We start from the raw sequence: 144,179 nt of genomic DNA, 5'->3' as shown, positions 1-144,179 counted from the left end.
CAGCCAGGGAGGGGAGGCACCAGAGGATACAGGGATCCTTAAACATGTGACTGGCTGAAGCCTTCATGTCACTCATATATTTTGTATCCTGATTCCAGAGAAGGAAAATACTGGTTCCTGGTGTGAAAGTAACATGAGAAAATACAGCATTGGAGGGATTACTTTTTTCATCTCTGGAAGCTTGAGAGAAAGATTAAGCATCATGTGAATACAATCTGGTGTGCAATCACGTCACAACTTCACATGTTGTCATTTTTTGATGCAAGTGTTTCGCGCACAAAATAAGGTTGTGCTGGGGAAAAAAGCAATATGGAAAAAAACTATATATTACTCGGTCTGAGTGTTTGTTTACACATTAAAAGAATTCTACATTTTCAACTTGTTCAAATAGCACCTAGCTTTATTGCACAGCACAGGATTTATTCACAAATACATTAATGTCCATTTTGGCCTTAAGCTACACAGTGACTTCAGTGGATTCATTATCCTGTTCTAATGTATATATGGTTCTAGTAACACTCAGTATGTGAAAAGACGAGATGAATCTGCATTCAAGGTGCGTCACTGAATTGTATTTATGGGATATATATTTTAATATCTATCCATGACATTTGTATAAGCAATCTTTGTTCTCAAAAATAAGTGCACTTTAATGACACTCAGCACCACCCACCCATCTATCTTATATGAATGTTTTTTTTTCTCAAGCTTCAAATATCATTATGTAATTATAGCCTATATCTGTAAAATGTGGTTATTGCCATTGAAGTGATATTGGTTGCTGCATCGTCGCTGATGTGAATTTCTACGGTTATGTTCGATACACAACCATTTGTTTGAGACATTTAGGGTGCTGCAATGTCACCAGAAGCATAAAGGGAAATTATGGTTGTGATTTTTTTAATGAAATGAATTAATCTTCTAATGTGCCCCTGAGTGTGTAATCGCTTTTACATCAAAAGACTGTTTAAAAGTAAATATAATAGCCTATCCAGCACGGTATGGGTTGGCCTATGCATTAAGTATGAAGTTACAGATCATTATTACACGGCTCTTCTTAATGCTGTAGAATGCTCCATTCACTTGAATGGGGCTTCCCAACGTTCTGCGGTCCGTTATTAACCGATAGCGGACCGTCGCTATGCAATAATGACCGCTGTCAAGGAAAGTGGCCTTTTTGCCTCTGATTCACGTCTTTCGTAGTACTCCGCAAGTAGTCCGGTACCTTATCAATGGAATTTCAGCGGACGGTTGAGCAGCTGTGTTCTAAAGAATGTTTGAAGTTCAACGTCTTTGACGAACTATTTCTCTGCTTTCTCCGCTTTTTAATACTAATGGTAACAAATACATTGTAAAGAAAACACACTGTGTGAAGTTATTTTTTCGTGTTGGCAAGTAGCCGTATAATAAGCGGTATAATGTAGGCTATAGAACGCTTCCGCTTCGCGTCGGGGTGCTGTTCGCCCTGTCGGGGCTTATTTTCTCGACAATGACCTGCGTTCTATATATTATCACTTACATATCGCATAGAAAGTCACAGAATAGACGGATAGAACTACATTAGATCCAAGTTCTTGTTTGCGACACCGGGCTTGAGGAATGATCTGGCTGTAGGTCCAGATATCGTCGGAGCATAGGTCTCAGTCATGGACTAATTATGGAAGAATGACGACAGTATTCAGATCAAAGGCAGACCAAACTCCTTACATTAGGATTGAATATTTGCCCGTATTTCTTATAACCAACAAATGGCAATGATTTGAACCACCACATCTGACCGTTTCCACTGGGTTGCAAATATTTAGTTGGCCCATCTCAAAATTCTCACGGCGGGAACCCCTTCCCGACCAGCGCGAAGAGAGGACAATGCAGTGCGCGACACGTGTGTTTGACTGTGACCTGACCAACTGCACAGCCTTATGGCGAGTGAATTTTAGTTCATCATCTGAACAATGTTTTAAGGGCATTTGTCATTTTGTTAAAAGAGCATGATGCAGGAAGCTCCGCACTCATACAGTTTAAGCAATCAACAAATGCTTTTTTTTTTTTTTAAAGTCCCTTTGTCTGGCTGCTTCTTAATCAGCACATCCAACACCGTCAAACCAGACACTACTGCCAAAATCACAGCCAGGCCTATATGTAAATCAGACGGTTGTGTTTAACCTTTATTTAGGCCTATGCTGCGGCACCGCCATGTTCGTCTATTTCTCTATGGTCAGCATCCAAAACGAATTAAAAAAAAGCATGCTTGGCCTATGCACAATAAACATAGGCCTTGTAGCCTAGACTTTTTTCAAACACAATTGTGGATGGTGCACGTAAAATAAACTGCTAGGCCTAGTCTCGCATAAGTTATTAAACTAATCTCCAGACTGATTAGGCCTATATCTCACGCTCCATGTTTGACCAGTATTGGCTGTAAACACCCCGATTATATTATTTAGGACTGCCCTATGAATTTAAACTCGTTCCTTTAGATACCTAAACCAAACAGGAATTATTTGGGTATAGGCCTATTCTCCAAGGACACACAAATTAAACAAATAGTTAAGATGTAGTTTTTTCCCCCAGTGAATTGGAAAGCTGGACGCAATACACAACGCCGACTAGGCCTAAACCAGACCCCCCCCCCCCCCCCCAATTCAAGACCAACTATGAACCCTCCAGAGGATTAGTCTTTCAGAACCAATTTCGTCAAGTCAAAAAACGTGACAAGTTTAACTAGCGTGCTCAGGAAAAGATGTTTCCAACATTAGAATAAAACATTATGCCGGTGTTTCGGGTGGGCAAATTTAACATTAGAATAAAACATTAGGCCTGTGTTTCCGGTGGGCTAATTCGACAGGTTAGAAAAGATAGAAGCCTACATACCCTAAACTCCACAGAACCAAAGTCAAGGGCGTACCTTTTATGAGATGCCGAAAGATTGTAGGTTGCCCGAACGGAGAGGGAATGCACATCCCGGTATGGTTCATTCATTAAGCTTTTGCTGACATCCAGTGGTCATACATGACATTGTCAAAATATGTAAACAAAGCCTAGTCCGGAAATATCGAAATCCTTCAATACACACAACAAAATAAAGATATGATTATAAATAAAAACTTAACTCAATAAATTCTAGATTTGTCTTGCTGAACTTCATATTAATCAAATACATTTAAGTAGTCCCCTCAGCCACTGCAAATAACACTTGGTTGCATTTTGCTGGTGTTTAATGCAAGTAAATTAAAGAATTAAACAAATAAAATGGAATGGAAATATTTTTTTTTTTTAAATCTATACCAGACCATCACACTAGTGCTCAAAAGACAGAAAAAAAAGCTAACACAGCAATGTGACTGCCTTTGAAAAAGGATTCCTTTTATTTACATGTTAGTTTGGATTACAATAAAAATATCTGAAGGGAGCTGCCTCAGCCCCAGCAGTGATTTCACTCTTTGAGAGCTATAGAGAGACAGAGACAGAGAGACATAGGGAGCGGCGCCGGTCTGTTCGTATTACAGTGGAGAGAACCAGCAGCTTTGGCAGATGGGATTGCAGCAGTTAGTCCAGTTGTCTCTTCAGTGGCTCTCTCCCTTCTTTCCCACAACCTGAAGATGACACATGTCAGAAAGGATCGTATTAATTGTCATTCTGTGTGACGAACAGGTGCCATAGTAAGCCTCAGGTAAAGGGTTACCATACTAAAGCCAATATGAGGAGGCTTAGAACAAAATATCAGACATCTGCTAAACAATCTGAAATGGACATTTTTTTCCTCAAAAGGCATCCAGTGTACAATTTAAAGAGCGTCATCATATCAACGACACTGCGTCAACCATAGCACTGGAAGACTGCATCCTTCGCTAGATACACATAGGGCAGAGGTGTGTCGATCTCGGAGACTTTCCCTGTCGATCTCCCCCCCAAAAATAAATAAATACATAATTAATTTTCTGAAGTGTCTTATGAAATGTTTTCTTAAGGTTTTCGGAAGACTAACGCCAGAAAAGATCTCCGCCTGAAAATGGGTTCTAACACAGCTGAAGTGTTCTCAGGAGGATTCTTAAATTAAACATGCTTTTTTGTGCACCTGGGTTTACATACAGAAACACACCTCCAGCTCCTTATTAGGGAATGCAACTGAAGAGACGTGTCTGTAGAGTTGAATGTTATCACCATCACCAACGATTTCACTGCGCTCAAGAATGGGGCCTAATATTATTTAAATGTATTATTGAAATTCGATGTTTTAAACACAATATAAAATGTATAAATAGGCACAACAGACAGATCATGAGAATAATATCCTATCTTCTTTGAACTTTACAGCGTCAACAAGTTGAAGCGCTCAGTCAAGGTAACGTTCCTTTCTGTGACGATATAAGCGGAAAAATTGAGAAGTTGACAGAATGACAGCACTGGCAATGTCATACTACCGAAAACTACAAAAAATTTGCGTAAAATTTAACCCTGATTATATTAGATTGGGTTTCGTGAATGGCCTCAGAGCACACTGTTGTTAATGCTGTCTAATGAGGCGCTCAAACCTTCAAATATGAAGCGACATTTGGAGACGCCTCAGACATACAGATCCAGGAAAGGATGAAAGGTAGCCCGTTCTTTTCAAAACTGTTAGTTGAGTCGACGGACATCAGTAACACTGCATTACTGCTGTTTTTTGGACCTATTTGAATCTATTTATTTGAGCCATATTTGAACCTATTTGTTTGCATGTCTGGAGCAACACCTATTTCAATAAGGCCTAGTTAAGTGGTCTTGTTTGCATTTTTCATCACTTGTTGTGAGTGCATGCTATCTTTTGGGTCTATTCTGGTTTCATTTATTTACTTGCTTGTTTGTTTGCTGTGCACAAATAGGTATAGGCCCACTGCAAATAAGTTTGTTTGTTTCAAAACCTGTTTGCATAATGAAGCCCTTTTGACTAAAAATTCTCTGTGTGGTTTTATGTTGTTTTCTGGTGCAAAATACAATTTTGAAAGTGCAATAAAAAAAAGTTAAGTTGTAAGACCAGTCTGGAGTCTGAACAGTCTTTTCTTTTAACGCCTCAATAGGTAGATCTTGCCTGTCACCAAGGCAGAGGTCGGGCCTAAAAAGGGCTTGGTGACCACTGACGTAGGGCAAGAAATCCTTCTAGACTTAAAATAATGATGTAATTCTACAGGAAAAATTAAAGGATTGATTGATATTTTCATTCATTCAGTTTTACCCTATTGTGGTAACATCTGTGATGCCCAGTGAGATTTTATGTTTGAATACAAAAACTACATAAAACGTCTGTAACACGTGTATAAGTTGCAATGCACTTTTACAAAAAACAAAAGAAACATTCCATACCCGTTTGAAGTCGTTCATGTTTGTTGCTTGTACAGGGGTTCCAATAAAAGTCAAGTAATTCACTTTTGTCGTCTCCTCGTCTCCATGGTTGGACTTAATAAATAGCTGGAATTGCATAAAGAACACAGGGAGACATACCGTTAACAGAAATATCCGATTTCTTTTTTTTTCCTCAAATCTTCTTGCTTTACACACTTTCCACCACTAGGTGGTGCAGTTGTACATCTGAAGCCAATCTGGGCTGTAAAGTTACTGTATAACCAAGAACTGAAATCGCAAGGCTGGAAAAGAAATAGAAAAGCCTGGTTGTTTAGACTAGAGTAGGCCTGACATCAGACACCAGACACACACATGTACATGTATGGCACTTATCTAATATAGTTCCTTATTTTATACAAATCCATCAGAGAGGGGAACTCCGTCCTGAGGCAGAGATGGCAACACCTACAAAAATGATTCATGAAAATGACTGCTGGCCAAAGTTAGAATGGGAGTGGATTCATAAGTGACTCCACAACTGAGTTGACGGTTGCCTCATTTGTCTCGCTTTTTGGTAAATTACATGGAAATGGCAGTAGGCTCTGCTCTGGTATGTCACACTGCAATAATCAGTGGGGCTATATCCATATTTCATACCATTTAAATATTTGGGTCATCAAACTGAAACCAATCTGTGAATTAAAGCAATGGTGTAATTCTGAAAAGTGGTGAAAAGAAAATGTTCCCTTATACCCCTGTTCATTCTATACATCCTCAGTCTTTGTTTCAGGTGTTAGAATGGAAGAACCACAAGTCATTCAAAGGCACTGTTCAAATCTAGTAAACCACTTAGATCAGTGGTCCCCAACCACTGGGCCGCGGCCCGGTACCGGTCCGTGAGGCATTTGTTACCGGGCCGCACAGAAAGAATAAATAATTTATATAATTTCCGCTGTATTAACTATTAGAGTCTGAAAGGTGTTTTAATTTGAAAAACTACCGGATTTTCCCCAGACGTAACATTCGCCTGTGCCTCTTGTCACGTCAAGACACTTGTCTCTTTCACGTGATGCGTCACTCAAAAAATAAGCCTGCAAACTAGCGAAAAATGTGTAAAAAAACAAACGTCTTTGGAGAGCTTCTTTGTAAATCGGAAAAGGCCAACTGAGGTGCCAGAACAGGAGGCTACGACCTCCAGGAAAGAACGCTTCTTTTAACAGACAATACCAGGAGTCATACTTAAAATACAGGTTTATCGCAACAGGTGATTCTCAAGCACCAAGTCCGCTCTGTATAATATGTGGCGACAAGCTAGCAAACGAGCCATTGAAGCCTTCAAAACTGCACATGAAGACCAAGCACTGTTTCATCGTTATGGTGAGTTGTATTTTTCATGCACTTAGTGGGTGGTGTTATTTTATTTTTGCTGTATTTATCTGCCACACCTTGAAGCCGGTCCGTGAAAAATAAATCCCTGCATTAAACCGGTCCGTGGTGCAAAAAAGGTTGGGGACCCCTGACTTAGATCATGCCTTTGGGCTGTAAAATGAGACTTTAACGTTGAGAAAAACTGCAGAGAAAAGTTGTACTGAAATTCAACCAGGCGCATCATATTAAAATGGTACAGAAAACTAGTTCCATACCATCCTGAGTGAGTTCAGTGTGGTGATTATGGAATTCTATGTTGTTGTTGTGTTCTGTTTAGCTGACTACGCTTGCAGAGTGCCATGTGCACCTCTGAGGCACATAACATTTTGGACAAATCAAATCAAACCCGGTTTCAACGCAGGGACGTACAGTGACGCTGTTGACGTTCTGGAACTTGACGTATCGCAGCGGGAGGAGGCCGTCTTCCTTGTAATCCTCCTCGCTGAGCTCCAGTGTCTGCGTGGCTTCACTACGTTCAGCATCATCAAAGTCCATCGAGCGAGGCAGATTGATGAAAATCTTCACAATCTTTGGGGCATTTGCTACAGCAGAGAAAATGCACAGAGGCAAAAAAGAATGAAAGGAAAGGGGGAAAAACACATAACTATTTAGTGTGGAGCAGCAAAACAATAGAACACTCATGGTAGTGACTTCAGAGTGGCCATTTTGAGGTCCTTTAAGCATCAAAAGACATCCACAGTTCTATCAATATTGATTAGATTGTTAAAGTCGATAAACTAGGCTTGTGTAATACACTTTATGCTTAGTCAACCAATTTCAGTCATAAAACACCAACAACATGTTAACACAACTGCCCCAAATTTCCATCTCTCTTTGTTCTATCGGAGTTCTGGCATTTCTAATGGAGGACAAGTTAAAAGACAGCATCTCACCTAAGTCAGTAGCCTGGAGCTTCATGGAGAAGAGTTTCACAGGCTGATTGAAGGCCATTGTAATGAGGAGCTGTAAATAAATCGAAAGTTACGTATGTAACTACGGTTCTATGAATCACTGGATGACCGCTAGACGGTGCTTCAAGCACTGGATGATCCATCTCGCGCATGCGCAGGTTCGAGGACTAATACCAAAATTGTCACGTCGTGACCCCGATGACCCCCGGATAGTTTATATCTTCCGGTGGGGTCAGGGAAACTGTTCCTACACAATCTTCTCGCGAGAGCACGAGGATTCTGAGTGACAGAACGGTCTAGCGGTCATCCAGTGATTCATAGAACCGTAGTTACATACGTAACTTTCGTTCTATTTCATCCTTACTGACCGCTAGACGGTGCTTCAAGCACTGGATGACGTATACCAACAAAGTCACGAAGAACTCCAACACTTACCTCACTGAGGGAAGCAGCAGAGTCAGGCAACAGGACCACAGCCCACGGCTGGGGAGTGGCAACATACACCCGGTAGAACCTAGAGAAGGTACTAGGTGATGTCCATGACGCTGCCTCGCAGACATCTTCCAGGGGAATGCCCCGCGAGGCTGCCCAGGGTGTCGAGACAGCTTCTAGTGGAGTGGCACCTCACCCCGGATGGCAGGGGGTGCCCACATCCTTACATGCCTAGGTGACAGGCTCACAGCCAACGGCTGAGGAGTGGCAACATTCACCCGGTAGACCCTGGGAAAGGTACTAGGTGATGTACATGATGCTGCCTTGCAGACATCCTCCAGGGGAATGCCCCGCAAGGCTGCCCAGGACGTCGAGACAGCTCTGGTGGAGTGGCACCTCACCCCGGATAGCAGGGGGTGCCCACCTCCCCTTTGTATAGGTGACAGGATCACAGCCAACAGCTGAGGAGTGGCAACATTCACCCGGTAGAGCCTTGAGAAGGTACTAGGTGATGTACGTGACGCTGCCTCACAGACATCTTCCAGGGGAATGCCCCGTGAGGCTGCCCAGGATGTCGAGACAGCACTGGTGGAGTGGCACCTCACCCCGGATGGCAGGGGGTGCCCACCTCCTTTATACGCCTGGGTGATGGCCTCCACCACCCAGTGGGACAGTCGCTGCTTGGAAAAAGCAGAGCCCCTCCTAGGGTCACCATAGCAGAGGAAAGCTGATTCGACCGCCGAATACCTGCGGTCACAGCCACATATGCCCTCAGGGCCCGCACAGGGCACAGTCATTTCAACTGTCTTCCCCCTCAGGGGGAATAAGTCGCGGCAGGTGGATAGGTCGATTGAGGTTGACTGTGTAAACCTTCAGAAGAAACTGAATTCGGCCACAGGGTAACCCCTGGGCCATCCAGACTCCACCTCAACAGGGGCCGCTCATGGACAGTGCATGGAGCTTTTTAACGTGCTTCGCCAATGCGACAGCGACGAGAAAGCCGTCTTGTTAGAGACCCACTTTAGCTCTGCCTGAGCCAGGGGTTCAAGGAGACAACACAAGGCATCAAGCACAAGGTGCAGATCCCATGCTGGGGCGCGCCGTGCTTGTGGGGGGCGCAGCCCTAGTGCGCCCCTCAGAAAAAAGGGGGGCACCAACCTGTGGCTCCCCACCGTGTCATTATCCACCAGAGCATATCGGGAGGATAGCTGCCACATACACCCCAAAGGTAGCCGGGGACCGGCCCCCATCCAGGAGTGACTGGAGGAACTCTAAGGCGCTAGGGACCGCGCAATGCACGGGGCCCTCGCCATGCGGCAAACAGCCTGTTCTCATACTGCGCCCGGGTAGAGGGTGCCCGGGCATTCAGTATGGCATTACGGACAACGTCCAAACATCTGTCAGCAGTGGGTTGGGCCCTGCGGGGCCAGACCAACAGCTGCAACCGATGAGGGTCAGGATGCCATATCCGACCCTGTAACTGAGACAGGAGATCCTTCCTGTCGGGGAGGCGCAGCGGCATCCCGCTGCAGCCTGCACAGAAGTGGGAACCACGTCTTCCCTGGCCAGAAGGGGCTACCAGCAGCAGTCTGTGGCCCTGCTGGAGAACTCCCTGTAGAGTTGGAAAAATCAACGGGATTGGCGGAACGCAACTCCCTGGTGATTGATATGGGAGACTGTCGAACCTTGTCTGACCGCACGAGCACGTGTCGGCCTTCCAAGAAGGGCAGAAGCCTGCAGTGCCCTGTGCACAGCCCGCAGCCCCAGAGCATCAACAAGGTGACACCCTGAGTCTCCTGTGCCGGTGCTGCTCAGCGTCCAGATGAAAACTGTGAAGCCACCACTGGAGGGGGCGTAGCGACAGCAGGCCTAGGGGAACCACAGTTGCAGCTGCTGTCAGCTTCCCTAGAAGGCGCAGAATTCCGTGTAACGCAACTGCCTGCCTTCCTGAACTGGGAAAGAAGGTGTAGGCTGTCGTACAATCGCCGTGGCGATGGACAAGCCCTCATGGCCACTGAATCGAGAGTCACCCTGAGAAGAGTGTGATCTGCGATTGGACCAGGCAGCTCCTTGTTAAATTGAAGGAGATGCGTCGTGTCCAGGGCCATCTGAGCCGGGGACGGGGCACAAGGGGCCAGTCGTCCAGGTACGGCAAGATTGTCATGCCCTGCGACTGTAGGGGTGAGAGGGCTGCCGCCCCACACCTGATGAAGGCACGTGGGGAAGGGAGAGGCCAACTGGGAGCACCCTGAACTGAGGTGATGTCCCTGAACGCAAACTGCAGAACCCGTCTGTGGTGTGGCGCTATGGGTACATGAAAGTAGGCATCCTTGAGGTCTACTGACGTAAACCACTACCCCCTGGTTATTGTACGCAGAGCCCCTTGCCATGCTCAGCATGCGGAACCTCAAGACCCTCAGGAGCCTGTTGAGGCCTCTCAGGTCGAGGATGGGACGGAGTCCGCCCTCTTTCTTTGATACTAGAAAGTAGGTTGAGTAGAACCCCCCGGGTTGTGTCAGGGGGTCTACCGGCTCAATGGCACCCCTGTCCAGGAGGGTGGACCGCTCCTGGGTAAGGGCCCGGGCTTTCGCCGGGTCTTCATGATGGTCATTTTGACCCGGCCATAGGCTGGGGGCCGGCGTCGGAACTGAAGTCGGCATCAGTGGGTTAGGTGGAAAGCACCCCGGGTCCCTGATAGAAGCAGCCCAGTAGCTGAGCTGCAGCTGGGAACGCAGACGGCCGGCCACTGGGCCTCAGCGCCTGGCCCCCCCGCCCCTAGGGGCTCTGGGGGGACGATGGGCTGCGCACGAAGCGTGAGGTTGGCCCGAGGGCTGTCGCTCTGGACTCTGAAGGCCCGCGCTTGCCGCTGAACAGGCTGTGGGCCCCGTGTGACCCCTTGGGTGGACCTGTGACTGCGAGCTGCGCCGTGGGGCAGCCGCAGACCTTCCAGGCCTAAGTCGGATCGGCAGAGCTTGATTGCATCGCTGGGCCGGGGTCATTTATATTTACATTGTCATTTAGCAGGCGCTTTTATCCAAAGCGACATACAATGTATACACATTTCTACATTTACACTGATTGCACACTGCACATCAGGAGCAATCAGGGGTCCAGTGTCTGTTCAAGGGCGCTTCGACAGGATCGAACTAGCAACCTCTTGTCAGCTGTTCCCTGCAGAGGGCCATGCAGGCCGCACAAGAGTGGTTGCTCACCATGTCTGCAACCCACGCACCACTGAGAGAGAACGGTAGTAGTTAGCCTCAGTAGGGATAATGGTCCCAACATAATGGGGACAATCAGAATAGGCTAGGTGCAGGGAGAGGTAGGCAGGAACCACTGCCTCCACCGACAATATTCACAGGCCATCAGTTACAACCCACACCTGTGCTGGGAGCGGGGAGCGAGAGCACTGCCCTCACCAGGAGAGGGGAATGGCCACACTCGATGGGTTAATCAGCATAATATATAGGATAGATATAGATGCAGAATAGATGCTGGGAGAGGGAAGCAGGAATCGCTGCCTTCACCGACAAAATATTTGCAGGCCAAACTACAAACCACACCTGTGCTGGGAGCAGGTAGCGAGAGCGCTACCCTACCAGGAGTGGGTGGATAGCCACGCACAATGAGCTACACAGTGTAGACTAGATGCCGGGAGAGGGGGCAGGAACCGCTGCCTTCACCGACCAATATTCTCAGGCCAACAATTACAAACCACACTTGTGCTGGGAGCGGGTAGCGAGAGCACTGCCCTCACCAGGAGAGGGGAATGGCCACACTCGATGGGTTAATCAGCATAAATATAGGATATATATAGATGCAGAATAGATGCTGGGAGAGGGAAGCAGGAATCGCTGCCTTCACCAACAAAATATTTGCCGGCCAAACTACAAACCACACCTGTGCTGGGAGCAGGTAGCGAGAGCGCTACCCTCACCAGGAGCGGGTGGATAGCCACGCACAATGAGCTACACAGTGTAGACTAGATGCCGGGAGAGGGGGCAGGAACCGCTGCCTTCACCGACCAATATTCTCAGGCCAACTATTACAAACCACACCTGTGCTAGGAGCGGTTAGTGAGAGCACTGCCCTCACCAGGAGAGGGTGGATGGCCACACACAACGAATTACACGGTGCAGAGCAGATGCCGGGAGAGTGAGGCAGGAGCCGCTGCCGTCACCGACAAATACCTGCAGGCCAAACTACAACCACACCTGTGCTGGGAGCAGGTAGCGAGAGCGCTACCCTCACCAGGAGCGGGTGGATAGCCACGCACAATGAGCTACACAGTGTAGACTAGATGCCGGGAGAGGGGGCAGGAACCGCTGCCTTCACCGACCAATATTCTCAGGCCAACAATTACAAACCACACCTGTGCTGTGAGCGGGTAGCGAGAGCACTGCCCACACCAGGAGATGGGAATGGCTACACTCAATGGGTTAAGCAGAATAGATCTAGAATAGATATAGATGCAGAATAGATGCCGGGAGAGGGAGGCAGGAACCGCTGCCTTTACCGACAAAATATTTGCAGGCCAACAGCCACCAATACATGCATAACACGGTATGACTGTCTGAATGTATGGCCTAGGCCAGACTACTCTGTAAAGTGTTTGAGTATTTAGAGAAGCACTATATAATTGAATTGATCAGCTGGTTGATACAGACCACACCTGTGCTGGGAGCGAGGAGCGAGCACACTGCCTTCACCAGGAGAGGGTGGATGGCCACACACAGAACTGAATAACAGTATAATACTGGGCTTTCCCTCAAATATTGCAGGGAGAACTTATTTTAATGAATCTGACTCAATTCAATTGAGGATTCAATTTAGTGCCAGGGCGCCGGAGGTGGGGTGCGAACCCAGGTCGCTGGCGCGAACCATGATATCTGGCGTGGTAACCAATGGCATGTCAGGTGGGCTAAGCATCACTGAAGAAAAAATAGTTAACTGTAGTGATATAGCCATTCACCATGCGCAAGTAATTCAGCTAGCGGAATTGCAATTGCGTTTCCTCTGAGCACTGGAAGAAGAAGCGAAAGCGCGTCCTTCCAGTGGCTATGGGTGTGGGACAACCACTATGACAATCAATCTCTTTTAGCCACAATAAAGCAATCTACTGCCAACTCCACCGCTATACTGGGCCAGTGGGGGTAGCGTAACAATCGCAATAACACAACAGTGTAGTATGGACGGTGGGAGACACGCGGACACGCAAGCCTTCACCAATTACCAAACATACCAGCGATTTGAAAATGAATTACATATTGGTACATTTTCACTTTGAAGCGCCGGAGGCGGGTTGTGAACCCTGGTCGCTCGCGTAGTAACCGGCGACTTACGCAGTGGGCTAAGCCTGCTCAATTGGCAACAGTGTAGTATACGCAAGTAATTCCCCTAGGGAATTGTAACTGCGTCTCTATGAGCGCTAGTAGAAGGAGCGTCTACATAGTATTCGCAAACACAATGAATGGTGGGGGAGGGCGAATGCAGCCGTCACCACACTTAACACAAATAATTCCCCTAGGGAGTTGTTACGCTAGTAGCGTAGCGCAAATACAATGAATGGTGGTGGGAGAGGGCGAAGCAGCCGTCACCGCGATTAACACAATAATTCCCCCAGGGAATTGTTACGCTAGTAGCGTAGTAACCGCAATACAATGAATGGTGGTGGGCAGAATTAGGGAATTACTACGATCACCAACTTCTTGCGGCAACAGCTGGCTAAGCAACGTAACTGGCTGTCTAGTGGTGGGAAGGGCGAAGACGCTACTTGACCACAAACAGAGTAATTACGGCCTTGCAACCCATTGGCACGCGCAGGCGATGCCAAAGTTGTAACCAGCGATAATAAGAGAACCAGGGTACTTATCCCACAGTCGGTGCGGCCTCTGGAGGGTGAGAAGTTCACGGCTCCGACAGTGTCGCGAGGCCAACGGCACAGGACAGGATAAGCACCAAACTTTTTTAGCTTTTTTAGCTTCCTTAGCTTCTTAGCGAACACCAAACCTGCGTAGCGAGAAGATGAAAAGGAACAGTTTCCCTGACCCCACCGGAAGATATAAACTATCCGGGGGTCATCGGGGTCACGACGTGACAATTTTGGTATTAGTCCTCGAACCTGCGCATGCGCGAGATGGATCATCCAGTGCTTGAAGCACCGTCTAGCGGTCAGTAAGGATGAAATAGAATTACATTTAGCAGACACTTTTGTCCAAAGTGGTGTCCAAAGGAGAGAACAATCAAGCTACGAGCAATAGAGACCTAGTGTTACAATTAATACTACAAAAAACAGTGCATCAGGAGGGTTCCATACTTAGAACTGAGGCAATGAATACACAAAGTGATCATGTTTACTGTCATTCAGATTGCCTTTTGCTCATTTACCAGATGTCATTTACAGTACAGGCAAGATATACCAGTTTAGCAGTAGGTGTGATCCCTTATTGTAATACCTGGGCCTGTGTTATTAGATTCTTGCTTGAACCTTGAACACATCTACACAGGATTGCATGATTTGGCATGATCCTCTGTGAGATGTACATATTAATTAATTAATGGCATGCGTGTATAACATAGCCTGTGACACAACATCTTAATCTAACAGAAGATGAAATAGAGTGAACAGATCACTGTACAGATGGGAGCAGTACATTTAATTCAAAAGCAGCTAAGGATAAATGATACAGACCTGCTCGTCACAGTCAGACTCCAAGAAGGACGAGTCCTTGATTAAGCAATTGTCAAAGCCGCAGTCGTCACTCTCATTTAGGCACTCGCACCCGGCTTTGTTTACAAATGGCATGAGGTCCATCTGAAACAAACAGTTCATTTCAATTAATACACGTATGTGGCATTCACGGCTAAATAAGCACTTGAGACCGTACAAGTTACTGGAAAAACTCTAGGTTAACTCCGGCACTAAATGGACAGAAGTTTGAAAAACAGAAGAAAATACACTTTAACTTCAATTCAATTGTATTTACACAGCACCAAACAATAAAATTCTCAATTATTGCCTCAAGGGAGTTCTATCATGTTACTAAAGGACAATCCATTTCTAAGGTGTGGTTGCTAACACAGTAATGCAATTTGACCATGTTACAATCTAACCTGCATCAGTTAGAATGCCTGAACTATTAGAAGTGACACGGATGAGTGCTGAATTTCAGGCAAAAGTAGAATACTGGAACTTGCTTGATGTCCCTCATTCTGCTAGTGAACAACTAACAAAAGAAACCCTTCTGCTTCCAGCTCTAGCCCTGCCTGCTGGTCCTTGTGATGAGCCCTACACTGAAAAGGCTTCACTTGGACATGTTGGACAAATACATCAATAAGGGGCTGGCTGACCAACGTTCCTTCTTCTACGACTGCGTTATGTCAATATTGTACAGACAATCGTATGACTATCTCCTATTATGTGTTAACCTCTGATTCCCACCTCATGTTGTATCAATTTCTGTAATCTAGTGCAGTTGTTCTGAAATACTGGCATTGTAATCTGTGTTGGAATACTCAAATGATAGAAATGGTAGAAAACTTGGTAGGCCTACATACATAGGAAACTGTATTGTAAAGCAACTCAATGATGTGCTGAATCTTACACTTATATGTGCTGAATCTTATCATATATAAATATCATGAGCTCCATGAGAACATAAAAAAGTGACCAACAGACAATTTTAAGAATAGCATAAGCAGTCGTAACTTCAATACAAAACTTGTAAACAATCTCCATCCAAATACTCACATATCCTTTTGGAATGTCGGAGTCCTCGTTACTCCCCGGATCATTTTCCACATGCTGTTTTATTTTCTCCTCCAGTCCGGTTGCATCAGCTCCCTGATACTGATCAACACGTACTTTGTTTCGGAAGAACAAAAATGTAGGAGTTGCAGAAATATTGTTGGCAGCAGCAGTGGCCTGTAAAATTTGATTTCATTAATTGTGCACGATTTGACAAAACACTTTATCTTTTGTGGCATAAAGGCTAATTTTTGTGTCACAAAGGTTAATTTCCCCTCAACATACCTGACAGACGTGAACATCTACTTCCAGAAAAACAACTTGAGGGTACTTGTTGCTCAACATGTTGAAAGCAGGTGCTATTCTTACACAAGGTCGACACCTGAAATGAAAGTAGCATGAACCTTTGAGGACACATGGTGGTAAGATTAATTAATGAAGGCTCAGTTGGCATGCCGGTTGTCCAGATAATAAAACCTTGTCCAGTGTATCCAGTATAATTCAAGACACTGTCATTGCAACTGCAATAATTATCTATGTGACTCATTTCTATAACGTGGTTCTTAACCTGGGTTCGATCGAACCCCAGGGGTTCGTTGAGCCACTCTTAGAGGTTCGGCAGGGGTCAAGACACACACAGTATTGCCCGGTTCACACTAGGAATGTCGTTTTGAAGAAATCATATTTTATTTTTCAAATTACGAAGGGTTCGGCGAATGCACTGATAAAGCTTGCAGGGTTCAGTACCTCCAAAAAGGTTAAGAACCACTGGTCTAGAGGTTGCACTGATAAAGCTTGCAGGGTTCAGTACCTCCAAAAAGGTTAAGAACCACTGGTCTAGAGGTTCCAGCAGTTTGACATCATGTGGCTTTGACTTAAAAATGAACATGAAATACGTTAGCCAACTTCGCAGAAAATACGATATATATTGTGATTGCCATCCGACCTAAAAATACCGAAATATTAATTTTGGTCCTTATTTTAAACTTTAAGCTATTGAATACAATATAGCTTTGGTTATAATACGTGCGTCTAATTTAGATCACTACGGCAATGAATAAAGGCATATCACAAGTTAACTTCAGAGTGATTCCGAACTTTGGAACTGTCCAGTTAGCTAACGCTAGCTATAGAAAAGGGGGTAGTTCACTTATACCTAAGCTACTCACTGCTTGTTTCAGTAAATATTTCAAAATGACACAACTGACTTGGTAGCACAGCCAAAACACAAGCAGATGTTAACATGCCATGTATCCTGGGTTGGTTTACAACCTGAAAAACTATACAATGGCTCTCTTCAGCTTGCTATTAGCTAGTTAGCAGACTCGCTTGCCATTTTGCTCCGTCATAGCCAAAAATCGGGTAAGATCTATCAAGCTAGCTCACTTACTAGATCATCTACAAAGCTAACTGGTAAACTTAGCGGCAGCCAAATATATCTTACTTCACATAGGTAGACATCAGTATTTATTGGCTAACAAGTAACATACGTTGGGGTTTTCGCTAATATTGCTAGAAATGTAACGCTTCTTGCTGCCACACATTCAACTCACATAGCTACTAACAACTGAAACACACCCTGAGACAAGCTAGCAAGATAGCTATTTACTAGGCCTGGATGCAGATTTTGAGCCTTACCCTGCCTTAGTGAATTTGACCACGGCGAGTCTGGAGCCGGCGCCTGTTAATTCAGGCTGGAATTCTGAGTCATTACCGATTACTTTCACACCAACCATTTTAAAATTGAATGTGCAAAGTGACGTTCCTGTGACGGATAAAATAAAATAACGTATTCCTTGCAATTTGCTATCGCGATTTTCCAGTAGCTAATGTAGCTAGCTATGTACAACACTACACAGATAATCCCCCTTTCTCGAATCCTACGCTCTCGTGAAGACTTCTGACGAGTTTCACCAATGAGCCAATCAAAAACAGACAAAACAAAAACAGGCGCGGTTTAGCGTTCTGACGTCACACTGAGAAGACTCAAATGTGTGCGGTTAATAAATGTTAGTGTCGTAAAATGGTGTCGTGATGCATTTCTATGGAAAGCCAAAAATGACATAATTAAAAATAAATACATATGTAAAAATGTGAGTCATAAATAAATAAAATGACTAAAAATGCACCAAAGAAAAGCATTAGAAAAAATATATCATGCAGTTATGTGAATGGAAATGGAAAATTAGTCCTTTTTATTTACTGTTACATTTATTCCCAAATACATTTCTTCCTCCTTTTATTTTTCTATTTATTTACACATTTTTTACCGTACTATTTCCCGTACCGTATTTATTTCTTCTCGCGCCTTTTTACATTTCTTTCTCCTACATTTACATTTCTGGCTGCATTTATTTCTGGCTGCATTTATTTCCGTATTCATTCTTGTCTCAGTATGCAAATGAGGTGGGCTATCATTGGCCAGCGCACCGTTTCGCTCATTGGTCTCGCTAGGCCTCTGGCCTAAGTGTTGGTGAGAACTGAGAAGCTGTATGGAGAGATCGGAAGAGATTGAAAGCTATTTTGATGCAATTTGAATCACAATTTTTTTGTAATGAATCCACCGATCACTTGGAGTATGGTGGCGAGGGAGCTTCGAGGCTTCGCAGAGATGGCTGAGCGTAATAGGATGTCTATGTGGCTGAGACCTTGACTCCAGATTTCTTACCCTGCTCGCTCGCTACAATACGCCATACTCAAACGAAGATCCCCGCTACCTGTTGTGCAGTGGGATAGCAACAAAATAGGGGACGCAAACGTCTCATTTTATAGCTTTGGTGTATAGTACTTTCATTGTAGATGCACGACAGTTCATTTCCACGAGGGATCAATAAAGAGACTATCTATCAACTTTTTGAGAAAGTTAAAGAGCTGCACACATTGCCTTAGAGTTATTACAATCCTCACGTTATGTGTGGCCTGATTTCATGGGTTTGGGTGACAAATCCAGCAATTTCTTTCTCACTTGTCATTAGGGGGGATATTGTGTTGACAAAGCTCTGCAAAAGCTATGTATCACGTCCTGCAGTTCACGTTACAACCGAGCTGACGAGAGCGGACAAGGATCTCAACTGCTGATGTGCACTGGTTGTGGTTAACTTGCTTAGCTTCTGTTAGCTAAACTAACGGTGCACTGTTTAACTTGGTTAGCTTCCGTTAGCTAAACTAACTGTGCACTGCTTAGCTTCCGTTAGCTAAACTAACTGAACCATGGCAAGCAAAACGATAAACCTCATACGTTAAGGTTGACAGCTTGGGTATGATCAGTGTGTGTGAAGGTGATATGTGTGTGTGAAGATGACTAACGTGAGTTAGCTGGTTAGCTTGCATAGCTTTGGTTATAAGAATACAGAGCTAGGGGAGAGTGGGGTAAGCAGCTCGACCAATGAGAGAGACGGTGCGCTGGCCAATGATAGCCCACCTCATTTGCATACCGAGACAAGAATGAATACAGAAATAAATGCAGCCAGAAATAAATACAGCCAGAAATGTAAATGTAGGAGAAAGAAATGTAAAAAGGCGCGAGAAGAAATAAATACGGTACGGGAAATAGTACGGTAAAAAATGTGTAAATAAATAGAAAAATAAAAGGAGGAAGAAATGTATTTGGGAATTAATGTAAGCGTAAATAAATGTAACAGTAAATAAAAAGGACTAATTTTCCATTTCCATTCACATAACTGCATGATATATTTTTTCTAATGCTTTTCTTTGGTGCATTTTTAGTCATTTTATTTATTTATGACTCACATTTTTACATATGTATTTCTTTTTAATTATGTCATTTTTGGCTTTCCATACATTTCATGCAACCTACAGAAAATAAACGATTTCAGTTGTACCGAAAATGTACCAAAACATTAGCCTGACGATGTCATACTCATAATTCTAGTCAGAATATGAGTCTGATGTTGAGCCATTGGGCTGTGATTATGGGGCGTGTTTCAACAAACCAGGAAAAAAAATGCCTCTTCGCTCAATTGGATACCTACAACTAATCAGAGCAACATAGTATGACCATCTGATACATTAAAACTTTTACGAAGGACGGCAAAAACATATTTTCGATCGCCAATGCCTTGATTGCGTTTCTCTGTTCCTCTTTCAAAATGAATGCGCTGTCAATATCTGTGAGATATGCCTGCTCACGTACTTATTAGCATCAAGGCTATAGCTAGCTACCATTTGTTTCAATGGAGTTTTTGTCTACGCGTTAGCAATAACCTATAAATAGTGGTCTAGAGCGCTTCAGTTAAGACCTACAATCCTCAGCAACATTCGTGTTGCACATACACAACTAACCGAGTCAATGTAGACATAAAAAAGTCGTGTAGATAGCTTAAATATAAAATATGTCCCACTAAGCTCCCGAGACGGCGCCATCTTTGTTCGATGTATAGTCTATCTATCTAATCAACTCAAGCGTTGGTTGGTCATCTGTCCATCAACGTATAAAGCCCGCCCTTACAATTTGATTGGTCAGATCACTTTTCCGAGGCCTTGAATCTCTCCCAACTAGCTCAAGTCCAGACTGAATCTCCCAGACCAAACATTTTGTGGGCGGAGTTCAGGCTGGTATCCAGGCTACCAAAACATGCAAATGTGTTAACTTTCTCTGAGGAAATAAAATATTTTCAAAATTACAATATATAAATTATATCTACTAATGAAAAAAGGAACAAGTTAAATTCACAAGTTTAAAAACTGTGATACGGAGATTAGATTATTTACTCAGTGATGCTCCACCTCAACATGTCCCTTTTTTCCATTATTTAAAGCAAGACAAAGAGGAAATGTCCAGACACAGTGATGAATTATATGTGCTGGTATCAGTGCTCGAGGTGTCGTAAGTGTAAAATTTGTAATTTGTAGATTGGCAACACCAACAGGAACTGATTCAAGCACTTACTAGAGGAAAACTTTGGGATTTTTCAACCTTGGCTTCATTTTTTTTATCTTTTGATGTTCAATTTTGCAGATAGACCAAACCATGTGAGTTGAACATAGGAAAACATGTTGTAGGGACAACTTATGGCTGATGAAATTGGGTAAATAGCTTCTATATGCCATTCCGAATGAGCCTACACAGTTTCAGTAAGATTGACCATCCACACAGGCATGTATTGGCTGCTGAATTTTGATTAGCCATTGGCGATTTTGTTAAGTGAGGCAAATAACGCTTTTAACGGAGATGTGGGCAAATGTAGGTAAGTGCAAGTATACTAAATTTAAAATTATTAGCTTAAGCGTTTCTTGAGATATTGAAATGTGTCAATCGCTCTATGGACGAAATTTCACGATATTTGGCATGAATCCAAGGAATGTGGTAATGATAAAGGGGTTCAAATTTTGTGAAGTTTGTGAACATGACAAGATATTGGCTAGTGACATTTGCGATGAACATTTTTCACACGGTTGCACCACTCCACAAATTAATCATAATGAGCTAGGGTAATCTGCCTCCTAGAGGCAAGCTTGTCATAAATATTTTTAATTTTTGGCATTAACGTTATCGTGAAATTGCTCAAGTGCTTTCACCCTTCCCCACTTCAGGGGGCGCTTGCAAGAAGGAAAACAGACACCTAGGCACACAAACCTTCTATTCCGTTTCAGCCACACAAAACCAAGTCTGTTGTGGATTGGCCCATTGGGCCTCATTTTCGACAGCAGTTGAGAAGACTTTCAGAAGGACTTTCTTCTGATCTCCACTTCGGTGAATTTAGGAAAACATTTGCCATTCTCCATAGTTTTCTCATGCGGGATTTCTTCTGAACTTCAGAAGACTTTCAGAACGCGAAAAAGCAGTCGTAACTCTGCCGGAATCTTCCCAAAAGCGATTCCTCAATGCGATTCATCAAATAACCACAAGATGGCCCCGTCAAATAAACACTAAACCCGATCTCTAAGGACTGTGACATGAACTTATTGTATTTTATACTCCTATTCGTGGCCAGTCTTCATACTTTAGGTGGCTAATTTCACTGACAGCACTGACTGCATTATATACTCCTACTCATGACCTGTCTTTACACTTATGGTGGCTATTCAAAAAAAAAAAAGAAACAAAAAGTGACTTCTTAAATGTGTTTTACGGACTTCGGAAGTTCAACCACCAGATCTCCGCCTTATTAATGAACATCTGTTACGACGAGTTGCTTTCGTGTGGATTTGGGAGATTCCGACAGCACACTTGGCTATGGCTGCGTGCCCTAATAAGGAGCTGACGGGGCGTGTATGTATGTAAATCCACTTTCACAAGAACGAACATCAATTTAAGAAACTAATCAGAGGGAACACAGCTGAGAAGACTTCGGCTGCTTATGAACGCATTTTTAAGCGTGCGGGAATGCAGCGGAAGCGTTTCCCTTAGGTTGTTTTTACGAAGTCGCGTAAGAAACATTTCTGAAGAATTACAGAAAATGATCGAGAATGAGGGCCATTGTTAGGGAACATTGTTGACAGCTAGTGCATCACACAAAGAAGAGTATGCGCCCGCCGCACGGCATTAAGGGGCGACTATGCCGGCACGTCACAGTATACATCATTATTTGTTAAATGTAACTATTATGTAGTTATCAAGTATTTTGGTGTATTTGGACAGCCTGACATACTTTTTTCATTCCAAGACGCATAGCTCTTGATCAGTTAAATCATGTCTAATTAAACTGGCTAGCTCGCTCACACTATATTTATAGTGTTGTTGCACTAGCTATTGGCTTTATATGCGCGCCACTATTTTAATCATCTTTTTTGTATAATGTAAAATAAAGAGACATATCATTTTTGATATAGCCTACCCGCCTATAGAATGCTCAAAGAACTATGTGACAGGGAGTAGGAAAACTTTCAATAATAAGGTACATCTTTTCTTCTTAACTCAACTAAAGTACCGGGGCAATTCCCGCATTCATTAACGTTTTCTTATCTGGAATTCATTCTAGGCTAGGAACAGGATATAAGGATTTACCTTTGTCCTTGGCACGTTTTTCTTCTTCTTCCTTTCTTTTCTTCTTAAATTGCGCCCCAGATGGCTTTAGCCTCTTCATTATTTCATTCTTCGAAGTTTCTTGAACACACACACACACACACACACTCTAACCAAACGCCTCACTGTGCTAGCATGTTCTGACGACACCAAGGACGAACGTACCCCTTCCGTTTCGATTTTTGGCTCATTTTACCCTAACGTTAGTTTTATTTTTTAATGTAAAAATATTGGTTGAGGATATAGAAGGGGGCGCAAAAAAAACTCTTGCTGAGTGGCGCCCTAGGCGACCGCCTATACGGCCTGTAGGAAAGGCCGCCCCTGAACACCGGTGAAGAGGCATGTAGTGGCGGAGGTTGTTGTGTCTCAACCTACTCATGCCCATGTGCCGGAAGAAGGAGCCCACCACTTTATTTATATTAATCCTGGACTTTTTTAGAATTTTCTTCTCTTGAAAAACTCATCTCTGACAAAGTGTTAACTTAAACAGAAACTGACACGACCTCTGATCAAGGTAGGTTGATTTATTTGCATTGCAATATACCTCAGCTGATTACCGTTACAATAAGCAAACAGCAACCTTTCCTTTCACCTGCGCTATATGATTGGTTATCCCCCCTCCCCAATGTAAGACCTTCCGTTTTAATTCCGTGACAGTCTTCTTACTAGTAACAAGTAATGTTAGCCCACCGTAGCATAGCCTGCCCTCAAACACTTGGATCAAGGATCAGGGTATCATATCATGTATAATAGTCAACATTCATTTGACATTCAAAATACAAACTTATTTTTTTCTGTTTGCCGATTTTCTGTCAACGATTTCCGGGACACTGAAACAACGGGGTGCACGACATTTGGTGGGCATGTAGCCCCACTAGATTAGCGTGGAACCATTGATTTTCGTTTTGATCCGTTGCACCCCCGTCGGACTGTACCCCTTTTAAAGAGGGTAGGGCGATTCAGTTTTCTGTGAATAAGTCGAAAACCGTAGGGTCTAGGAGTACCACATTTTTTTTGTATGTTGGTCTTAAGAGGCCACGTCAACCATTCCACTACCACTTATTTCATGTATAGCGCCACCTAGTTACAAATGAAAAAGCAAAAATGGAGTGTTGTAAATGTTAATTGTAAGTTGACAAGGTCAGGACTGCACGAAATCGGAGGTGTGGGATCATTATGACACCTTCTGATTGCACGTTAAGTTTTGTGGAATTCCGTTCACGAAGGGGGCATGCAATAAATTGATTTATATGGTTATACACCAACTGGCCTGTAGGTGGCGCGACACAGTTTTCTTCGAGTATCCCGAGAACCGTAGGGCCTAGGAGGGCCAAATTGTTCTTGTATGTTTGTGTTAAGGGGCCATGTCAACCCATACCATAACCAGTCAAAAATAAGGTGTTTTAATCGCATATATGTCAAAGTGCTCGAAAAATTACCAAATTTGCCAGGGACATCAAGCCTGTAACTGGCCATCTTCGGTAGAGTTTTTGTCCATGGATGGGGCAAAATGGCTCTGTAGCGCCCCCTAGAACATTGCAAAAAACCCTGTGCATTGGGGTTATTTTGGCGTAGCTTGACGGAATTTGGTACACGTCTTCATCATGCTATGCACTCTTCGCAACTCCAGTCACTTGTAACTTTTGCATATTGTCGAAAGTGCACGAAATTGAACAGTTCGGCGGTCATATTTTGTAACAGGGATTAAAAACGAAATATTTTTTATTTCGTTTAGTTCTGACCAGAAACGTTATTTTTCTATTCCGTTCCAGTGTTCCTATGCTTCTCTTCATATTATTAAACTGTTAGAACCTTATAAAAGAACGGTTAATAACGTTATTTTCAAAAATGGGGTGGTGGTGCGCGTGCTTAATGTTTGTCATTATTCGGGTGCGTGCGTGTAGCCTATAGGCTAAATGCAAAGCGCCATTTTCCAACGTTGTGGAAACGGAGTTTGCCTACAACTTATAATAAATAATGAAACAACATTAAATCACCTTGCAGTTCAATTTTATTTGTTTCCGTACAAAAGGTTCCTCCTTTCTGACAGTCGGCAATATGAAATTAGGCTGCAGGACCATTTAAACGCAAACATGGCAGTGACGTGCGGTGAGGTTCACAGCTGGTGAGGCACAGAAACCGGAAGTGATTTCGTCATTCCGATCTCTAGTTGTTTAAAAAAATAGAAATGTATACATCATACATGTATATATGCTTATGGTTTAAAAATTGTCATCTCACCAGAACTGAAAAAACGTTGTGTCTTATTGTCTAATACTATTACTTTTAAACGATTATTATTACAAGAAGTTATGCGGCTCAATAGTTAACTGACTTTTACGACAGTTAAACGTACAATCGGTGTGGTAATTGAACTTTTACACCGTGTCAAATAAGATATTAATCGTTACAAGGAAGCTTATGTAGCCCTCCCACCAATGATATGGCTCATTTCAATTTGTCTAGGGAAAATATAACCTTTTACACAACTCGGCAGTGATGGGCAGTAGCGTCACTACATTTGTCAGTAGCTTGGCAGTAACGTCGCTATTTACAAAACCAACCAACCAACCACACAAACATAGGCTACGAACACACGAATTTCATCCATTCAACCGTTTTTATCTGACTGACAGTTGTGTTGATCCCTAAAATTGCATTGACTTGGCATGCAGTTTGTTTAACTGAAAGTAGCTTCTAATGTATCAAACTACTTTTGACAGGTTTATGTAACTTAGCTTGCTACTTTTTTTTTGCAACTCGGACACTTGAATTCGAAGTTGACATTTACATATTTATTTACACAACGTATTAACAAGCAAACAGTTAAACACCACAGACATAGCACACAATACCAAAATGTTCTACTGACCGGTAGGCCTATAATTTAAAGTTGGTGCACTGCACTCGCAAGCTCCTAATCCATTCACGGCTCTGTCAAGCTAAAAAGGCACCGGATGCCTAAAAGAGCCCGGGTGATGTAATGTTGACTTTCGAACGACTCTTGAGTGACAGTTGCTATGCCAACGCCAATACGTCACCCGGGTCTTTATCGCTCATAACGCGATTTACTTCAGAGCATATTGCATTGAACTTCGCTACCTGAGACTGGCTTGCTTGTATTTGACCTACAATAAACCAACCAAAACAACCATGTACTTGATGTTTGACTTTGGTAGGAAAGTTGTTGATTCGCTAGTTTATATAAATCAAATGTATGTATCAAAGTAAGCACATTCCATCAGCTAGCTAGCTCGTGCTAGTGTCTTGTTAGCTTGAAGCTATTCATCTGTTGTTGTGCTTAAATTAAGACACTCCTTAATGTGTTGTGATTTTTAGACATATCTGACGGCACCCACAGTTACATTTGAACAAAACAGGGCATTGTTTGCACAACATTTTACTAAAGAATAACGGGGGATTGCTAGCTTTGATATGCTAGCAGACATTGCTAACTTACAGAATACCATCAGGCAGGTGTAGCTAAAACTTTTTAGTCGCTTAATATTGTGCCTAAACGGACACTTTGTACCCCGACACTTTTTGGCTATCAGTCAGAGAGTCTCAAGAGTTGTTCGAAAGCCATCAGCTACTTTTTAGTCGCTTAATATTGTCGCACAAAAGGAGGAATTGCTATTAGCAATATAGATGCGGGGTACGCGGTGACCGGCTTACGTAATGCTAACGTTGGCATAGAAACTGTCACTCAAGAATCAACATTACGTCACCCGGGCTCTTTTAGGCATCCGGTGCCTTCTTAGCTTGACAGCTCCACTGCACCTAGCAGCCTTTAGCGAGGTTTGTGTTCTGCATGAATATGTCCCGTTGGAAAACATGAAACACTCCAATGCAATGTCAATACCTTCGGTCCCGTCGTTTTGAAGCAAACATTTTAGCTCCGCCATTGGTCTCCCATTATTAATCATTTCACGTTTGGACTGCAAGTCCAGTTTTGAGAACTGCTTCAGGTTAGCAATGCAATCTTCCATTTTCGCCGTCAAGGTCAAGTAGAAGTGTGTAGAAGAGGTCCAACGTCCGAGAATTGCGCTCATGCTCGCCCCCTTCACTGAATCCGTGCTACTGCCTGCCTCAGTAGCAATATTTTTCAATGCATTTTGAGCTCAACTGCGCTTGCGCACGCATGCGTAAAACCCAGTTTGGAGTGATTGTGCAATCCCTACTGAGGCACTGGCTCAGCTGTCCATAGACAGCAATGCATTTGCCTCAGTCCACGGCACGTCTATGGCTGATCACTGTCACTGGGAACCGGAAATGCTCAAATTCAGCGAGTTTGATAATAAAAATGCTCGAAATGATCGGAATCATGCAGAAATGACACTCGTAACACAGACAACTAGAGAAATATGAATATTTATTTTATAATACATAAATATATATGGTTATTATAATTAAAAAATATATATATATTTTTTTAATATATTTTTTTTTTTACGTTTCAAAATGACAGGTGAGGCTCTGCCTCCCCTGCCTCCTATGACTGCACGTCCCTGAAACATGGCCATGTCTTTCGAACTGAAGTCCGATCAAAAAAAGGAAAGCAAGAAAATGCAGCAGCTTAGACCCATGGCTATTCAAAACAAAATGACAACAAACCCAGCCGGTCACATTTAGGCCTACATTCAAATTCGGATGCATCTCCAACAAAACGTTCTCCATTACGCGCAAAATAAACACAACTCATGTCCATAGCTAGAGGCCTATGCCTACTCTCTTTTATTAACTCGAGAGCTAACCAATTTGATGGACAACAGATAGCTTACATACCAAATTGCTTATTCAGTTAAGGAAAAGTATGTCCTCCAAAACAATCTCCTTCAGATTGCTGTGCAAAGGAGACAGGATATATTTGAGAGACGAAAAGGCACGCTCTACACTGGCCTGGGTAACGGGCACAGGCAGCACACTCATTGCAAGTTTGGATGGATCTGTTAGGCTACTCGCTAGTGCCAACAGTAGTTTCACTTCAGCCAGGCGGTCTGGGTAACATTTAGCGGGCAGGTAGCCAAGCCCATCACTTCCGGAATTAAACTTTATTTCAAGATTTATTTTAACAATCATTTTATTTCCACAATATTTCAAGAAAGGTTATTTGGAACGAAAAATAACGTTATTAACCGGTTATTTAAAATTGAAAATATTGTTTTCACTCCGGAACAGCTGACATAGTTTTTGTTCCGATTACGTTCATCACAAAATTTCGTTCTTTACCGGTTTTCGTTTTCGTTCTTTGAACCTTTTCTAATCCCTGTTTTGTAACGCTTTGCGTTATGTCTAGGTACACACTTCAACCATTTGAGGGGACGACATCGAAACCATCTGTGTAGCATGAACAATAATATCACTCATGTGCCTCAAGGCTTGTTTGTTTGTATATAATTGATCAAAGGTAGGCTATATTTCAAAAGCCAGCCTTGAGGCATATCGTCAGCCTCATAGCATAACTCCTTTTTTGGCCAAATTGAGATATCTGCATAACTTTACTCTCCTACCACTGCTGCATCATCCTGCATTGTTGCCTATGTCCTTGGCCAATCACAACACTTATTATGATCCAAAAACACTACCTGCCTTAGTCATCTCTTTGACTTAGGCAGTTTTGATACAAACAAAATGGCAGGAAACGTGAGGAAGAAAGCTTGGCTGTCCACAAGTGAAGTAGTAGCTCTTCTCTTTGATTCAATTTCATCTGGTAAGATTTCTACATAACAGATCATATTTCTTCAATTTTCTTGACACTAATTTCAGTCAATCAAAGGGATTATGAACCGTGTATTTAAACTTGAAATCACATTTTTTGCTACAAGATAATGAAGTAGCTAGCTAACACTAGCAAAATATTACACAGCTAGCAAATCTTTACACTTAAGAAACATCTCCATAAAAAGACATTAGGGCAATTTTAGACATTTAAGCAGATAGATTTGTAGCAAATAGTATAGCAATAAGCAAATAGCAATAAAAAAATAGATTAGAAATGAGACATGCTGGCTAGAAAGAAGAAGTATTTGGTAAGATTTAGATTTTTTGCAGTGAACCTTTAACATAGTTTACTGAGTTAAAATACTCATCACTTAATTTTCGGCTTTATTGTCAGGAAATGAAGTTCACTTAGAGGAGTTAGAGGATTTAGATGAGAGTAGACCTGAGAAAGAAGGAAATGACGTAGACATGGGACAACATATTGAAGAGTAAACATCCAGTGAAGTCTCCAGAGCTGAATCAGATCCTGAAAGTGAACTCGATGACACTGTCTTGGATGAGGACTATAGACCTGAGAAAGATGATAGTGACCGCCCAAATAGTGGTAGTGATACAGACACAGTTCAACACAGTGAAAGAGAAACAGGAGCTCCACTTGAAACTTCTGATGTTCAACGTCATAGGCGCCCAAGGCCAGTTATGTGGAAGCGAGAGGTGATAAAAGAAAAGCGTCTTAAGGGGGAGAGTTACAAGAATAAAATGGGACAGGAGAAACCACCAAAGACCATAGGCCCACATCACAGCACTGCTTAAAGTCGAAAAAACGAAGTTGTGAACTACTGACTGAAGAGGTGAGAACAGATATCTTTAACAATTTCTGGTCCTTGCCCTCCTGGGAGACACGCAAGGTGTATATCCAGACTCTAGTGGAAAATGTGCCCATAAAACAGAAGACAGGTGGTGTTCATCATGCATCAAGGAGAACAACATCCCTATCATACCACCTGCAACTGGCAGACAGATATCAACTACCTGTGTGTAAGAATCTTTTCTGTTCAACACTTGGCATCGCCCCCCGAACCATTGGATCATGGTTAACTGTGGACAAAACTGCTCCATGTAAACCCAAGATCAATAAGACTGGTCCACATGTGCCCATATCAGATGTTGACCAGACCTTCCTGAAAGAATGGCTGTCTGGACTGCCTACAGGCCCATCCCATTACTGCCGTCAGGTTCCCTCCTATCAGGATAAGAAGTTCCTGGAGCCAGGAGCAGTTCTAAGTGATCTTCACAAGGAATATCAGAAAGCTGCTGGTGAAAATGGAATGCGTGCTGTGAGTGAGACATATTTCGGAAAAGTGTTCAGTGATCAGAATTACTCTGTGTTTATACCAAAAAAAGACCAGTGTGATGTATGTGTCAGCGCCAAGGTAGGAAATACAGATCAGGATACCCTTAATACTCACTTGAAATTAAAGGCTCAGGCTCAAGCTGAAAAAGCTATGGATAAAAAGGAATCCAGTGACAAACTCTCAATGTGGACAATGGACCTTCAAAGTGTTCTTCTGTGCCCCAAGACAAAAGCAAGTTCAATGTTTTATAAAACTAAATTACAGATGCACAACTTTACTTGCTTTAACATGAACAACAAAGATGGGTATTGTTACGCTTGGGAGGAGCATGAAGGCTCCCTCAGCAGTGAGGTTTTTGCCCATATGCAGTCCAATCACTTTGAATCAATCCTAGAGGCCAACGGAAACATCAAGAAAGTCTGATGGCTGTGGATATCAAAATCGATGTGGTACCATCAGCAACGCATACCTTCATCTGGCCATGAAGCATGGTGTCACCATTGAGCAAAAGTTTCTGGTTGCAGGGCACACACAGATGGACCGTCAAAGATATCAAAGTCAAAGTCAGTCAAAGTCAGTTTTATTGTCACACAGCAGGACCCACAACACCACACACATGCATTTGGCGGTGACACAGGACACACACACACGCATGCTGATGAGGTCGCCGGTGAAATTGTCCTTCTGCTTTTAACCCATCCTGTCCAGGGCCGTGCAGAGACCTTTGGAGGGGCAGGTGCTCAAAGTTAAAAAGGGGGCACATGTAGCACGGATTTGTAAAAATGTATTTATCTAGGCCTTTTCTATAGCCTATGTCCACTGGTGTGATGGTCATTTCCACCAGTGTGACGCTGAGTTAATTTCACACTATAAGACAGTGTTGTCACAAGGGGTTGGTTTATACCCCCAGACACATTACAGTGTCTCCACAGCTGCCAACACACACACACACACACACAGACACACAGACACACTGACACACACACACACATACACACACACACACATACACACACACACACACACACATACTGTACATCCATTTCTCAAACAGGTGCATACTCATAGGTTTTAAATGAGCGGGGGAACTATATGGGAACAAGGCCTTTAAACTATAATTTTACAGGCAGCAAGTACTGTAGTAGACAGCTGTGTTTCACTGTGAGTATGAAAGTTGTCAAAAGGGTGCAATGTTTATAGTCAATGTGGGTCCATTTCAACATACAATTTTCAATGAGTGAGATGGATGGAGAGAGAGAGGGAGGGAGTGAGAGATAGAGAGAGTGAGAGAGGGAGTGAGACGGATGGAGAGAGAGAGAAAGGGGGGGAGAGATCCTGCTCAAAACGGATTGTCTGCACTCAAATACACTGTTGCTTGCAGAAATGCCGTGTTTCAGTTTAAGTTGTCGCACTCAAATACACTGTTGCTATCAGAAATTCACTGTGTTTCAGTTTAAGTTCTCGCACTCGTCCTCTTGTTTCTTCTGCTCAAAGACTTCTGCTCGCTCTCGCTATCTGGCCCTCTCTCTCTCTCTCTCTGATTGATATGAAATAACGTTACCAAAATTCACCAACCAATACAAATACGTGAAATGAACGAAAATGCTCTCAGATTTAAAGACCACGCTGTATATTAATCGATACAAACTTCATACATTGAGAAGTTTATTTACGGGAGTAAATCAACTATTTTTGGCTCATATCTGCATGCAGTCATTTAGCAGACGCTTTTGTTCAAAGCGACGTACAAGAGAGAGGCATATAAGCCCCTATAGCAAACTTTACACCGAGTTATTCCCGAGTCATCATGGCACATCTGGCATCACAAGGCTACTCGGCTTACCTAGAAAACGGGAGCTCCAGAGAAACTTATCCGAGGCGTCGGTCAGCAGGGCACGTCAGGGCAAAGTGAGGGCACGTTGAGGATCATGTGACCGACCAAGGTAGATCTAAATTATTATCATTTCGTTACATTTATTATTATTTTGGGCCGCACAGACGGATTTTCACACACAAATTAAAAAAATAATAATAAAAAAACACTCTGAGAAAAGGGCACTTTGGGCATCAAAGGCAAAAGGGGCAGGTGCTCAAGCCCCCTTAGCCCCCCCCTCTGCACGTGCCTGATCCTGTCCATCCTCAAGGGGCTCCAGGAGCAGTGGGCAGCCTTTTTACGGCGCCCGGGGACCAGGCCAAGTGTTCAGTCCAATCCTGGTCAGGGACGGAGGAGAGCGATCTTTCTGTTCTTTTGCATGTTTTTATGTTTGGGTTTTTATGCGGAGGAAACCCTTGTGAACACGGGGAGAACATGCAAACTCCACACAAAAAGGCCTGGGAGATAGCCCACCTGAGCAATGAAGGTCTGGGGAGGACCTGCCCCCAGAGCCAACAGCGCCCCATGTGGGAATCGAACACATGACCTTCTTGCTGTGAGGCGGCAGTGCAAGCACCTGAGCCACCGTGCCCCACTATATATTATATTATACACACTATATTCACACTCCACGTGATTACATTGTCATCTTTGAGACTGCACGAATTAATCCATCCCCATACAAGGTGACTCAGCTATACCACAACGACTTCATGATGTTATCTGAGGCCTATGTCACTACTATTCGGCCAGGTAGAAGAGTTGGTGACCCCACAGTCCATGACCTCCGAGCTCTCCAGTACTTGGCTGATGGTCGAATCCGGTACAAGGTGGATTTTGAGCGTGGCTGGGAGGACCTGCCTCAGCGAATCAGCATCCCCAAAGAACCATTCCACTGGGTCCCACTCTTTCCTGCCCAATTTGCCAATTACTCTCAGGAAATTCAATGACTTGCAGGCAATGAAACCAGTACTACCACAAGTGGCACACCATTACTATGACAACCTCCCTCATCAATAGACAAATGTGAAAATTCTCTCACTCACTCACTCACACACACTCTCTCTCACACACACACACACACACACACACACACACACACACACACACACACACACAAATACACCCATGCATACAAACTACACACCAGAAGAAAATGCATACACACACACACACACAGTGCACACATAGACATTTTTTGCTCCCATTTTTCTTACACTCACACACACACACACACACACAAACAGACACAAACACACATAAATACACCCATGCATACAAACAACACACCAGAAGAAAATGCATACACACACACACACACACAGTGCACACATATGTCAGCATATTAGGACAGTCTAGGTGTTGTAGTGTACAAATATTGTGTGTGTGTGGTAACCTTTATTACTTGCTGTGATTATGTATGCACTGTTCACGTTTGTATTGCCGTGATCCTTTTCTTGCATTCACCGTGTGGAATTGCACAGACTACTCTGCTCACACAGACTGCCTATGAGGGCTAGTTGATTACTTAATCACTTTCACCTGGACTAATTACCTGGACAGTCACGTGAAGTACCAACCTATCAACGGGAGCGAGGGGCAAAGAGGAGGCCTTTAAAAAGAGGAAGCTGCAAACACACGGGGTGCCCGGCTGGGACCCGCGGAACCGTGGCGGACGACGGACGAGAGGAAAAGCAAAGCAAAGCAAAGCAAAGCAAAGCGCAACGCAACGCAACGCAACGCAACGCAACGCAACGGGACGGGTAGACGGACGGACGGATGGGTGGAACGAAAAGAAAGGAAGGGCGAACGAAACCAACCAAAACGGGCTGTCATGGAGGAAGCAGGCCGGCACATGCCATCACGGGGAGCTGTAGGCTTATTGGGATAATCGATGCTCAACGTTCCCGAGCCAAGGAACGTCTGCTGTTGCCGTTACCGGAACCGAATAAACGACACCGACGAAGAATTAAAGACACCACGGAGAACCAACGTTATAGACTTTCCAACGCTCGCGACGTCCTACGTAAAGTTTGCTGCATGTGAAGGGGATCCCAGGGAAGCCCTTCGTCGGGACGGGGCGCCGCCCACGACGCCATACACTAAGCTCCACACCAAGATCGCGGCTGGGTGGACTACAACTAGTCCACTGCTGACCGACGGCTTGTGACTGACAACGTTGTGGAGATTGTTTGCAGTTAAAGCTGCTTTTAGAACAGAAATGATATCTAACGTTTTAATACAAAATAAACTATTTTTATATATATCTATTTTGTGGTACTTCTGTGTCCTGGGCATTCGCAAAACTAAGGAGGGGGTCATACGGCTGACACATACAGACATTTTTGCTCCCATTTTTCTTACACACACACACACACACACACACACAACCTCAAAGTTACACATCTTGGTTATATTTAGGTGAGTAAAACAACTTTGGTTATGTTATGTTTGCATTTATATGTAAGAGAAAAAATGCCTAAGTCAAGTCATTTTAATTGGTGAAGACAATTGATAATGGGTCTTTTTCTTTTTGCATACTTGTTCACACATCTTGTTGAATGTACTGTTCAAATATCAATAAAAAACACCAATGTGTTTTTTCTTGTTTCCCAAAAACATTGAAATATGACTTAGGCAATTATGCTATGAGGCTAACGATATGAGATACATCTATGTTGCACAGTTGGTTTGACATCCTGAGGTCAATTGGTTAGTGAGCATAATTGATTTACTTTTTTTATCATAAAAACTTAAGGTATATTTAAAAAACTAGCCTTGTAACATGAGTGGCATTAGTTTATATGTTGCACAGTTGGTTTGACGTCATCCACTCCACTCAAAGGGTGGAAGTGCGTAAAAGGTTCATATTTTGATTGCAAATCAAAATATGCAAATCATGTCGAACATTAAACTAACTTACTAAACTTAAACTAAACGTACACCGGTGGGTCAAGGAGTGAGGTGAAGGGAGTCATCACTGGTGTTCCCTACCAGTTCCAGACGAGGTAATGAAATGACGTATGGAGGGAGAGACACAGGTGAAGGCTATTCACTTTAATACCAATGCAAGGGGTGGGAGGAAAGAGCCAAAACAATATGACTTTGCTTTAATGATGAACAACTTCCTAAAAGGGTAATGATTGATTTTGATAGCTATCTGGTCAGGCCGTACGTACCGGCCCCATTGTGGTGCTTCAAATGCCAGAGATTGCGACAAGTAGCGCCATGTTTGGTGAGGTTCACGATTATGGGCCGTGTGGAGAAGGAGTTGATCCAGGGGCGTCGTCAGGCCTATATTGCTGGGGCACGTAAAAGTCGGCAATCAAAATATGAACCTTTTACGCACTTCCACCCTTTGAGTGGAGTGGATGACGTCAAACCAACTGTGCAACATATAAACTAATGCCACTCATGTTACAAGGCTAGTTTTTTAAATATACCTTAAGTTTTTATGATAAAAAAAGTAAATCACAGCCCAGGGGGGCCCACAAAAACCCAAGTAGCGTTTTATGTAGACTTCCCTTTCTATGACTAAAGTATTATGTAAAGGCCTAACTAATACTCATACTAATGCATCAGAGTTAAAACAAAGCCACGAAATCAAGCACATTTTTTTTTTTTTAAAGTTTCTATTTTCCGAGCAATAACTCCCTTCTTTAAAACATGGTTTGGCCCATGGATCGCTCTAAGCGGGCTTGGGTCAGGCTGGACACATCAGCGCGATAATGCATTGAACATTACAAATTTAAAATATCTTAATAAATAGTGAAGCCAAATGTCTGATTCACATGACGCAAAAGTTCGTTTTTGAGAATAAAATAAATCACATTTAGGTCATACATTTTAGGACAACAGCCTTCTTCCCGTGGCGGGAATTTGTTTATGTCCGTGACAACACGATAACAGGTGACAAAATGGCATCACTGAGAAAGTTCAAGAGAAACTGTCATCTGGAGTGTTTGAAATGATACTAAACGAAGGAAAGTCTACTGTATGGAGATATTTCTGCTTTGTAGACGATACAGATTCTGGCTGTTGGATATGTCCAATGTAAGAAGTGTGAAGTTTAATGAAATATGATTGATTCAACTCTCGTTCTCCACAACAACATGGATAAAATCCCGATGGTTGGATGTAGGCTAGATAGTTTCAGAACGAACGTCGGAGTGCTAAAAGATCTTCAATGGTAAGACTTGTCTGTTGTGCTTCCGTTTGTGTAGCATAAAACGTGAGTTTTATTAAAGCATATCGTGTGTTATGTGTAGCTATTTCATTCCGTTTGTTAACCTTCCCTGCTGTCTGTCTCTGAGATTGCAGGGGAGTAAAATGCTCCACGGCCGAAGTAGATTACATGTTTTCGGGGTTAATTCCCTTTCCTTTACGTCTGCTGCTGGTTAGTAAATACAGACAGAAGGAAATGTTAACAAACGGAATGAAATAGCTACACATTACACACACTTTGCTTTAATAAAACTCACATTACTCGCATACTGGTTAACACTGTTACAGCACATAAATGTTTGTACGTGCCTGTACGTGCTCCCCTTAAAGGAGCCGCACCATTTTACTAAACGTTCTTGCGATGTGAATCATTTAATTTAAATATGCTTATTGGCCTTATTGTGTACGCTTGCGCGTTGATGCCCCAGTTTAATAAAGCCATGCTATTCATAAAAAACATACGTCAATGTGGCATTAGTAATATGAACAGTTGAGAAATTGATTCCGTTGGGCTCGGTTACTATTCTGTCGGACCGGGCCGGGCTCGGACTGAAAAATTTGGCCCGATCCATGCTCTAGTCTAGTCAGCAGTGTAAATTAATCACCTGACAAGGCTGACCTTACAAATGTAGCCACTAAATATCATCCACAGAAAATATCAGTAAGGTTATAATTCGCCAAACGTTATAATACGCTCTCAAAAAACTCCAGTAGCAGTAGGACACAATTTTCCATATAGCCTATTGACATGAGTCTTGTTAATGTTAAACATTGGCTAATCTTACAGCTTGCCGTCCTCATACAATACTAACGCATCTACGCACGCACAAGTCTACATAAGTCACTGTCTTTGCCATCTACAGAGCCAGGCCCCTCTACCCAACAAATATATATCAGAAACTAAAGCTACTACAGACAGTGAATGGGAGAGTGAATAATAATAACAACATGACATAATAATACCCAGTGACTCTTTTTTGAGTGGTTAATTGAAAAAAATAAACGACTTGGGTGCATTGCATCAGGCACTGTCAAGAACAAAGAGGAACAGAAAAATAAAGAACAAATTATAATACATATAATCTAAAGAAAAGTTAGATCTTTGGCGATGAAAAGTCGGGGGGGGGGGGAGGGGGGCCCACACCAATATTCTTTCAGGGGGCCCAGAATTCCTAGCAACGGCCCTGCAGGCAGTAGGCGTTAATAGCATGCTAGGTCTCGCTAGCATGTATGTGGTAAGGTTAGCTAAGAAGCTGCCTGTTTGGCACTATTAGTAGCCTGTCTTTAAGATTTGAGAGCCCTGTAAATGTACAAGCATTTGTTTTGTGAAGCTGTCCTGTGATTAAACATTAGCCCTCTGCACAACTATTCAGATGGACATCAGGAAATTCTTTGAAAACACAGGCAGAGGGAGAGGAGCAAGGAGAAATGAGGAGGTCGAGGGAGGTAGGCAATTATAATTGCCCACATTAACGTTAACATTAACATTTATAATGTAATAGCCTACAGTTGAAAGTATGCTGTGCTGTTTTTGATCAGTTGATTAATGGCGAACTTAAACAAGTTTGCTGCATTTGAAAAGGTAACCTACAGTGTCACCTATATCACTAGACGTGTGTAGGCTTTAGTATTAGCGATAAGCTACAAAGAACCAGGATGACTACAGTATATGACCGTACAGTAAATTCAATTGTCAAATTACAACCTGTAAGAGACTATCTGACTGATTTGCCATGGAGGGAAGTACATTTATATTTTGCCTATTCAGTTTTGTCTATACTGAAAAAGGTGAACTTCCCTCATGTTAAGTAGGAAAGACTATAAAATGCATGCAGTGAGTTTACTTAGGCCTTTGTGTTTGAATGTTGCTGGCTAGTGGCTGCTAGAGAGAATGAGGGGCAGAGTGCTGGAGCAGGAGGAGAAGAAAATAAATAAATAAATAAAATAATGTTGGGGCCTGTGCCCCAGTAAAGCTCTAGGTCTAGCAACGCCCCTGAGTTGATCCCAAGTGTTGCAACTGTGGAGGGTTACATAGTGCAGCTTATATAGACTGTGTGATACAGCAGAAGGCACAGGAGATACAGAGGGAGAAAGTTGTAAATCAGGTATCGTATGCTGAGGCTGTAAGAGAAGTCAAGCAAGGACACGTCAGCGCCAGTAATAAATCAAGATAGAGGAGCAGGGCAGCGGAGACTCTGACCTGTGGAAATAGATGCTTAGGTTAACCAGGGGGGATGTTTGTGAAGAATGGTCTATCATATAGAGAAATAAGAGTGAATGAGGAGAGTGAACATACACCAGGTGAAGTATGGTGTACAACACAACAGGGAATAGTATTGAAGTCATTCATTTTCATAATCCATGTAAGGATCTTTCACTGGAGTGTCCTGGGGGACTAATTCAAATCAAGGATATGAAGGTGGTGTTGTGTGTTGATTTGAATGCTCATAATATCCTATGGGGCAGTGGGTCCACTAAAAGAGATGGTGTGGTGAAGGAGGAGTTAATGGACAGTCAGTCATTAGTCTGATTGAATGATGGATGGCGTACAAGATTCAATGTTAGCACAGGGACACTGACAGTGCTGGATCTTATTTACGTGTCTAGCTCATTAGCTGGGCCATGTCACTGGGTCATACTGTATGGGAGGGCGCTACAGTAGGGAGTGACCCTTTTCCAATAATATGTCAATAGGAGTAAACATCTGTAGGTAGGTAACCAGGTAGATGTGGCTGGACACATTTCAGATATGTGAAGTATACATGTACGACATGTTCAAGTATTGGAAGCTGTGAAGGACTCAGTAAAAGCCTCAGGTGACATGATGCTAGATGCCTCTGCAGTGACTGCCACGAAGCTATTCAAACTCGCAATTAGGCATGTGGAGTGTTCCGGAGGATGCTTACCTCAGAAAAGGTGCTGGAATATTAGAGGACCAGAAGAAGGGACCATTAAGGCAGCAAAAAGGAAGTGCTTGAGAGAATATTGCACACAAATAGGAGAATGTATACTGTTAGAGGTGTGGGGCATGATTTAGAAGATATTGGGGCTGTTTATTAACTAAAAATGAAAAGTATTCCAGTCCTAGTGGAAGGAGAACATGTGGCCATATCTGCAAAAGAAAAATCAGAGATGTTGGAGAGTGCATCTGCAAAGGCCCATAGCTCAGCTCATCTGGGGAGGGGGGGGGGGGGACAAGCAATGAGGCTGTGGGAACATGTGACAAATAGTTTGATAGTGCTATGGATAAAAGATATAACTTAAACTAAGTACTTCTGACACGTGTCCAGGCCAGGATAGAGTGTGTAGCATTGTGCTGAAACACTCTGATGTATTACTGTTCAATATATTTAATAGAATATGGACTATGGTCTCAATCTTGGAATCTCAATCCCAATTTACCATTCAAGAATCTCAATTCTTCTTCAAGTCTTAGACTGGGACCTGCTGTTGTCAACTGTGGGTTACGGTCACAAATACCTGATTTCATATTTTTGAACAAGCATTAAAAGTCCTCAAGGTCTGCACTCAATTTTATCTCTTAAAGGTCTTTCAAGGCTGGGACCTGCTGCTTACAATCAGAAAAAACTCAATTCATTTTCAATAAGCTGTTATATAAAATACATGATATATATTATAATCAATTCATTTTCAATAAGGCTTGATAGTCCTCAAGAACTTCACCTGATGGTCTGACCCTGTTTGTTAATGCTTGCAGATAATTCTCTCTCTCTATCTCTTTCTCTCAGAGCAAGGCCTTATGATACACCTAAACAAATTGGGGGTGAATGGCAAACTATATAACTGGATTTAGTGTTTCTCATTTGGATGTAATATACAGGTCTGGGTAGGTGATGACCTATCTGGAGTGGTTGAGATGGAAAAAGGTAACCCACAAGAAAGCATGGTTAGCTGTTCTGTTCAGTATAATGATTAATGAAGTCTTCAGAAATGTAGCTTCAAACATACAGGTATCTTTGCATGCAGATAATGGAGCCTTATGGAGGAAGGGAGGGAATATTTTATCAATCAGTAATGGCAAGCATGCTCTTTTATGCTGCAGTCTGCTGGGGAGGCAACATGTCTAAGAGGGACACTGGGCGGCTGGACAAGCTGGTCAGAAAGGCGGGCTCAGTGGTGGGGCCGAACCTGGACTCACTGGGGACTGTGGTGCAGAGACGGATGTGGGGCAAGCTCTTAGCCATCATGTGCAATGTCAACCACCCCCTCCACCATGTCCTGGCAGGAGAGTCCAGCAGCCTTCGTAGCGTGCGGCTCAACACGCTACGTTAACGGATTTAGCGACATAGGAGGTCCTTTGTCCAAGCTGCCATAAAACTATAACTATAACTATGCACTATGCACTATACATCCTACATCCTACATCCTACACTGTACATAGCTGTATTGTATTGTTTGTTTGTACTGTATTGTATTTGTCTGTTTGTATTGTATTGTATTGTATTGTCTGTACATATTGTTTGTAATTATTGTAAATATGAGAGAGCTGCAAGATACCAGAATTTCCCCAAGGGATTAATAAAGTATTTATCTATCTATCTATTTATCTTTCTATCTATCTTTGTTCATTTGGTTGTCAGTCAAATCCAGCAGGCCATCTGGGAAGGTATGTAATGGGCAGTACACTGGGGGTGTGGATTTTCTGTTGTAAGTTAAAAAAAAAAAACTAGTAATGTGAAGTTATTCTGTGTGCATGGGGAGCCACTGGAAAGTGTGGATGTTAGATATCTGGGACTATGGTTTGATAGAAAGCTGACACGGAGAGTACTAAGTGCAAAAGCGTTACGTAATTAGGTGTTTAAGTGGGCTTGACTGGGGAGCAAATAGATCGTCCCTGATGATAATGCATTGTGCTCTTGCGCGTTCAGCAATATACAAAGGATGCATGGTGTATGAAACAGGCTCTGCTACACAGCTAAAGGTTCTGGATAAGGTTCATACATGGTTGCTAAGGCTATGCAGTGGGGCACTTATGTCTTCGTCAGTGGTAAGTTTACAGGTGGAACTTGGGGAGATGCCTTTGGCTCTAGCCTATGGGGTAAGCTTGGGAGGTCATGAAAGGGGACCATACACAGGTAGTGTGCAACCATGTTGGGGGTATACAGTTAAAAGGGGTCAGGGGTTTGGATGGAGAGTAAACACCTGGGTAGAGGAGATGGGCTTGGAAGAAAGAGAAGTTGGCCCAACAGTAGCCATTTCCTCAGTGCCACCATAGCTTCTCCCACAGCACAGCAGTAGATATGGATGGATGGATCGGAGTATGTAGTGAGTGTTGTAGGAGATAAAGTGAGTCAGGGAGGCTAACTGATGGAATGTCTCTACACTACTGAAGTAGTAGCCATTATCAAAGCACTGGAGTGGGAGATACGACCAGACAGGTTGGTGAAATATAAGTTTTTTCAATCATTCATGTCATGTAGAATGGACTTAACTGAGATGTGTTTGTCCTTATGGGATCCAGCTCATGGTTGGTCATTGTGGTCTGGGATACAGGGCTATTTTCTTGAATTTAAATGTGTATGGTAGGAGTTTGTGTGTAAGGTGTTTTGTATATTTTTCCTCCCCCGAATAGGTAGTGGTATGTGCTGCTGTTTTTTCTCCCCCCAGTAGGTGGCGGTATGTGCTCTTCTTTTTTTCTCCCCCCAGTAGGTGGTGGCATAGACATAGTATAGATACTATAGTATCTATACTATGTCTATGGGTGGTGGTATGTGCTGTTTCTCCCCCCAGTAGGTGGTGGTATGTTCTGCTGTTTCAGATGCAGTAGGCAATGAACAAACAAGAAGAAAGCAGCAGTGCACCATAGGCCAGTCCGGTGTAGGGATGGAGCTGATGGTTTGTGTACCTGAATATGTTTAAGGTATTTTATTTTACTTAAATATGTTTAAGGAATCTATCCCACAAGCTTGACGAATGGAACAGCATACACGTCCTCATTTCAAGCCTATGAACTTGAACCAAAGTTTTGATTAGCTTATGTCACAAAATTACCATATGCATAGATATACTGTAAGTGTTAAGTATAACCATATATGTATGCAATTTTTTGTCCATATTATGCATTCATTTTGCCATTTTTAATAATTAAGTGATGTGTTCTGTACGTCGCTTTGGCGTCTGCTGAATACTTCAGCTTAAATTCACCAGCTTAAACATCGGTGGTTTTCTGTTGAGGATGCGTCCAGCTATTGACAGTGCAGGGGAACATCCACAAGTGATTGGAGTTTTGTCTTTAGATAGAAGCTTGCAGGGACGTGCACAGGAATTTTGAAGGGCAGTTGCTCTGCCCTGGAAAAAAGGGGCAACACAATATTTTTTTCACCACCGCTGCCACGCCCCCGTCATGTAATCGCAAATTTTCACAATATCATTTTAAACCTGCACTTACCGCGGGTGCCACGCCCCCGTCATGTAATCGCACATTTTCACAATATCAATTTAAACTCTCACTAACTGCCGCTGCCACTCCCCTGTCATCTGATCGCAAATATATACATATTTCCTTCGGAGGGGCAACTTCAGTCGAAGAGGGCAAACGGGCAGTTGCCCAAGCAACCTTAGCACACTCCTGTGCACGTCCCTGGAAGCTTGCCTGCAAGATGTAAAATCTTGGATAGCTAACAACTTCCTGCTCCTCAACTCTGATAAAACTGAGGTTATGCTTGTAGGCCCCTATCAATTGAGAACTACACTATCTACCCATCTACCCACACTCAATGGCCTCCCAACACCCAACACTAACATCAACCAAGACCTCCTACTTGACTCACACATAAAAACAGATCTCAAAGACATCATTTTTTCATTTAAGCAATATTGCCAAAATTAGAAAGGTCCTATCCCTCCAAGATGCAGAGAAAATAATCCATGCATTTATTACTTCCCGCCTCGATTACTGTAATGCTCTCCTGTCCGGATGCAGCATCAACACAATAAAGAGCCTCCAACTTAATAGAATATTAATAAGCACGTAAAGTTGAAGAATGGACCGGAGGCAGAGTCAGTTTTCTGGAGGTTGTATTTCAGCGTGGAGACCCCTCTCAGCTGTTGGTTCAAGAAAGGTCTAACCTGATAGCAGAACGCAATGCGTTTTATACATTCAGGTTACATTACAAAGGGAGAGGGGAGGGCCACACCCTTTTTTTCACCTATGGGGGGATGGGGATGCCAGGACACAAGGCCTCTAGCAGGAAGAGGGGGAGGAGGGGGTCACATGTCATTTGCATTTGGATCTCAGTGAGAGACAGACCTAGTACACATTTAGAGTGAGTTGTAGATACAGAGCAGTACATGTTTACCTATAATAATAACAATAATTCCAGTTCCATCAAACTTATACAGAATGCTGCTGCCCGTACACTCACTAGAACTAAAAAATATTAACACATCTCACCGGTACTCGCCTCTCTGCATTGGCTCCCCGTCAAAAGTAGAATTGATTTCAAAGTACTCCTGATAACATATAAAGCCCTAAACGATCTGGCTACAAACTACCTCAAGGAATTAGTTGTCCCCTATTGCCCTCCAAGGCTGCTCCGTTCCCAGAGTCCAGGCCCCCTGGTAATTCCAAAAACCACAATAGGAGGCAGAGCCTTTAGCTACCGAGCCCCCCTCCTCTGGAACAATCTCCCTGCCTCCATCCGAGATGCAGACACCGTACCTATATTCAAATCAAGACATTCCTCTTTAGTGCATTCTATAGCCACAAGTAATTGCCTCGACAAACCCATCACCTGCTGTGCCAGCCACCCAGACATATCCGAACACAAAAAATGTTCTAATAAAAATAAAAATATGTGCTACAGACAGCGCATGTTGTACCGTGTAGGAAGGCCTTCACGGATCCCGGGAACAGCATACGGCGCGTGTTGCGACTGTCAGTGTTATACCTGAACGCGTTCATTGAACGAAAGTTCATGAACTCGTTCATAATTTTGGTGGGCGTGAACTGAACGTTCTGTATTATTGCCTGATGAACGATACTGTGAACACGTTCATTCTGGTGTCTGTGAACAGCACGTTTACTCTTTTTAATTTCGTTCAATAAGGTGCCAGATTTCTAGAGACTTCCAGGCGAAAATCACACATTTAACAGTCCTGTTTCCAATCGCTGCCTGTGCTTTCTTTTACTGTCAATGCCTGGCAAGTGTGAGAGCGCCGAAGTTGCGTAGAGGCCGAAAGCGGTATTGCAGACATATAGAGCTTTAGAATTATTTTTTAGCTCCCAACTTATTGAAAAAAAGAACTGATCTAGTTCATTTTTTGGAGCTGTGAACTTAGTTCAAAATTTTGAATTATGAACTATAAACTGAACTAGTTAATTTTTTTAATTTGTGAACTATGAACTGAACTAGTTCATGTAGAAAGTGAACTTTCCCAACACTGGCGACTGTCACCAGCCAATTGGACACTGCTGCCCTGCAACCCTAACAAAGCTTACAACTAAAATCTCCATATATACCAAACCAAACAAAATGCTAAATGCCAGCAAAACTAAACATATCTAAACACATGCAATACCCCCCACAAAACTGGGCTATATACAGCTTATGTTGTACCGTCTAAGAAGGCCTTTACGGATCCAGGGTACAGCATACGCCGCGTGTTGCGACTGTCACCAGCCAAATGGGCACTGCTGTGAACCCTGCAACCCTAACAAAGCTTACGACTAAAATCTCCATAATGTACCAAACCAAACAAAATGCTAAATGCCAGCTTTACTAAACACATCTAAACACATGCAATCAACAAAACTAGGCTACAGACAGAGTATGTTGTACCGTGAAGGAGGGCCTTTACGAATCCCGGGTACAGCATACGGCGCATGTTGCGACTGTCACCAGCTAATTGGGCACTGCTGTGTACCCTGCAACCCTAAAGCTTTCGACGGATATCTCCATATGTATACTACCAAACAAAATGCTAAATGCCAGCATTACTAAACAAATCTTCTCCCTTTCTCGCTCTCTCTCTCTATCTCTCTCTCCTTTCATATTATATTGCTTATGACTATAATAACACTGATAAAATAGCCATATTGCCTACTGTTAAATTTACTACCCAAAGGTACCTCCCTATAACATGTTCCAATTGCTGATGGAAGTGGAAACATTGCTCCTCACCCCCACCACTCCTCATCTACCCATATGGACAGCTGAACTCTACCCACTCACTCTCTTCCTGTTCTTTCCCTCCTAATCTAGACTATCTCCGCCATTGGACGCTGCTGTAGTCTCTCCACCTGGTCTACCTGTAGAAACCCTCGGCCAATTGCACCCACCGCCACCGCATTGCCGTACACTTACTCTACCCCATACCCTATGCTAGCATTTATATACAATATACATTATTGCCACCACTGAAATGTTTCTCTGTCCCTACATCCCTTACCCCTGTAACAGTAACCCTATGAGTACAGTATATACCCACTAAAATGGTCTTGCCTGTATCATGTATTTACCACCGGATGTCTGTATACTATGTACATCGACCAAATGCTGGCTGTGTACAACCCCTGTTGTTTCCCTTCTCCTTCTGCCACACAACCCTCCCCCTTCCCCCCTTCCTATCTCCACCCGGCCGACCTCAAGCAGATGGGTCCCCCCTTATGTGCCGTTGCTTAAGGTTTCTTCTTGCCTAACAGGGAGTTTTTCCTCGCCCCTGTTGCCATTGTGCTTGCACTAAGGGGGATCAGTCTCTGGGCTCTGTAAAGCGCCTAGAGGCAATTGTATTGTTATGGCGCTATACAAATAAAATGTAATTTAATTGAATTGAATTTTTTCAAAACAAGTTACAAATGAATCTTGATCGTTTATAGTATTTCATTGTGTGCTTGTTGCATCTATTGGGGTGGAAATGTATGTAGAGCTGAATTAAATGGTTAAATTAATGTAATTCTGAAACAGTATTCATTGAGTTGGATATGTTGTGGATGATCTGTAGATTTTTGATAAGGTAAAAACTCTTCTTTTCAGATCTGGAGAAAACTCTTTGTTCTTGGCATTCCGGAAAAATCTTCAAGAAACTTCAGAAGTCAGGCAGAGTGTGGAGGAAAAAAGGTTTATTGTGCCAGTATAATACAAACAGCATAAACCTGAACCTAAAGTCTTAAGACTATAAAGCTTTTGCATTCCCTTTTTATAAACCGGATGGATCGCTCTTATCTTTCTAGATCGACCTTGAACCTTCACCCTTCCCCATGGGTTATTCGCCATTCAACATATTCCTGTCATATTTGGTCTTTTTTATGCACCTGTCTCTAAGGCTGAGGCCCAACTGAATAGCTGCTGGGATACTAGAGACTAGCTCATGTGAGCAACAGGAAGGGTCCCCGGTTACAAATGAATATCCTCTGGGAGACAAGTAGGGAGCTCCCAGAAGACATGCGGATAGTTCCCCTGATATGGCTACATCCAAGCCCAACTTAATACACTTCACACATCATGTGTATGTTTGTTATACTTGATCGACGTTTAAACATAGAGTGCACATAATCTAATTCATTTCAATAGTGTTAATCAGTTCAGTAGTTTGTTAGACTACTGTAGGTAAAATGGGTACCATTCTCATATGGGAGTACCAGATTATGTAGGTATCTTACCCAGTGAGCAGGCGCCGGGTGAATGTGGGTGCAATTGTGTATGAATTGTGATATTGTCTCCACGAGGGCCACCAAGACACACTGGTGCTGTCCTTGCAACAGCAACAATATGTTGGTAATCTCACCCGATTGGACAGGGATCAACCATTCAATACAAAGGCAGATCAATTAAGTTGATAATCCACAAATCAGTCTCATTAAATATATCAGTCTCATAAAATATATTATACTATCAATTTGGAACTCTGATTAATAATTAAATGAATAACTACAAACAAAGTTACCTTATTAATAGTATGGTTGAAGGTCATTGGAGTTCTGAATAGAAGAGGTTGACAACGTCCATTCTTGTGTAACATTAAATAAACCAGCGTATATAAATCAAAGTATTTATTTACACAATGATAAGAGAATAACACACAATTTGTAATCTAGCTAAATGTATCTAACTAATGCATTGAAGGAGTATATGTATGTGTAAGGGAGAGAGGGAGTGTGTGTGTTTGCGAGCTAGTAAACTCGGTGTTGCGCTTTTAGGAGCGCGCCTGAAAGTATGTGTGTGTGTCCCTTTGTCTGACCACGTAGTTCCGCGTGCATGTGTGCACGTTCGTGAACATGTGTGGTGAAAGAGGACGAGCCTATATTATGCACCGCGAATTTTGATTTATGTGCTTCGCGTGTGTGGCTATATGAAGGCCAATGTATTTGTAATCGTATGTGATTTAAGATGCCATGTTAGAATAAAGAGATGGTTAGTAATGCATGCAAGACTCGTGTCAGGTCAGATAAGCTATCCTAACGATTTCCCTTGGATGGTGTGGCGAAGCCAACTACCAACTAATAATGAAAGTATAACAGTTATGTTTGGTAAACAAAACAAATACAATACATGAACAATGGCATATGTAAACAGTCCTATGCTTAGCCAGGTTGTGAATAAATAGCTAGCTGCCCAGTCGATGTTACCAGTCCCTTGGAAAGAGTCGTGCTGGCGTATCCGACGCTGAGGAGGCAGAGAAGAGATGATGCTGTCCGGAGATGGAGAAGTTGTCCTTGCTGTGATGTCGTCGGTATTACACTGCAGTTTAGATCGGAGGATTTTGATCGCTCGGAATGTTGCAGTTTCCGTGAGTTCTGTTGTGCTTTGTCCCGGTTGCAGAGATAGCTAGTTAGCAGGTCTAATGTTAGCTGCTTTGCTAAACTTACTTTGTCTCAGTTAGCGGGCAGTGTTTGGCTAACGAGAGATTGTCTTTGTTGAGAACAAAAGAGTAGGCCTTCACCAGTTGATGGTGGAAGGACGGAGACGCTCCTTGGCCGACGCCAAGAGATAGAGAGGTGTGAGCTGGCCAACGCCAGAGTAGAGAGAGTTCGCAAAAGAGAATGAATGTATCATTTCAACGCAGTTTATAGGCAAGAGTACGTCACGATTTTAACACCTTGTTTTCAGCCAATACTTTCTCTTGCAGATAAGACTTTAGGTGATAAGGGAATTGTGGGTAATGAAGTCTTTTGTAGGACTACCGACACTACCATGGTGCTTATACTTATACTGTTGATTTTCTTCACACACAGATTTTTTTCATTGACATGTTTTCCACCACAGCTCCTCCAAACTTTAATGCCATAAATGTCTTGCGTGCAAGAAAGGTGGAGGCGTCACTACTCCGCTTGATGATTCTTTTCCAATGCAAGCCGTTATCTTTTGGTGACTGATTTCACATCTTTTGGGGATCTCGTGAGTGATCATTAGATTCATGATCAAGCAGCTGCTACTATGACCACCAAAAGTTGGCCAATATTATATCCAAAATGGTAATTTTATAATGGTAACAAAGGAAAGGTCCCCACTCTGGTATTGCTGAGACACCTGGGGTCAGGAAGCAAACTGAGGTGTGAATGACTGCAACCAATTTTAGAAGGGGAATGGGGGTAGGCCATTTAGTACCATTTCAGGCAGAGGGTCAGAGAAACCTGGTTATCATACAGAACAACAAAAGGTTGCCAGACCTGTTTGCATTAGAAGCCTAGCTCATTTACATGAAAGCATAGGAGGTGTCTTTAACAGTATACAGTATATGGCTAGAGTTGGAAATGCCTGTTGTTCAGATCTGTACCCTGAATCTTGAGTATGTTCCATGTGCTTCGTTGCTGCACTTTAATAAAGGAATAAAGACAGATTGCTTCATCAACCACAAAATAAATTTCTTTTCCTTACACAACTTACCATGGTGTCTCGGTCATTGTACCCTCTAGCTAGAGGTTTTGTGCTATACCTTACCTATACATCTGCAGAAATGCTTTCTGACATAAATAATTTACACCACAGGATATAAAGTAGGACCATGACTGAGGACTGGCATGTACATGTGGTTTATTGTTCTGTGAAGTGCAAGTCGAGTCGAAACTGCTTTCTGCTTAGAAAAGGTTTGTTAAACTGTGTGTGTGACTCACATGGGTCTCAAGTAGCAAACATAATGCAAATAAGTTTGGGCAAACTATGCTTGGGATTGCTTTGAGGGTGATTCCCTGGTTGAGAATGCTAAAATCATAACATGACCTCTTACTGAAAAGAAGTGGTCAACATAGGAAGTCAGCAATGAACATATATGCTGCTTATTGGAAAATAAATCATACCACATTATACCCAATGGAGTGAGACAAGGTTAAAACTTCTTGAATGCTGTCATATGCTGTGTCATCTACAATAACTTGTATACCAGAAATGTCAACATTACAAAAGGCCACCTTGCTTTTGCTTTCTTATGTCCACACCTAAAAATTTAAATATTTAGTGGTATTGAAGTTATTTTCTTTTCTCTTTGGTAAAACAAGACCATGGGCCTCATTTATAAAACGTACTTACGCACAGAACTGATCTTAGACTGTGCGTGCGATCAAATCCACGTCTGAGTACAGATTTATAAAAACCGTCTTAGACGTAGAAAAGGACGTATCTCTACGTCTGGTTTCAGTTCGTGTAAGTACATTTCCTTGCGGCAATACTGGAGTACTGCAGGAATTCAGGACTCTCCGAGCGCAGACAGCCGACACGCAGTTTCATTTGGGCTAATGGTGAAAGGCCAAATGAATGTTTCGCTCAATAAAATCAAATAAACTATTAGAATAATTTACACATGAATGAGATTCACATCTTATAGGTATTCCGTTTTAATTTCACAAGTGTAAAACATTTCGCTCAAACTTATAGCCTATAAGAAGACTAATAGTGGCTTAGTTTTCAGTAGGAGATATGGCTGCATTGGCGTTGTTAGAGCATATTGCCAACTGCGCAATAAGGAGAGAGAGGGTTTTTTTTGTGATCGAGCAGACTTTTTGACACAGGATGATGTATGTCTGATAAGCAGGTACCGCTTGCCGAGAGCGTTGTGCCCAAATGGCCTCTCGTCTAGAGAGGCGCACCAGAGTCAACCAGGCCATACACGTTCAGGTATTGCCCGTTCTTGGATTCCTGGCTACAGGAACGTTCCGATGAGAAATTGGAGACCAGTCGAGCAATCCCCGTCATCATTAAGCAGAATTTTTCCCGATACTATCCCATATGCCCGCAATTTATTAGATTTCCATACAGTGCCCAGCAAAATGTGAAAGAGGATATCCTGCGTAAAACAGGGTTCCCAATGTATTCTCATCCAGATTTCGCACACTCAGAAAGCCTAGAAAGCCCACTTCAATACAGCACAGGTCGGTAGTGGAGCGCACCAAAGCCTTGGTGCTGCTGCAGATGCGGCTTCTGCTGCTCGTGCCGCAGGTGCTGGTGCTTCGGAGACGTGTCTACTACATGTCAAATACTTTGCTTTTGCCATTACGCCACCAGACAGGCTTTCAAACGATGTTTTGGCCCGCATCTGCTGTTCCATCAGCAGAACGTCGATGTCAGCTTCACTTTAATTCTTCTGTTTACATGTTTTTTTCTTGCTTGCCACTGTCACAGAGAGTTTGTGCATTGAGGATGCGCTCTGTTTGTGCATTAAAAATATGCTGATTAGATTAAATAGGGGCGTTTTGAGGGCGGAGATTCAGTTGCGCACAATTTCACGACCATTTGTGATTTATAACCGAAGGATTGGCGTACACGTGTTTTTTGTGTGTAGAAACCATCCTACATTTTGTCTAAGACATTTCCTGAAATGAGAGTAAGTGAGATCCACAGAAAACAGACGTACACACAAAAAACACGTGTACGCCAATCCTTCGGTTATAAATCACAAATGGTCGTGAAATTGTGCGCAACTGAATCTCCGCCCTCAAAACGCCCCTATTTAATCTAATCAGCATATTATCAATGCACAAACAGAGCGCATCCTCAATGCACAAACTCTCTGTGACAGTGGCAAGCAAGAAAGAAACATGTAAACAGAAGAATTAAAGTGAGGCTGACATCGACGTTCTGCTGATGGAACAGCAGATGCGGGCCAAAACATCGTTAGAAAAGCCTGTCTGGTGGCGTAATGGCAAAAGCAAAGTATTTGACATGTAGAAGGCACGTCTCCGAAGCACCAGCGGCCGCAACTGTCGCACTGCTGCTCCAGCATCGGAGTCTCGCTGGCCATCGCCACCTTCCCTTAGGCATGCCTTTGCTGTGCTCCACTACCAACCGCGCACGGGCATGTGCTGTATTAAAGTGGTCTTCCTAGGCTGTTTGAGTGTGCGCAATCTGGATGAAAATACATTGGGAACCCTGTTTTACGCAGGAAATCCTCTTACACATATTGCTTTTCCTGGGCACTGTATGGAAATCTAATACATTACGGGCATATAAAGTGATAATACTGCGAAGAACATCGGGCAAAATTCTGCTAAATGAATTCCAATTTCTCATCGGAGCGTTCCTGTAGCCAGGAATCCAAGAACAGACAAAACCTGAACGTGTATGGCCTGGTTGCATCTGGTGCGCCTCTGTAGACGAGAGGCTATTTGGGCACAACGCTCTCGACAAGCTGTAGGCCTACCTGCTTATCAGCCATACATCATCCTGTGTCAAAAAGTGTGCGCGATCACGAAAAAACCCTTTCTCTCCTTATTGCGCAGTTGGCAATATCCTCTAACAACGCCAATGCAGCTATATCTCCTAATGAAAACTAAGCCACTGTTAGACTTTCTATAGGCTACAGATTGAGCGAAATGTTTTACACTTGTGAAATAAAAACGGAATACCTATTAGACGTGAATCTCATTCATGTGTGAATTGTTCTAATAGTTGAATTGATTTTATTGAGCGAAACATTCGCCCTAATGGTGACGGTGGTGCACGATGATGATAATGAAACTGCGTGTCGGCGCTTTGAGTTCTAAATTCCTGCAGTACTCCAGTATTGCCACAAGGAAATGTACTTACACGAACTAAAACCAGACGTAGAGATACGTCCTTTTCTACGTCTAAGACGGTTTTTATAAATCTGTACTTAGACGTGGATTTGATCGCACGCACAGTCTAAGATCAATTCTGTGCGTAAGTACGTTTTATAAATGAGGCCCAACGTTTTATAAATGAGGTCCCATGTCTCTTTGAGCAGACCAACATAAGTTCACAGAGCTTGCTGAGGGAGTGCAGCTGCCTTGTCTTTTTTGATCATTCTAAGGGCCTCATTTATAAAACGTTGCGTAGAAACCAGTCAATGACTCATCAACCACCACATTCTTGGCTTTCTGCCGTTTCAGGTAATCTGCTTATGGTCAGCAGCAAGTGTACTTGATGGAAAAGTAGGCTTACGGACAGCAGCAAGTGTACTTGATGGAAAAGTAGGCTTATGCTCAGCAGCAAGTATACTTGATGGAAAAGTAGGCTATTTTTAATACCACCACTCATATTGACTGTGTGCCTGAACCGAATTCAGTTAAGTTTTTGTAAAGTAATTTTTCTCACCTTATCACTTTTGGTATGGCTTTAGCGTTGCGTTCTGTGTAAATATTGTTCCAGAACATCTATGAATATGTATGCACTTGGCATTAATATCAGGAGAAAAAAACACAACCTATTAGTGTCTAGAAACACCAGACCAGCGCAAGTCAGACAAATACACTTTATTGTAAAATTCAGTGTGTCGTTAGTGCAAAAGTATTCAACATTTATGCATTTTAATCAAAAGTAGCTGATAGAAGTGACAGCCTACAATATTGTCACTCACAATGTTAAGAATGTATAAAGGAAACCCAGGATAGTCCTGAGCTTGTCTTTTTAAACAGATAATGTGGTATAAAGTATGACATTAAACTGACACTGAAATCTTCTTCAAATGCAGCACTAAACGGTGTGGTCACTTTGTGTGTATGGAAAATAGTTTTAAGGTATAATAGCTGGGCTGTTTGAATATTTTTTCACATTTATGCATTGGGTATGCAAGTAGTACATCGGGCCAAGCATCTAACACTTCGGAATCCTGAAAAGAAGAACTCTAGAACTCTGACCCAAACAGCATGGCACATGAAGCATACAGAAGTGTCATCTCTCATAGGAGAACATTTCTAGCTTTTGATGGACTACAAACATTACATTTGTAGCCATTCTCTTGCATATGGAGGAATATGGTTTGTGTTGTCTCTTAAGATAAGGAACTAATAGCACTTTGGATGCTTTGATGGATACTTAGATGTACGTAGATGACATTCTGTCATAATAGTCTGAAGCTACTGACATGGAACATTCATTGTGACACTACAGCAGCTACCGAGAGCGACACCACATTCTATATTTGCAACTGGGTGCGCACTGACTCAGGCACAGAAGGTGCCTATGGACCTGAGAATATCCACGCATATACCAAAACCCATGGTGTTTCACATCACACATCAACTTTAACACACATTATAAAACTGAAATAATCCAAATCAAAAGATATACAAAGAGAGAACATTCTTGAACTTGACTTCATCACAAAAAGTAACAAGGAGGATGTTGCTCTGGACTATGTGCTTTGCGTCTCTGAACAGATGGATATGTAACTACTGTCAGAAAGAGGCAGAGAAAATTGCAAACCGAACCACTCAAGCAAATTCCAACAAATTGATTAACTGAAACAGAAAAAGATATGAATTGAAAACGTAATTACATTAAAAAAGAAATGTATCTTCACAGACTGTCCAATGACCTAATCTAAAGGCTACGCAGCATATCCTTTAGCTATACAACAAATATGAGAAAGATCAGTCGGCCTGCATACCATGGCCTTACAAGCCAGGCTTGCCATGTTTTTTTTTCCTCCTAGAAAAAAATCAACGTTTTGGCCTTTAAGATGAAAGGTCATCATATCAGGAACAACACTAATCTACCCAACTAGTCTTGCAAAGCCCCATTCAAACCAGATCAGAAGAGAATTCATAGAGTAAATGCACAGAATTCTGCCGTAGACGTGGCAAAAACCCAGACATTGCCTTCCCCAGCAGGACTTCATTCCCAAGGGGAGACAATAAAGAAAAAAAATCAAAGAAATTAAAATTGTATTGGTCCTGTCCTTTTCATTTGTTTGATATCAATCAAGATCATCTTTTGGGAAGAAAATTAACTGGGTTGAAATTAAACAGGATGGCTGATCACAGCTTGTAAAAGGTTACCAGTGTTTTGTTTTTTTCAAGATAATAATAATAATAATAATAATAATAATTCATTTTTCTATAGCGCTTTTCTAAATACCCAAAGACGCTTAAAGAAAAGCTCTTAAATTGACATATAGGCTGGCAGCTGATGGACAACTGAGGTATGCACTGTTTCATTCATTCATCACACAGGAAGGCCCAGTTAACCATCTACAGTGTCCTGCAAGCGTTTGGACTCCTAATTTAGCCCTATAGTTACTGTCTGCTAAATGACACTGTACTGAATACATTCCTCATGATATCACTTGATCTTGAAAGAAGTTTCTTTGGCGTGGCCTTATATTTATCACACAGAAAAGAGAAGGATGGAGGATGGATGGAGAATGATGTTTGACGCTTGACTGCTTAAACCGGGCAGTTATCTCTTCATAAAAGTCCTCTGAATAATTACGAACTAAATCTGCTATAAAACACTATTTGATAACAATCATGTTCAGTCTGAATCATCTAGTCAAAATAAATATTCACTTCTTACAAAAAGGGAAATAATCTCAAATAAAAGTATACTAAACAACTCTATTGTACTTCTCCTTAATAAGTGCAACAACAGATGCTGTCTTCACAAAATGGTTTGTATGGCTTGGGACACAACCATAGACCATACTCACTCTATGCAATCTTCTTCAATATGCAGGGAACATTAAGATTGAAACATAGAAACATCACTTCACACAGCAAACAGGAAACTGGAGATGGCAATTAAAAAAATACATAAATGGGTGAGCCAACCTCAAAACTTTTTCAAAATGAGAAAACACAGCAATGTATTTACAGATATTTAACATATGCAGAATGGCACAGCTGAGGCCTCACACCATGTGATGTAATGACAAATGATCAAATATACTATTTGGCACCACCACAGGTATCTGTCATTGGCACACACCCTCAAACATTGACCTTTGCACTCCTGTTCAAGCTCGCTCCGCTTTTAAAGGGGTCATGCCAACATAGCTGCCATTTTTGTCAGAGAAGTCCTCTGTTTTGTCCGTCACAGGCGAATAGATTGTATCCTCCTTAGCGGTTGTCTATGGAGATGGAATATATGGAGGGGTGTAAAGGCCATGTAAATTCAATTTAAAATGTCTAGGTATTGTATGAGCCACCCTTAAAAGTCTCTAAGAATTAATTTCACTCAGGAGTATTTATGGTTTCAGATAATTACAACCAGTGACATGCAAAAGTTTATATGTACAAAAGAACATGAACTGCAAGTGCTGTTAAGCAAAGAGGGGCAGAGAAAGTGAAATTCACATCACCAGTTGTCAAATGTTAGACACACGGTTAGGACTTACAGGAAAGTAACGGTAAGCCTCGGATAAAATCAAAGCGTTTCACTTCACTCTGAAGGGACACAGGGAGCAACGTACCATCATCAAAACACAACTTCTAGACGAGGGACTAAGTGACAGTTAGTACACAGGGGTTAGTAATAGGATTGATATGCTATGGAAAATTGTTACAGTTATGTGAGAGAGTGTTATGCAATAATGTTAAAATACTTCAATCTAACTGAATTGGTTATCATAGATGAAAATGAATGTTTAATGAAAGAGCAATTAAGCAGTCATGATTAAGCATATCTGGCAAACAAGACAAAAGCCTCTTTTACCACTTCCACTTACCAGTGTGATTGCAACCTAACATACTCAAAACACCCTCATTCTTAAGATGTGCAATAAGCAATATTAAAATTCTAAACTGCCTGCAACAACCGAAACAGAAAATACAACAAGCTAGACACTAGGGGGTGCTGTTGGTTCAAGTTATAAAAAGGTGATCAAATTCTATCCAATACTGTTCAAGACCTTTCCAGTAGTGACTGTGTGCTCTGCATCAATGGTCCAGTTTGGTATGATACCAAAATATGGGATCTGACACTTTGTCACAAATGGCTGCTGGGAAACACACTCAGTTGTGGGGTTTAAAAAGAGAAAAGGCTTGGGACAGCTAGATATGCTCACCTTCCTCTTGCGGAGACGAATGATAAGGACGAGGAGGATGACGAGCAACAACCCTCCAAGGGCGATGATGAAGATAGGGAAGTTGGATGCGATGTTGGCGATCAGTAGCAGCCTGTGCAGCCTGGCCGCTGAAACGTCATCAATCACCACAGTCTGGACAGAATGAGCAGGATTGATGGAAGTGCACAGAATCTTAAAGACCTTGGAGACTGAATGTATGCCCCAAGAACACAACAAGTCACCGCAGAGAGCAGGATATGTGCTGCATGTGTGGAAGTGATCCTACTGTTTCACAAGACAATGCAAGAGAATGAAGACAAAGGTGTGACAGCTACTTAAGTAACCTACCTCGTTGAGGAAAAACAGTGGGAAGACTGTTTGGTTGAGTCCTTTGGTTATGCTGTGAGAGGGAGAGGGAGTGTGACATTAGAGTTAGAAATGTCAAGAGCAGTGGATGTTGTACTGTGGGAACAAATACTACCCCATGCTGGGCCAGGTGTCAGTGTATGGGCCACTTCAAGAGCTCTCTACTCACGAGAAACTACTCAGTGTCTCCAGAAGGATGTTGAACTGGGCCCTCTTGCTTGCACGAATCAAGATTCCAGTAGTCTGCAGACCCACACAAAACCACCCAGACATACAACAGAAAAGTTAGGCACAACGAGACCATTCAAACCTTTCCTTTTCACTAACTTAAGTTAATCATTAACACCCATGAACCATAAAGAGGGCATCTGAAAGGCACATTTGAAGGAAATACAGTCAGAGAGGTTCACAGCGATAGCATGTCACCGTGCCAGCACTAAGCAATCTTTGAGCTGTTCTTCAGTAAACAAATATTTACATATCCAAAGACCTCCATTGCATTACTAATAACAAACTACTAGGGGGAGTTAGTCGCTTTTTCATCCAAGTTGGGCTTCTTCAGGTTCTAATATGGAGGTCAATAAGAGGTCAGAGGTCATACCGGATTGAGGTCCACGTAGGTCTGGTGGTGCTCCCTCACTGGTGAGATCCCATCAATGGCATTGATGTAGTCCGTCTCCCCCAAGTAGAAATGGGGGAAGGAAACAACTACTGGGGCACCTGGGTGAACGCAGGCAGAGCACACTTAGAAACCCTACAACCTTCAGGCAAATGCAGAAATAAAATACATTTCAGACGTGGAAATTAAGAAATAGAGAAATGCAGAAATGTTAAAACCACAATAAGTAAAGGGGTGTGACAGACATTCAAAACTAAAATCTGTAAAGAATCTTGGTTACCTTTCAACCTTTAGCCACAATATTTATGTTCCTATGTAAACTGAGGTGGACTGATGGAGCAAACCAACGAAACCCTATAAATTCCTGTAACATGCTATTTTGTGTTCTTCCATGATATTAACTCTTTAAGTCCGGCCATGCAAATATCAGTACCACAGTACTGATGACGTAATGCCGCTGTTTTATCATAACCTAACATAGAAAACGTAAAATAACTGTTGTATTGTGTGACAGAGAGATACGCCAATGAGAAAATGTCTTCTATCTGTGTTTGAATGGTACACGAGATGGGATTGGTTGAATTATATGTCAGTCTCGCATGACAGAACTTGGCACCCGTAATTTCAAAATGGCGTCTTTACCGAAACGAGCAAGACCATCGAAATCATATACTTTGGACGAAGTTTTAGATATTTTAGATGATGACAACAATAAAGAAGAGCCAGACAGTGAACCAGAAGGGATGTCAAGTTGTGAAGAGAGTGAATTAGACCATCAGTTGCTAAATTATCTGGAATCGTCCGAAGAATTTAGCAGCTGATGGTCTTATTCACTCTCTTCACAACTGGGTGCCAAGTTCTGTCATGCGAGGCTGACATAAACTGCTTTCAAGTTTGGCACAGTGATGAATATCATAAACAGTTGATAATTGAAAAACAACTAACAAATGTAGTACTATAAGAAATTGTAAATGTACATATTTAGCTAATAGTAGTCCATATTGTCAGATTCAACTATTTTACGGCATAGTGACATATGTTCTTTAAAAGTGTCCTGTGCCAGTTCTGGTTATTGAATACGGATGAGAGCAATAAAGTGCACTACATGTCAATTTAACTTTTTGCTTTCAAATGTTTGGGATTCACTACTATTTTCTATGTTCTAGCCCTGTTTTATTGAACATACGTGTATGGAATATGCTAATTCGGTATATATTTGCATTTTATAAATATAAAATCTAATTTACCAAATATTAAATCCCAGTTGTCATGGATTAAAAAAAGTTGAGTATGACCAATTGTGATTAAATGTATTATTGATGTTTGAAACAAGATATCCATTTTCTAGCAATTTTGCCTCGGACAGGAAAGAGTTTAAGAGAAAAACAGACTCCCCTTAAGGCTCTGTTGACAGATGCCCTAAGTGATACGGTAACAACGATTATGGATTTCCTACACTTCACTTTTCCTTCCTGAACAGATAAGCAAACATCCAAAGCCAACTTCCACAATGTACACACCCACACTAACAGTTTTTTTTGGCTGTATGGAGTCATTTAAACAGCATGTGATGGGAAGCGGAGGGGGACAGAGGTGTGTGCGGCCCAGCCTGGCAGATCCATCACAAGAACAACAGCAGGTCCCCTGCTTGCTGTTTTCCCATAACAGCAGTCACGCCATGGGCTGGCCACCGGTTCCGAGCGTTGTGGTGTTTGAGACATTCCAACCTCGCAGCCTGTGACCTTTAGTCCAGAACAGGCTGGATCAAGGCAAGATCAAGCTGTTTGAGGGTTACTAAAAGGCACTATTCCAGTGTGAAAAAAATATGTGATTCTTTTGTTTCACCCGTTCCTTTTTTTAATTAAAGGAACTGCAACTGAATATGGACAGTCACCAGGTCCATGAGACAGTTTCTAAATGAAGAAGCGCTTTCCAGAACATCAAACCTGAAGGTCAAGGTCACGTCACATTGGCTGTTCCTGAACGTTTGTGTAGCCTACATTCACAAACTAATGCCTTGGAGAATGTTCTTCTCTCCAACAGATTTGGTATATATTTGGACAGTTACTCAATACTGCTTGGATACAGCCTTCAAAGAGCTCCAGGTGCTGTGGGGCTCCACAGGCTTGCCCTCTGCTGGGCATCTTCATACCTCCACCAACACAGGTGGGGAAAGTGGAACAGAGGTGAGAGCTTTCCCTCCTGCTGTGTTTGGCAACACCGAGAGGGTGGAGGACAATGTTGTTGGTCACCTGAGTGATGTTTCCGTGACAACAGACCACAAATACTGTCTGGTGGGAGCAGCCATACCCCTAAACCCACATCGCAGCGATTATAGAGGTCCCAGAGCGTGGCTCAGATCATGTGATGGGGCTTAGCGTATTGGGCCTGAGCCAGAGGGGGGCTGGTCAGTTAGCTTCGGTGAAGAAGGGACCAGTTGAGAAACAACTGGTACCTACACTCAGAGGAGCTCAAGCCAAAACAATGAAATCACAGGTCCCTACAGTTGTTCACAAGGCTTTTCTTCTTCACTGGAAAGGAGAAAAAGGTTTGTGGTGTCAGAACTTGACCTACCTTTCTTACAAGCTGCCACCTTGAGGACACCCGAGCCCAAACACTTGTCGGGTGGGGAGCAGAAGCCCTCGTTGTCAGGGTTCTCCACCACACTGGCCAGCACAGAGCGCGGAGGAGTGAAGCGGTAACCAGGGATCCCCTTTACGTCCACATCCTTCTCAAACTCCATGTAGATGGACCTGGTGCCAGACACAAGAGGAGCCAGTTAAGAAGCGACTATACCGTTACTGTCTGAACAGAAAACATAACAACAAAACTGAACATACAGTACATCTCCCATGTGCCCTTTCCCATGTGGCAAAATGAACACACAACGTACGCACATCATTCTGCAGATCTGTTTAGTTTTCCTTCTATGAATACTCACTTGTTAATCCATTAAGAGAGAGGGTAGTCTTAAACATACACAAACAAGTATCTGTGGAACTGCTTTTCAAAGGGTGCCAAATCTACCAATGATCTACATCTACCCATAAGCCAGGCAAAGGTGTAGATTAAAGCAGCAAAATGGAGTTCTGTTCCAAAACTAGTGAGCTACAGTAACTACCCAAAGAGCATGCAAAAACCTTGTAAATACCTACAAAAGCCCAGCTGAAACTGATAGAAGCTTGCAAACACACCAACTGGTGTATTTGGGCAGTATAGCTGGCAATGTCATGCTGTGAAAGCTTTCTTCCATTTTTACAGGGTGTTTAAGCCTGTAACACAGAACCTCATAGGCCATATCCTGGATGGCTGGAGGGAAAGACACAGGTGTTTATCTTTCCTTCATATGACCATATCCTATCAAAGTGAATTTGAGGATGGTACCAAAACTAGTTGCCTATAAAACCATACCTCAAAAATAGTCAAGATGTTGCATAGTGTCACTTTAAAGAAAACAGAGGAATGGACTTTGAGGATGCAAAGTGTGCCTCCTCGAAGCACTCCCATAAGACCCAAACCCCCAGGGCAGGTCCAGGTCCATGAGGAGAGATGTTTGAAAAGCCATTTACTGCTACGTAAAGCTCATTATTAGATTTAATCTGCTACACTGCATTGCGTTGCACTTTTGAGAAAGACACTCTATTTGTCACACACACTATTATCACAGAAACTATGCCTTTTGCTGAGTGACTAAGCATATGTGGCTTATGCCAAGAAGTGGGTTCACATTGTGTGTAAAATATCAAAACAAGGGGAAAAGTTGTTCTGTACAACGGTCAAATATTTTGCAATGAAATTGTGTAAAGCAAGAGCAAGGGTGAACATGGAAAGAGGAAATCTAGTTTTCCCAACGGCAGTTTGGCTGATGACCATCCTCTGAGTGTACTTAAGTAGGTCAAAGGGCTTGGGGGAGAGGGAGGGTAACACTTGACCAGCATCCAAAAAGAGCAAATATGTCTGCCATACCAGCAGAGCAGATGCTTTCCACTAGGAACAAAAGAGGGAGGGTGTGTACGTGATCATAGCATTCACAGTCTTTTAGGTCAAAGTTCCCCCTCAGAATAGATCCCATCACCACCCTCTCCATCTGACCAATAACAACAAGAACCCCTCTCATGTAGGTGAAAAGTCACACATAGATGAGAGGGAGCGATTACATTATGATCGTTGGACAAGGGGCACGTATCAAAGTGAACTCATGTCTACAAACTCACACAGGCACCCAATCAGGAATGAGGCTGGCCCCTCACAAGCACGCCATCTAAACAATTACCGCACATGATGTCACCAACCTGTTTTCAAACAGGCAATGTTGTTAGGGGTCAAACTGTACAAGCACCGCTACTAGTTTCTGATAGACTAGCAAATTGATTCATAGCCACTGGAGATGCATACAGATATACATCCTAATTATGTGCAAGACCACCGCTTCACTGTGAAGTCTTTATGAAAAATACTGTATATACATTAACAAATGTTTATAAAATATATGAAAACGGTTAATACTGATTATAAATTTGAAGTTCTTTATATGGACACTTTAAAAAGGTAAATTCTCTGGAAAGAAATGATTCGTTAAATGTTGCAAAAATTCTGATTCAAGTGAATCCCTATGTCTTAACATAACGGAAATTGGTTCAGGTAATCAACCAGCTGAAGCTGTTCTTGGGAAACTATTTCAAGTCAGCCAAAAAGAAGCGAATTTCTCACCAAGGACCGATGTCTGCAAAACCATGGGAGGCTTCACAGGACGTTTCGGTCCCAAATGAACACGGTCATACAGTATGTCAGTTGAGGACAATCAAGGCAAGATGAATTGGGCCACACTTGCAATCCCTGGCTTAATGTACCAGACACTCTTCATGTCTTGCTTCACATTGAGTAGTCAGCAACTTCAGTTTGAATTGCATTACAAAGTCCCCCAAGCCCTATAATAACCACAGAAAATATATTAGTGAGGTCTATTTACTTGTATTTACAGTTTGAGTTGAGTTTACGTTGAGGTCCTTCACATGACTGATGCCTTATTTAATCCCGGATTAAAGATTCATGAATACAAGTATGTATCAAATATTAAAACATCTCAAAGCAAGAAGCAAGCAAGATGCTTAAAAAACGTGTTGGGCTAAGGAACCATTACATTTTTGCTTAGTTTAATTTTGAACAACCCCTGCTTACTACAATTTAAAGGTTGCTTAATCTGTGGTGATAATTTATTGAATTTGATAAATATTTTTGTTAAAAATATTCATGCAGCCCCTCTTAACAAGAGTGCATAACAATGGTAGTTACATCTCACTGGCACATTCCCAGCCAGGAGATGCTCTGGAACTGGCTGTTCTCTCAAAACTCTCACTCTCGGCTGCTCCGGATAACAAACTGCCCACCTGGCAAAATGTTAAAGAATTCATGGGAGGCAACCGGCATTTGGCCTTCAAATATCAAACTGCTGCATCAGACAGCAAGTGGAAATCCTGGGAATGACCTTCAGAGTAACTTCAGTAATGAGTCTATCAGATGTATTTTTTGTTAAGTATCGTTGAAAATCCCAGACCATGACACGTATTTTGCCTAGCTCAAATTTACAGGCGTGCAAAAACAACTTCCATGAGTCAGGTTTATGTCCTGTTCAGGAAGATTCAAGAGACAATCTACAGACTATCCAGAAAGTATTCAAATAACTCCCATGCCTCCAACAAATGTATCCATCTCAGGACAAGGGAAAGAATGTTTACAAGAAACTCAATTTGTAGAAAAGAATGTTCACAAGGACCTCACTTTGTAGACCTACCCTTGACCCCATTCCTTCAATCACCAGATCAAAAGTTATTTCATCTCATGGAAACCCTGTCAGAAAGAGCCGTCAGTAGCTATGGTGGCTGCTGATGTGGAAGAGCTGGATGAGGCTTTTAAGACACAAGCAAATATAAAACTTCTTCCTATTTATGACATTCACTATTGCCATCAAAAATGAAAATAAATGTAGAGTATATGCAGTATGTTGATTAGAACATGTCATTTACTCATAATCACCCCCACTGATCTGGACAAGCATCACAATGCTACTGTTGGCTTGAAACGCATCACATATTGTACACCTGTATGAATGCTAAATATGCTAATCTCTCCTCTAGCCGCCAACTTTCAATTCAATTCAATTCAATTCAATTCAATTCAATTTTATTTATATAGCGCCATAACAATACAATTGTCTCAAGGAGCTTTACAGAGCCCAGAGCCTGAACTACCTTACGCTGGGTGTCCACGGTACATATGTCTTGCGTTTAATTACTATGCGACAAGTCGCCTGAGGGGCGTGGTCAGAAAATTCAGTTTGGCTGTAGCAATGTTCAAGTATATGAAACTTATTAGCAGCAAACTAGCTAGCCACTATGTGCTACAATGGGTTTTCGGTTAAAGTTTTCGCGGCAAGCTAACAGTAATAGTTCAGAGTTCAGTTAAGATGTGGCGCTGATTACTTTAATTTATAATTTGTGTATGTATTCTATCTAAAATATATACATCTACCAGTTCAATCACGAAAACGTTGTATGTAACTTATTTAGCAGCTAGCTAGCTACAATGTGTTTTCAATGGGTTTTCTGTCAAAGTATTAGCGGCAAGCTTACTAATAGTTGAGAGCGTAATTTAAGACCTAAAATATTCTGTTGGACCTCACAGCATTCATGTAGCATATAAACAACAAACCGAGTCGATTAAACAATAAAAAGTCGTGTGGATAACCTTTATTAACCTTTATTCACATAAAATATGTCCCGGTAACTGAGCCAGAGACTCCGCCATCTTTTTTCGGTATTTTTGATTATTCCCGCCCCTATGAGCTACGTTGACTTCCAAATCACACACACGCCGAACTGATTGGCTCTCAGCAGGCAGCAAGTCGCCTTCATTTGCATAGAGTAAAAAAATCCTCAACTTTCAGCAGGCAGCAGAGATGACTTTTTCCTCAGCAGGCGACAGCAGGCGACAGCAGGCGACAAGTCGCCTCCATTCTATCCCAATGAGAGCGACACGATGTCGCGTCCCGTGGACATCCACCGTTAGTGCAAGCACAATGGCAACAGGGGCAAGAAAAACTCCCTGTTAGTCAGGAAGAAACCTTAAGAAGAACCACGGCACAAATGGGGGGACCCATCTGCTTGAGGTTGGGCCGGGTGGAGATAGATAACTTCAACCCGGTTCCAGAAACCTTAAAGATCCAGTTCATATCCCTGCTGCATTTTTAAAATGTGTCATTGCTCAGTTTATCAAGCATCAATTTCAGACATTCGCATCTGATGAACTTGATGAGGATATGAGCCAGACCTAGATCCGTCCTTCTGTTCTCTATGTGAGGATACAAGCAAGACCTAGATCCTTCTAGAACCTTCTGTTCTCTAATTGAGCAGGTGTATGAGCCCCAACACACCTGCACAGGTCAGGGGTGAAGATATTAAGGCGCTCCTCCTTGGTCAGGAAGGGGTGAAAGGCGCTGCCATCTGAGCCCTGGATCAAGTTGCTGTAGTTTGATGACCAAAATGTCAGCTTCCTGAAACACAGACAGAGGCAGAGTCATGTAAAGACATATGGAATCAAGTGTGATACTACTCACTTAACATTATACAGTCAATAACCCCTAGTCAATAAAAACTAATGAAATGCATGCTTTATTTGCCACATCACAATGGCTGCAAGCCCTCACATAGCTTTGAACCACTGGATAAAATAATACTGGCATGTATAAGAATATATAACGGGCAAGGCTACCCACATAAGGGTCAATAAACATCTCTGAAATCAGAGGGAGGTCATCATGGCTCTTCATGTCTCTTAAACCAGCACAGGGTGTCTGGCTATCAACACTTGCCTTGCACGCATGTAGAGAGTGGTGCTATGACCACAACTTAAGGACTTTTGGCCTCAAGAACATTAGAAGCAGAGTCATGGGAAGCAGCACTGATCCTCAAGGGAAACACATTCCACTCTGATTTCATAAAAAGATTGTTTCCCAGTCTGGGATCTGAGTGCAGTGCAGATGTTAAGATGCTTAGACAAAAAACGAACGGTCATCACCTTTCACCTTTCCATGTGTCTACACGACCGTAGTCCATATAGTCTGCCTCTCCAGTGTGGTACACAAATTCTCCATCATGGCTGCCATTTTTCTGCAGAGAGTGATTTAAATTTACATTTAGTCATTTAGCAGACGCTTTTATCCAAAGTGACGTACAAAGGAGAGAACAATCAAACTACAAGCAATAGAGACCTACTGTACGATAAATACTACTTTACATAAGAAATTTAAAAAAAAGTGCGGAAATGTTACTACTTTGAGTGCGAGTTAAGCACTCTCCAGTGTGGTACACAAATTCTCCATCATGGAACCATTTTTATGCAAAGAGTGAGGACACGCCACACATTGTGCAAAACAGAAGCCCAATGGATCAGAACACTTTTAGGTAATCCTTAAACACCATACTTTACTTGAATGATATTCATTTTACGGGCATTTTTATCAAAGGCTACTTGCAGTAGAACTAATGCATTTCCAATATGCGCCTCCAACCGTCATTCCTCAGTTGGGAATAAAGATCGCAAGTCTAAAGGCTGAACTTCAGGAACAGCCTTGGGGTGAGATCTGTGGGTAAAAAACTTACATTTATCATGAAGCCGAAGTCCTTCTCAATGCTTTTCTTGAAGCCATTGACCTTTTTAAGAAGTGGGTCTTCATAACCCCACAAAAGATCGCTGACAGAACGTGTTGTAAATATTCCGCCCGCAGTCTTCATCCAAGCCCTGACCATTGGGGCGAATAAAAAACTACCCTGCGCTTTGTTCATCACAGCCTATTGAGGAAAAGAAGGCAAAGAGAATGATCAACAAGCACAAAAAAAACGGGACAAAATGCGACAGAAAGAAAAATATCAGGAAGCCATGAAAGCATGCATGCATACATAAAACCACATATACACAGTTTAGTTCAATGAAGCACGTCTTACCAAAGCTGGCACATTGACAGTTGTAACGAGGTCATCAGCAGGGTCCCCCACTGATTTCTCCCGCACAAACACAAAGGTTTTGGGGGTTAAGGCTGCCACCTTGGTCCCGTTCTCCACAAACGTCACATTCTCTTTGGGCCGATACTCCCTAGTGATGAAAAGAGTGGGAAACTATTTGGAGGCGCCAAAAGGGAGGAATGTTTTTTGTAATATCCTTGAGCGACACAAAGAACCAAACCATGCAAGGCACTTGAACTATTTACAAGTTTATTTAAATACATCTGGTTAATATGGATCTTTGGTGTGTAAATATAAAAACATTTGTATGTTTTCCACCAGGTACTTTTTTCAAAAAAGTGCATCAAGGAAACAATGAGTGGAGTGGTCACATCTGTTTAGAGTTGTGTCATAAAGCTGGAAATGAAATGTTTAAGGGACATGCCTGGAGTTATTGAGAAAAGCATGTTGCCTGCACCTATAAATAAATGAAGATGAGCTAAATCACACTGCCTAATCAACCTCTTAACAATAGTAAGCAGCCAGCACCAGGAATAAATGGATTTAGAGACGGGTCATATTGCATTATGTGTGCTGGGATGACTCACACTCACGCCAAAACAAAGTTAGAGGAATGTACCATCACCACTTAAAGCAGAAAGTAAACAGATACTCAGGCCATGTATGGAAACGTGAGGCATGAACCTGTACCCCAAACAGTCATACCTCACCTAACTCTTGGCTTGCATTTTCTATATACCAATCACTTATGTACACAAATGTTCTACAATGCTAGTCCATCCTCTAAAATGCAAAATAGCGGTGTAGATTTGTCAGAACTATTTCCAATAACAGTCTTCCCTCAGCATGTTCCTGTTGGTGTTCACCTGAGGCCTCAATGACTCACACAAGCAAAGCTAGAAGGAAGATTATGGCTGTAATCCCCTATATAAGACGGCTTTGGCAGACAATAGGCCTGTATACATGTGTCAATTTAACCCACCCAAATCGCATTTAAGCCGGTAAAAGCTTGTAACTCGCTTATAATTGGCTCATGTAGCTCACGCCTAAATTTAACCCGCTCATTTTTCCGGCGATGTCTGTGCCTTTCGAGAGAGGTGGCCTACGCCGATCGATGAGCTCAAACAAGGCGGGTTAAACAAGGCCGATGTAACATGGGGCTAGTGGTGACAGGGAAGCCACTGATAGGGAGTGTTATGCGCATGCGTGCCTATGTGGCATTAGACCAGCAGGCTGCAGACTGTAAATGTAAATATTAGCAGTAATTAATCAACTGTACTCATATTAAATGTACTACTAACATGCCATTCTCAAATTAAAGCCAGTGACATGAGTATTTTGGTGGAGTTAGCGTAAATACCGACAGTTAGCATACCTAGCTAGGTAGCATTACCATTGGATCTGAATGGCAGTTATGCTAAGCTAGGTGGCTACACCCAGGCAGGCTTTTTTGTCAGCCCGACGAAGGAGCACTTTTTAAGGGACACTTCACTTGACGAGCAGGGGCAATCAGTATCGGCTTTGGAAGCTGCCTGTAAGTGCTATTTTCATATTGTTGTTCAGATATAGACATTATATCATTTAGATTCATATTTAGTGATTGTTAATTACAGTGCCCTCCGCAGTTATTGGCACCCTTAGTGAATGTGACCAAAACAGGATATGAAAAAATATTTGTTTGCTGTTTATCCTCTTGGTCTTTCACTCAAAATATTCACAAAAATCTTACCTTTTCATTGAAATAAAATTATAGATAAAATATTTTATTTTTATTTTCATTATTTAGCGCACCGTTAAAAGACGGGGGAAATTGCCTGCAAGTTACTGCCCACCATGGAGATTCGAGGAAGAAAAAACTAAGGTTCAGCGGAGAGGAGATAGATATATTGGTTTACGTTCGCTCAATCATTGAACCTGATTCAATGGGTTATATTGTTGTTTTGCCCGCCATCACCTACAGCGAGATGTTTAAAAGAACACGATTATAAATAATATGCTATTGGTGGCATTAATGCATAAACTGTCTATTATAACAATATAGGTGTGTACATGGCGAGATTAATACGTTCTGGGACATGGGTTCACTACAATATATCCCCACTGAAACAAATACATTTACCAAGTAGCCAGGCCTCTCCAAAATCACCGTTGCTCAATCATGAATAGATGGCACTATTCCGGAAGATAAAACTGTCATGGACAGACCACTACCACGTAAGAAATGGTCATGTTGGCATCACATATGACCTGGACATTCATTGAATATGTGTGCTTTCTGTTTCGGTAAACGTATTCGTGGATTGAAGGTGGGACTGTTTGCATGTGGGTGCAAGCAATGGTTCCAATTATGTTCGGAAAGTTTGCGATTTAAAAAAAAGTCCTGTTTGATGTCTCTAATTTCAGCTATGGCAGTGGGGAGATGTATTGACCAGCGCACCGTAGCAATGCGTCGAGTACCTGGGTGAATATTTGGCTGAGTGAAGGCTGAGATATACCAACTGCTGATGATATAACTGTTTGAAATGATCCGATGCCAATATTTGTAATGTTGTCCTGAGTTTAAGAACTGATGGAATGGAATGTGATCTCCGGTTGGAGGCTTCGATGTCTCTGATCTGGTTCAGACGTATTGCGTGGCTGGTTAACCTGTACCGTCTAATGATTTGTGGATGCTTGAAAAAGTGTTATACGAGTTGAAAAAATATTTCTGTGCGCTGTCTCTGTCTATAACTTCGCCTTGCTCTTGTAACTGGTGCAACATCAACGTTTTCAGACTCAATGAAAATGTGCTTCCTGGTTAAGACGTGCTTTTAGGAGGCGGAGAATTATCGACAGGCAGTTTTAGTAAATACCACGCAATACATCATTAGGCGCACTTACCTTCTCTCCTCCCATTAAATTGCGCTCCATGCCCACGTTCCACCCAGGTTTCCACCCACGTTTCCGTGCCCTCCCCTGTTCACACCCACAGGCGTTAATATGTGGTGCGCCCCCTTAGTGAATACCGTTTTACGTTTACGACCGCTATTTTACGCCTGAAATGGGCGCAATCCTGTTAGTAAATCAGGTCCTGAGTTCTTTTGTCTTTCCCATCTTGATGAATGACTAAGGGTATTTGGCCTGTGTCACCTCATATTTACACCTCTGTGAAGCAGGAAGCCATGGTTGACCACTTAAGAGTTCTTAATGAAACAGGTGAACTCAAAGAAATAAAAAACATGACTGGTAACATACTTCAGCTAGATTTTACTTATAGGATTTTCAAGGGGTGCCAATAATTGTGGCACCCATGTTTTGGAGAAAAATATTTTATGTAATGTCAAAAAAATAAATTCTTTCAAGAATTTTACTTCGATGAAAAGGTAAGATTTTTGTGAATATTTTGAGGGAAAGACCAAGATGGTAAACAGCAAAGATATTTTTTTTTTATAGCCTGTTTTTTGTCACATTCACTAAGGGTGCCAATAATTGTGGAGGGCACTGTATAGTGATAGCATATTTGTATTTCTAGTTCACATTTAAGTTTAAAATACGTTTCAGTGCTCATGCATTGCATTGCTTGGAAGCTCGGGCATTAATGAATCAACTGTCACATTTGTTGCACTGGTCAGAATTCAGTAAAAGACGGGGCAGTTTTCTACCTTTGTTGAAACACATACACGCGTAGACTCGTTTTCTTTCCGTCTGAGAGTGGTTATTCAAAGACAATTTTAAGAACTATCTACTGATAGAAAGAAGGGAACTTTTAGCCACTACACTGTCTGTGCACGATGCGGATCCACGTTGATGTTGTTAGTAAACAAACAAGGTGAGAGCACATCTCCGTCGTCTTTGCGCAAGCCCAAGGCAAGGTAAGAGGCTTAAATTCCGGTCCATGTATACACTTACCAACAAGAGCCGTTTCCCTTAAAATTGTTCACACCTACTCACGAAGACGATTCCGTGATTTGGGTTAAATTGGGTGGGTTAAATTGACACATGTATCCGGGGCTACTGTACATCTCCACTAGAGGTGTGAGAAGAAAACTAGACATTATATCAAGACAGTGGCACCAAGTATCGTGATACTTGTTTATTTAATATTATGATTTTAAGATATCAATTAGTTGAGAGGCTGGTTGCCAGTGACTACGATGACTCATATTTTGTCCTGTGTACCTGTAGCAATAAGGTCCAACCTCCACGACACGTGGCTTCTCCGTTCCTTCAAGGAATGCTTCAGAGTTGGTGACATTGAAGAAAAAGAACTCCATGAACACAGGGGGTGGAGGATTCTTCCAGCTGTCAAACACCTTACTGCCTTCAGTAAGGGTGATCGCCTTTAAAGAATAAACAAACAGACAAATAAACAAAACAGGCCAGTGGCTGTATCCTCATAGTGCCAAGTCCTTTAATCCAGTGGTTCCCAAAACTTTAATGGCATGTCCCCATTTGACAATGAGAAGACAATTAGATTCAGAGATGTAGAATGAATCTGGAACTTTTATCTTAATGTGGCCTGTTATGCCTAGCAAATATGCCTTGCCTACGTTTTGTAGGCTAATTTCATCTGTAACCAAATGGTCTTACCAGCTAATTTAAAAGCATTTTTCTGGAATTCTTGTTAAATAATTATAATTATAATAAACATGTGTATGTTATATATACAGCCGCAGAAATAATTAAGAGACCACTTCAAAATTATCAGTTTCTCTGGTTTTACTATTTATTGGTATGAGTTAAAGTAAAGTTAACATTTTAGTTTTATTCTATAAACAACTGACGACATTTCTGCCAAATTTCAAATAAAAATATTGTCATTTAGAGCATTTAGGCTATTTGCAGAAAAATGACAATTGGTCAAAATAGCAAAATAAATGTAATGTTTTCAGATCTCGAATAATGCAAATAAAACAAGTTCATATTCATTTTTAAACTACACAATACTTATGCTTTAACTAAGGAAGAGATCAGAAATCAATATTTGGAATTTGAAACATTGCATCTTTTTTGTTATTTTGACCAATTGTCATTTTTCTGCAAATAATGCTCTAATTTTTATTTGAAATTCGGTAGAAATGTTGTCAGTAGTTTGTAGAATGAAACAAATTCTGTGTGTGTGTGTGTGTGTGTGATTTCTAGACTAAAGTGACTCGTCTCATCACCATATGTAAAGGCTACTATGCTACAGGCTACTATGCTCAAAAAATGCCACCAGGAACATGACCTTTGTGGCTTTATAAATGGTTATAAATGGTTTGAAAGCCAATTAATCAATATGTTCAGTACAGTCTTGAACATGTATTGGTAAAAAACACTTGGCGAACTTATAAAGCAGTATCTATCAGTAACTATGTAAGCAGCATTGATCAGTAAGTGTGTGATTATGTGAATGATCGAACAAATCCAAGTGGCCTGCCTCAGTAAGTGGCTTAAAGGACAGTGCTGCAATTGCCATGGCAAAGAAACACTCAGAACTGACCACTTGCAACTCACTTCATAATCTGACACAAACTACTGCACATGTAAATATATAACCTACAAAATACAAATACTGCAACCAAAAATGTATCAGAACTCTAAAACTTGTATACTGAAAATTCCATAATTGTTTAATTCTCATTTACCTCTCTCCCACTGTCAGCTGAATATGTGGCATGGCTTGGGCTCTAAGTTTATAATAGATGTATGCTGGGAATTCTATAGGCCTAGACCTTTCCCCCCACACAGAGAGCCCTTTATTGTTAAAAGAGCAGTTCCTTGGGGCTAAACAGCTTTGCTTCAGGCCTGGAGGATGACCAAAAGTTTGATGGAATGGAATGTGATCTCCGGTTGGAGGCTTCGATGTCTCTGATCTGGTTCAGACGTATTGCGTGGCTGGTTAACCTGTACCGTCTAATGATTTGTGGATGCTTGAAAAAGTGTTATACGAGTTGAAAAAATATTTCTGTGCGCTGTCTCTGTCTATAACTTCGCCTTGCTCTTGTAACTGGTGCAACATCAACGTTTTCAGACTCAATGAAAATGTGCTTCCTGGTTAAGACGTGCTTTTAGGAGGCGGAGAATTATCGACAGGCAGTTTTAGTAAATACCACGCAATACATCATTAGGCGCACTTACCTTCTCTCCTCCCATTAAATTGCGCTCCATGCCCACGTTCCACCCAGGTTTCCACCCACGTTTCCGTGCCCTCCCCTGTTCACACCCACAGGCGTTAATATGTGGTGCGCCCCCTTAGTGAATACCGTTTTACGTTTACGACCGCTATTTTACGCCTGAAATGGGCGCAATCCTGTTAGTAAATCAGGTCCTGAGTTCTTTTGTCTTTCCCATCTTGATGAATGACTAAGGGTATTTGGCCTGTGTCACCTCATATTTACACCTCTGTGAAGCAGGAAGCCATGGTTGACCACTTAAGAGTTCTTAATGAAACAGGTGAACTCAAAGAAATAAAAAACATGACTGGTAACATACTTCAGCTAGATTTTACTTATAGGATTTTCAAGGGGTGCCAATAATTGTGGCACCCATGTTTTGGAGAAAAATATTTTATGTAATGTCAAAAAAATAAATTCTTTCAAGAATTTTACTTCGATGAAAAGGTAAGATTTTTGTGAATATTTTGAGGGAAAGACCAAGATGGTAAACAGCAAAGATATTTTTTTTTTATAGCCTGTTTTTTGTCACATTCACTAAGGGTGCCAATAATTGTGGAGGGCACTGTATAGTGATAGCATATTTGTATTTCTAGTTCACATTTAAGTTTAAAATACGTTTCAGTGCTCATGCATTGCATTGCTTGGAAGCTCGGGCATTAATGAATCAACTGTCACATTTGTTGCACTGGTCAGAATTCAGTAAAAGACGGGGCAGTTTTCTACCTTTGTTGAAACACATACACGCGTAGACTCGTTTTCTTTCCGTCTGAGAGTGGTTATTCAAAGACAATTTTAAGAACTATCTACTGATAGAAAGAAGGGAACTTTTAGCCACTACACTGTCTGTGCACGATGCGGATCCACGTTGATGTTGTTAGTAAACAAACAAGGTGAGAGCACATCTCCGTCGTCTTTGCGCAAGCCCAAGGCAAGGTAAGAGGTATGAGTTAAAGTAAAGTTAACATTTTAGTTTTATTCTATAAACAACTGACGACATTTCTGCCAAATTTCAAATAAAAATATTGTCATTTAGAGCATTTAGGCTATTTGCAGAAAAATGACAATTGGTCAAAATAGCAAAATAAATGTAATGTTTTCAGATCTCGAATAATGCAAATAAAACAAGTTCATATTCATTTTTAAACTACACAATACTTATGCTTTAACTAAGGAAGAGATCAGAAATCAATATTTGGAATTTGAAACATTGCATCTTTTTTGTTATTTTGACCAATTGTCATTTTTCTGCAAATAATGCTCTAATTTTTATTTGAAATTCGGTAGAAATGTTGTCAGTAGTTTGTAGAATGAAACAAATTCTGTGTGTGTGTGTGTGTGTGTGATTTCTAGACTAAAGTGACTCGTCTCATCACCATATGTAAAGGCTACTATGCTACAGGCTACTATGCTCAAAAAATGCCACCAGGAACATGACCTTTGTGGCTTTATAAATGGTTATAAATGGTTTGAAAGCCAATTAATCAATATGTTCAGTACAGTCTTGAACATGTATTGGTAAAAAACACTTGGCGAACTTATAAAGCAGTATCTATCAGTAACTATGTAAGCAGCATTGATCAGTAAGTGTGTGATTATGTGAATGATCGAACAAATCCAAGTGGCATGCCTCAGTAAGTGGCTTAAAGGACAGTGCTGCAATTGCCATGGCAAAGAAACACTCAGAACTGACCACTTGCAACTCACTTCATAATCTGACACAAACTACTGCACATGTAAATATATAACCTACAAAATACAAATACTGCAACCAAAAATGTATCAGAACTCTAAAACTTGTATACTGAAAATTCCATAATTGTTTAATTCTCATTTACCTCTCTCCCACTGTCAGCTGAATATGTGGCATGGCTTGGGCTCTAAGTTTATAATAGATGTATGCTGGGAATTCTATAGGCCTAGACCTTTCCCCCCACACAGAGAGCCCTTTATTGTTAAAAGAGCAGTTCCTTGGGGCTAAACAGCTTTGCTTCAGGCCTGGAGGATGACCAAAAGTTTAAATAAATCCTAAAAAGCTTCTAAGTAGAACCAAAAAGATATTTTTCAACAAAAAAGAACTGCCTTAACACATGACACCTGGACAGGGGATGACTGAGACCATAGGGGGGGCTATAGAAAACAAACATACATAACAGTAGGCTGGTACATTTTATAGCCTTCTCACCTTATGTGTCAACAGCCCGAGGCTGGCATCTAATCTTCAATGCTAACCCTAAGGCAGTGCATGTGTTCATTGAGAGATTGGCCAGCAAGATCATACAGTGGGTACGGAAAGTATTCAGACCCCTTTACATATTTCACTCTTTGTTTCATTACAGCCATTTGCTAAAATCGAAAAGGTTCATTTTTTTTCCGCATTAATGTACACTCAGCAACCCATCTTGACAGAAAAAAACTGAAATGTAGACATTTTTGCAAATTTATACAAAAAGAAAAACTGAAATATCACATGGTCATAAGTATTCAGACCCTTTGCTGTGACACTCATATTTAACCCACATGCTGTCCATTTCTTCTGATACTCCTTGAGATGATTCTTCTCCTTCAATTGAGTCCAGCTGTGTATAATTAAACTGATTGGACTTCTTTAGGAAAAGCACACACCTGTCTTTATAAGACCTTACAGCTCACAGTGCATGTCAGTACAAATGAGAATCATGAGGTCGAAGGAACTGCCCGAGGAGCTCAGAGACAGAATTGTGGCAAGGCACAGATCTGGCCAAGGTTACAAAAGAATTTCTGCAGCACTCAAGGTTCCTAAGAGCACAGTGGCCTCCATAATCCTTAAATGGAAGAAGTATGGGATGACCAGAACTCTTCCTAGACCTGGCCGTCCAGCCAAACTGAGCAATCGTGGGAGAAGAGCCTTGGTGAGAGAGGTAAAGAAGAACCCAAAGATCACTGTGGCTGAGCTCCAGAGATGCAGTAGGGAGATGGGAGAAAGTTCCACAAAGTCAACTATCACTGCAGCCCTCCACCAGTCGGGGCTTTATGGCAGAGTGGCCCGACGGAAGCCTCTCCTCAGTGCAAGACATATGAAAGCCCGCATAGAGTTTGCCAAAAAACACATGGAGGACTCCCAAACTATGAGAAATAAGATTTTCTGGTCTGATGAGACCAAGATTGAACTTTTTGGCGTTAATTCTAAGCGGTATGTGTGGAGAAAACCTGGCACTGCTCATCACCTGCCCAATACTATCCCAACAGTGAAACATGGTGGTGGCAGCATCATGCTATGGGGTTGTTTTTCAGCTGCAGGGACAGGACCACTGGTTGCAATTGAAGGAAAGATGAATGCGGCCAAGTACATAGAAATCCTGGAAGAAAACCTCCACCAGAGTGCTCAGGACCTCAGACTGGGCCGAAGGTTCACCTTCCAACAAGACAATGACCCGAAGCACACAGCTAAAATAACAAAGGAGTGGCTTCAGAACAAGTCTGTGACCATTCTTGACTGGCCCAGCCAGAGCCCTGACCTAAACCCAATTGAGCATCTCTGGAGAGACCTGAAAATGGCTGTCCACCAACGTTCACCATCCAACCGGACAGAACTGGAGAGGATCTGCAAGGAAGAATGGCAGAGGATCCCCAAATCCAGGTGTGAGAAACTTGTTGCATCATTCCCAAGAAGACTCATGGCTGTACTAGCTCAAAAGGGTGCTTCTACTGAATACTGAGCAAAGGGTCTGAATACTTATGACCATGTGATATTTCAGTTTTTCTTTTTTAATAAATTTGCAAAAATGTCTACATTTCAGTTTTTTTTCTGTCAAGATGGGTTGCTGAGTGTACATTAATGCGGAAAAAAAATTAACCTTTTCGATTTTAGCAAATGGCTGTAATGAAACAAAGAGTGAAAAATGTAAAGGGGTCTGAATACTTTCCGTACCCACTGTATCTGTTTGCTCCAGGCCTGCTCCTAATGATTATAAAATGACTGATTCCAGTTAAGTGTGTACCTCAATAACATAGCTGTGAACTTCAGTTTGGCACAAACAAACATAGCTTATTTTAAGGGCAGGTGGACTGTACTGTATTCAACAGTGTGGTCCAAAATCCAAAGTTTACAAACTTGGGGGGGGGGGACCTGGCACACAATTAATCAAATACAAAGTAGGCTAACCAAACATTGCAAAAGCTAACATCATTTCAGCAGATAATGACCAAATAGAGTGGACTTCTTGCAGTGGCATGCACACGTATTCAGCACATGAATGGATGGATGAAGAGATGAGTTTTAACATTAAACCCGATTTAGTGATGGACTGGTGAAGTGAAGTGACCGGTCCAACTGATGAAAATTCAAACCCCAGTTTACCTCAGACTCAAGAGTTGTATACTGTAAGTGTATTTATTCAACAACAACTGTCGGGCTCACTTACAGCTGAGAGTGAAGCAATTTCACAAACATAGCAAAGGGTGAAATACGTTAAGATTGATCTAACTCTGACGCCATTATTATACATGTCAGCAGAAATAGACACACATGAACTAAGGGCTCTCTGTGCCATTCCGGCTGCTTTCTGTCACACCAATGCCTTCAGTAAAAGATGGCTGGACAGGCACAGAGTGGTGGCACACAAGTGGTGCCAGCACTTAAAAATCTAAGTTACACAGAGGAACACAGAAAAGCCATGTTCCCACACACAAGCACATTATTCATACAAAGGCATTCATTAATAGAAGCCAATGATTAATACATTCTTTGATCATGAACAGTGTTTCACAATTTTATCTGTGCAATTCAGAGGTGTGCCCTTGACTCTTGAAGTGAGTAAGGCTGCCATGAGTTCACATCGATCACAGGGGCAGCTCACTGGGCTACTGGGCAATAGGCACTGTGAAACTGGGCTAAAGACCAAACGTTGTGCCACACAGTGCACTATGTGACTGAGTTTTGACTGAATACTGTGAACAAGTTGTGCTACAATTAATATGCTGTCTTCATATTCACTGTCATAGATTATGCACTGACAATAATGCTCTTTGCCACATCGTTCACAGTTATACTGCACTGCAGTTAAGAGGTTCCTGGAAGATGCCTATGACGCTGCTGTTTCTGTCATGCCACGCTTTCTGATAAAACACATTTTGACCAAATGAAAGTGAAAGAAAGTGAAAGTCCTCTCTATGGCAGAGGTGGTGTAGACACACACACTCTGAAATTAACCTCTGCATTTAACCCATCCAGGGAAGTGACACACACACACACACACACAGTGAAGTGAAGTAACACTAACCCGGAGCAGTGGGCTGCCATTGGCGGCGCCCGGGGAGCAGTGATAGGGGTTAGGTGCCTTGCTCAAGGGCACTTCAGCTGTGGATGTGGGCATGGGAGAGCAGTGGTCTACCACTTCCCCCGCCCACATTTTTCCTACTGGTCGGGGATCGAACCGGCCACCCTTCGGTTTCCGGCCTGAAACCCTAACCAGTAGGCTGCCCCTATGCAAAAATGCATGCATTACATAGTTGTACCTTATTACATTACATACTGTATTAGAGAATGGGATGTGATTGGTTTAAACATTTATTGTGTTCCACTTTGAATTCAAAGTCATTCATTTTCAGAATTTATAGCCCCGAGAATTTGAGTGATCTTACTTGCAAAACGACTTCCAAAATAACTACTACTTAAAGTAACAGTACGCAACAATTTTCCACTTTTTAAGGAGTGCTTTTGCTTTTATAGACAACTAGCACTGGTATCATCTTCAAAGCCAAAGTCAAAGTCAAAGTGTTTACTGTTGCATGCACCAAATTGCTTCAGCTTAGCAAAATTCTTAGGACTTGGCCAGCATCATCATCATCTTCCAATGAGCTCTGATGGTATATGGTCATATGAAGGACACACAAACACAATTTCGTACACTTAGCAAATTCAGCTTCAGCTTTGACAGGAAGCAATATCTTCCTTCAGCCACTTTCACCTCCACCAATTCCATATTTGGTGAACTTTGACCTGCAGGCCAGGGAACTTAGCTGAACAGGTTTTTGAATAAGGCACTCATATACTGTATGCAGGGTGACTGAGAGTTGAGGGGGGAAAAGGAGGGTAAGAACTAACTTGGTAGAGTACCGTTACCATCACACCTTGCATACATACTAAAACACCCAGGCATTCACACAAATAAGCATGCTCTCAGGGTTCTTAAATGTCACAGCAGCATTACTCTATATACCCGTATTGTCCTTAGATCATATGACATCACACCCCACCATTCCGTGGGAGAAAATAGGTTGTTTTAGTTTGCTTCTTCCATGTTATAGGCTAATCTCGGAAGGGAAGTTTGCCCAAACATTTATGTTTTCTCTGTTCTCTCATTTCCTAAATGAGAAAGTAAACAGAGCCATAAAAAGACTGTAATGACAAAGAGGGCACAAAGAAATCACTGGCACCTGTGTCGTGTTATTTTCCCAAACCCCAAACTAATTCTTTGAGAACTCTCTGACCCTCTCATGACCAGGTTGGCAGAGTTCAGCTAAAAGGAAGGTGGCACAAAAGCTGTTGCGCCACCTCAAATGAACTTCAATACAAAATGAAAATGTTAGTCTGGGGTTAACATGGGAGACTACATGCCTGATGGTATAGCAAAGAAAAGGGCAGGGTTATCATAAGTGGTTAGTTTTATTCGTCACAAAGATGGAAGATTGATTTATAATGGGATTTAAAAACTGCCCATCCTGCTTGGTCGTGTAAGATGCAACGGTGAAATAAAAATGCAACATTGTGTGAAACAGACGTGAACAGAAGCATTGACGATTACACACAAGATGGAATAAAAACCATTTTCCTCCATTGGGACACTTCAATGCAAGCAACTCTCTCCCAGAATATTACAAAGCAAAATAAGCTGCATATATATACAACCTTGTTGCGTTGACAGTATCAAATTGACGGAACATTTCAGTCCATAGTTTTAGTCTCTTACAGCAGGGGTCTTCAACAGGGGGTCCGCGGAGGTACTGCAGGGGGGTTGCGAAATCTTTGGTTGATAAGACAATTTTTTGTAATATTTTAAAAAAATAAATAAATAAATAAATCAACCAATTTTTTTCCCCACAAATTTAAATGTCTTCTGAATCAGAATTGTATTTATTCCCTTTAAATTTACATAAACATAAATCCAACATATTGTAGCGAACGTATAAATTGATCGAGAAGACGTTATCTTTCAGTCCAATCGACACATTCAGCTACCCACAGGAGCTCTCTCAAGCTGGGCACCGGTTCACTCACAGCACCTTTCATGCAAATACCACAGCACAGGCACTAGCCAATCAAATCGCGTTTCTGCTCAAGTCTAAAGAGCGCGAAGATCAAAAATAAAAGATGGCGGACCAAACTCCATAGCTGGTCTTGTTTGTACCTATAAATTGTTAGTTTGACATTTTTTTGCTTAGATTTAAAAAAAATAAATAAAGAGAAATAGATACTGTACAAGGTCAAAAAACTTTAATTGTAACTGAAAAATAAGTCTGAGAGGATTTGCGTGGTGTATGAGCCACCTAGCTCATGTTAGCATGCTACTACCTACAATCTTAACATCTTGCCAGCGTTGTGATTGGTTTGTTGACCTGTCAATCTCACTATAACATCTATGTTGTCAACACAACTTCATGCACCAGACTCCTCCTCCGTCATCTGTTGGATCGTGTCAGTCAGGAGTTATTGAAAAGAAGATACATCTCACTAATGTGTGAGGATGTGTGCCATCGACAGATGCTTGAGGATTCACTGTCCCTTTTTTACGTACGATGAAATAAAAACATACAGTATATCTGTGAATTATTTTAATAAGTTGTTATTAATTGTTAGCTCAGAGTTGTTTGCAAGATGTATGTTTATAAATGGCAGTGGCCCGGCCACCCTGTACCTTTCATGTTGTTAAATGTTAAAACTAAATTCAATGATAAAAAATGTTAAGTTAAACTAGTTCAAAAATGTTAGGCTCAATTCAATGTTAAAAAATTTAAATGTTAATGAATATATTAACCTTTGTATTATTTGAATAGCTTAGTATTGACAATAACAGGGTAGCTATGTTTATTTGGCACCATTATAAACAAAATGTTATGCAATTTATATAGTAGGGGGTCCCTGCTCATCTCGCCATCAGTTTGGGGGTCCCTGGCCTGAAAAACGTTGAAGACCCCTGTCTTACAGTATGAGTCCTATGCAATAGTCATTGAGCATCAATATGGTTTTAACTTCAGCACAAGGATGCATGGAGACAAAACAATAATGACTATCCTTACTGTACTGAAAGGGATATTCAAGGCTTAAAAACTTAGCGTTATCGCATCATTGGGACCCCACCACAAACGACCGATCAAACGACCGATCAAGTAACAGAAATCTGCTTAGCACGTATTGCACGGGCAATACACCCAGTGTGAATACACAAAATCAATAGAACTAGACCAGACAATAGTTATTCATGATAAAAACTAGACCAGACCAGACCAGACCAGATACATTCATGAAAAGGAATAGAACTTAACCAGAAAGTGGATATTTAGTTTTATGAAAGCAATAGAACCATCTCTAAACTATGTGGCGAGAGCAGGTATAGAGTTTCATACACAGGCGTATCTCAAGAAAGTAGTTACACGGATACAATGCAAAATGCTAAAATACAACTATTTATCTCTACCATTTATCTACCGAAGACAAACTGGGTATATATCAAGCCACTCCTAGCTAATCAGCAGACTAATTGATGTTTAGGACGGCTAAAAGACCGTGGTAAAGTTGGTTGGAAGTTGGATATTCAACAGACATTCGGACACCCGTATGTTTAGGGACCATCAACAAATTACACATTTAAAATTTCAAAAGTCAATAGCTTTTCAACAACATGAACTAAAAACATAAAAATTATGTTGAACTGTTCAAAATGTATGCATACATATTGCACAGCCTTTATTTTGCATAACAATGCTGTGCAACATGTATACATAGTCAATGAACACTCTGAAACTAGTTTGAGGATGATTAGTCACATGACCAAAAAGCTAGTCAAGTTTCAAACTTTCAAAAATTCACTAAAAATAGTGTGAACTGAAAATGAAAAAACTAAAGGCTGTGCAACATGTATACATAGTCAATGAACACTCTGAAATAGATTTGAGGATGATAAGTCACATGACAAAAAAGCTATTGAAGATTCAGACTTTCATAAATTTACTGAAAATAGTGTGAAGTGAAAATGAAAAAACTAAAGCCTGTGCAACATGTATGCATAGTCAGTGAACACTCTGAAATAGATTTGAGGATGGTAAGTCACATGACCAAAAATCTATTGAAGATTCAGACTTTCATAAATTCACTGAAAATAGTGTGAGGTGAAAATGAAAAAACTAAAGGCTGTGCAACATGTATGCATAGTCAGTGAACACTCTGAAACTAATTTGAGGATGATAAGTCACATGACCAAAAAGCTATTGAAGATTCAGACTTTCATAAATTCACTGAAAATAGTGTGAAGTGAAAATAAAAAAACTAAAGGCTGTGCAACATGTATACATAGTCAGTGAACACTCTGAAACTAATTTGAGGATGATAAGTCACATGACCAAAAAGCTATTGAAGTTTCAGACTTTCATAAATTTACTGAAAATAGTGTGAAGTGAAAATGAAAAAACTTAAGGCTGTGCAACATGTATACATAGTCAATGAACACTCTGAAACTAATTTGAGGATGATAAGTCACATGACCAAAAAGCTATTGAAGTTTCAGACTTTCATAAATTTACTGAAAATAGTGTGAAGTGAAAATGAAAAAACTAAAGGCTGTGCAATGTGTATGCATACATTTGAAACAGTTAAACATAATTTTTATGTTTTTAGTTAATGTTGTTTAAAAGCTATTGACTTTTGAAATTTTAAATGTGTAATTTGTTGATGGTCCCTAATCATACGGGTGTCCGAATGTCTGTTGAATATCCAACTTTCAACCAACTTTACCACGGTGGCTAAAAGACAACCCTCGTGATCAAAGCATAACAGTTCGCGAGTAACATTAACACAGTATGACAACAAGGATGACCAACTGGTTCATTTCAAACTTTCTTAATCCTATTGAAAATACGACCAAATAAATCAACAAGCGAGGTAACGTGGCTATAAACGTTTGTGTTAAGATGACTATCATTTAACATACATTGGGTCCAACCTGTTGTTCAGTCTGCACAGTGCACACACATCATACGTTTAAGAATATTTAAGTCAACTTACCCCCTTCAGTTGCTTGGTTATTAATCGTGGAAACACATCTGCGACCATCAGAGCAATACCAACAATTAATAAATGAGCAGCAATAATTCCGGTCGCATAGATGCCACAAGACTTTCGCGTCATGGTGATAAGAACAGTTATTGCACTGACTATCGCACGCTCTCAGACAAGCCCCAGTTAACGGCGTCTCACAAGCTATGCTTACAACGTCTCCCGCAAGAAGTGAATAACGTTATTAGCTCTATATGTTTGCTTTGGTGTTGAAATGATGGTGGGAAAGGGGAGCAAATAGTTACACCACGGATCTGGAATAACTCAAGCTCAAGTCCACGTTGAACTGTAACAGTGATTTAAGTGAGTAAACAAATTCGCCTGCCGAATGCTTTGGCGCCAGAATCAACCAAAAACTATCCTCTCTGTCTAACTTCAGTAGCTCCTCTTTACTGAAATACAGTTAGCAAACACAACCGTTTTGTTCATTTACAGACTGTGGGCGTGAAAAACAATGCGACATGCCTATGAGTGTCTTTAGTGGGCTTCGAAGGTCATATTTTCAATCGTGTGAAAGTCAGACTTTGATTGGACGGGACGGCAACTTGGTCCCTACCCCCTGAGCCCTGTAAACGCGTACATTCAGTCAATCATCTCTTCAGCCTACAACTTTTTTTGCTAGCGTTGTTCACAGTCAATATTCAAGTGTAAGTAATTTTACAATTGAATTTAGCTAATTTTAGCCATGGATATTGTTTTATATAGGCTTCTGTAAGGAGAAATGAATGGTCCTCTAACAGGTGTGCTGTTAAACAAGACCGTACAAGGGGGATACACAGGGGCTCATGCGGTTACGCAGCGTTAGAACCCGAACAGTCACCGGGCATAGTAACCGCATATTTCATTAAAATGTAATGTCATAGTAAATCATTTAAAACTAAATTTAGAAATAATTAGAAACAAATCCCTGCCTAAGGGCACTCGTGCCTAAATGGCATGTGCTTCAGCACCTGCTGGGGGTCTATCTGAGCACGTGCCTGCTGTTAAAGTCAAGTGCCAGTGATTCAGTAGCTTGGTTAGAAAAACAGCAAAATACAACCATAAATTAATACCTTAAGCCTACCTTCTGTTTTGGTGAAACAAAATGAAGATCAAAACATCACTCCCCTCCACCCACATGCTTTAACAAAAATAACTGAATTATAATAATAATAATATAATAATAGGCTGCAATGTATAATGTGAAATATATTGTTTGTATTAGGCCTATATTGAAAAATAGTTCAGATTAGCTCTGTATTGATAGATTCGCCACTTTGAAATTTGACTTCCTGAGAACATTTCTGCATGTCAGCATTCTAGATAAGAATAGACTCTTCTGCTTCTCTGTATGCTTATTAATGCACTGCAGGTCTGCATGAAAACACACGGGGCCGAGACAGTGCAGATAAGGTTACATCAAAATACCAGCTATTAGAGTAATTTATCGGCAAAAAAAAGAAAAGATTAGTCAGTGGTCTTACAACGGGTTTTCAATGTAAGCAGGGTTTTAGGGACACGAGCAAGAAAGAACGGTAGACATATTTGTCCTGAAATATTCATGTTTTTACCAAAAAAGTACCTGTTCAAAGCAACAAGTTGACTTGGTGTGAGGTTGGATAGAACAAGAACAGTCCATACAGAACAGTCCATACAAGTTGACTCTTGAGGAAGGCTATTTGAATGATAAGCAATGTTTCACTCCGTCTACACTAATGTCTCTGTCTTGGTCCGTTTATTTTTAGCATGTAAGGCGCACCATCAAGGACATTCTCAAAATATGACTGATAAAAGTTTTCCTATCCCTCTCATCGGTTCCTAAATATGACTGATAGAAGTGTTCCTATCCCTCTCATCTGGTATACTGATATCCAAAATATGCAACTTGCATCCTTATCTTAATGATTCCCTTATTTGGACCTCTTTGAAACTCCCCTTTCTTCTCTGATGGAAGTAAACATTCTTGAATAAAGTCACTGGACTGTAGAGGACTGAAAGAGGAAAAAGATTACTTTTTATATGTCTTTGATTCTAGACACTTAGAAAATGTGACATTAGGATTGAATACAATTCAGAACAGAATTTCAACTCTCACCCATCTGCCTAATGCATTTATAGTTTGTGCAAACAGTAAAGAAGAATGAAGGAACATTTGTTGTTGGTAATTAATAGAGACTTTGGTCAGTACTTTATCTAAACCCCCTCTTGGAGAAAGAAGAGATCTCAGTTAAAAAGAAGACTCAAAATGATCTGTTTAGCTAATTCTTAGTAAACTGATTTTCACTTTCCTCAACAGTTACATTGTGTTGTTTACATTAAATGGCAATGTATTAACAAGTTCTTAAGTCTGTGTGTGTCAGTAAGAATCTGTAAACACTGAGAGCCTATGCACAGGTGTTGTCACAGAACAATTCAAGTCATTTAGCAGAAAGAACGGGTATACAACTGTTTATGCTAAATGTAAGCCTTCATAACCTAAACCCATATCATATCCACCTCCTACACTTCCCCAGTGAACCCTACTGATTTGTTCTGCATTCCTTGCACATCTGTGTAGTGTATAGCCCCCTAAGCATGAGTGAGGGGTATCTCTGTGAGCCTTGAGCTTTAGGGTGTCTGAGCCATCATCCTGGAATCTTCTTTGAGTCCAAGTAATCCACAGCCCCAAATATACTGCAGATAGATACAGTAAGATGACAGAATATTTTTGAGGTCACAGTTGTTTAAACCTCTGTTTAAGTTTCAGTTTTCCCATCAGTGTAAATCAGGGTGTGGACACTGTATGCCATTTCCAATGTTCATGAGAAGTATTAGTCATAGATATGACAATGACAGCTATGATGATGAAGCAGACCATACAGCTATCATTAAAACCAACCCATTAAGTGCAGTTGGCTAGTGTATGTTGAGCTGAAAAAAAAAATGACTGGAGAACAGCAACATGCAGATAGTGGAATCTCAGTATCACTGTCCTTTTAAATATGGAGAGCAAACACATGTCTACACACACCCCAAGATTCACATCTGTTCGTCCAAAGCTAGGTACTTGTATTACCCTGCGGGAACCAGAACAATATCTTGGAGAGCAACAATTTGAAACACGTCACATATTATCTATAGTGATTTAGCGCCCCCCACTGGTTTCATTTCTCAGATACCGATTTTTTTACCCACAATAAGCCCTGCCACTGTTTATCTACCCTCAAGCCCGCAGATGCGTAAGGACAGGGAGTAATGAGTCCCACATTTGTGTTTAGAAAACACCTAAAAACACAGAATTTCCATTCACTGCGTTGGATTTGGCTTGTTGCCAAGAGAGTATCACAGGTCAGGATGTTTTTTTCTTGCGCAGAAATCCGTCAATCTTTGTCAGCACAGCAATAAGGCTTTTCATCATGTCATGTCAAGTTGCGATAATAGTGGTATTATTTAACATTTGTTTTAATAAGTCAAATGTATTTATGTAGCATATTTAAAAATAACTCATGTTAACCAAAGTGCTGCGCAATCAGATTAGCCAATCACAATAAAATAATCAATATAAATAAACAATATGAAACGATCAACAATTAAGAAATTGTCATTTAACTTTTCTTAGACAAAGTAAAACAAAAACAGAAACAATTGGCAACTCAACTCAACTGAAATGGCAACAACACTGAAACGTGTTCACTCCAGTCCAAAGACATCGAAAGACATTGTTTATTTATGGCCAAACGGGGTTAGAGGGGAAAGGCTAATATATCTGCTTGTACTTTAGCGAAAGTAGAAAGTAAAGTAATCCCATAGTGGTCCATGCCGATTGGTTAAAGGCTAGTCCAACGGTTTCTAAATGAACCTAAAGTCTACGGCCATTAGGGTGCAATGACAAGAATGGTGCGTGACCAGACCCTATCTATTCATCAAGTTAATTTGGGTCTGGTTATACGAGGCTAAGAAGAAGCCATCAGAGACGTGGAATCACCCTGGTTGCCCCCCCCCCCCCCCCCAGCAGATGAGGTGGCCTTTGCTCGCCTACGCCAGGTGCTCAGTGCCCTTATCAGAAGATAATCAGCTCTAATATAAAGACAGTTTGCCTCTCTCACTTTCCCCATTGTCGAACACACAACGTCTCTTCCCAGCTCCTCCGCAAACATGATGACCACTGATCAGAGGGTGATTGCCCTCAGTGTGCTGCTGACCCTGATCTGTGCTTGTCAGGTAAGACAGAAGTCAACATGCTTGATTTTTTAATCCCAAAGACCATTAAACCCTTCAAAATCAACACGGTGCAGGTTGTAGAGGCCTGTTGTTTTTCACAATATTATTCATGTTCTGTTGATGTCACGCTCTGGATTATTTTGCACATAAGGTAACAGTCTTGAGGTCTCTATACATCTGGTTGCAAGACTGCAATAACTGATAGGACATGTGGGGTTTTGCTTTGCCTTGTTGCTCTTCATGCTATTTAGAGTAGGTTTGTGTTGGTGTTGAACTGTGCAACCTAAACACACGGTATACGGGTCTGTGTATCTGGCAGGTGAAGTCCGCTCCGGTGCCTGAGGTCTGGGCCACTGGCCTGATCCACCGAGCCAAGCGATCCCTGCTCTGGCGCTGGAACATGCTTAAACCTGTCGGAGCCAGCTGCAGGGAGCATTCAGAGTGTGGAACCAAATACTGCAGGTGATTACATGACATTTACATTTACAGTTAGTCATTTAGCAGACACTTCTATCCAAAGTGACGTACAAAGGAGAGAACAATCAAGCTACGAGCAATAGAGACCTAGTGTAGCAATAAATACTACTTTATGTATGAAATAAAAAGTGCTGGAATGTAACTACTGTAAGTGCGAGTTCATTACTAGTTAGAGGAGATAACATAAGAGAAAGGATAAGGAGAGGTTGAAGAAGGAAGAGGAAGGGAGACAAAGTTCAAGTTAGGAAAGGAGGAGCTCTCTGAAGAATTTGGTCAAGAGCTTCTACCACCAACATTCAGCTTGTTCTGGCCTCATAATCTCTTCCTCCTCCTTGGGTGCATTTCACAGGTTAGCACAATTAACATGTACATGTGCAAGTCAAGGAGCTATCAGCTTTATGTTTAGACAGGGTTGTAAGGTTGTAAGATATGGCAGGCTGTAAAGTGCATAATCAATTCCTGTTTACACTATATGAAAATCTATGTATGCTTTCTTACCTTACATTTACTTATATTACTTAGATGTAACTGCTGGTGTGACAGTTATTCATTGAGTTCACTTGCTCACGTCTGTCTGCTCTATTTTATCTTTGAAGGAAGCATACGTGCACATTTCGTAGCTATTCCAGTTGAATGTTTGGATTTCATGTCAAACTGGACGCAAACCACACTGGGCTTTTGAAGTTTGCCACAATTACAATACCAATGGAGCAGAGGACCCCCCCCCCTTTAGATTCACATGTAGCTGCCTGACTGAGACCACGGCAGTAAATCCCATCCATAAGTCGACACAATACTGTTCCTGTGACCACGGCAGTAAAACCCTACTATGAGTCGACACAATGCTGTTCCTGAAACCACGGCAGTAAAACCCTACCATGAGTAGACACAATGCTGTTCCTGTGACCACGGCAGTAAATCCCTACCATGAGTCGACACAATGCTGTTCCTGAAACCACGGCAGTAAAACCCTACCATGAGTCGACACAATGCTGTTCCTGAGACCATTTTTTTGTGTTACTCTAACTAAACATGGCATTTTATGCTATCATACTGGCTTGGAATATGGTATTGGGAATATGAGGCAGTTTTGATGGTTTTAGGGTACCTTAGATACCTCAAAAGGGTTCACCAGTGAGACACTGACCACATTTAACTTATGTGAAGAAGTGTTAATTATTGTCTTTTAAATTACAGATGTAATCAACTGGCAACTTTGTTGTAAGAATCAGGCCTTTCAGTGTAGGTATGGACATGCACACACTTCTTATGTGCCAGGACATTTTGAAGTACTAAATACATTTGTGAGAATTCAAAACATTCGAAGCACATTTGGTTTCTTGGAAATAATTTATTTGTGATAGTTGATGTATTGCTGCTATTTACTTGTAAATATGAGATATGGGTGGATAATGTACATAGTATCTGTTATTTAATGCCACAGTTATGGTGGTTTTTTTTTTTTATAGAAAAGAGCAAAGAGACATTCCATTTCACTCAATGCAATAAAAGGAAAAAAGTCATTCTCAGACTTAAAAATTTACATAATTCATGAATTGAAAAGAAGAACATTTTTCTTCATGAGCAGTAGAAGCAGGATCCCATATTATCACTCTTTCCATACAATGGTGATTTTCCATAGGCATACAATAATAGTGTAATTATTATGCACATGTAAAACAATAATTTACCATTCCATTTCCTGATAAAACTGAAAGCAAAGCTTCCATTATGCAAAATTATGTGAAAGATGCTTTAAGAAAATTAGGCCATATTTTGATTTGATGCATACTTTTTGCAAAACACACATGTAGTTTGAGGATGTAGTGCCTTAACATGTACATCACAGTGTTTCCCCTAGGTTTACAGCTTGGGGGGGGGGGGGGAGGGGGACGGCGGCAGGGGCGCGGCGGACACGGACACAAACACTTAAATGAATTATGATGTTCATGTGTTTCTTTTAATGACAGCAGTCAATATAACATCTTACAGTAACAGTATGCAACAATTATACTTCAGGATTAGGGGTTAGGATAAGCAGTTTTACTTAAAAAATAAGTATAATTTTACATGTTTTATGGTAAAGGTAACCTTAAATGACTTGTTTTGTGATCTGGCGCTATATTTATTAAAAAAAAAAAAAAAAAAAAAAATGTTTTTAACTTCAGCTTCCAGGGGGGGCGGGCGGGGCCGTTGGGGGGGCGGGGCCCCACCCTAATATCATTGTAGGGGAAACACTGCATCAATTATTGTGTGTGTGTGTATATTACTCTCATGGAATCTCCTCATTACTGTTCTTACTACAATTAAAACGCTTTAGGAATTGGTGAAATATAAGAGGTAATCAGACAAGAAGCTTGGCCATATTGTACAGCTGACATTGCTCAAATTATCTATTTACATCCTAAATCCAGATATTTTGCCAAACGGCATCTGGGAGGGATGAGTGGAGGAGTTACGTCATCAATTACTGCACTGAAACATCTGGAATACTTGAATGTGCACAAAAGTGGAGGTGTGTCTCTCCACAGCGATGAAACACATGCTCTGATCTTTGATCATCAGGTCTGTTAGTGTGTGCACTGGAGAGCACTAGACAGCTGAACTGTGTACTTCAGAGATATCCAACACGACTTCTACACACTACAGCATTACAGTCCTTACACAGGCAGATAGTGGGGAGGTCACTGTGGGAGTTACACAATCTGCAGGTCAAGTGAGGTCAAAGGGGCTGAGTAAGAGGAGTATTTCAGTAACTGAGGCCATATGAGGCAAAGCCAGGGAAAACAAGACCAGGACCAAAACTGTCCTCTTGGGACCGGGTATTCACATGCGTCTTGGGTGATACGCTCTTACAGTACATAAAGTATTATAAAAAAAGCTAAAAGAAAAGAACCCCTTAATTACTACAGGACGCAGAATGATTGAATACAAGACACTTCTGGGAATGGCTTCCTAAGGTCTGTTTTTCTGTAATATCTATAACCCTTCTTAAGAGACAGGAGCACGGAGGCAAGACGCGCACAACTGTGTATGACTAATCGATCCACACAGAAGGTGCCAGAGAGTATTCCCTTCCTCACAATTGGAGCAGTTGGGTGTTGCATATGTGGGGGGTTGAGCATGACCACAGCTTCCTTCCTACATCCTTCAACTTTAAAAGCAGAATTTCAGTCAAACTCAAACATATCCAGTAAGTCACTGACACTGGAAGCAGTGAGATTAAAGAAAAAAAAAACATGATTTAAAAGTCTTACATAAAATCAATAGTCAATAACAACTCTTCACGGCAAATCAAAAGGTTATTTAGGGGACATATGTACTTAGCTCCCTGCTTCTATCAGCGATGCTACTCTAAAAATGGACAGAGTCAGTGGCACCCTGAGTGGATTCACACTATGGAAATATAATAGTATAGAATGAACATCCCAATTCTCAGTGACTAAAACGTGAGTGAGAATGTAATAAAACCATGACACAATGTTTCTCAGTCATACCAAATTACAGGCATAAAATGTGTTTCTGCAATGCTTGTCGCGTTGAAAAATATCTATAGTACACAGCCTCATCTCGTTTCTCAGTAGAGAATGAAGCTGTGAACATAACCTTGTTACTTGTGATAAATTGTATTCCATACCTATAGTCTGTACTGAGTGATGCTCTTCAATTGAGATCCACCCAAACCATTGAGGGCCAATGCTGATAGAAGAACAGGCTAACTAAGAAGAAGAAGAAGAAGTAGATTCTTACAAAAACAGCTCAATATATAAAAAACAAAGAAAGTCCATCTGAATCTTCTTTCTTGCTATATTTAGTTAGAAAAGTGAGTGGTTAATGGGTCAAAGGGGTATTTAAGGATTCCTTTCTGACCCAGATATGTAACTAATACGTCAAATAGTGCAATATTGCCTCATACCTCGAGGACTGTCTGTCCAATCATTCACCTCCCACTATCCTGAAACACTGCCACATGAGGAAGACCCTGTTAGCCAAAGCCAACATCACAGGTCTACCAAACGAACAAGCCGGTCAGGATTACTGTGTCCTATTTCAGACCTTAAGTTAAAGACTAAAATCAGTAGCGTTGCAAACATATTCAACTTGATATCCAAAGCATGGGCTACCCCTCTCATATGACTTAGTATGTACTTCTCCCTCTTAAAAACAGATACACTAGATATCAGTGATTACGAACATAAAACATGATCAAAAAAATCAAAAAAAGGTAAAAAGCTTTAGTGCACTTCTGGAGGCCCAACCATTCGCCCGAGGAAAGCTTTCAAATCAGTGGTTGGTAAAAGGAAAGGACCCCTGGGTACGTGGTGAAGTGTCATGCAGTAAGCCTTGGAGGATGAATGGAGGGTGACGAAGCCATGCTTGTTTTAGAGTGCGCTGCAGATGCAGATGCTGGCCTGCTACCTTTGAGGCAGGCTCACCCAGGGCAGTCCAGGGGCCCACTTCTTCTCTGGCTAGGGCTTCAGCAGGGGCTCACGCTCTGCAGGCGAGCTCTGTAACACGACAACAACATTGGGTCATTAACTACACCACAACACCATCACCACCACCACCACCAACACCATCACCACCACCACACTTACACACCACAAACGTGAGCGTCATCTCTGCAAGGTTAGAAGACATAGACTAATGACACGTACGGACAGACCCGTGGTCATGTGACAGGGCTCACCTCAGGGGTATTCTTCCTGCACATGAGGACCATGAAGATGATCCCCAAGAGGACGCCCAGGCCCACCACCATGAAGGGGATGTTGATCACCACGTTGCTCATGGTCACAACACTCAGGAGCTTCTTAGCCGAAGCGTCATCGATGACGACACTCTACACAGAGAAGAAACACAGAGATAAGACACATAGATGAGACACTCTACACAGAGATGAGACACAGAGATGAGACACTCTACACAAAGATGAGACACAGAGATGAGACACTCTACACAGAGATGAGACACAGAGATGAGACACTCTACACAAAGATGAGACACAGAGATGAGACACTCTACACAGAGATGAGACACAGAGATGAGACACTCTACACAGAGATGGTGACACTCTACACAAAGATGAGACACAGAGATGAGACACTCTACACAGAGATGAGACACTCTACACAAAGATGAGACACAGAGATGAGACACTCTACACAGAGATGAGACACAGAGATGAGACACTCTACACAGAGATGGTGACACTCTACACAAAGATGAGACACAGAGATGAGACACTCTACACAGAGATGGTGACACTCTACACCAGTCATACTCAAGTAGCGGCCCTAGGGCCTTTTGTGGCCCGTGGGGTGTCTATTAATGGCCCTCGAGCTGTTTTGAAAAGTTTTTTTAATTATTAAAAAAAAAAAAAAAAAAAAAAAAAATCGCGCTGGGCGCTCTTATTTTGAAACCGCGCGCCGCGATCTCAATACGAGGCTGGGGGTTGCAACGATAAACAGATAGCAATCACACCATATCAGCCCAGGTTTGAAGCATTGGCCAAAGAAAGCAGAGGCCAATTCTCCCATTAAAGGGGACATGTGAGAAATGTGAAATAGTTTGGTAAACAAAGCACAAAAATGAGCTGTCTGAAGGCTATTTGTTTAATAACATGGTTAATAACAGGGTTATGTATGGTTTTATTTAGTTATTTATTTTAATATATGCCCAAATTAAAATAATATTTTTATTTTAGGAACTATTTTTGTTTTTAATAAAAAGGAAATGTTATGTTATAAAATGTTGTAAATGTTATATACGTTATGTTATGATACGTTATCGGACGTACACGGTCCCAATAAATGGCCCCTTGAGTCACTGAATTTTTTTTTTGTGGCCCCTCATCATTTCTACTTGAGTACCCCTGCTCTACACAGAGATGAAACACATAGATGATGGGGATATCAGGGCAGAAGCCCTGTTTTTCTTACAACTCATCCAACACAAAGAGATGTAGGATTACATATCCTCCCAATATCTTTACATTGCTGGGAAGGGCTGAAATACTATGGAGAATCCTCAGCACATCCTTCCTGCAAGAAAGTGATCAGTCACAGACGTCTGGCAGCGCATGAGGAAATGTTTTTGAAAGGGAGGTCTGGAATAACAATTAAGGAGACATCCTGTGTGTTGATAAGGCAGGTGTTTGTAGAATGATGTGACCTCTGCTCTACTCAAAACAATGCTTACCTAATTCTTTCACTACGAAGAATTTAATGTCAGAAAAGTACAGGTGTGGGACATTTGCAGGTCGAAATAAATGCAAAAACATGATTTATTTTGTAATTATTCAGTTTGTGGAATTAATACACTTAGTGAATACAGTCAAGATGTATGTATACAGTATACATTCAAATGTAATAGTATACACCCGTGGTAAACATGAAACAATGCCCTAATGGGAATATTTATAGTTTGGACGGTATATATTAATTTACATTTAGCAGACGCTTTAATCCAAAGCGATGTACAAGGAAACTGCATTTTTACATCAGGAGCAGTTAAGGAGTTTAGTGTCCTGCTCAAGGACACTTACACATTTGGTAAGGAGGAGTGGGGAATCGAACTAGCAACCTTCCGATTACTAAACAACATAAATGATTCTATAATAAGGTCAAACATGTGAGCATAACAACCACATTGCCAATGTTTATTCGAAACATCCGTCCTACTCTATTATTATCCAGGCCCGACACAGTATTGTACCAACCCCTCAGGGATGGTGGGACAGGAGATAAATCAGGGAGACCTTCAGCCCAGTAACACTTGCCAAATGATTTCTGACCTTGAACAATAACAATGGGTGACTTAAGGTCCACATGAGAGGAAGGCCCCTTGGAGGGTTTCCATGTCTAGGCTGAAGTTAAAAGCATACTTACTTCATTTAGATACATCACAGGGAACACCAGGGTGCTGACATTACCCGTCTGGCTATATAGAAATAACAAAAAAAAAACATTTATATGGACTCCCAAACATTAGGAAACAACATGCTGGTTTAGTCATATTACTCTCATGGAATATCCTCATTACTGTTCTTACTACAATTAAAACGCTTTAGTTATTGGTGAAATATAAGAGGTAATCAGACAAGAAGCTTGGCCATATTGTACAGCTGACATTGCTCAAATGATCTATTTACATCCTAAATCCAGATATTTTGCCAAACTGCATCTGGGAGGGATGGGTGGAGGAGTTACGTCATTTAAGAACTCAGGTCCAGATCCCAGCTTTGATGTGCCTGGTCTGACTTGAGTGACGTGGACCTGCTACCCGTGCTATTCCTTATGGAGCTGATACATCCATGGCATGACAGCACCGACACCAGCTGTTTGACGGGGGTTAAATGTGTGTATGGGCATGAGGGGGAAACTGCATAGCAGAGTCACATTACACTGGCAAAGGCTTCAAATTGATCTCAAACTGGAATCTGATCCTTTCTGTCCACACTTCATCTTACAAGCTGTTAGGAGATATGAAGTAACGATGCGCCCGCCCGCCCACACACACACACACACACACACACACACACACACACACTAATGGAAACAAAACACACTCGGACAGGAAAAAAAGACACCACAAGCAAACCAAAGCAGCTTATGTGGTTGATTTGTTTAGTGACCACAATCTTATCTCTGGAAGGTACGCAGAGCATGCTTAATATTCACGAGAGTTTACAAAATACTGCCAACTGGCTTCATCAGAAAGTCACCACCACAGTCAGAGCAGCTTCCTTCCGAGCCCAACGCAGCACAAACACGAGAGGAGACGTCCTCTATCCTCCTGCCTGCCCCAGTGGAACAGCAGCCAAAGTTATGTTAAAATAGACTCTTCTAAACAGTTATTACAGCTGGTGACCGTTGATGAGGACACACGTTGCATTGGCCCCCTGTCCCCACATCACGAGAGCTCCTTGGCTGCTCAGTTGGCCTGTGGGACTATGCTGACAACTCCCAAGTTGGGAAACCCAAAGAGAAGAGGGATGGGGTGAGACGTGTATCATGGTCATGAGGGGTGAGGACCGGGACGGGGTGAGACGTGTGTCATGGTCATAAGGGGTGAGGACGGGGGCAGCAGTGGCCACAGGGGGGTGGGTTGGGGTGGGGTGAGTTCACGCCAGCCCAATGGCACATATTCAGCCATTTCAAGCAGGATGTATTCCATTCCTGTACTCTTGAGAGGATTTTGGAGCTCAAGTTTGCTCCATTTCCTGAGGTCTCTGTGTGCAGAAAACGTCAGTCAGGCCAATGTTATGGTGGAAAACTTTTTTTCAGAAGCCTTTCTTAAACTGGTGGTGGTGATGTTACCAATGTTCAGTGAGAGACAATCATTGAAGATCCTCAGTCATTGTCCTCTGTGTACACCATTATCCCTTGCTGGCATTGAAGTGCAAACTGGTGTGCTTAAAAGATGTCAACTCGCGTCCTCACAATTGCCTGGTGGTAAATGGACAGCATTTCTTTAGCGCTTTCTACTTATAGAAAGCGCTTTACAGATGAATGCCTCAGACATCTACCCATTCACACACTGATGGCGGTGGCTACTATCACAGGTGCCAACATGTACACTGGGAGCGGTTGGGGGTTCAGTAGCCCCTTATACATGTGCCAATGTGATCCGATCACATCGCGTCTATTCCGATAGAAACTCGCGATATGGTTACAATTGCCTCATGTAGGACTGGTCTAGATGTGATCTCATCGTTTTTCCGCCGATTGTCTGAGCCTTTCGAGAGAGGTGGTTTACACCGATCGTTCAGCTCAGAAAAGGGCGTGTCAAATCAGGCCGATGTGCCATGGGGGAGGCGGTGACAGGAGGCTAGAAAGTTAGAGGCTAGAAAGTTCTTGCCTGTTCTTGAAAGGAGACTGATCCAATAGGCTAGTAGGCCTACAATTTTTTATCATTGTAATAAAACGCAATTTGGTACACCATTTTAATATGGTAATATAGCCTACTGTTTTTTGCAAAATGAAAGAAAGCATATTAAGGACACGCCGACTCGAGCCTATTAATTCCGAAATTTCACCACATTGTAGGCTATATACTGTAACAACCCTAACACTTGCCTGCTTCCAATGAAAACATTCCCTTATGCAGGGCCGTTGCTAGGAATTCTGGGCCCCCTGAAAGAATATTGGTGTGGGCCCCCCTCCCCCCCCCCCCGACTTTTCATCGCCAAAGATCTAACTTTTCTTTAGATTATATGTATTATAATTTGTTCTTTATTTTTCTGTTCCTCTTTGTTCTTGACAGTGCCTGACGCATTGCACCCAAGTCGTTTATTTTTTTCAATTAACCACTCAACAAAGAGTCACTGGGTATTATTATGTCATGTTGTTATTATTATTCACTCTCCCATTCACTGTCTGTAGTAGCTTTAGTTTCTGATATATATTTGTTGGGTAGAGGGGCCTGGCTCTGTAGATGGCAAAGACAGTGACTTATGTAGACTTGTGCGTGCGTAGATGCGTTAGTATTGTATGAGGACGGCAAGCTGTAAGATTAGCCAATGTTTAACAGACAGACAGACAGCAGGGAAGGTTAACAAACGGAATGAAATAGCTACACATAACACACGATATGCTTTAATAAAACTCACGTTTTATGCTACACAAACGGAAGCACAACAGACAAGTCTTACCATTGAAGATCTTTTAGCACTCCGACATTCGTTCTGAAACTATCTAGCCTACATCCAACCATCGGGATTTTATCCATGTTGTTGTGGAGAACGAGAGTTGAATCAATCATATTTCATTAAACTTCACACTTCTTACATTGGACATATCCAACAGCCAGAATCTGTATCGTCTACAAAGCAGAAATATCTCCATACAGTAGACTTCCCTTCGTTTAGTATCATTTCAAACACTCCAGATGACAGTTTCTCTTGAACTTTCTCCGTGATGCCTTTTTGCCACCTGTTATCGTGTTGTCACGGACATAAACAAATTCCCACCACGGGAAGAAGGCTGTTGTCCTAAAATGTATGACCTAAATGTGATTTATTTTATTCTCAAAAACGAACTTTTGCGTCATGTGAATCAGACATTTGGCTTCACTATTTATTAAGATATTTTAAATTTGTAATGTTCAATGCATTATCGCGCTGATGTGTCCAGCCTGACCCAAGCCCGCTTAGAACGATCCATGGGCCAAACCATTTTTTAAAGAAGGGAGTTATTGCTCGGAAAACAGAAACTTTAAAAAAAAAAAAATGTGCTTGATTTCGTGGCTTTGTTTTAACTCTGATGCATTAGTATGAGTATTAGTTAGGCCTTTACATAATACTTTAGTCATAGAAAGTGAAAGTCTACATAAAACGCTACTTGGGTTTTTGTGGGCCCCCCTGGGCTGTGGGCCCCTAGAATCGTCCCCACCTTTCACCCCTTTACGACGGCCCTGCCCTTATGCAACAGGGGCAGCACTGACTAAGCGTGATATAAACAATATGAGGGGGCTAATCAGTTTCGGGATCCAACATTGCTGAAGAACTTTGACTGGTTCAAAGTCATACAGCAGTACATCTGACTGACAGTGACCTGGTTATCTTGACACCATGACAGGTCTGAATACCAGATAACAGAGGTCCCAACACAGTACAACAATACAATAATAGTACATAGCACAATAACATGCAAATATACTGCCATAAGTGTAGCATAATAAAGTAATCAAGCATTTATTACAAGCAAGGTGGATGACTTCCTGATCTTTCTACATTTTACACAACTATAGACCATTCGAATACTGCTGCCAGAATCCTGACTTAGACAAACAAACTTTTATTCTTCAGTTTCAAGATCTTCATTGATTCAGATTTTTGGAATGAATGTGTTTATCTCTGTAACGGTGTAATGCACTTTCAATGACTTATGTGTATAAAACATGGTAATCAATTAAAACTTCCCACTATGCTTTAGGAAACAAGACCGAGTCAGTCAATCTGTCGCCTGTGGGAACTGTCAACATATATGGGACTAGCATTCCCCCTCAGACCTCATGACGGATGAACCATTGGAATTGAATACCCTGCATCTGCTTCAACAGTAATGTTCAGACCAACAGAAGAGCCCCCTCAAGAGTGAATCAGATACACCCCACGAGTACAAGCAACATCAGCCTGAAATAGGTCAGCATAAGGACACGTTTTCTGTGTAAATATATGGACCTAAATACGGGCCATTGGTATTTCTGCACTGAGGCGGTGAGAGAGAGAATAAAAAAGAGAGAGAGAGAGAGAGAGAGAGAGAGAGAGAGAGAGAAAGATAGCGACTGAGAGATAGACAGAGTGAGAGAGAGTGAGTGTGACAGAGAGAGTGTGAGACAGAGAGAGAGTGTGTGTGTGAGAGAGAGAGAGAGAGAGCAAATCAGAGGGCAAAGGCTTTTCCACGCTGGATTCATGCATGCCAGGACCATGACATCACTGTGGCTGGCAAGCAGGGCAGGTGTGACTCACCATGCCCCTGTGCCCCCATCATGCATTGGCAGCTGAGCTGCAGGGGAGCCAGGTGGAGTAGGTGGACTGATGGACTAGGTGGACCAGGTGGACCAGGTGCACAGATGACACTCCCAAGCCGTGGTCAGAGACCTTGCTGTTTTACAATTGCTGCCACATTTTGTGCTAACGTGTCAAGAAACATATTGCTGTGTTGACACAACATAGAGCTCATAGTGATTGCCTTGGTTCATCACCACAACAAGGCCAAGTACCTCTCAGCCCAGGACTACAGAAATACTAACATGACTAGGTCAGAAACCAATCATGAGGGGTTCAAATACTTATTTGCTGCGATCAAATAAACTGTTATAAAATGCAGTTTTCTGGATGTTTTTGTTGATATTCTGTCTCTCACTGTTAAAACAGACCTACCATTACAATGATAGATCAGGCATTTCTTTGCACGTGGCAGACTTGCAAAATCGGCAGGGGTTCAAATACTTATTTTGCCTACTGTTTATTTCAGGTGTGACTGTTTCTTAAGGTTATAATTTCTACTATTACTACTATTTAGTTATGTCTCAATGATTGAAATAAATGACAGTAAAGGTCTGTATCTGTGAACCTGAACAGTCTGAGCATGAAACTCATTCATTGTGTTTTTATCAGGTAAGCCTGCCAGACTGCACACCTTCTTTAATCTTTGGAGTCTGTTAATGACCTTTGGTTGTAACACACTTCCTCTTTTGCAAAAAATAAAGTACTGATTTAATTCTGATTGCTGGTCTCTGTTTCATCAATATTAACGTCTCAATATAATTCTTCTAACAGTGAGCAAGGGAGAGGAAGCGAGACCTGTGGCCATGGACCTGGGTTGAACCAAGCTAAGAATCAAAAAGGTTCAGAGGTCAACAGGTTGTTCTGGAATCTAGTTCCGCTTTGGTACCCTCCTGAGAAGCAACCCATAGACTTGTGTCCTCTCTAGTTGACATTTGTTTTTCATGCATACTCTTTTGACCTTTTCTGTTCATTTGTATTGGTTCCCAGGAGGATATGGTATACAGCACTTTCCCAGGTTGCTCTGAAATCTAGTGAGGAGAGAGGATCAGGCCTAGGGATTTGCCATGCTGGGTCCACTACTCTCATGCAAATGTTGCAATTCAACACAACATAAAAAACTACCAGTTGATGAAAAAACTGTTTATATCTCTGTTGACATCTATAATAGTGTGACCAGCACCATCCTAGTCCATTTGAAACTCTGCCCAATTTGTTTTAAATCATACAGAGGTGAAAAGGTCACTCACCTGAAGGCTTCAAGCTTCTCTACCATCACATTCACCTGCAGTCTCTTGGCGGCGCGCAGCACGATCCCTGTGAGCTGAGGAGAGACAGGCATGAGCACGCACCCCTGGATCAGCCCAGCATGTCTGACTCACTCAAAACACAGTCATCCCCAATGTCACATAACAGTCACCATCTGAGAAGAATTGGACATCTTTTCATTTGAAAGGCTACACTAAACACCAGGCATATCCAATTCTATATATAATGGGTCTTTGAAGGGAAGCTGCAACATAGCACTCTGCCGCTCTGGGTTTGGTTATCTACAGCACAGGTTTGTGCAACATGTTGAAATGTGTATATTCACACACTTTGACCTTTGACCCTAAGAACTGTGCCTTGCAAGAGCACTCTGCAGCCACCCCCCCTTCCCTATTCTAGGAACATATCACAGCTGTTACAGAAACAACTGGACTTTGGCACTTATTGGAACCGTTCCCACTGTGACCACCGCACAGACAGAAAGACAGGCAGACAGACTGACAGGCAGACAGGCCTATTCTCGTGTTATCTGCTGTTCAGAGAGTCCATTCCCGTTCAGAATAGTCTAGTCAACATGCTGGAGGTATGAGGTGTGAGTCAGTTTGCAGTGGTTGACAGAGGTTGGAACTGAAACTACAAAACCAAAGTTAAAAAGCCCCTCTCTGCAAATGACGTGAGCCACTGTGAAGAAAATCATGTACACCACAATATGGAAATATCATTCAAAAAGTAGGACATGGGTAACAACTACTGCACCTCAAGCTTGTGTTTGACTTTCACCAGGGGCTGTTTATCAGATTCTTGTGAACTTCTCTTTCTCCCTCACTACATCTACACTTTCACAGAATGCTTCCTCATCCTCAGCTCTTGCAAACTGCTCATGTTATCCATTCCGATGAGTCTCCCTCTCTTTTCCTATTGTGTGCAGACTCCTTCTGCTCCATAGTCATACAGTAGCTAGGCGAATGAGGTTAGCACCTGCTGTGTCAGTGACTGCTGTGACACAGGACCCATAGATAAGTTATCTCCCCAACCTAGTGCCCAGGTGCCATGTGGCCACATCTCCCTCATCACAAACAACTCCATAAACCGCTGCTTATCTCCACGACCCGTCACACTGAGCTACCAAACATACAGCCTGATGTACCTTCAGCGCAAAAATAGCTGTTCTTATCAAGACTTATCATCTTATATCTAAACGCAAAGAAAGTTCAATTTGATTGAGATTGGTTTTGACCTGAGCATATTCACTTTAGGGTTACTTTCAAATCACCTTCTTTGTAACAGAAATTTTACCTATTTTACTTATTTTATTGGGCTAGCAGATGATTTAATTCATTTTAGTAAACTAAATTTCAGTATTTCATTCAGTTCTTATTTTCTTCAATTCATTTCCCACAGGGTTTGCATGTGGCGCGTGAACTTGCTCTAACTGATGGTGATGTGACAGTGCCCTCTAGTGGTCAGTACCGGGTTTAAGTCGATAGCAGTCTCATGGTACTCCTTCCTGGGTTTCATGCCGATGACGTCCTTCACAAACTTCTCATCGGCCTGATAGAAGTGCGGTGAGGACATGATTATTGGGGCACCTATAGAGTGAGCACAGAGAAGAACATACTGAGCTGTAAACGCCAAATAGTGTGAGCTAATTCATTTGTAAGTATGTTTTGAGATCCCTAAAAAAAAAGAGACAGATTCTCATATGTAATCAAGCCGAGATGCGCTGTGGACCGCCAGGCCATCAACATGCTAGGGTCATCTCAACTCTGTTAAACATGAACTGGACCTGGAGAAGAACTGAAATTCATGACAAATACAACGCTCTATATGTTCTTACATCATGGTCACGATTTCTCTACTGTCAAAACCCTATGACAAACTCTCACCGCTCAGCTATTTCAGATGGCCACAGATGATTCACTTCCAGTCACAAGGTTCACCCTTTCACACTCATACACACACACACACACACACACACACACACACACACACACACACACACACACACACTTCTGCTTACCCTGCTTGCAGGGACTGACGTTAAGAAGGCCAGACCCTAAGCAGTTCCCAGCAGGGACACAGAAACCGGCATTGGCTGGATTAATGGACAGATTGGCAAAGACCTCACTTGGTGGCACAAAGCGATAGGCTGGTAGGTTCTTCACCCACAACTCTTTCTCAAAGACAGCATACAGGGACCTGGGAGAGAGAAGGAAGGTTTAAAAACAGTCTTTGATTGGTCCTCCATGATTTATCCAATTGTTCTGGTTGGATATGTAACGAAGCCATAGTGGTTGCTCCTTTACAAGGTGTACAGCATGACCTTCCTCATAAGAAACCTGAACTTCCTCATAAGAAACCTGACGAGCCTCTAAATGGAAACCGTGAAGGAAATGAGAAATGAATGCAACGAGGATGGAGGAATCAAGGTCAGACATACATGAGAAATTATGTGCTTGCTCACTCACACATCACTTTTAAGAGCTGTCAGTCATTGATGAGACAGCATCACCTCTTACTACTTAAAGGACCTGTTGTTATATACAGCACCGAAGAAATTAAGTACTTCAGTCAAAGAAAACATCAATTCTTCTGTATGTAATTGTCATCGGAGAGGCAACAACTAACCATTCGGGTTGTTGCAATGATTTGTACCTGCCAACAGCCAATCAAAATTCAATACAGTACATGCATGTGATGTAAAGGTTCAAATTTAACTGGGCTGGATTACCACCTGCGCCTATCAGGTATAGGGGCCCTAAAGGTCCGCACCAAGTAAGCCCCCCTGCTCCAGGGCGGACCCTGAATGCTACTGGTCTAGAGCTGGCCTGATCCAGTGGCGGTGTTAGGTCCAATCTCTCAGGGCTATAGTCCTAAATATTGTTTTGCTTTAAGTTGATGTTTTGCACCACCTGTGAGGTCCTCTAAGTCTTTAAATGCTTAGTGTGTGTGTATGTGTGTGTGTGTGTGTGTGTGTGTGTGTGTGTGTGTGTGTCAGTGAGATGGGCACTTCTAAGAATTCTTGACCCCTTGACAGAATGTTCAGTTATGCCCCCCCAGCAAGATTTTCACATTCACATTCAGTGTTTCCGAGGGCCACTAGTTATGATCAGGGAGCTTCAGATTTGGAAAACCATTTTTCCCCAATAAAAGTCTGGTTCATTTACAGTTTGTTGTAGGGCTGAACGATTTGAGAAAATAATCTAATTGCGATTTTTCCCAAAAATATTGCGATATTCTTTCCCACATTTTTTTGATTTTTATTTAACTGCTCATTACAGAAACAAATCGGTGGCTTTGTCACTGTGCATTTAAGTAATTTAAACAAAGTCATTGTAAGTATAGACACAAGGCATGCACTTTGTGGCATTATGCAGTAATTGCACTTCAGGGTTAGGATAAGCAGTTTTACCTTAAAATAACAGCTTTAAAAAAATAGGGGCGCAAAAACGACTTTTAATATGGAGAATCGCTTCCGTGCCATGCCATACCAGGGTCCGTAGGCAAATGACTGCGTTAAGTAGGTTTGCCTGAAGCCGCCCGGTTTTTACTGTCTGCTGAACTAGTAAGTTGCTTATTTGCCGTCTTGCTTTGTCTTGTGTTGCATTTTCGTTGCACTTTCTTGATGTTTGACTGTGTTAGGACAGTTGTTGACTAACTGGGTTGTCATAGTGTCAAAGTAAGCACATTTCAAGAGATTTCGCTATTTTGAGCCACTAGCATCTCGTTAGCGATAAGCAGTTGATCCGTTGTGCTGCTTTAAACACTGTGTGCAAAATTAAGCATCTTAAAAAAAAAATAAACAAAATGTAAAAAAAATTGTACATTGTAATCGCGGACCTTGAGGTTAGAAAATCGCGTTTTACCATATTGCGATTTAATAGCAAATGCATTTAATCGTTCAGCCCTAGTTTGTAGCCTACTTGTTACCATTGTTTTGTGGTTATGCCTGGAAAGGAATTGCAATTGCATTGCTTCATTTAATTGCAAATTGCACAAAATTAAATATCAGATTCAATATGTTGTTGATGCCATCATTATGCAGATTATATCTACAGATTATACCTATATTTGCCTATATAAATACTTGGTAATCAAATACAGTTTTGGACTATGGTTGCTTCTGGCTGTGTGGGTTGAGCACACCCAGGAGGCTGGTGTTACATCTAGTTTTAAATTGTAGGCTGACAGATGTGAAGAAAGCAGAGGGGTACTTCCTCCTTGGGCCAGATGTCGCACATTCCAACTGAAAATGTGTGTGGGCCCACAAGCAAAAGAAAGCGACAGCCTTAAAGTGAACATAACGCTCACAGACTTGCCAAACAGACTTGCCAAACAGACTCCTATTGCTTAAAATTGTCATATACGGCAATGACAGTTAATTTAGCAATTCCTATCACAATAGCCTGAATAATTTCCTTAATCCAGCACAGAGTTCAGTGCACACAGATGCTCCTGTAGAGTTTAATGAGGATGTGTGCCAAATACTGTAACTATACTCACTTCTCCCCCCACCCCCCCCCCCCCCCCCCACCCCTACCCTGGCTTGACTGCCACTCACCCTCCTCTAGCCATTGAACATTTGCACTATACTTCACTTCACCCCTCTCCCCCACCCTGGCTTGACTGCCACACACCCTCCTCCAGCCACTGAACATTTGCACTATACCTCACTTCCTCCCCCCCCTAAACCTGGCTTGACTGCCAGACACCCTCCTCCAGCCACTGAACATTTGCACCATATGTCTTTTTAATACTGTATCACCTTTACTACATTACCTGTATTGTTTGTACTTTTCTACCTCATTCACTTGATTTCACTTGTTACCACCAGTTACTTTCACCTGCACTTTATATACTTATCATACCTCACTCTTACCTCAATTGCCGCTATTCAATTCTGTTTATATTACAATTCTGTGTCATATTCTAACTCTTACTGTACATATCATATTTATTCACTTAGTCCACCTTACATTTGCACATACTCTGCACTTTTATTGCTATTTTGCACTTACTGGTTAGATGCTAAACTGCATTTCGTTGTCTCAGTACTTGTACTCTGTACAATGACAATAAAGTTGAATCTAATCTAAAAATCGAATCTAATAAGTGAGAGGTACTTTAACCTTACAGGACCTCTTTATCACACAGAAACATAAACAGACATCACCAACCAATCTCCTTAATAACGGGCATTTCATCTTGTTATCTTCTAAAGCTTTGGAACAGGAGACCCACTGTCACAGAAAGACAAAGAGGAGTGGTAGAACCGAGCCAGCTAGGGGTGGCGGAGTCATGGAAAAACTGAATACCTGCAGAGATCTGAGGAGAACATGGAGAGGGTCTCGTTCTTGTGGATAAGGGGGTGGAAGAAGGCGCCGTTGGTTCCATTGATCATATTGCATTCATCAGAGGACCACCAGTTCAGAGAACTGATGAGTAACAAAACAAACACAGTCAGCTAAACAAGGAGAAGACACAGACCTCTTGATGAGGTGAGACCAGATAATGAAAACCAACACAGCCATTACTTGTTGTCTGAGCACAAAGCTCACAGAAACAATTTAATCACAGTGAACAGTGTTTGACACTTTGACATACCTTTGGCCTTTCCACAAAGCCACTCCGGCAAAGTCTTGGTAATTCTGAGACCCACTGTAGAACACATAGTCACCATCGTCTGTCCCGTTCATCTGTAATAGAGACCACACACTGTTTTAGCATCAAAAGTTTGAACAAAGATTGAAACAATTTTGAATAAAAAAACACTATATGGTTTATCTACTATAGTGTGACTTAAAAAGTGATAGTTTGCATTCCAAATAAAAAAATATATATATTATAGAAGGCTGTAAGGCACAGCTGTCTACTTATTTCATGGAATTTCTGTAGTGAGCTGTGGTCTGCTGTACAGCACATCTCATGAGCACACTGAGAGTGCTGCAGCATCAGCAGGCCCTTTCACAAGCTCCAGAATACATCTCATGACATACTGAGAGCGCCGCACCATAAGCAGGCCCTTTCACAGGCTCCAGGACAGAGGAATGGTGAGCCTACGCAGCTGAGAATGGGTCATGTACAAACCAAATGTCTCCTTACAAAAGAGCATCTGTCTGCCCGTACCAGGAGAGTCCCCACCTTATAGAAGAGTCCAAACACACTCAGTGCGTGCACATGATGGCAGTACTCCGATCCGATCCGATTCTCTCCATGGGGTCTCCATGGGGGGTTAACTGCTTTATCTCAAAGCACATGGCAGTGACAAATCCAGATCTTGGCCACGACAGTTCAAATCAAATGCGGAATGTTGACATCTGCTACCGTTGATTATACAGTAAATAGGTTGTGAAATGAAACAAAAACACACCACAGTTAAAGTTGTATTAGTATTGATTGATTCACATCGATATGAATGGATTACATGACTAACAACTGGTGGAAAAGTAATATGAAAATATTTGTTCACTGAATTAGCGCATTCTGTCCAAAACAGTTGCGTTCCAGTTTCAAAGTACAGTTTCGGTTTCAGTATTTCAACGTGAATGAGAGGGAGCACAAGAACACATGTGTCCAATTTCCAATTTAAATCGGACTGAAATCGGAAATTGGACACATGTGTCCACACTGTCAACTGTGGGGTCAAAGTAGAGTCCCCACCTGATAGAAGAGTCCAAACACACTCAGTGTGGACACATGTGTCCAATTTCCGATTTCAGTCCGATTTAAATCGGAAATTGGACACATATGTCTCCCCAAATCTAGATTTCTTGTGTCCGACTTGAGTCCGACTGGACTCTGATGTAAACCCCTGGATACACGATTCGATTCCGCTGGGAAACGAACTAGACACGCATGTGTCTTTCGAATCTAGATTCCAATTGGACAACAACAACTTTTGCACGTGCTTGAGATCCTGCCCACAGACATATACATGCATCATATGTGTCTATGATATGATAATCGCTGCTAGACGCTCAGTTCTTGTGCTCCCTCTCATTCACGTTGAAATACTGAAACCGAAACTGAAACTTTGAAACTGGAACGCAACTGTTTTGGACAGAACGTGCTAATTCAGTGAACAAATATTTTCATATTACTTTTCCACCAGTTGTTAGTCATGTAATCCTTTCATATCGATGTGAATCAAACAATACTAATACAACTGTGTGGTGTGTTTTTGTTTCATTTCACAACGTATTTACTGTATAATCAACGGTAGCAGATGTAAACATTCCGCATTTGATTTGAACTGACGTGGCCAAGATCTGGATTTGTCACTGCCATGTGCTTTGAGATAAAGCAGTTTACCCCCCATGGAGACCCCATGGAGAGAATCGGATCGGATCGGAGTACTGCCATCATGTGCACGCACTGACTACTGTCAAGTGTGGGGTCAAAGTAGAGTCCCCACCTTATAGAAGAGTCCAAACACAGTGTCAAGTGTGGGGTCAAAGTAGAGTCCCCACCTTATAGAAGAGTCCAAACACAGTGTCCAGTGTGGGGTCAAAGGCTTTTGCGGCCGCCAGGAGCTTGTCCTCGTACCCCCAGAGCAGGTCCCCGACCGTGACAGTGGTGAAGAGGCCGATGCCCTGCCCTTTCATGAAGTCATTGATTAGACCTGGGACGAAGGGCATGTCCTTCACCTTCTCCATCACCGTCTGCAAGAGAACCCACAAACCCATCATATTATTTTATATATCACAACAGTACTTGACTTCTGAATGTTGTAGATGCTGACAACCTTTATGTCATTACAGGCTATTTTACATTAATGTATATAAAGCATTCCATCCCAGGGTCTGGGTCAGTTAAAGTGTAAAATATCAGTGGATACGACACCTTGGCCCCAAAAAGAAACACACTAATACTCTTAATCGTATTCATAACTAGTAATATTAAATGGCTTTCTTCTTTCTCAAGAGCACACCCGTATGTTTTTATACAACTGCTTCATTTCAACGATCAGGACCTTCAGTGGTGTGTCCTAACCTGTGTGGGTTGTGGTGTGTATGTGTAAATGTAGAAGCTTCACCATTGCTGGAATATTGACTGTTCTGATGAGATCCGTCTCCGCTCCTCTGGACATGCTGGCCTCAAACACATAAGTCTTAGGATTGACTGCTTCCACTTTGGTGCCATTCTCCAAGAAAACCACATTTAGCATTGGGCGGTATTCCCTGAAACAACAAAACACAGAGAATGAAACAGTGTGACAGGGCTGACTCTGGGGCTAGTTAAGGATAGGTTTCCTGCTCGAACCCTTGTAAAGCCACAGTCTGCATAACATGCCAGTGTAATCATCCCAGCTCAATTGTGTTTCCATCCCCACATGTCCACCATACTGCTATGACTTGAAGCTGGCATTATGTTGTGTAAGATGAAAAGGACATGTGACACATCTTATCTTCATGGTTCCATGCACTATGGGGAGAAAACCACTCATCAGTTCTAGGTTGCAGGGTAGTATTTTCACTTGTTAAACCAGACAACACTCCTAAACACTCAATCCCATGACTGTAGTTGCACAACATAAACTTGTGACCTGGACAGTAGGTCCTGTTTTAAGATCGTAAAGGTAATTTATATTCCAGACTCACCTATAGGTATAAGGTCCCAATTCGACCACAGCAGGTTTATTCCCAGCCAAAACCTCTATGGGGTTGGTCAAATTAAACATGTAAAATTGCATATAAACGGGCGGAGGCGGGTTCGCCCAGGCGGCAAATGCATCTGTGCCATTCTTTAACACCACCTCCTGTGGAGCCAGACACACAACATTCAGGTTAACACTGCTCTGGAAAATCTGACTATATGAGCGCTTAGCTTGTGAAGCTAATGTAAGCCAAGTTAAACAGATAATGTGCGATCTGCAAATAAACTCGCTAATGTACACTACACCCACTCCTCAACTTTAGCTACCAGCTAACATTTAAGATGTAACAAACGACAAAACACTAAAACGATAGCCTCACATGCAGTTCAGGCAGAACATTTGTCAACTCACCGATTTAATCCTTTTGTACACAAGATTGGGAAAGATCTGCGACAACACCAAGGTTATCCCCGCAATTAAAACAAGTATACAAAGCACTCCCGTGCTGTATACACAACAGGACTTTAACATCGTTCGTTTTACAAATAAAATAATTTGACCTAAAAGAAACGTCGATCCCTACTACTGCTACTTTTTGTGATGAGATGGCCACTGTTGCTTACTCACTCTGCCGCGGCCGCTGTCACAACAATATGTGTGCCACAACAAGCAACACCAAGATATTCAATGTGCGTATATGCGCCTCCTTTCACATCTAAAGGAAATATCGCAATGGCAGTGAAATGGGTAGGTTGGTCAATTTTACCACAACTGTCAAGTGTCGTTCATGAAACTAAAAACCAACTGGATTTAAAAGAAACACGTTCTTCCGCAAACTTCTTTAGTCGTTATTTGGACGAAACTGTTTATCTCCGTGTGTTGAGAAAGTCTACGTACGTCATGTGACGTTGACGCATGTGCGTTTGAGAGTAGTCCCCCTACTGGACGAGTGCCCTTGTAGCCCATAGACATGTCTATGTTGTAGCCCCCCTACGGGACGATTTTCCCGTGATAAGTATTCATCGATGTCTGAGGTAGTTACTTGCCCTGAGTGTTTAACAGGATAGACTCAAACAGAGGAATACCTATCAACGCAACTGGTTTTAGATTAGGTATAGGTTTGTGTTGTTGAATAATCTTGCAATGGGCCCTGGTCCAATGATAAATTACCTGCACATTTGGAATATGACTAAAAGGATCACCTTAAGGCCTAAATATTGTAGCATATATCTAGGGCTATGCCTATCTTTCAAGATATATATGTAGTACAGACCAGTAGGGCCTAGGCCTTTTCTCAACAACGCATTTTTCATGGCTGATCTGTAGTCTACACAGAAATTATGAAGATAAATAAAACATTAAAATGTTAAGGCTAGCAGCAACAAATTACAAGGATAGTGTGATTTAAGGGGTTACAGTTTTTTGTCATGATTCAAAGACTAGGCCTGACCACTTCTCATCTGTGCTACAGATAAGTGTGGTAGCCTGTTCATGTTTATCTCTGATGACATTCACCATCACCTGTTCAAGTTTGGTGATGATCTTTGATCATGGCTCAACTCAACTGAGAAGATAAACGTACACACAATAGTCCAGTAAAACCTTAAATGCTTTTGACTTCTTTTTTTCTTAAATGATAAATAGATGTATTCTATGTCTGACATACCATGATGAAGTAGGAAGAATGGAAAAGGACATAGGCATCAAACCGCAGTGAGGTATGACCTTAATGTTTGTATTACGCTCCCTTTACAGCATGAAGGCCCATTTTCCATAGAAAAGGGTAGAAATAGTGTTTGCTGGCTGGAATACTATGGTAGGAAAGGTAATTTGTCACACACAAGTCATATAGATAGGCCTTGTTGTTATACCCTTGCTATTGTTGGGACTAGTGTGTTAATACCTCAAAACTTCCTTTCTGATCTGGCTTATGTTCTGTATCTGTATAGTCTCTGTGACAAATTATTTGTTAAAGCGCTGTAGAAATCAAATGGAATTGGATTAGAAAAACTGATTGCATTTCGCCTGGCACTGTAGCCCATTCATATCATTGTCTTCGGAAATGTCAAAGACAGAGATGTTTATTATTGTAATCCAGACATTCTGTGGTATTCATTCATGGAGATAAGTGATATGGTCCAATCAAATTATTAATTGATGATACAGTGAAGTGTATTACATTTCCAATGACTGAAATATGCTAAATCTACTTTATAATTTGTACTCTACATGATGTATACAATATCAACTCAAATCATGCAAGAGTTTATGGTGTGTGTGTGTGTGTGTGTGTGTGTGTGTGTGTATGTGGGGGGGGGGTGCCCTTTTCGAGCTTAGAGTAACAGCCCCCCAACATCTCTGTACACGTTGTCACTTGTTAGATGGAGTTAGGCTGAATAGCTTCATATTCTTAAATAGATAGAGTTAGGCTAAATAGCTTCATATTCTTAAATGTTGGCAGAGCTTTTGTGGTGATGTTTTGCAAATCAAGTGAAGAAGTAGGCCACATTTCTATTTTGTACAGCCATTCATGCAATTTAGGTTTGTCCTCTGTGGTTTGTCCTCTGTGAAAGATTCCTCAGTCTTTCCACATGGGATTATTTTGCATTCCGCTCCAGTGACACTATGATCGTCAGTGGATGTATTACCAATGTATGTCCCATTCTTCTTTGTAACATCTGACAAGTTGTCCTGGGTTATGGCTGTATAGACCCTTTGCAAGCTGATGTGACCATGCTCTGAAAGGTCACAGTACTTTTTTCAATGCAGGGATATTTTTTAGACAAACTGGCCAACCCACCCAATGTTCCCAGTTGGCAGGCACATGTTGTGCACAGCCACCTACTGCTCCGTTGTGGCTTATGAGAGATTCATCCAGAGCTGCTTCATGGTCTCTCTGGTCACTGTGGCGCTGCTTCAACCCCCGTGGATGTACAGTGTGGTCTTTGCCGCCATTAAAATGTTCCAGGTGGGGACCGTAATTCTCAGTCAGGTCCAAGGCATGGGCTCCGAAGGTGTCAGAGTGTTTGTGTTCCGTGCTGAGGTTTGTCTGCGGCTGACGTCCTTTCTTGTTGGTATCCAACCAGGGTCTTTAAAGTGGTTCGGATATTGTTGCAGTGCCATTAGGTTAGGAAGCTTATCACCTGGGCTTTTTGGACACAGGCACTTTGAAGAAAAAAACAGAGACATGTGTTTGGTTTGGTGACTGTTATCTCTGATCTTATTAGAAAGGCGTGGTCTCAACTGAGGGCCAATCAGAAGAGGTTGGAAAGCATAATTCCTGCTCATCTGAATGTGTATTTGTAACATACAGTTTACATTTTGTAAAAGAATCCACTATGACGGTTTCTATTATATTGGGTATATTTTTTGATATATAAATATTGTAGCATAGGAAGTAGGAAGCATGCTCTTTGTTCATGAATCAGTAGATGGGTCTTCTCTTCACACGAAACACTAGATAAGGGTGGCCAAATACGGCAACAGAGAATTACACACAGTGAATTACGCACATCACATGGACTCGAATAGAATAGACGAAAATAGAAATACACGCTGATATTTACACAAGCAACACACAAATACATTCTAAAATGGAACATTTAACACAAAATCGTTCATTAACCGTTCTAACAGGCACACATGCACAACATTATGGAGCGGACGATTACACACACATGGAAGCGCGCAACCCCCCCCCCCCCCCCCCCCCCCCCCCCCCTAACCCTAACCCCCCCTCTCATTTAGCTCATAAATTCTGCTCATTTCTTTTAGAAATATGTAGAGAAGACGCCAAATGATTTAAGGCTTAAGAAGAAACCCATGAGTATGTACAGGATCACTACATTTATGAGGCACCAGCAGTAAAAGCAGCCATTTATAAACTATTTTGATTTATTTCATTATTTAGTATTGTAACACTTTTCAGCTGACAATTAATATTAACTTAGCTGACCAAAAGTTAACATAGAAAAAATTCTCCAAGACCTCTCCTGTCCCTGCTGAGGAGGAGCTGGAATGCATAAAGGCACAGCATCTTCAGGAACATTCTTGTGATTTCCACAGTTCTCCACTGTGTGTCAGTCTAGAGGCATTAGATGGGGAACTTGCAGTTCAGTTAAAATTCGAAATTAAAGGCACCCAGTGCAACTTTCGGGGCTTAAAAATAAACATTCAATTTCTAGTCTTTTTTACACATAGTAAGTTTCAATAACTCCATACCACTTCATATCGACATTCAAGGAGCAAAGATGAGACGTCGTTGTGTGGTGAGAGCTGATAGAATATCGTAAACAACAACAATCGCCGCAATTTTTTTTCCAAATCTTTATTTATATATATTCCAAATCTTCCCAATGGAAAAATGGCCTTTCCCCATGGTCTGGAGTTATTGAAACTTACAACGTGTAAAAAAGACTAGAAATTGAATGTTTATTTTTCGAGTCTCAAGCCTATAAAGTTGCACTGGGTGCCTTTAAACTAAATGAAATACTTTAATTTCATTTCCTCACGGTCTTCTAGCTGGTCGGTCAGTGTGTGTGCTCAGAAAGCACTCATTGAATGTGTTTTTGTAGACAGTCATGGGAGTAAGCAGTTCCAGCTAATCAACATGTTTCTTGTGGCACCAGAGTTGCGGACCCCACCTTTTAGGGGTTCACTGCAATTTAATTTCATTCTTCTCAAGGGTATGATGATAAAGATCAGATATACTTAACAGCACTAACTGTCAGTCTTCACAGTGTGTTTATATAAAATAAACAATATAGTTTTATGTGAGAAAAAGTACAAATAGAATGTATTCTTCAATTAGAATGAAGAATTACAACAAATGAACTCTATCTTGTCTACATTGAAACCACATCATATGTAGCACAGATTTGACTTCAGTCCAATACTCCAGCACATGTGTTCCACCAGGCCAGACCATGTTGCTTAGCCTACACTTTCATTCCAAAGAGTGGAGTTGTAAAACATGAGGTCATATTACACAAAGCAAGGCTTTGTTGAAGTTGCAGCAGACGATAAGAAAATGCAAGCATGAGCTTTTAGAGCAGTCTAAACACATAGATCAGAAAACATTTGAGTCATCAAAGTTGATGTTGGCTCAGTCTTTACTTTTGTCATATCAGGGATCTGCACTTTGGACTATCTTGAATATGTTTACTTTTACACAATACAGGGATTGATCTTCATGTCAATAAGATCTTAGAACACATTTTCCAATAACTGATAGATACTTCAATCAAATTGCATACAGTTTTGAAATGTTCTATTGCACAGAAAAGACAGAAAACGTAATGTTTCGTACAATTATGAGCAGGAGACCCAGTATTCTAAAGATTTTTAAAAGACAACAAGATGCTCTCCTGAAACCTAAAAATAAGAGTGTGGATAGATTTTCAGGAACATCATCAAATGAGATTCCCAGGGTTGTCTGCTGGTTTGGTGAACTCAGATATATTCCTGTGATGTTCTGCCTTCCCCCTACCTCCTGTGGGCACACTATTCATTTTCATTAATCAGAGAGATGGCTTCATTCAGTGTTGTTGGTCAGTCATTCATTGGCGTACAGTGTTGCCCTGACCCCTGCTCCTTCCTCAGGAACCTCCCACCATGCCACACACTGCATTAGTCAATACAGGGCAACGTCCTGCAGATTTTTGCTGAAACTTTATTCAGTTTTCTTCTTTGTTTTGTTTGTTTGCAGCCTTTTTACCAACTATTCAAAAGTGGTGTAGTACGGCATTTGCTTTGAAATGTGCATGTAAGAAGGACAAATGTAGTTGTCGATAAAGACATTATCCCACTATTACTGCTGTATAAGTAAGGCATGGGCTATCAAACGGACAAAGTGATCCTAAAGAGCAACTTTAACAAACACCTTTATCCAAAGAGCGAATTGCAACTCAGGTCAGCCACTTGTTATTCAACAACACTAACCATTGTACCACTGATCACACATGGTAGATTTGCCAACTCAAAAGTGGTATCTACAGTATTGTGATTGGAAAGCCAACAGATAAAAAAAATCTGGCCCCCCAATTACCAGACTTGACACTCATCGGCCCCCGGGTAATTTGAGTTTGAGACCCCTGGTCTAAACCAAACACGATGAAGCAGCATTTAGCGATTATGTGACAGGCAACTGGAAGAAACTGCCAGATCCTATATATATATATATATATATATATATATATATATATATATATATATATATATATATATATTTGTATTCTTTACTCTTACATTTAATTTGAATGTTCCTTTTGGTTTTATTTATGTAAAGCACACAAAATTGCCTCTGGGTGTGAAATGTGCTGTATAAATAAACTTGCCACACACTCGAAACGAAAGGATAAAATGGCATAAAACGAGGACAATGCTGAAAATATTTGCAAGATCAAATACGTCTGTATGTCATATCAAAAGCCGTTTTAAAAGCATAGATGGGCCATATCAAATCAATTTGTGCATTAAGCCTAAAAGCTCAAAACACATAATCTGATGACAACACATGAAGTATGACCGTCTATCTAGTCGTGTCCACTACAGCATTCATTTAACACATTAATGGTGTGTTTCATTTCGCCAGTAGATGGCATTACAACATGTCGCTGCATTTTGGAACAGTTGGCTGATCACAGATACTTCCAATTGTAGGAGAGATGCTCTTAAATCAGAATCAAAACAGCAACTCTGTTCCTGCAGCACACTCAAATTACAGGATTTCACCATGACATATAACTCATCTAGGTTAATTTGATCTCATTCACATCTCATAAAGCACGGATTAAGCAACAAATTAATTTCACTTTAAACATTGCTCATATATACAGCATAAACCGTGTAGCCAGAATGCCTATCAAGATTATTTTTAATTTACCTTGCTTGAATAATTTAATGAATTGCTAGCTACAGAGGAACTTTATCTTTGCAGCTGCATCGTTGCTGAATATAGGTCTTGTTGCATGATCCTCTCTATCGCAAGAAGACAATTGATGTGAATCAATCAGCACCTATTGAGCAAATGAGCTTTCATCATCAGCGTTTGATATCGCTCCACTCCCCCTTCATTTTACACGTGTGCAGCCTACTTCTCATATATTGATGCGGGACCCGCTGTAAGGCATTAGCCAATTGGCAGCAAGCTCACCTGATTGCAGGGAGTGATTTTCATCAGTGCCGCAACAAGAGGCCATTCCAAGCGAAGAAGAGACACACGCCAGGCGGATAAACGAACTGCTACAAATAGGCTACGAGTGAGTCCTGGTAGAAAATGAAGAAAAGTCAAAGCGTCGCCCTGGATAGCCGTGATCTTAATCTATTATTTTCACTGATGAAAGGTTACGGTCCTCTAATGGCTCTTGCGGTAATTGCAGTGTTGTCTGTCTGTGCAGCATTCTTCATTTATCGAGCTAGTAAGGGTCAAAGTAAAAGAAACGCCGAGAAATCAGTGATGGAAGCCGAGGAGAAAGAGACAACAAATCCGATTCCGAAGAAGAGGAGAGTACAAAATAAACACGTCGACTCAACAGGTACATTTATAATGATTTGTATCCACTTGTTCGTTGAAATGCTCTATGTCTGACGACAACTTAACCTGCCCTGCGTTTTCCTTTTTTACACTCGCAACAGTAATGATTGAAAGGGTTTTGTTAAACTAGGCAACACATACCGACGTATATCCGTGTCGATGAAATACATTGTTTGGCATTAGTTGCCTGTCATAACTTCTTACAACTGAAGACCTATAGCCCAACATATAATTGGCCTTGCATTGAATATTAGCTGACTGCAAACTTGATGTATCTCTCTTTCCACTGGCAGCCTGTCTATAAGTGCAAAACAATCAGTAGCCAATGATAAGTTCTTTAGGTAACCCACATTAACCATTTCACCTGGAGAATGCTTTGATCTGATTTTTGTTTTGTTTTTTCTTTTTCTGTTAAGGGAATATGGATGATGCTCAGAAAACTATTCCAACTGATCCTTGTCAAATGATTCAAATCGTCTATCCACTTGAAAGCAGCCACATCTCTGAAGCTCATGGCCAGAACCTGAAGGAAGGGGGTAAACCGTCATGCACAGACCTGTCATCTGAGAGCTGTGCGAGTGTGCAGGGAATTCCACATGAGTCTCTTGCTGACTACAACACTTCTGAGAACGAATCCTGTGCCTCTCAGACCGGCAGCGATGATCTCATTGACCAGCCTGAAGCTGAAGATGCAGGGCTGGAAGATGCTGCAGAGCAGAGAGAGGTGGAAGTGCAGTCTGACGAGGACTTGATGGTTATCCAGGAAGGGTTTGTTGAAGATGGTCAAATGCATACTTTTGTCAATGAATCTTGGGAGAATTTGTCAGGAAGTTTTGAGAAAGCCTGCCTTAAAATGGGTCATAGAGATTTGCAAGAGAAGGAAATTAGTGTAAAGGCTTCTGCTCTGACTAGGTCCTGCTTGATTGAAGATGCATGTGAAAATGGAGACTCTGAGAAGAGTTGCAAGGCCCAAGATCAGACTTGCAGCATTGCAGGCACAGTTGAACATGATTTTGCATATTTTCAGCAAAGTGGTCAAGACTCTCCCCCTGAGCAGTTGGTGAGCGAAAACCAAAGAAAAACTGATGATCTGATCTGGGCATTGCAAACGGGTATAACAAGTAAGGGCGTGGAGGAGTTAATGGTCATCCACCAGTATGATCAGGAAATGCCTATCTTTAACCTTTACAAGTCTGACTACCTGAGCTTTTCCCCTGAGGGTTTCCCTGGGATGACCGGAGAGTCAGCTTTGATAAAGAACGTGGATGTGAGCCCTGTGGCACCGAGCCAGAGCAGCGGCGGGGACGTTCAGGTAGAGGAGAGCAGTGACAAGACTGAGATTAACATCATGGAGGCCACTATGGATAACAACGAATGGCTGAATGGAAATGAGAGCCTTAGTGACTTCCCTTGGAATAGTCTGAGCGAGGGAGGTGAAAGCTCCTCAATGGCTGAGGAATCTCAACAGGATATAGACTGGGACACGGAGAAATCTGAGACTTCAGAGGAGCTTTCAGCTGCATACACTTCTTCCAATGCTAATAATGATGATGACCCTGCAATGAAACGAGTGGCCACCGTTCCACCCATGCCTCAGACGGTACGTGTCACCTTCTCCGTCCACTACATCACTGACACTCCTAACCAGCTCCTCGCCATCACCGGGAACCAGCAGGAGCTTGGAGCCTGGCGCAGCTTTCTTCCTCTTCAGAGAAGTAAACATGGCTTCTGGTCCGAGACGCTCCCCCTCCCAGCGGAGAGCCAGGTGGAGTGGAAGTTTGTGTTGGTTGAGGACGGCGAGATCTTTCGCTGGGAAGAGTGTAGTAACCGCCACCTAGTGCTGACAGGGCAAGATGATGACCTCCATGTCCAGAGATGGTGGGGCTGCCTCTGAAGAGGTAGGATGAAATGGCTTGTATAGCTTGCTCACTGGAAACTCTACTCCTGCAATATGAAAATACAATATGTAGCAATAATGTTATCTGACAATATTAATGTAAGGTGCAATATTTTTGTCTGGGGAGGGGGGATTGTATAATTTGGTGTTGAAATGCTAGTTAGTGTAGCAAAAGACTGTGGTGTCATGGTAACATTGGTTACTCAAGAGCAGGTCAAAGGCACTAAATGCTGGTGTTTGCACTGGACAAAAGCAATATTCTCTTCACGCTGCTTGTTTGTTTTAAAAACCTATGAATGTAAGTCTTTCTCCGAGGTACACTGATGACTCCTACTGGTCTTGTGTGTGTCAGCTACTGTGTCTGCTACTGATCTATTATCTACTTCAGTGGAATGTAGAATCTAGTTTCATTGTTTATGTACAAGAATGCAACATTCCACTTGGTTCCTATTAGATTCACTTTAAAGCAGATTGGTTTTGAAATCACGTGTATTCTAGGTTATTTTACAGAATTTTTAATGTTGATCTAATATGCCTTCTCCCAGCTGATCCTTGATGCCTTTAATTCTACAGCAATATGTATAGGTCTTTGTTGTCAAATGTTTAACATGTGTTCCTTTTTATTTTAAGACCTGCATTGTTTTTAACTTTTTCTTCAGTTGTGTGTTCACAGTTTTAGATCATGTTCCACCATCATCCGTTCTGGATGGGGGCAACACAGAGCACAGTCCAAAGCAAGCCCATGTTGACTGTTTTTAAACTGTGCTCCGTAATCTTTCTATTTGCACTCTGTAAATATTCACTTATGTTCCCCTCACAGTTTTTCTTTTTTTTGTGTCTCCTTTTGGTGGTTTTCTGTATTTCTAATCTGTACTCGTAATAATCCATGAAGGGTATTTGTGTTGTGTCAAACATATTTAATTATTTTGATGGTGTCTGATGTGTTATGTATATTGTAAGTTTAATTGATCATATTAACTTGTATTGGAAAAAAATAATAAAGTATTTCCTTCACTTATCCCTCTTGCATAATAGTGATTTTGTTCATGAATTTGCACAGCTCTCCCATTCCTGAGTCACTTCCTTCATTAAATTTCCAGATCTGACTTGCTGGGTGACTGGGCTATTCCCTTCAGACGTTGAGGGGGTCATGAAGGATTTCAGTTCACATTGTACTGCGGCTTAAAAGCCCCGGTAGTGTTCTCTGCAGAAATAAAGACTGTAGTCACAGATGCATGGGTGGATTGGAAACCATGTGGGGGGAGGTGCTGGGCTAGCACTAGCTAGTAGTCATTTATTTAACAAAAGTTGCTCACCTATGGCATACATCAAGGCTTTGTTTTCTGAAAGGTCTAGTTCTCATTTTCCAAAGTGATTTTATGAATTCTCTGTTCTCTATTTTTTGGGTTCTCTGTTTTGTAAGGCTCTGTGATGGAAGGGATTATGGACTGTGCTGCCAGGCCTGTAAATGATTCATTTGCACTGAGTGGGTGCATTTTAAGGTCCAGAAAAGAGAACTTAAAAAATAGTCCAACCTTATTTTTGTAAAACATGTGTCTCGTCTTTTGGCAGGAGGTAAATCTGGGTTACTGTTGTGGCCTTTTAAAGCCTGTAGCAATACAGAATAGGATGGCATGCATTCAGCATTAGGACTTCTAAAGGAGCATACATTGACATCACAGCTTAAGCTGTGTGAATGTTGTGCAAAGAAGGTTGCATGCAGCAAAAAAAGAGCAGAAATGTTCAAAGTCAACTTCTCAGTGGAGCAAATATGAGGCACTTCTGCGCCCTCACAGTGGAAAAATGGGATATTTTTGGATAGCCCAGTTATTAAACTACCATGCAGGATGCGTTTGCAAACTTTTTTTTGTTTGTGACTTGACAGTAAGTTGCAGGTGCAGTGGCCTAGTGTGCTTTGGTCTAGTTTAACAGATGGATGGTGTATTTGTGTCATTTTTGATGTTCCAGCCATGACGTCAGGATATTCTTGCGTCACCTTATTTTTTCACTGTTGCTCCTCTCCCATCATGGAGTTTAAAGTATTTATTATATGAAAATAAAATACATTTAGGTTTCATTTTAGTTTATACCAACAGAGCCCAACAAAGTATGACAATTTTTATCCTTTTCCCAAAGTCATTTTAGGTTCAGATACTCTTTCAAATAAAGATTACTGTGACTGTCAGCACATTTTATTTTCTGTTTACATAAGCCCATGTTTTACTGCACTACTTTGAGGTGTGTGTGTGTGTATGTGTGAGAGAGAGACAGAGTGTGTGTGCATATCAGACTATTAATAAAACATACCACTCTTCATACTGAGATATTGCTAAGATTACCCTGACCTTCCATTGGGACAGCCTATATAAGGACAGCAGGGAACGGCACAGAAATAGACTCCCTAGAAATGGCCTTTACTACTCTGCGAATGACTGTCCCCAGTTCAGTTATCTGAATTTTTACCTGAATAGTTCCTGAAATGTCCCACACTTTTCTCCTATTCTGCTCATCCTCTGGGAAATGAAGTTCCAGCCTTTTACTTACAGTGTAGTGGATAATCGCAATGATGACCATCCACTGGCCAATAGTCACTAGTAAAGACACATTTGTTGCTAACGGCAGCATTCTTGTCCCAGAATGCAACACGGCACAAAGCTTTGCTAGAGCATCAAGTGCATTTGTTTGCAATGGCTCATATTCAGATCAAGAAGGCTGTTATATTATAGCCCAATATGGCAGCTTCATATTAATCCACTATGAAACTAATTTAATGACTTTGAAAGAGGACACCGTTTTTTTTCCTGAATGAAAGGGGATGGAAATAGTGAGCTGTCTTTGGTGGGAAGGAGGTGGAGAGGGGAGAGATTGATTGTACACTATTGGCAGCCTCTCAGGACTGCTCAACATCCAAAAGGAACTTCAGAAGAGATATTCCATCTTATCTTGCAGTTGCCAAGCATGAAAAGCCCGATAAGAATAACTCTAATATAATAATACAGTTTAATCTCTCGATGGGGTACTTACAATAAATGTAATGTAATTGAAAGATTTTGACTGTGCTATGAAAATGTACTGATGACACATAATAACAAAGAATATCATTACTACATGTGTTTCATTTCTCCCAATTAAAAATAAAAATAAAGGGAAGGTCAACTTTCACTGACGGACTGAAGGAAAATTAAAGAGGAAATAAAGGATCAGAGGTTCTTAATTTAATTATGCACACAGAAAGATTAATTATGCCTGAGGTATATTCAATTCAATTCAATTTCATTTGTAAAGCGCCATAACATTACAATTGCCTCTAGGCGCTTAACAGAGCCTAAACCCCCTTAGTGCATGCACAATGGCAACAGGGGCAAGGAAAAACTCCCCGTAAGGCAGGAAGAAACCTTAGGCAGAACCACGGCACATAAGGGGGAACTCATCTGCTTGAGGTCCCATCTGCTTGAAGTATACAGACATCCGGTGGTAAACACATGATACAGGCAAGACCAGATTACTGTACCAATAGGGTTACTGTTACAGGGGTAAGGGATGTAGGGACAGATAAACATTTCAGTGGTGGCAATAATGTATATTGTATATAAATGCTAGCATAGGGTATTGGGTAGAATAGGTGTACGGCAATGCAGTGGCGGTGGGTACGATTGGCCAAGGGTTTCTCCAGGTGGACCAGGTGGAGAGACTACAGCAGCGTCCCATAGCGGAGATAGTCCTGATTAGTAGGGAGAGAAAAGGGAAGAAAAGGAAGAAAGTGAGTGGGTAGAGTTCAGCTGTCCATGTGCGTAGATGAGGAGTGGTGGGGACGAGGAGCAATAGTTCACCCTTCCATCAGCGATTGGAACATGCTATAAGGGAGAGAGAACATTTATGTTAGTAGACATCAATTTATATCTGTATATCTACAGAAGATATGTTGCATTTATTTACACCCCCAAATGCAAAAAAATGCATAAATGCATTATGTGACACTACATGTTTTAAATCATCTTGAAGAAATTTGTATCAAGGATCTACCTGTTCAAATGTCTGTTATCACAACAACCTGTGATAGAACATTCCTGTTTACTGTGTTTACTTCATAGCTACGTTTAGTTTAGTTTGTTTAGCCACCTCTTTAGGTTGGTTAGTTTCTTTATGCATGTCTTTAGGTCTTCAGGTTAGTTTGTTTAGGCACGTCTTTAGGTTAGTTTGTTCAGGCATGTTTTTAGGTTAGTTTGTTTAGGCATGTCTTTAGGTTAGTTTGTTTAAGCACATCTTTTGGTTAGTTTATTTAGGCATGTCTTTTGGGGCAGCTTTGAAAGGTTTTATTTAACCAATTTTGGTAAAGGTCAGGACCAAAGTGCCTAAACAAATCCCTTCAATGTGATGGAACAATAGTGCCACACTCTGGTTAAGAGTAGTAGTGTTCTTATATTTGCACTTTTTGTGAAACAGAAACGTAAGGACCCTGAGCTGACATTTGTTTTGATTACTGGCAAAGTGTTGACCAAGGAAGAATTACAAATCAGATTTTTAGAGTAACCAAAAATTAAACCTTACTTTAAATTGTACCCTTGAGTACAGATGATTTCAAGGCAAACAAACAACATTATTGGTCTAAACAAATCCACATTATTTATTTTCACTAAACAAATGTCATGTGTGAAGCCTCTGGAGCGGTCAGAATGGTCCTTTATCGCTCCTTAAACTACTGGAATTTTCAAAATGATTTTCATGAAGACTTCAAGGGCTTCTTCAAGGGCTTCTTTTAAAATGAGTCCTTCATCAACCCCTCCCTCCCTTACTTGAAAAGAATCACAATATGGCTTTTTGCTCCACACAAATTCATCCCAGCTGGAGTTAAGCAGGGAAAATAAATCCCGTCTCGAGGCTATTTGCTGTCAAAACATTTTTTTCTTCCACTGGACCTTAAAATCCAATAAGAAAAAAATCTCTTCCCATAAACAACTGACCACCCACTGACAGAAGAGGAATCTGGATCTTTTTCTTTCATCACTTTGTTAATTTTCCCACCATTCTGCCAAATATTTCCTGTGCAAGTCCCTCATCAGCCCATCAAAAGCCTCACACACAATTAGGATTGTGGAACATACATGGAAAACAGTGTGCTGCGTTGCCAAGAGGGTGTGTGTTCCTGGCTACTGTACAGATAGCCTTAGACTACCTAATCGCCTGCCCTTTGTGAGGTCCACTGGCACATGGTCACGTGCTGTGGGAGTCACAGGCCCTGTTTTTCCAATCTAACACCTTACCGAGGGGAGAAAGACCTGACTCAGGGTCATATGACCTGATGACTGCTCTGTAGCAGGGCAACGCAGTGAACAGTGTGGCTGTTGCCTCTGCCCCACTGCTCCCCCCTCTCATCTTTAATGATGTGACACAGTGTGGTGAACATTGCATCATGATTAAAGTATGTTATGAGTCAATGTGTTGTGCCAGGTGATATACAGTACTGTATGTGGTTGTGCACACCTGCAGTTTCACACATAGGCTTAGGGGATGAATATCCAGCTCTTTCCACAACAGCTGAAGATGTGTTCCAGTTTACAGAAGATATGGAATTACATTTACAGTCAAATAGAATGGTGTTGTCATTGTTGATTTACATTTACAGTCAAATAGAATGGTGTTGTCATTCTTGATTTACATTGACAGTCAAAAAGAATGGTGTTGTCATTGTTGATTTACATTTACAGTCAAATAGAATGGTGTTGTCATTCCTGATATACATTGACAGTCAAAAAGAATGGTGTTTTCATTGTTGATATACATTGACAGTCAAATAGAATGGTGTTGTCATTGTTGATAAACATTGACAGTCAAATAGAATGGTGTTGCCATTCTTGATATACACATTGACAGTCAAAAAGAATGGTGTTGTCATTGTTGATTTACATTTACAGTCAAATAAAATGGTGTTGTCATTCTTGATTTACATTGACAGTCAAAAAGAATGGTGTTTTCATTGTTGATATACATTGACAGTCAAATAGAATGGTGTTGTCATTGTTGATAAACATTGACAGTCAAATAGAATGGTGTTGCCATTCTTGATATACACATTGACAGTCAAAAAGAATGGTGTTGTCATTGTTGATTTACATTTACAGTCAAATAAAATGGTGTTGTCATTCTTGATTTACATTGACAGTCAAAAAGAATGGTGTTTTCATTGTTGATATACATTGACAGTCAAATAGAATGGTGTTGTCATTGTTGATAAACATTGACAGTCAAAAAGAATGGTGTTATCATTGTTGCATTCCAGGTCCAGTTCTCTCCATAGGGCAGAATTGATTTTATATTATAAATATTTATTATACGGCTCTTCAGAATGTTCCAAAAAGTACCGTTGATTTGAATGGGCCATCCCTACGTCATAGGTCACATTAATTCCTGCTAACATACCGCTGCGAAAAGATAATGACTGCTGTCATTGGCAACGGGTTTTGTACTTCTAATTTACATCTTTCATATCATTCCGCCAGAAGTCCAGTCATTTTAACGCAACAGTAGACAGTCATTTGAAGTCAGCAAGTAATGGGTTGCTATGCAACACCTGAAACTTCAAAGTTCTATTTGCTTGAAGAACTATTTATTTCTTAACGGGACTCATGAAACGGCAACTAAATCATTAAAAAGAGGTAGGCTACGTTGGAGGAATGTCTTCTATCGTTTTTGGCAAGTAACCGTATAATAAGCGGGATAATGTATTGTCCGTCGGTCATTCTTCAAAAATAATTCCCTTCAGGACGCCCCGTCGGGAATTATTTTTGGAGAATGACCTCCGGACAATACATTATCCCTTACATATATTTGATAGTATAGCTCTTTGATAACACCCTTTCTTCTCAGCAGAAATCCATCCACAGACCTGTTTTAATTAGGTAAACATTGCTAACTACCACGTTTGTTTTGCTCACACTTGTCCGAATATTTGGGTAGAGACTAGAATCAGCATGTCATCCATCTGTCACTTGCATTTCCAGAACAACTTCCTATTTTCAACTGAGCTTCCTGTTTCTTGTCAACATCCTGCCAAAGCAGATGTGCAGTGCCCTTTGCCCTTGATGACCCCCCTCCTCACCATGTGCCACCTTGTACTTTCCTAAGTACCTGTTTTCCTTCCTTGAACACACACCAACACCCCCTAAATCTAACCATGATCATGTGAAGAGTGTGTTTATTCATATTATAATTAAGCTTTTAGTGTATACTGCCTGTGTATCTCAAGCCATACAAACTCAGTGCTGAGAGACAGTAACTGGTTATGGTATGTGTTCGTGAGATATAATAACTGGGGTCTTAATAAACATATGAGGAGTTCATGGAGGAGATCTCATACCAAACATACAATAAACATACCATGGAAACTCCCCCTCCCCAGAGCATGTGTCTTCCATATGTCTTCACTAGACAAACAGTCGTGCCCTTGGCTCCTGCTTGTCTGAGAAAATACATAGGGCTCAGACTGGCATTAAAGAAAATCACTCAATTACAAAAAGAGCTCTAATCTAAAACTGGTCTCAACAGACCTTTTGTTTACCTTCAAGTCTCTCTCTTTCCCTCTCTCTGACACACTGTCTGTCTCTGCTTTTGAATCTAATGTTTTTATGTACATAACAGCAAAATTATCAGTAATTCTCTCTCTCTATCTCTCTATCTCTCTCTCTCTCCCTCTCTCTCTCACACACTTTAGTCCAAATAATAGGATAGGAATGACAAGTCATGTACAGTCTTTGACAACTATAAGCAAATCTTTTTTTCAGTTAAACCTGTTGTGACATGCATTCATAAGGATGCACACAGTTGTCAAGCACAGCACTCACTGTACATTTGAATATTAGCAGTAAAGAAAATGGGCTTTTTGCTGATAACTGATCACCATTAAGAGCTTAATCTTTAAGTATTTGAAAAATGCCAAGTCAGAGGCAAACACACCACTGGTTGAAACACAATAAGCTGTAGGGCTAACACATATCCTCCATTACTGCCTACTGAAAGTGAAAAATTGGATTGACACCATCTAGTAGAATGTTCTCTGCGGACCAAATCTTCATTCACAAAGCGCAGAGATGTTTATTTATAACATACAATTCAATTAGTCTCTCTGAGCCCATGCCTGCTCTGCCAGCATGCATGTCTGACTCTAACTGGAGGACGGCCGGCACAGCTCCTGGCCTGGCAGAATGAAACACCTGCAACTGAGTGAATGTAAAGCCCTTCTTCATAATAAATAATACAAATAATATTTAGGAGACTTTTTATTTTATTTTATTTTTTACAAAAGACCAAAGGTAAACACAAAGGACTTTTATGTTCCAAATGAATTAAACTGCTTCACACATACTTGTTCAAAGACTTTCAATGTCTGTGCTTTTACAAATAGCAGCCATATTAGGTCATACAGATATCAGCTATTCTTGACCTGAATATCAGAGATTACCAGGACAAAACATGAGCTCTTGACACTTATTCAGCTCCAACTCAAAAAAAGGGGAAAGGCTTTGAGTGTTAAATTACAAGTGTACTCATATGCCTCTTTTAATACTATTAGTACAGGTGGTATCTTTGTTCACTCTTGGGAATGCATAAACGGGACACGGAGACATGCTGGTGCTCTTCTTGTTTTCCTTGTTGGAGAGGTTGGACTGGAATTTTGATGAAGTAATCAAGACACACTAATGGAATGACCGAGGGACGGTCGGTTTGTCCTGCGCAGTGTGTGAGCCGCAGCAGAATAGAGAGCTGGTCACGGAGATGACTGAACCAAACCTCTCACTGTCATTGGGTTTCTACACGGTTCCTGTCGGTCTGCACAGAAAGTGTAGCGGCTTACGTGCCTTGCGCATGCGCTGTGCAAGACCCATGAGTAATGAGCTGGGCAGGAGGACAAAATATCGCATCCATGGATTCGAAAAGTTTCAGCGCATCAGGAGAACCAGCTGAAATCCCGATCCGACTCGTGCGTGGTTCGACAAGTGAAATGTGTCTGTTGGTTATCCACGGAATAATGTGAACATTGTGGGGGAAGCCAGCATTCACAATTTTAAAACTTTGCTGGACAAAACTTTTTTTGTGACAGGACTGGCTGACCAGATCTCTGAGAAAGCAACTCAGCGGCCAGACTAGCGGTATCCTTTCTCTGAAGCCAGTGGATTGGAGCAAATTCTATTGTGATGCTAAAATGAAGTCGGAAGAGGGAAAGGGCTGACAAACGATCAAACGTGAAGCTTTCCACGGAATAGTAGCCTACACACTAAAACTCAAAAGGGATGTATTACTTTTGCACTTAGTTTGTAGTTTGATTTTTTCATAGAACTATGCCGATTGACTTTGTTTTATGACATGGTTACAAATCGTTTGAATTTTCTTCGGAAAAATGACCTAATATTTACCCTGGCAATCCCTCTTTACTGTCTGACTAAGAATTTAATAATGCACGGAAATGATTTATCAAACAGGAATGGACATTCTTATCTTGCCATGTGTGGTTTCTAAGAAGAAGCGGAGTAGGACAGCAAATAACCAAATTTCTCTGGTCCTCGATTCGTCTTCTCAAGTGGGCTTTGGTTGACTGAGCCGGTGAGAAGGACTGTCTACGGTCCTCGCCTCTTCTCGCCTCTGTTGCTGACTATGGATAACAGTTTAACCGGCTCTAACAGCACCGTGTTCCATAGGGGAAAGTCTCTGTATGTGCAGGCTCGGCTCCAGGGTGGAGCTCCATGGGGGTTTACGCTCAAAGGTGGCCTTGAACATGGAGAGGCGCTCATCATCTCGAAGGTGAGGACTCATTAGAAGTTATATATCATTATCATACATTTCCAAGCTTTGAATGATTTATTTGACTATTATCTGTCAACAGACCGGCCTTACATTATGTTTCTGTGGCCCAGGATTCAGTGGTTTCACATTTCACCGAAACACTGAATTGTCAGACCTTTATAGCTATTTCATTCAGACAGATCGCTCACACAATAGATCCGACGACATATAGACGTTTATCATAATAGTCACATGTAATTATGCACCTGTTCTTGCTGCTAAAGAGGTTAAAAACTCATTACCACTGGTTTATATTATCCCAACTGAAAGGATGGGTATAAAAGACTCCTCTGGAGGAGCCTACTACTCACATAATAGCCCTCAGCAGGACCTCCTAGTCTGCCACAAGTGGTTGTTACAATGAATGTGGCCTTTCAACACAACCGCTTCCATGCTAAATCTCTTTCCTTGCCCTGGACAAAAGAATGTCTGCTAATCCACAATCTCGTGACCAGTGCGTTTTTAGGGCATACTGTATGTCTGTACTGCCCCAGATGACAGCACAGGGCACAAGCTGGTGGTGTGGATGAGGGCACCCATCTCTCCCAGGCCCTTTGGTCATGCAGAAGAGGCAGCTTCCAAAGCTTGCGTATCCTCTTCACCTCATGTCTGCAGTCACAGTCACTTGAGACTTGCATGATTTGTTTGTGTAAGTGATGGCTTGTATACTACCAAATATGACGTTTTTGGAAAAGACATCAATTCAGACTTTCTATCAACAGCAACTCATGGATATCATGTAGCTGAAGTTAGCCTTATAGCCCGTGTGAGTTGAACATTCTGCCAGACCTGTGTTGCTTGGCAGTGTCTAATGTTATTCTGCTGTTATTGGTTGCAGTGTGACCTAAACGCTGCTGAACTCATGTACTCACCCTGTCCAGGTGTCTGTGCAGGGCTGTGTACAGGGCTTGACATGCTTTAATTACACATCCAAATCCTGTTTGATAGTAAACTCAAAGGTCAGCCTAAAGTGGTCAATGAACAGGAAGTGTTTGACAGGTTGATGAAAGGAAACATGACCTCTCCCTTTTTTAATCTCTCTAAAGTCATTGCACACAAATATTATGTTCTATAACACCACTTGCACACATATGACAGTGTTACAGCATATGTCACATTTAAGCCCAATAATAACTGATCTAGTGTCAGATACAACACTGTGGCCAAATTCTGATCAATCTCCCCATGACCCCTGTGTTATTGATGTCTAATGTGATGTCATTTGTATTTACACATTACCTGAACTAGAATTAACCCTGCTGTGTGCACTGTAATTCAGTACTCGCCTTTGGTCTGCAAACGTCTAAGGGGAAACCGCCATCAGATGAGGATAGTCTTCATAAATAAGTCAAGTTGCTGTAGCTGTAGAATCCAAGGGAAGTCATAACTCTTGGCTTGGCCCGTGATGCAGAGCCTCTGCCTTGTCCTCTCAGCATTGGAGGGAAAGGGAGAGAATGAGGAAGGGGAGCGTGCTTGTCTTGGACTATACCTCCATGTATCAGAGCACTGAGTTCACCCAGCTTTATCATCATTAATCTGAGCTCACCATGCCCTCACCGAAGAGTTCATTCCCCATATCCCACAGCTTGTTTGGGAAGTTTTCATATCATTCCCACTCAATTCCTTCTCTTCCCACAAGGGAAAAAAGGTTTGTTTTTGTGTCTTGCAGACATGACATGGGGATGGGAGGGAGGGGGCATTCATTAACTGAAGACCATTTTCCCATCCTGCCTCTGACTTGTTGAAGCAGCACTGATTGCTCTGAGCTATATTACAATTTGTACTGAGTTCAATGTTTTTGGAACATTATTTTATGTTTTTCTCTGGCTGGATTGAGTCTGGCAGATAAAATGAGTTGGGTCTAAAAGAGGATAGGCAAGGCAGGCTGCTCTGCTGGCCTTATTTGGTGATTTGGAGTTCATTCTCGGAGAGAACTCTCAGCTGACAACTGAATTGCCTTGAAAGAAATTAAACCTTGAAAACAAAAGCAAAAAGTAGTAAAGAAGTGACAGTGACAGTGGCAATGAATGATCCCAGGGGCAATGAAAGAGGCACTCTTCAGCCACCCTGTTTAAAGGAATGTATGTAGCTTTTAGGATAGACCGGAAGATATTTTTCTATAAAATCAGAAATTATGTAAGACAGAACTCAGCAAGGCAAGCAATATACGCCCTCAGTGGACGCTCTGAAATATCCAATCACATTCTAGCTTATAATTGTTATAATATTATATTAATGACTGCTTACAAGGAAACAAGATTAGTGACATGGTTTCAAATGTGAGCAAGATGCCTGGCAACCCATTTGGGGTCTAAGGACATCTTAGGATGTCTACATCTCTTTCTCTGACACCGTTGATTGATGCCAAAGAAACTCATAGTGATAAGGTTTTGGGAAATCAGAGAGAGAGAGCGAGAGTTGTAATGAAAATGTTGAGATCTCAGTATTGTAAAGGTTAGAGAAATTAAAATCGACTGACCATGAAAAGTGACAGACTTATAATACAATCGAAAGAATCCTAGTATCTGCTCATGAAATAGCTGCATTAAATGCCAAGCAAGCCACTACACTTCCTGTGTGTATTCAGTCACATTCATGCAGAATGGAGAGATTGATTGGAACTGACTTTGTAAGGGAGGAGAGCAGAGCTCTGATGTGCAGATAAGGGATGAGCTGGTGTGAGCGGCCCGACACGGATGCTGCTGGGACAGTGGCACAGTCCTTCTGTTGAGGGATTAACACCAGAACACCATTAAGCAGATGTTCAAGCATGCTAACGTCTGTAATGGTACACCAGAATGACCAACATATGCACTAACTCATGCAAAGACATAGGCATACACACACTTACACATTACATGAACCCCTTACCCCTCCCAAATACAGTCTTCCTTCCCCCCTCCTCTCCCCAGGCCCTCTCCTGAAGTGGGGAAGTGCAACCCGGAATGTGGCTCGGGGTTCCTGGCAGGATTTCAAGAGAGAGAGAGAGAGAGAGAGAGTGAAAGAGAGAGAATGTCGGTAACGGAATTTGCGAGTGCTAGGGTTGCCTGAAAGGCAACAAGGAGGAGAAAGGAAAGGCTTAGAAAAAGAGATAGCGAATCCAAACACTTCATGACTGCATACTGATTTTCCAGTCATATGTTTTTCTTTCCTGTAAGATGTCCTTTTATTGGGCCGGCTTTGAATGTAGCACTCTATTTACTGGGACTTGGCCATTGGAGACGCTGTCACAGTGACCTACGACTCGCAGGGCCGAGGGTTAAAGAAAGGTTAAGAGAATTAGTCTCTTTATCCAGGGTCTTATTAATACCTTCATTGTCAGGCGCTTGGCAGCACATCTGTATTTAAAAGAGTCCTTGTCCCGGCCCCCTGGCCACCAAAGTTAAGCAAATCTCAGCGCAGCCTTTTCTCAGGGCCACAACAGCTTGCCACCAGGAGGAAATGTAAAACATAGCCATGCCATGTTTTTCAGATAATTCTAAATATGTCACGTTCTGAACAGCAGTATATTAAATGAGAGTTTAGAATTTGTTCAACAGTTTGTAAAGTTAAAAAGTTGTAGAAAATGTCCGAGAGTAACTGTGTGCAACTGTGAGGTGAGAGTGTCTAGCAATTCAAAAGGCCTCTCCTTTTCTTTTTGGTGTTTCATTGAAAACAGCATCAGTGGATGAATGAGCATAGGCTCTAAATGCTGTTTACATGCTCACCCACTAATGACCTGTTGGCAGCTGACGCCTACACAGTCTTACATACTAATAGGCAACAGTGATGCATGTTAAAGAAGCTTGGCTCAAAAGAATCTTTTCACATGGAGATTCACCTGAAAGAGTTGTTATAATATCAGCTGTTATCTATCTGTTCAGTCTATTGTTTTTACAGGAAATGCTGTCATCATGTCTTTATTACAATATGACAACAGTCATCCTCAAGAAGTGGAAATCCCACATTTTCCACGTGTATCCCATCTGTGTGGCTTTGATGAGGGGCTAGCACGGCGTTCCCAGAGGAATGTTTTCACACATTGCTCCATGTGCAGCAGGCTCTTAAGATAAGGCAAGCAGGACGATCCATAGGGAGCATTTTATGAGGGGTGACACAGTTCTGGACACATCTCCTGAGCCCCAGTTTGGGCATGCCAGTGGAAAATTGACCTTAAATGACCTCACTGAGGCATGAAAGTCAATGAGTTGAAGGTGGCTGTGACTGGACAGAGTAGAGTGTGGACTGTGACATTCTTTAAAAACAGTCTCTACCCTATTCATTTAAGTTTCATTGTATATGCCTAACTGTGTGTGTGTGTGTGTGTGTGTTTGTCTCCAGGTTGAGGAAGGAGGCAAAGCAGACCAGTTGGAGCATCCCCTACAGGTGGGAGACCAGGTGGTGATTATTAACGATGTGGAGCTAAGCGGCTTCAGACAGGAGGCCATCTCTCTGGTCAAAGGCTCCTACAAGACCCTCTGGCTGACCGTCCGCAGGTGAGTCCAACTGCCCCCTCTTGAAGCACTAGCTAGGCTAGCAGATCAGGTTGATTTATGAAAGTTTATGGCTAGTGTGTTTTTGATCTGTTGTGGAGCTAATGTGTGACTGGTTAGCTTAGATTTTCTCAGCCAGGAGCCTTGGTAAGTGCAAGATCAAGTCAAATTTGTCATGATATACTTTTTTGAAGCCGACATTTGTTTTCCAGATGTTCTGTTTGCCAGAATCACAACATCAGCCTGCAGTATAAGTTCACCTGCTCACTGAGTCTGTCATGGCATCACTCTCTCACTGCCTTGCCTGGTGCCTCAAGTTTACGAACATAGATAGACACAGCCTCAGATGCACACACACACACACACACACACACACACACACACACACACACACACACACACACACACACACACACACACACACACACACACACACACACACACACACACACACACAACACACACACACACACACACACACACACACACACACACACACACACACACACACACACACACACACACACACACACACACACACAAACACACACAGGCTTGGTGTCAGTGGAAGTTGGCTCAGCCAGATGATGCCTCTGCCTCTTTGTTATTAGCACAAGGGCTACTGTGAGTACGTGCTCAACACCCTGGGGAGAGTCAAAATAGGGGAGAGCGTGCACACACACACACACACACACACACACACACACACACACACACACACACATGCAAAAACACTCTCTCACATCCACAAACAAACTCAAACACACAACCAGAATCCAAATCACAGGACTTTGTTTGATATACGTTGCACAGGCAACACAGATTAGATACTGCTGATGGCAACAGGGATTGAAGGCCGTGCACCTGGCACTTGTCAGGTCTTGCCTCTAGGGGGCAAACTCTATGAGATTCAACTGGAAGCTTCCGTGCAGCAGCACACTAGAAGAGCAGTCAGAATATCTCCACTGGATTTCCAGCTTGGCAGAGATGCAGCATGTTCTTATGAGAGTTATCATGCAGGTATTAAGTGGCTGACTCAGTCACCCATCTTTACCCCCAGCTGAAAGAGGGGGACAGTGATGCTGGGGCACAGAGTGTGGCCTGGGCTGGGCCGCTCACAACAGGCCTGAGGGCATAGAGGCAGTCTGTGTGCACACAGCCAGGTCTTTTTCTTAGTCCCCATTAAGGAGCCATAATGGCGACCATTGTCCCACACCTGGCTTTGTTCAGGGCCAGTGCCTGGTGTCAGATTCTCCAGGATAACTCGGGCTGGATTTGGGGTGAATGCCGCCCGCCGGATGGGGGAGGGGAGAGATGGTCAGTTCTCAGGTGCGGTTCTCCTGTGTGGGATGGGGGCGTTGGGTGGCTGGGGGGATCTGGGTTATGGTGCTCTCATGTGTGGCTGTGCTGAGAAAGAGAGAGAGAATCAGGGAGAGAGAGTAGAGGAGAGGGGTCCAATAGAAGGCCGTGGAAATCTCATGTTCCCAGGCATGGCTGGGGTTTTGTGTTAGAGGGTGAGCAGACTGTTGGGGTGAGGTACGGGGGCCGACGGGGCAGGAGGGTGGTGGGGGTAGTCACTTGAGGAGGCTCAGACACAGGCAGGAAACACAAGGCATCTGCGGGAGTAAGGCTTTTATTTGCATCCCGGTACAGAGTCCACTCCTTGGCAGACAGAGGCATCCGAGTTGGGGCGAGCAGCTTCCCCCTCCAGAGTCCAGATCTCCTTTACCTCACGGGACTGTTCAAAATGGACCCTTGTCTAGCACACTGAGGAGGAAGTTGTTGACTTTGTGAAGCTCTTGATCAAACACGCTTTCCCCCTGGATGACTCGTTTGCCAGAGGCATTAAAGAGTGGAGAGGGAGAGATAGCGCCAGCCAGGGCACACAATCAGTAAAGGCCAACCGCCATTAGTGCATGCAGGTGTGACATCACCAGGGGACAGGACGAGTGGAGGAGTTACACAAGAGAGGACTTGGGACTCGGAGACTTCCTTGGGAAACGGGGGACCGCGTGAAGGGAAGCAGAGAGAGGTCATGAGGGCTGCTGGGAAGAAGCAGTAAACGGGAACACAACTGCGCTCACTTTACAACTATTAACATTCCTCTGTCAGTGCCGACAGGGCTTTGTAACATTTTATGATAACAGTGTTAGAAATCTGTGCTAAGAACAGATTCTGACTCAAGCGGTTGTGCTGACATGGATCCTGCCATCTATTAAGGCCAGCAATCCTGGAGACGATCAGTCCACACCATGGATGGACCGTAGCGAAGGACTTTAACATAGAAGATTTTCTTTGCCAGTTTGAACTCATTTCTTAATGCCTCAGTCTCTCAGAATGAGAGCGGTTGGGAGGCGGGATCAGCTCCTGTGAGAGAAAGCAGGGGATTATCTGCCTTGGGTGTAAGTTTGAGCGGTGATGGACGAAAAGGAAGACAATATGAGTGAATCAGACAGGTATGTGACGTCTCCTCGTGTCTTTGGGTGGAGATGGTGCTCTGAGAAGGGTTGCCAGGGTAAGAGCATAGGCAGCATTGTTCATCCCTGATTATGAATGTGTTGTTGTCTCTCAGTGGTAATTGCTAAGCGCCTAGAGGCAATTGTATTGTTATGGCGCTATATCAATAAAATTGAATTGAATTGAATTGAATTGAATTGAATTGAATTGAATTGAATTGAATTGAATTGAATTGAATTGAATTGAATTGAATTGAATTGAATTGAATTGAATTGATAAAGGTACAGAATCCACCCTTGGCAAGTAGTGGTGACAAAAGCGTTTGTTATCCAAATCGATGGCAACCTGACAGGATTTCTAGTCTAAACTCTTTCTTTTGGGGCGAATCTGTCCTCTTGGAACCCATGAAGATATCTCACCCTTTAAACATTAGCTAGAATATAAGCATGATATTTCTCTCACGGTTCCGGTTGTAACACACTATTAATGACCTACAGTGACTAAACAGGTTGTTAGTTAGCCACCAATCTCCTCGTTGCCAAGAACAGACTAAATTGGACAGCCAGGGCAACCCTTCACCCCTAACCCTGCTCCCCACCAGGAGATGACCAGGCATAGAGAAGAACCGCAACAATGCTACAATGTGGAATGCAGTAAATATTTAACAACGTCCTGTGAGACAATGTGTTCTTGCCAAGTTTCTCTGCCTAGCACCTGCCATCTCTCTTTCCTCTTTTCTTTCTCTCTCTCTAACTTTCTCTGTCTCTCTCTCTCTCTCCCTCTCTCTCTCTCTCTCTCCCTGTCTGTCACTGTCCCCCTTGCTCCCTGAAGCCCCATGCTGTTCACTAACCCCAGCGGAACATGGCTTGACAGATCCTGCTGCAGTGGAAACCTAATGCAACGTTTGTGTTCACTTAGTGTCAGATGTTAATAAGTAACTTGCTTATGCAAAGCCCCAAGCGCGGTGCAGAAGGCTCAATGCATGGCTTTGTGAAGGGTGCCCACTGTTTGGCACAAGACAGCCACTAAGTGAAGTGACTGCGTTTCATGTTCTCTATGCGTTCACTGACATCGCAAATAATGACTTAATGTGCCCAAATGTGATTAAAAATGAAAAGCCTAGTCTGTTTAGCTTTCATGAGATGCTGCACAGGGGATATCCAACCATGTTCCTGCCTAGAGTGGACTGGTGGACAGACTGGTGGACAGATGTCCCCCTGAAGCCACCTTTATAGTCAACACAACACCTCACCCTCAACACCTCACCCTATTTGTGATCCGTGGCATCAAGTAGAAAACGAGTACAGGGAGTAAATGAAAAGAAATATAATTATTTGTTGAAACACTCATGTACGTGTTTTACCATGGTCAGAATTTCAACTTTAGGGTTCAATCCCTGATTATAATACATTACACTTTTCGTTTAATTCAACCTAATTCTTCGCGTATTTCTCTAGCTGTCCGTCCAGTGTACACACTCAAGAAAACTCAGAGTTCAGCCAACCAGATTTATGTCACAGAAGACGTGTGGTCAACTTAGCCTTGACATTGATGGTGAAGTCAAGACTGCTGACACCAACACCGCCTCTGCCATCGAGTGCCATCGACTGAGCTCATTTTCAATAATACCTTGGCATGGGACATCGATGTGAAGATTATGTCACACCAACACAATGAAACATTTAATTACACATGATTATATCATCGCAGAATTGAATTCCCCCATGTCATCCAAACACTCTCTCTCTCTTTCTTTTTTCCTCTATGTGTATCTCTTGGTCCCTCTCTCCTCCTAACCAGGATGTTGCGTAATGCTCACGTTTGGGTCTCCGTCAGTCAGGCCCTGTAAAGAGGGAAATGCCTGTGGATATATGAAAGGCTGTCTGCACAAAACAAACAGAGTGACCATTGAGGAATGTTACTTCTGCCCCAACGAGGAGCCAGGGACAGTGGCCTCCGTCATAGAGTGGACTAGTGAGAGAGTGTGAACGAGAGAGAGAGAGGGAGTGATAGAGACAGGGGAGAGGGAGAGAGAGGAGGTCCAATCCTTGTAGAGAGAGAGAGAGAGTGAGAGAGTGATAGAGACAGGGGAGAGGGAGAGAGAGGAGGTCCAATCCTTGTAGAGAGAGAGAGAGAGAGAGAGAGTGATAGAGACAGGGGAGAGGGAGAGAGAGGAGGTCTAATCCTTGTAGAGAGAGAGAGAGAGAGAGAGAGTGATAGAGACAGGGGAGAGGGAGAGAGAGGAGGTCTAATCCTTGTAGAGAGAGAGAGAGCGAGAGAGAGAGAGAGAGAGAGTGATGGAGGCAGGGGAGAGGGAGAGAGAGGCCCCTGTAGGTTTAATTGAGTCAAGCAAGAATCAGGCTTGGGACAAGGCTTGACTGTTTGTTTGTGTACGTTCCCTCCTGACAGGGAGCATGGTTCTGGTGGTCTGTGGAATCCAGGGCTGAGCCATGTTGTGGGATGTCCGTCCCCCCATCACCTGTTTCTATAGACCTGTGTGCCTATAACCTGAGTAAGGGTTTGCATAGGGATGGCTTGGCTTATTTGCAATGCATCAATTTAAGTTGTGTGGAGCCTGACATAATAACTATATCTTACAGGTGCAGATATGAATCACTCTTCCTGTGGACATGGCCCAGATAAAACACCAGGGTGTTATCTGTAAGATATTTGTGTATTTGTGTGATGTTTCCTTATTCTACTGGTTGATTCAGTTGTAACCTCCAGTTGCAGCTTTCATTCCTCCATTGAAGCCCAGGTTAGGGTTTCGTATGTGATTAGCAAACAATGGAAGAAACCATTCAGTGAGTTGGCACCTTCTCAGAGTTAGTACCTTAGTGAGGGTTTGAAAGCGATACAACAAATAACCCCTCAATGCGTGGCACCCTTAAACTGAGGGTTGTTGTTTTCAGCCTTGCCCAAATAAGTCTGTAGAATCTGTGAAGAGGCTCTTAAGAGAGGAATACACATGTTTATATTTGCCAGTCTTTAGACTGCATGACAATATGAGTGACAATATGAGTGTTTTCTCTGGCAATGGCTGAGTGGATCTCTTGAATGAGATTAAGGGCCTTTGGGGGAGTTATGAGAGGGAGAGACAGAGAGGGAGACGACACGCTGGTCTTTTCAAGCCAAGCTCGGAGACACACAAACAGTCCGAGGGCCATTGTTTCCAATGGAGATGCCGCCCTTCCAAGCAATGGCATAGAGTGCAGGAATGTTTGCGTAAGACTGGGAAGGGGTCTCCCTTTTTCATCCCCTCTTTTTCACATTCTCTTCTCTTTCCCTCACTCTCTTCCTCACTATCTATTGATATCTTTTCGTCTCTATCTTTCTTTCTCTCATTCATTCAAATCTTTATGCGTATATCTCCACCCTTTTGCTCTATTTCACTCTTATTATCTCTGTCCCTGTTGCCTATATGTTTGTATATTCTCTCTCTCTCTCTCTCTCTCTCTCTCTCTCTCTCTCTCGCAGTAAAAGGCCATACGGGAGCAGAGAGGTCGGTGAGTTGTATGAGGAAGCGTAGGAGAGTGAAAGTTTCATTAAAGAGAGTGGCTGCCGTCTGGTTGGCCCTGAAGGCTTGACAAGTGGAACCTGCTCTGTGACATCAGCCCTCCGGGCTCCACTCAGCTTGCCCAGCTCTCATTGGCTGAGAGCAGGCCAGTAATTTGAACTCTCTCTCTGTCTCTCTCTCTCTCTCTCTCTCTCTCTCTCTCTCTCTCTCTCTCTCTCTTCTCTCTCTCTCGCCTGCCTGCCTGCTGTGTGAGTATCTCTCATGAAAGAGACGAATAGAAGGAGAGAGAGAGAGAGGGACAGAAAAAGAGGATGTTGGTCACTCTCTTCACTTGTGTGCTCGTTTGTTGTCGGCTCATTTGAGGTAAAGTAGCGTGCAGCTTTGTATTACAGAATGAGTGGCTCTGTGTGCGTGTGTGTGTGTGTGCGTTTGTGTGTGTGTGTGTGTGCGTGTGCGTGTGTGTGCCTGCCTGAGTGTGTGATATTGGGATCTACCCCCACAGCTTGGCTTTGAAGCTGCAGACTTGTCGGACAGTGTTGTTCTGCCACTGCCGTGAAACTGAACTGAGGGATATTTGTGCTGGACTAAAATGTCCAGTTGTCATCCGATATGGCTGAGCTCTCCCTATGGAGCAGGTAAGCCACGCTCTGCTCACCTGGGCAATGAGTCACCGTGGAAACCAAGGCTTTTGTGTCTGGAGAGGCCAGAGCGAGACAGCTTGGTTCTGTCTAGCGGCCCTTTTGGTTGAGGCTGTTTTTTCACTGCTCTGTCTGTCGTACACTGGCCCCCAGATAGTTGTTCAGCTTGTATGAATTAATTGTGCTTAAAATCTTGTAAACAACAATGACATGGATTTGTCAGGAAATGTGAATAGTTCTGTTCACACAGAGGTTTCGGTTGTGTCGTGTTTTAAGCTCTTGTCTAAGCTGACCAGCCCAACCCATCAGGTCTCTGGCCCTTTAAATGAGGGAATGCACCTGTGCTCAGGTTGAAGTCTACCACAGGGAGCGTGTAGCTATTAATCTTTCTGTCACACCGTGACAGAATCTTGTGATATATCCTGTTTCAATTGCCAGGAGAGAAACTGAGTCGAACTTGACTTAATGTCGGCGTCTGATGATGTAGGATATGACTTTTGTTTTCCATTGTTTCCATGTGCCGGCTCAGTTTCCCTATGCAAACAATGAGGCTGCTCCTCCTGGCTCTCTCACCTAGGGAGACTAGTCTCATAGACATACAAACACAGACCAGACAGACACACACACACACACACACACACACACACACACCCCCACACACACCCACTGTACGCATCCCCTCCCCCCCTTTTAATTATAATACATGATATGACATCACCGGGCAGGGCAGGCATTCCAGAGACAGGGCTATGGGGGATGAATAGTACAGTTGCTGTGTCTCATACACAACACAGTGATGTGTGTGTGTGTGTGTGTGTGTGTGTGCTCGTGTGTGTGTGTGTGTGTGTGTATCATGTGTGTGTGTGTGTGTGTGTGTGTGTATGTGTGTGTGTGTGTGTGTGTGTGTGTGTGTGTGTGTGTGTGTGTGTGTGTGTGTGTGTGTGTGTGTGTGTGTGTGTGTGTGTGTGTTTGTTTGTGTGTGTGTGTGTGTGTGTGTGTGTGTGTGTGTGTGTGTGTGTGTGTGTGTGTGTGTGGAGATCTCATTAGTACATGCCTTTACAGCAGATCCCCCAGACAGAAACCATGTCACCACCATCGCATGTCCTTCAGTGCTGCAATTCAGTCAAATCCTATGGCAATTAGTCATGTGCCAAACAGCCATGCAACACATGCTGCTAGGCCCAACCCCTGTCCTGCCTTGTTTCCATGCTAAGAGATGGGGAGTGTGTACTCACTCAAAGACATGAGGGAGACTTGTTTCCATGCTAAGAGATGGGGAGTTTGTACTCACTCAAAGACATGAGGGAGACTTGTTTCCATGCTAAGAGATGGGGAGTTTGTACTCTTGGCAGTACGCACAGTGCCTCCATCTCATTCGGCTCCAGAGAACCCCTTTAGGTAGCCTGGGGAGAGCTGAACTCCTTTAGGGTGTGTGTAGCCTGGGGGAGAGCTGAACCCCTTTAGGGTGTGTGTAGCCTGAGAAGAGCTGAACCCCTTTAGGGTGTGTGTAGCCTGGGGGAGAGCTGAACCCCTTTAGGGTGTGTGTAGCCTGAGAAGAGCTGAACCCCTTTAGGGTGTGTGTAGCCTGGGGGAGAGCTGAACCCCTTTAGGGTGTGTGTAGCCTGGGGAGAGCAGTGCTATCTGGCCCTTAGGCCACTGCCAAACTAAGCCGATTTTCATACTTTCCGGAACGGATTCGGGGTTAGTCAATCGCGGCCAGACAAAGCTGTGCTGCGCTGTGCTGCGGCCACACACACCTATTGAAACTGGTGAATCTGCTGTAGTACATATGCAAGGCCTGTTGGTGGCGCTGTGAAGGGTGCTACCGGAAACGGAGAAGAAGACTTAGAGAAGAACACGACGACAAGTTACAACTAGTTAAGTTAGTGTTCAGTTTGTCGCCAAGTAGTTGACCATACTGTGCCTTATACATTTCCAATGCTTAAATCATCATTGTTCGACCTGTATGTGATGCATTATGTGCATACCTAATGAAAGTAAGGGTTTTCATGAAGTTGCTACTGTGATATATCGTGTATTAAATACCACATTTTGGGCTACCTTCTAGTGCTATTAGTAATGATTAGCATGCTAAGCGGAGATTTAGCTATGTTCTGTTCTTATGTTGATACGCTGTAATTATTTTATTCTATAACCTACTGGCAACATTCCTACCAAATTTCAAATAAAAATATTGTCATTTAGATCATTTATTTGCAGAAAAATGACAATTGGTCAAAATAGCAAAAAAGATGCAGTGTCTTCAGATCTCGAATAATGCAAAGAAAACAAGCTCATATTCATTTTTAAACTACACAATACTAATGCTTTAACTTAGGAAGAGTTCAGAAATCAATATTTGGTGGAATAACCTTGATTTAAAATCACAACTTTCATGTGTCTTGGCATGCTCTCCACCAGTCTTTCACATTGCCGTTGGGTGACTTTATGCTACTCCTGGCGCAAGAATTCAAGCAGCTCGGCTTCTTTTCATGGCTTGTGACCATCCATCTTCCTCTTGATCACATTTCAGAGGTTTTTTATGGGATTCAGGTCTCGAAATTGGGCTGGCCATGACAGGGTCCTGATCTGGTGGTACTCCATCCACACCTTTACTGGCCTGGCTGTGTGGCATGGAGCATTGCCCTGCTGGAAAAAACACTTCTCAGAGTTGGGGAACATTGTCAGAGCAAAAGGAAGCACGTTTTTCTTCCGGGACAACGTTGTACTTTGCCTGGCTGAGGTTTGTAAAAGACCATAAGGATTGAACCAAAGCGGACTGGAGGGTCTTCTAGTTCGTCTTCTCTGATGAGTCCAATTTTCAGCTTTGCCCAACACATGGTCGTCTGATGGTTAGACGGAGACCTGGAGAGGCCTACAAGCCACAGAGTCTTGCACCTACTGTGAAATTGGACTCATCGGAGAAGACGAACAAGACGACCCTCCAGTCCGTCCCCCGTCTTATTTGGTCTCTCTATACGTCCCCAGGACGTCCTTCAAAAACGTCCCAGTTACCTTTACCTGTGGTCCACTGCGTGACGTTCGCATGAGCCTTAAAACGGACTTTTAGGGAATGTTCTTATTTGGTCTCTCAGCATTCGTCCCCAGGACGTCCTTTAAAAACGTTCCCGTAACCTTTACCTGTGGTCATCTGCGGGACATTCGCATTCTGTCCTTCCAAAACGTCCCCTTGACGTCCTCGGATGGTCCTCTCTGAACCAGAGGTTCCGCTAGAGAAAAATGTTTTTCATTTGCCCGACATTTTAATGATAAGCCGGCCAAATATCTATTTCTGCTTCTAAATTAGCCTATTGAAGAAAACTGACGGCCTGCGTAGCTTAAATAATAATATAATCAGGTAGTTTAGAATGCAACATGTTTATTTTCCTAAGTTTACAATGGGAAACAAAAACATTAATGTCTGATGCGCGTCAATAAGTGGCCTTTGTGGCGATAAAATGAGCGCCGCAACATGGTCATTGCTCTGTTCAATGAGAGCAGAGATTCTAAAATTATTCGAGCCTCTTGTGAATCCTTTGCGTCGCCTTTTCGCAGTGATTACAGAACATTTTACTGTGACTATCAATTACCTCCCACCTTATAGCCAAGAGAGCTTGTCACTCCATAACGGCATAAACGCCCGACATTTCGGCTTTTTTCTCTGGTGAAGCTGTTCGAACATCTAGGGCTTCAGGTAGGCTAATCAGTGTTTGGAAAGTTGACTTTCTACATGAACTAGTTCAGTTCATTGTCCATAATTCAAAATTTTGAGCTAAGTTCACAGCTCCAATTTTCAATATGCTGCGAGTGCGATACTTTTCCCAAATCTCTGACTCTCGGCTCCAACTTCGGCGCGCTCACGGTTTGCGCTTTATTTAAAATGCAGCATATGCGTGTTGTTAAATAACTTTCTAACGGCAGATTAGCCTGTTCCTTTAAAACATAATAAGGGCAGTGCACGTTTGCTTTATAGGCCTAAATATTAGGATTGTTGTCAAATCCAGATTGTGTTTGCGAGACGGGATTTTCAAGAAATTCCAATCAGACAATTTGACCGGTGAGCTCTACGTTCTGTTGCAGCATCTTTGAAGGGCTGCGGAAAGCTCAATGTTATAGACACTTGATAGACCTTCCTATGAATGCATTGTATTGGAATCATGCAGACATTACATTTATACCACAGATCAGTAGAGAAGAATTCATATTTATTTTATTTCATCATTCTTAGGTTGGCTAGTTATTCTGCCTCTGAATCAATGCGTAGTGAATGAGATCGCTACAATATGCTTTTCCTCAAACCCTCGGAAAAAATGACTAAGTTTGTTGGCTGTCTCACACTGTGATAAACGTGTTAAAGTGACAAAATAGTAATCAGACAGTGTTAGTACAGTGGGTAGCGAGGTGGTATAGTATTAGGAAGGTTAACGGTTCCAATCCCATGCCTCGCAATCAAGTTTGTAAGCGCGTCTGTGTGTGTGTGTCTATGTATATCATATGAAGTGTGTAATATAAATGAACTTGAACTTGTGTGTGTGTGCGCCCTGTAAGCAAAATGACGGCTCCGCGATCTATTATTATTTTCTTTTCTTCATTTAGCTCAGCAAAAACGGTCGTGCCTGCTACATCCGCGGTGCGTCCTTGAATAATGTCCCCAGGATGTGTAAAACACGTTTTCCAAAAGTCACCACAATGCCCGCAGGACGTTCTTGCAACTTCCTGCAGAACGTCCCCAGGACCTATAGAAACACGTTTTCCAGACGTCACCGCAATGCCCTCGGGACATGCTTGCAACGTCCTGCATAACGTCCCCAGGACCTATAGAAAACGTTTCCCAGTTGTCACCGCAACGTCCTCGGGACGGTCTTGGAACGTCGTGCAAAACGTCCTTGAGTTGTCAAGGGAACCATACACATTTACGTTTTTAGAACGTTCAGAGAGACCATTACAGGACGTCGAGGGGACGTAATTTTGCTTACAGGGTTAATTTTTTCCGCGGCTGTATGTATCTAGTAATATTAGTTGAGTTATTGCTACACAATAACAATTACCTATGTTAATGTAATTCAGTGCAGTGCTAATTAGTCCCCATAAAGAAGACTGCTTTGGTAACTCATAGATTGTTGTTTGCCAGCCATAAACAGAACAGAAGACTTAAAACATT

At 42.0% G+C, this 144,179-nt stretch overlaps 6 protein-coding genes across 6 annotated transcripts in view; 3 read left to right on the top strand and 3 right to left on the bottom strand.

Annotated features, from left to right (window-relative positions):
• Window positions 1-3,336: 3,336 nt before the first annotated feature.
• txnl1 (thioredoxin-like 1) lies at window positions 3,337-17,728 on the bottom strand. Its single transcript, XM_080846923.1, has 8 exons — window positions 17,476-17,728; window positions 16,123-16,219; window positions 15,841-16,014; window positions 14,782-14,904; window positions 7,641-7,710; window positions 7,117-7,289; window positions 5,341-5,445; window positions 3,337-3,593 (listed from the first exon to the last, which is right to left on the bottom strand). Exons 1-8 carry the CDS (start codon window positions 17,571-17,573, stop codon window positions 3,564-3,566), a joined length of 870 nt encoding a protein of 289 aa, XP_080703049.1. The 5' UTR covers window positions 17,574-17,728; the 3' UTR covers window positions 3,337-3,563.
• Window positions 17,729-52,643: 34,915 nt separating this feature from the next.
• scarb2b (scavenger receptor class B, member 2b) lies at window positions 52,644-83,145 on the bottom strand. The gene is made up of 12 exons (XM_080848159.1): window positions 82,586-83,145; window positions 70,352-70,512; window positions 66,176-66,323; window positions 65,834-66,022; window positions 65,250-65,341; window positions 64,606-64,725; window positions 59,751-59,929; window positions 57,159-57,277; window positions 56,727-56,800; window positions 56,540-56,591; window positions 56,192-56,344; window positions 52,644-55,255 (listed from the first exon to the last, which is right to left on the bottom strand). Exons 1-12 carry the CDS (start codon window positions 82,706-82,708, stop codon window positions 55,142-55,144), a joined length of 1,524 nt encoding a protein of 507 aa, XP_080704285.1. The 5' UTR covers window positions 82,709-83,145; the 3' UTR covers window positions 52,644-55,141.
• A 3,604-nt stretch (window positions 83,146-86,749) lies between these two features.
• On the top strand, window positions 86,750-88,629 carry LOC308371998 (liver-expressed antimicrobial peptide 2; the record flags this gene model as incomplete). The annotated part of the gene is made up of 3 exons (XM_080847088.1): window positions 86,750-86,815; window positions 87,135-87,277; window positions 87,889-88,629. The coding sequence occupies 3 exons, from the start codon at window positions 86,750-86,752 to the stop codon at window positions 87,923-87,925; spliced, it is 246 nt and encodes an 81-aa protein (XP_080703214.1). The 3' UTR covers window positions 87,926-88,629.
• A 7-nt stretch (window positions 88,630-88,636) lies between these two features.
• On the bottom strand, window positions 88,637-109,505 carry scarb2c (scavenger receptor class B, member 2c). The gene is made up of 12 exons (XM_080847087.1): window positions 109,081-109,505; window positions 108,674-108,831; window positions 108,109-108,253; window positions 107,543-107,734; window positions 105,678-105,769; window positions 105,389-105,508; window positions 102,094-102,272; window positions 101,544-101,662; window positions 100,055-100,128; window positions 94,183-94,234; window positions 91,983-92,135; window positions 88,637-91,800 (listed from the first exon to the last, which is right to left on the bottom strand). Exons 1-12 carry the CDS (start codon window positions 109,198-109,200, stop codon window positions 91,762-91,764), a joined length of 1,443 nt encoding a protein of 480 aa, XP_080703213.1. The 5' UTR covers window positions 109,201-109,505; the 3' UTR covers window positions 88,637-91,761.
• A 6,386-nt stretch (window positions 109,506-115,891) lies between these two features.
• On the top strand, window positions 115,892-119,118 carry stbd1 (starch binding domain 1). The gene is made up of 2 exons (XM_080848055.1): window positions 115,892-116,204; window positions 116,620-119,118. Exons 1-2 carry the CDS (start codon window positions 115,946-115,948, stop codon window positions 118,095-118,097), a joined length of 1,737 nt encoding a protein of 578 aa, XP_080704181.1. The 5' UTR covers window positions 115,892-115,945; the 3' UTR covers window positions 118,098-119,118.
• An 8,627-nt stretch (window positions 119,119-127,745) lies between these two features.
• shroom3 (shroom family member 3) overlaps window positions 127,746-144,179 on the top strand; it is a gene marked incomplete at both ends in the record, with an annotated part of 47,743 nt that continues 31,309 nt past the window's right edge. Inside the window, 2 exons of the mRNA XM_080847074.1 lie at window positions 127,746-127,892; window positions 132,255-132,409. Of these exons, the coding sequence (XP_080703200.1) occupies window positions 127,746-127,892; window positions 132,255-132,409 (302 nt within the window). The remainder of the gene's footprint in view (window positions 127,893-132,254; window positions 132,410-144,179) is intronic.

The sequence above is a fragment of the Sprattus sprattus genome, assembly GCF_963457725.1.
Source record: "Sprattus sprattus genome assembly, chromosome: 11".
Taxonomy (NCBI): domain Eukaryota; kingdom Metazoa; phylum Chordata; class Actinopteri; order Clupeiformes; family Clupeidae; genus Sprattus; species Sprattus sprattus.
Note: the sequence above shows the minus strand (reverse complement) of the source record. Positions and strands in the feature narration are given on the sequence as shown.

Excerpts from the sequence above, each read along its gene's own strand:
- stbd1 (XM_080848055.1), top strand. The coding sequence starts at position 115,946 with ATGAAGAAAAGTCAAAGCGTCGCCCTGGATAGCCGTGATCTTAATCTA. Across the intron at positions 116,205-116,619 it reads TAAACACGTCGACTCAACAG|GGAATATGGATGATGCTCAG; the intron begins GTACATTTATAA and ends TTTTCTGTTAAG.
- scarb2c (XM_080847087.1), bottom strand. The coding sequence starts at position 109,200 with ATGTTAAAGTCCTGTTGTGTATACAGCACGGGAGTGCTTTGTATACTT. Across the intron at positions 107,735-108,108 it reads CAGTCAATATTCCAGCAATG|ACGGTGATGGAGAAGGTGAA; the intron begins GTGAAGCTTCTA and ends GTTCTCTTGCAG. Across the intron at positions 101,663-102,093 it reads CGTCAGTCCCTGCAAGCAGG|GTGCCCCAATAATCATGTCC; the intron begins GTAAGCAGAAGT and ends CTCACTCTATAG.
- txnl1 (XM_080846923.1), bottom strand. The coding sequence starts at position 17,573 with ATGGTTGGTGTGAAAGTAATCGGTAATGACTCAGAATTCCAGCCTGAA. Across the intron at positions 14,905-15,840 it reads CCGACATTCCAAAAGGATAT|ATGGACCTCATGCCATTTGT; the intron begins GTGAGTATTTGG and ends TGTTTGTTTCAG. Across the intron at positions 5,446-7,116 it reads AGAACGTCAACAGCGTCACT|CTATTTATTAAGTCCAACCA; the intron begins GTACGTCCCTGC and ends ATGCAATTCCAG.
- scarb2b (XM_080848159.1), bottom strand. The coding sequence starts at position 82,708 with ATGACGCGAAAGTCTTGTGGCATCTATGCGACCGGAATTATTGCTGCT. Across the intron at positions 66,324-70,351 it reads GTTGGACCTTATTGCTACAG|GGAGTATCGGCCCAAAGAGA; the intron begins GTACACAGGACA and ends TTTCATCACTAG. Across the intron at positions 66,023-66,175 it reads CTGTCAATGTGCCAGCTTTG|GCTGTGATGAACAAAGCGCA; the intron begins GTAAGACGTGCT and ends TTTCCTCAATAG.